The sequence below is a fragment of the Quercus robur genome, chromosome 10 (assembly GCF_932294415.1).
Source record: "Quercus robur chromosome 10, dhQueRobu3.1, whole genome shotgun sequence".
NCBI lineage: Eukaryota > Viridiplantae > Streptophyta > Magnoliopsida > Fagales > Fagaceae > Quercus > Quercus robur.
The window spans coordinates 860600-1001890 of record NC_065543.1 but is presented as its reverse complement, the minus strand read 5'-3'; the positions used below and the strand labels follow the sequence as shown (position 1 = coordinate 1001890).

Here is a 141291-nt window from a genome sequence, read left to right as displayed (position 1 = left end):
AAATTCCATTATTGTATCAATTAGCCAAGTTGCGTAGATTAGTACCCTTGTTTTGGCTTTTGGTATCTAACGACAATATTTCAATTTTTGTTAGGCATGCAGATACTCGATTTGGAATGGCATTGTAGATGTAAGTTGTGATTCTCTTTATGGTGTATTCGAACTTACTACTGCGTTGTATCATCACAATTATTATTATTTTTTTTATCACTGAATGCACATGTAATCGAAGTATTCGACTATCTAATGTTCCTATTTCTAGATTGTGATATTATGAATGTTTAATTTTTGTCTTTCAATTAGTTGTTAATTATTTCCATTCTTTTCCCCCTCTAAAACATGGTATGGGTTGTGATTTATCATCAAAATAAAAGCTTAATTTTTTACTTAATCATAATTTTTTAACCTGTTGGAAACTAAATGAGAAGTTTATATTATGAAGGATTGTTTTTGATGTAGTTTTATGTCTATGATTGTTTTTGATCATTAATCCTCAGTGATATTGTTTTTGGTGTAGTTTTATGTCTGTAATTGTTTTTGATCATTAACCCTTAACTTTTGGAGTTTGGCAAATCATGTTCTCAATAGAACCAACAGGAAGGCTTTTCACAGTAGTGTTGCCAAGAAAATCTTTAGTCTTGTATTCTTATTTTCAAAATGTAATTTTCTATTGCCAAAATGTTAATCAGGTTCAGTGAGTCGATTATATGTCTCTGTTTCCAAGATTCGTAGTGAAATCTCAGTAGCATTGGAAAAGTACAGACAAAATATAAATTCAAGAATATTTTGGAGTACGTACATCCAATCAAACTCATTTAGAAAATGGTCAAATTCTTGATATGTAACAATCACAATTGATATTACATAAATTGCCTAAGCGATATGTTTCCAATCAAATTTTGAATCTGAAAACTAGAGCTACACGATTCTCTCAATTGGTCTTCTTTGTAACAATTCACACATGTAGGTCCAAACTTGATATGAAGTTAAATAGAACAGGCTAGCAGGACAGATATCATTGCTGCTTGTTGGATGTAAGGTTAGCTCTTTGGAAGCTTTGGTTGTAGAAGGTCAAATTTGGTTGGTAGCAGCCACCATAGATCTTAAAACCAAGCCTATTGTATTCAGAATATAGGATGATGTCAAGCAATTGTCAGGTATGTTATTGTTGGAATCCTACATGTTGCACATATTGTGTTTGAAAACCTGCAATATTGCGCCCAAGTCAATTGCCAATATCACAAAAGGTACTCTGTACTTGTAAAACAAATTTATTAATCATCAAAGACATATATATGCTGGAAAAACTTACCATCTAGGATAATTTTTCCTTCCAAGTTTGTGTCTCACACTTCAAATGTCCAAAGGTGAAGTCTCATCATGTTCACTCCTCTCTAAGACAAGCTCTTGATCTTTCTCAAAATGTTCATGTACAGCCACAGAAGTTGGGTGATGTTGAGGATTTTCGATCTCTAGTGAATCAAACTTCCTCCTTAAATTCTTAATACTCAAACCTCCCATTTTAGTGACTAACTCATGGCTTCTTGAAGTAGAATCTGCAGATATGTCATGTTTGGTTTCATCTACAAGATCATTAATTGTGGTAATTTCTTGAGTATCCTCCCATTGAAAGAAACGACAAGCTCCTTGTCCCTGTTTCAAAGCCACAATCCATTAATCAGATATCAACCAGTATGTGAAAGAATGGCAAATCCGTGATTTTAAAATGCAAAATCCATGATTTTACAAGTAGTTTTTCTCTGAGCAAGACCCACTTACTCTACATGATCTTGAGGATAAAAATGAGAAGAGATTTTGTTAGAAAGACTAATATAATTATTAAAATAGTAGCTGCTTCCATACCTTGTCCTCGTGCTTATCATATGTGGCAATGCACTTGTAACACCCCATAATTTTGATACCAATTAAATTATTATACGTAAATTTTTAATGGAGGCCTATAATTAAAATGGATTAAATTAATTTGGGCCTAAGGTAATAAAAAGAAGATAAATACTATGGAATATGAAGCCCAAGTGAGGTGACATAGTACATATATGGGCCTTGAAAACCCTAGTCTTTCCTCTTAGGTCACACGTGTTTTGCTGATGGGATTTCTATTTGCTTCAGCTGACTATTGAATTCTGCCCTTCTTCACTGTGGCGTTGAGTTGGGGTCTTCAGGTATGATTTTTCTCATGCTCAAGATTTAAGAAGTTTGATAGTCTATAGCTTTCAATTGATATGAACCTAGACTATCATTATACTAATAGAAAAGGGGTCCTATAATTGTATTATATTAGATAAAGATTTGGTCAATATGTCAGGAAGGAACACAGACTTGAAATTGAGCCAAATAGAGTAATAGGTTTGGACTTGGTCACCATGTTAAAGTGAAAAGAATGCTTATGTTGTTGCATTCACACTAAGCCACAATTGTTGACCGGTTGTTATTGCATTCACACTAAGCCATTGACCGGTTATTATGCATTCACACTAAGCCACAATTGTTGACTGGTTATTTTGCATTCACACTAGTTCAACCGTGTAATAGATTTTGGGTCTTTAGAGTGATGAATACAATATTAAAATAGGAACTTTTTATTTATATAGCCGTATGGTCCTCCATAGGCTTTGAAATGGATTTGACATAACTTTAATATATGGCTTCTACGTTTGATTTATAGCTTTATACACTAGGTTGATCAGATAGGTTTATTTATATATATATATTCCGTGGCTTCAAGGGAAAAAAATGTAAGCATCTGGATTGATAAATTAAGAATACTATCTCATGGCTACCCATGTTAGATTGAATATATATATATATATATATATATATATATATATATATATATATAATGGTTAGAGTCAATGGACATCCAGTGGCATCAAGAGGGAATGCTAAGCAACAAATTAAGGCAATACGTGGCTTCCAATAGTAAATTTGATAGTTAAGTGAATAAATGGAGGATTTTGGATATATTAATATTGTTTAGGATAAAACCGTTTAAGTGTGAAAATAAATTTTGAAGTGGGAAATTGTGTATTGATGAACCTATTTTTGGTATTGCTAGGTTCTAATTCTACTGAATTGTTGTGATTCAAGGGAGGTTGATTTCCTCTATTTTTGCAGCTAAGAGGTAAGTGGTGTTTACTAATTTTGGGGGTTTTCCCAAAATAGTGTTAATTATGAAACTATTTTATATGAAAGAATATGTTGATATTCTATATATAAATGAATATTTTACAAATGTTTGATGTGCACATTGGCTATTCGTTTTATGAAAAACTTGTGGGACAACCTAATTTTATTTAAACTTGTATGTGTGAATATGTCTTTATATTTTGAGAAGTATGAATGGATTATTTTGTGAGCATATTGAATATGTTTTGAAAACCTATGGCAAGTCGTGATTAGAAGCTCAGTATGGTATTTAGTCCTTAGCAAGGGACAATCATGCTGCAGCTAGTCCTTAGCAAGGGACGGTCCCAAAAGGGGACAATGCACATTTGATAGCTCCTTAGTAAGGGAGCATACTATTGAGGATCCAAAAGGAAGCTCCTTAGCAAGGGAGTGTACCTTTAGGTTCCAAAGGAGCCATCCTTAAGAAACGGGATGAAAGGAGGTTCCAGTCCCAAAAAGGGGACAGCACAACCCTGTCAACGGGGCGTAAACATTGAACACGAGAAAAGCCTAGGAAATTGTTTATGTGATGGTATCAATATATATATTATGATGACTCACAATATAAAGATATTATTTTCCTTTACATGAAATAGTTGATGCCAAAATATTGATGAGTTATAAGTTGTGAATCTGTTGAAAGAATTATTTATTTGAAAGGTTTGTTCCCACACCCCAATGTTAGTGAATTCCACTTATTGAGTTATCTCACCCCCTTTTATTTCCCATTACAAATACATTAGGTGGATTACTGGAGTAGAGATTCTTGGGAGACAGAAGTTACAAACTGTTTTTGTGGAACTGAGGATTTTATTATTATTTTATGGCATTAAACTTTGTATTGGAGAATTATTTTGTGGATGTTTTGTATTTGGTGAATTAGAGCTCTGACTTTTGTAATCAGATTCAGGTTGCTAGTTTCTTTTATTTAATATTTGTTATGGATTATTCAGATTAAATAGACTTTTATTGCCTTTGATTTTGGGGCGTTACAGCACTCATTGGTTTTCACTGTCCATAGCTTTACCAGACCATCAGCACCTGAAATTAGTTGAATACATGTCATGTGAACAGTAGATAAAGACCAAATAGGTAACTATTAGCCACATTACCACAAGAAACAAATGAGAAACACAGATAACTAGAGGACCAACAGCACATGGTGTATATCCACCAAATGCATTTTGCACTGTCCTTGCCCACACCCCATTTGCCACTGGTTGACAATACCAATCCAGTGGTTTGGGGGAGCCACTTGTATATATAATTAAACTTTATCCTCAAATGTAAAGGAAAATTTAAAGCATTTACAAAATCTTGGGGGAGCAATGGCCCCCTCAAGCTATAACATGGCTTTGTCTGTCAATACTCAACCCATAGCACTTAGCCAAGAGGCCAATGAAACCAGGATATCAACTTTTTACACTTTGAAGACATAAGTACAAAATAAAACTAAATAAAACTTCAATTGAAATATTGAAGAAAAAAGGTGACACTAAATGAAAAAAGAAAGTATCACTAGGTTAAAATGATATAGACGAATCTTGAGACAATGACCTCATTGTCCACCTAGCTGCACCTCAGCATGATACAACTTTGTCACTAATTGATATCATATTAAAGTTCTACAAAAATATCCAAAAATAGAAAAAGAAATTTTGAAGCAATTCAGTGTTGGCACCATACATATCAAATGAAAAAAGTAGTCAACCAATGTTCCATTGGACAAATTGAAGCCAGAACAGATGGAAAAGGATGTTAGTAGACTTGGGATTCAACTTGGTTGGAAGCATTAGCACCTTCTTGGCAAGGAATATTACAGCATCAACGGTGCCCTCTGCATATATTGATCTACCACAAACGTTATGTTGAAACTCAAAGGAAACTCTGCAGGAAAAAGAATTAAACCAAATTACTCAAAGCATATTAGCTGAAACGGTAAAAGAGTACAAGCCAGAAAACAAGAGAGATAAAACTGAGAATGTTCATTGTTACGTTTGATCAGGTGATGTCAAATGATACATATGAAATGCATGACCAGACAAATGCTCCTCTGGAACTCCCACCATCTCAAGTTGTCGCTGGGGATCCCGTATCATTTGTATCTGACAAAATGTTTTAAACAGCACGCTGAGAACTAAACTCAAAAAAACATTTTGGATAAACACTGTTTTTCCACAAAGTAAGTCCAATCAGAAACAATCAGTCAATCAGAAATAACACTCTCCAATTGGACAGATTTTGTACCAAATTGGAAAATTAAGCTTTAAAATCAGAATGTTCTAAATTTTATGAATAGAGAAGCTTAAGCCAACAAGCTAACAATAATTAATTTAGATATCTGCCACCCAGGCTCTTCTATTGAAAAGAACTGTTTTCTCTCTTTTTTTTTTTTTTTTTTTCACCGTGGTAAGACTATGTCTTGACTGTGTCTTAGTCATGAATACAGTATCCAAAATAATATTAATAATAATAAACATTTTTCCTGCCAGACATTCCACTAACATGCATGTAGACATATCTCAAGCATGTCCATGTACAACACTAACAGGCAGGCCTCTTTCGCATTAGCTAACCAATAAGTGAGTAGATATAGATAAGTCTTTGACAATGGCACACAATATCATCTGGTTGACAATTCTATGAAATATACAACTAAATTCCCTTATCATTTACCTCTGTTGGATCCCCAAGTGAATACTTTCCCACCCTCTGTAGCGACAACAGTGTGATGTTTAGCTGCTGCAATTGCCTTCACCCGACGGGACCCTAAACCAGAAGTCACCTGACGGGGCGTGATAACTGCAGCTTGACCACTGCAAAGAATATATTAATATCATAAGTTGCATCTGATTGACAATTCACAAAAAGCATATTAGCTGAAAGAAGGAATTTTGCAAGTGAGATCATCCATTTTCACAAATAAAAAAAATACAGGAATTCAACTTGTACTTTATCCAAAAGCACTTAAATCTGAGCATAAAGGTAAGAATGGGCTTTCACTCTGTTTGTGCCTCAGTAGCTTGTGAGTGAAAACTAAAGTTAATGGATGCAAGCACACAAATTACACCCATGATCATATTCTTTTGCTATTCCTACACAAACATGCATATGAGAATCAGAGATTATATAAATATATACCATTCTGTGCAAGGCTCAGAATTCAGTTTGACAATATGTTGAAAAAATTTTAAATTGAAAACTAAGTTAATTTAGAATACCATCCAAAACTTAAACTCTCTGTTGCATGCAAAAAATTTTTTGATATATAAAATACCGCGTCAATGACAAAATTTGGTTGCATAAAAAAATTTCAAATTGAAATCATCAAAGAAAAAAATATAATAGCATACCTGTGTATATCAAAGTCAGGGTGCCCAAGGCGGCCCCCCCTTCCAAATCCCCAAGTATAGACCTCTCCTCGGGCACTGACTGCTACACTATGGAACTTTGCAAAAGAAACCAACTTGATATAAGAACCATGAAGTGAATCAACTTTACATGGTAATTTTTGTATGTGTTCATTGCCAGTTCCAAGTTGATAGTTTGCACCACTTCCCCAACTATACACCTCTGTAGCAACTAAAGACATGCATTTTATTTCAGGTTATTCCCAGTTACATCTATATTTATTTTTAGAAATAACAACATGATCCTCAGTAAGGATGTCATAATAAAGCAGGGGATACCTGAATAAAGTCCATTGCCAACCACCTGAAAGGCATCCCACAACTTCTAAGATTGTTTGACAAGGTCCAGGAAGTCATCTAGTCCTGGAATTTATTTATTTATTTTGTTTATTTATCTGCTTGGTAATTAATTCTTGCATGACTTAATACCAGCATATATGTTTTTGAGATCAGTGTAAATATCTACCTTCTTTACTTTATACATAGTTTCTGCAACCAGTGCTACCGCTTTCCCATAATCTAGGTGATGGTTTCACATAGTTAAGATACATGAAAAGCGTGTAATTATCTAAGTATACCTAGGTAATTGTTTCACGCAACAAATGGACATCAATAGCATGCAATTATCTAAGTAAATTTTTAAACAGACATGCAATGGAAATGAAGAGAATTTCCACAAGATGATGGGATGTTCAAGTTGAGGTGAGAAGATGGTAAGATAGTTTACCAAATTCCTAACAATTTATAGCTTACTTTTTTTGATAGATAATTTGTAGCCTTATTTCTGAAGATCTTTTTACAGAATATAGTTGAAGAATTTAGTTCAGATAAAAAAAAAATGGGTGGTTCTTTTAGTTTAGAAAAAGAGATTTCAATGCCAGAAAAAATTGACGTCTAATTAAATTAGCTAGAAAACTTTTCTTGAGAGAACAAAGATAACTTTTCATTGCTTTTTTCTTCTCAAAAACATGTTCTGCCATTGCATAGTTTTCAGATAGGCACCATATGGATTTTCAGTCTTTTCTGTAAATGTAACTGTGTTCAAATCTAAAACTTTAAAATTCATCTCATTGTAGAATAATCATGCATAGGATTGTTCTTCCTTTGGTAATTTATTATTATTATTTTTTATTTCCTTTCTTAAAAAAAAAAAAACTTTTGCCAGGTAAGAAACTTTGAAAAGAGTACTTACTAAAAACAACATAAATGAGAGATAACTGCTTATGAATGACAGAACATACAACAGTCAGTTTTTTGTGCACGCTGTTTTTTACTTTTTGCTGCAAATCCTCCAATTCCTCCTGCAAACAGCACTACACAATTAGCAACACTGGAATAGTTATGGGTGGGAATTTCTGATCAACTGAACATACTCTAAACTTACTACTCCAATTTTACGCTAGAAACTACTGTTCAATGGAATTTTTTTAAAAAAAGACCATGGCTGTTCCTAATTTATTCTTATGAGTTATGACTTGTACCAGAAAAATAATTGATTCAGCCGATTATAAATTAATCAACATTTAAAAAAATATTTGCTTCATTTAAAATGAGAAAGTTTCCAAACAATTTAGTTACCTTGGTGAAGTCAGAATCAGACAGCAGGGAAATGCGAATGTCCATTGGCACACTGGAAGCTTGCAGGAGAATTTCACTATTGATTTTACCAGCTGATGAGGTTTCTTTCACGCCTGAGACCGTAAAAAAAAAAGGAGGGAGAATAAATATCATAAAAGAAAAGAAATCTATCATTAGTTATTGAAGATAATGGTTAACGTTTAGTTTAACAGACTATCTTATTAAAGAAACCAGACAATTCAAACAAGAGACCAAGCTTATCATGGGTTGAAATATTAACACCATGCTAGCAGATCACTTTGCTTTGTAACAATTACCTACAACTTGGGCAAGATGGTTTTATCTTTTTGTGCAAATAATCCATGGGGTCATTTTTAACTTTCACAAGACTCCCCACTATTTTTCCACTAAAGCTATCGCAGTCCTTCAATAACACCTCCACTAAGCTCCTCCGTAAGTATAGAAGCTTTATGTTTTCAGTAATTACGGAGGCATAGCCTGTTTGTTGGAAAATTCTTTCAACTGTTGGGTAATGAAAAGGATGTAGCAGAGGGGAAACCTATATATTTCACACTAAGCTTGTAGGATTGCATCACATACCCCATCAGAATCATACTCCACGTTTTCTTCTGCACATAGAACAAGCTTCAAATACTCACTGCAGAATCCCTTCTTCCCACGAGTTGGTGCAAACTCAGCAGCATTCATGCAGCACTCACATATGGCATAAGGACAGCAAAAGCACTGAAACTTTGGAGATTTATGGCATATTGAGCAATAGTGCCAATCTGACATGTAAAGCTTATCATTTAATAATTTTGCAAATCAAGCGTGTGATTGAAAATGTGATGAGACAAAATTCCAGTGTGATAAAAAAAACTATTAAGTAGGTGCCCTCTGCAAAATAGGAAGTTTCAACATATATTGAAGTCCTATCAGTAGGATCAGTTAAAACATGTTAAACTAATTGTAGTATAAATGGTACTGACAAATTTTTTTATACTAATTTCTTGTGAGGTGATAACTCACACATACACACACTACATTTATAAAATAAATAAATATTATAAAATTGTTACAGAGAGCTTTTAATAGTTGATTTTTAAAAAAAAAATTGGAATCAAAAAGTGTAACATAGGAGAATCAGAATCATTTATTAAGATTGGAATGATGATAGCCAAATGATCGAGCATGAGCCTTCATGGATGCTAGATCTACCAAATTCGTGCCATACTTGATAAGGAAATGTTTTGATGGAAAAGACGGTACACAATCAGATCCTAACTTATTTATTAAAAAAAAAAAAAAAATCAAATCAAATTCGAACTTATCAAAGTTGAAAAATGTAAATGGCTTACTGCAAGTCCAGCTTTCTCTGCCCTCCAAAAATGAAACTTTCTTTCCCACACATCCAGGATGATAAACTTTTAGACAATCCCTGGAATCAGCAGATACATGAATAAAATAATGTAGACAACAATCTATGTAGAGCAATTAAAGGAGCATTCTGTTTATATGGAATCCCCAAAGAAGCACAAAGAAACACACACACACATAGAGTATTGAATCAAGATTATCATATTACTTATTTAAAAAAAAAAAATCTACAAGATTGTGTTATTTTACTTGATCAGCCTCACTAATTTTTCACTCTCACAAAAGCATACCAAAATTTTCACATGTATATTATGTTAGGTTTTAAAGACTTAGGAACTAATGTATTTAGAACTCTAATATATATTGTTGGCAAACCATAATCAAAACAGGTTGTTTAGTCTTGTTTAGACTTACTCAAAGTTGTGTCTTTTATGAAAAGTTGGATTCGAGCTGATGCAGAATTGATAGTGCATTTCGGTCTGGTTCGATCGATCGAAGTTTAGGCTCAATCAATCGAATCTCGGGAAGAATGAGTTTTTTTGCAGAATTCCAACTCAACCCCAACTCATTAAAAACGTTTAGGGTTTTATGTTTTTCCCTAGATATAAAAGGCAAACCCTAGCCACGTTTTTCTGTTACTCATATTGCGGTTTGTGTAAATCTCTTGTGAGATCTGAGAGAAGCTTTCCTTTACACAAGCTTAGGGTTATCAAGAGGAGATTCGTTCAAGAACTTGATGATCATTCAGTTGCTGCCATAAGAACTTAAAGAAACACAAGCGAGTGTGCTTGTACTTGCTAGAGAATCCAAGAAAGAAGGAGTCCGTGGTCTCGGAGCTTGCACGTGGTCGTGTCAGTAAGTTTCTACTGGTAGGTAGCAATAGGATGTTAGTAGTCTAAGTCCAATTGTAAAATTTCAATTCTTTCATAGTGGATTCAGGTTTACCTTGAGGATAGTTAGGTTAAATCCTTCCCAGGTTTTTACTGGTTTGGTTTCCTAGGTCATCATATCCTTGTGTTATTTATATTTCTGCTGCTATGCATGATATAATTGTTTGATTGTGATAACCTAGATCTGAAATTTGGACTAAGTAATAACTTGGCTAATTAACTAAGTTAATCCAATTGTGTTTTAAGGGGTCTAAAAACGTACATATTAAACTGTCAAGCTTGTTAGAACCTAGTTGTTGACAAATCCAACATGTGCCAAATCGCAAGTTTCTTAAATTTCGTCAAGCCATATTTGAGAAGCTAATGAACAACAATACAATCAAATGATATGCATTATAGTCCATAATACTCAAGCTTACATTGCTTTCTTTTACTTTTACTAGAAAATAGAAGACCCAAGGAACATTTGTATTTGGATTGAAATGAAATTGTGAATAATATCAATGCAGATTGTGCAAAGAATTTAAATGTGTAATGACAGCAAACAATAAGAACACTAATAAAATCAAAAAGCCAGCTTGAACACACATAACTGGTAGCAATTACCACCTAAAACCACCGATCAAGCAATAATAATTATGAAAACCCAGATCAAATATCACATGAATCTGAAGAATAACCATCAAAATGAATCACACCCACCATTCAAAATTACAAATTTGGACTAAACTAATTAATTGGCTAACGTAAACGATGACAGGAAGCACCTAAAAACGCTAGCTTCAAACCAAAGCAACAAATTTTAGAAACAAAACACATTGATAAATAGAAAGAATGACAATTAGCCAAAGAAAACATCAAAGACACAGAAGTTGAATTGTTTTGTTAGTACATCAACATTTTGACCATTTCCATTTAAAAATAAAAATAAAAATACATTACCTAGGCTGAGATTAATAGCTTGAAAGAGAAAATTCAAAAGTGGTGGAAGTGTTTGTGAGTAATCTAGAAAGATATAAGATGCTTGAAAAAATAAATTATACTCTTGTTCTTAATTTCTAAATTTAAAATCTCTAAACCTTGTTCTTAGTTTCTAACACTTCTTTTTTCCAAAAAAAAATATTAGAGTACCTCGAAGAATCATCAATTTGTGGCTGTGAAACAGATGAAGTTAAGCTTGGATGAGAATCCACTCTAGCTGTTGAAGCTTTAGAGTGATTTGAGATAACCTTTTTCTTCCCAAGACCATCATCCATGAAGCAATAATTTAACGTTCTAGAAGACAGTGCAAAACAAATATAAGAGAGGGGAGAGTAATGGGTAACCAATCATTAAACAATAACATCCTACAGGCATAAGCAAATTAGCAAAAAGTCATTTGATACACTTTCTGAGAACCCTCTATTGATAGTGACAGATAATTATTTCTCCCCTTATAACCACAATAAAAAAAGAAGCTGGAGTATAGATTCTTTTCTTTTCATATATATGCTGTATCAGCACCCCAGGCACTAGCAGAGAGAGAACTAGCTGTGAAGCAGAGTCCTAGTTTTCTGCTTAACAGAGTGTGACAATTGTATCACTATAAGGCACTATTTCTTTACACAATCAAATGTTCATTACATTTCTATAAAGGTATGCTGTTCAAAGACTTTAATTCTGAAAGTTCAAAAACGTGTACAAAACACCTTTGAGCGTTTAGACCCCCAAATTACAACTTAACCAATACAAGCAATATGTCAAACAACTAGTGTGCGGAAACTTAACACATGCTATAATACGAAATTGGTTAAAGACTATCTAAGCCATAACAAAATAAAACCACAGCAGATAGTAAAAAGGCAAAGATAGAGAGGAAGGAAGATGCAAACACAAAGACAACACGCGATGTGTTATCGAAGAGGAAACCGAAGTCCTCGGCGTAAAACCTCTCCGCCGCTCTCCAAGCGGTAATCAATCCACTAGAAAATACAGTTGGGATACAAGGACAGCAATAGACCCTCCAAGCCTAATCTACCCAGTGCACCTAAGCCCTCCAAGCTTCTTGCTCCAACGAGGTTGCGCCGAACCTTTTTCTTTTCTAGCTTCCCGGATTCCGCTACTAGACCGTAGCATCAACCAATGAAGATTGGTTCCTTCCTAACTGCTTCCCAGAAATCCAAACAACTGTCTCACAGTGATGATGATGGTGAGAACCAGGTTTGGTATAATGCCTCTCAAGGATTTGACAATGGAGAGGAAGAGAGTAGAGGAATTTGAAGAGACTCTAAGGTATAGATTGTGGGTGAAACAATCTTGTTTTTCTTTAGGGTTTCTCTCACAAAATTCTCTCTGGAAGCTCTCTTTCAATCGTGGGTAAAAGGGATATTTATACTAGAGTGGGAGAGGAATGTGAAACGTCAGGTTTTACAAAACAGGGGTGGCTCGCGGCTTGACTAAGTCGCGAGATCCAGTCGCGAGTTAACCGTATGGCCAGTTGTCCTGTTTTGTCCTGTAGTGCTCCAGCTAGCATGACTGTTCATCTTCCAGCATGCTTGGCATGTGTGCTGCTTCTGGCGGCTTGCAGCCGCGAGTCACCCGCGAGTCCCAGCCGCGACTCTCTGTTTTCTTGCACACTCTTGAGCAATCTTCACTCTATCTCACTCACTACCCTTACAACAAACCCACCTAAATACAGGGTTACTAAATACTGAATTACAAGCAAATTTGGCACGGAATAAAGCCAATTAGATGGTTGAATAAATTCAACCTTACAAATTCCTTACACAAAATTTCAATGTTGCAATTCCTTATAAAGGAAATATATATCTGAAAAAATGTTGTAAAAATCATAAATTGAAGAGAGTTGCAAAAAGTCTTTCAATTGATGCACTCTCATGATAGCAATCCTTCTCATGAGGCTGGCAATGCAACAATAAGATTAATGAAAGTGACTAAGAAAACATGAAAGGTACCATGTTTAGTGATAGCCACTCTTGAGGGAGTGGTGCAGGTGCTAAAGGGAATCAAAAGAAGATACTGTTGTTAGATGGATAGAATTAGATCATAAAAAACGATGAAAATTATAGCTACTTCATTGATTCTTTCGATCATACCTCAGCATTGATAATAAAAATGCATCAAATAAACACATAGGGGATTCGAAAATCTCACTACTTGACTATTCACTAAACCTTAATGCTGAAATCCAGTTGAATGCTTTGGTGTTACATAGTAAGACCAAGAAGTCAAGAACACACAAGAAAGATTAAACTCAACCTAAATCGTTCCGAGCCTCGCATTGTATAGGTTTTCCCACTGTTTGTTTGCCCATAAGCAAACACAGTGCCTACAGCAAAGAAAATGAGATTATTCCTATTTATATTAATCAATATATTACTAAAAGCTGAGACGTAGCATTTAATGTTGCTACTCTCACATTAAACCACATCAGCAACCATATCATTTCTACCATTTTTTCTAAATTTATCCTACAATTTTAAAATAACTTTTATCAATTTTAAATACAGATAATTATAAAATAATTTTCATCCCTATATTCACCATAAAGCCCACTTCTTACAAATTTAATATCACATAAAGCCCAAACCCAAAGCCTTTTCAAACCCTATGTTTTCACGGTAGCAACTTTTTGTTTTTCCTTTCCGTTTGTTGCACATGGTTTTAATTTCCTGTCTCCCACGTTTTAGTTCTTTCCCCTTCCCCACCTTCTCTGTTCTACGGTTTCACATTTAATCATCGCCAGCCTCTCTCCCTTCTAACGGCAACCTCTCTGTTTTCCTTCCTTCCTGTCTTCCTCTCCTTACAATATATAAATACTGATAGCAGCTAGACGATTCAGTTGAGGTATCTCTAAATCCAAGTTTCTTTTGTGCTCTATTCTTTTGCATGATTTTTTTTCCCTTTTTACTGTGTCTTTCGTGCTGTGGTGTGGATGATTGTTATGTTGAATTTAATTACTTTATAAATCATTTTTCTTAGTGTGTTGAATTTTTGATTGTTGGGTCTTATCCTGTGCGATTCCAACGACTTAGTGTGACTCTGATTTATTACTGTAGTGTTGTGGTGTTTGCTTCCATTGTTTGTTTTGTATGATTATATAATATATTGATTGGGTTTTAGAATCAAAGAAAATTGTTTTCCTGGTGTTTGAATTTTCTACATAATTGTGTTTATCATGGTCTTTGGTTTAGACATGGTTTGATATTCATGGTTTCAATTTTAAGAATGTGTGAATTTCTTTTATCAGATTCGTGAAACTTAAGTCACTGTGCAAGCATTTTTAAGTTGTGCTATGATTGTGTGCATACTTCTAAAGATTGTAAAATCAATTAATATTGTAAGGTTGAATTTATTCAACCATCTAATTGGCTTTATTCCGTGCCAAATTTGCTTGTAATTCAGCATTTAGTAACCCTGTATTTAGGTGGGTTTGTTGTAAGGGTAGTGAGTGAGATAGAGTGAAGATTGCTCAAGAGTGTGCAAGAAAACAGAGTGTCGCGGCTGGGACTTGCGGGTGTCTCGCGGCTGCAAGCCGCCAGAAGCAGCACACGTGCCAAGCATGCTGGAAGATGAACAGTCATGCTAGCTGGAGCACTACAGGACAAAACAGGACAACTGGACATACGGTTAACTCGCGACTGGATCTCGCGACTTATTCAAGCCGCGAGGTCAAGCCGCGAGCCACCCCTGTTTTGTAAAACCTGACGTTTCACATTCCTCTCCCACTCCAGTATAAATACCCCTTTTACCCACGATTGAAAGAGAGCCTCCAGAGAGAATTTTGAGAGAGAAACCCTAGAGAAAAACAAGATTGATTCATCCACAATCTTCACCTAAGAGACTCTTCAAATTCCTCTACTCTCTTCCTCTCTATTGATACATCCTTGAGAGGTTCTTGGCCAAATCCTTTCTCACCATACCCATATCTGTGAAAAGGTTTATTTGGTGCTTCGGGAAGCAGTTAGGAAGGAACCAATTTACATTGGTTGATGCTATGGTCAAGTAGCGGAATCCGGTAAGCTAGAAAAGAAAAAGGTTCGGCGCAACCTCGTTGGAGCAAGAAGCTTGGAGGGCTTAGGTACATCGGGTAGATTAGGCTTGGAGGGTCTATTGCTGTTCATGTATCCCAACTACATTTTCTAGTGGATTATTTACCGCTTGGAGGGCGGCGGAGAGGTTTTACGCCGAGGGCTTCGGTTTCCTCTTCGATAACACATCGTGTGTTATCCTTGTGTTTGCATCTCTCTTCCCTTTATCTTTGCCTTTTATTTTCTGCTGTGGATGTGATTTTAATTGGCTTAGATTGTTTTCCAATTCTGTATTAAGCTTTTGTTCATGTTCCGCACATTAATTGTTTGATATAAAGCTTGAATTGGTAATTTGTAATTTGGGGGTCTAAACATTCAAGGGTGTTTATACATATATTTGAACTTTCAATTGGTATCAGAGCGGGTACACTTGTTGTGGTTTAAATACCTAAGTGTGATCCTTGACCCCTTGTGTTTATTTGCCATGGATTGTGCATTGTATGCCTCTTTGCATGATTTGGTTGGTGATGAATGTAACATGCCAGGTGTTTGTGAGAATGCCTCTATGAGTGTTAATCCTCATAAGTGTGATGACATGTTATTTGAATCTATGGGTGTTGTTGACAAACTCTTGAAGAAAAATGCTAAAAAGTTTCAAAAGAATTTGAGCAAGTTATTTTGTGAAAAGGATGATTTGATTGCTAAGCTCAATGAATCCAACAAATTGGTTGAGAAATATAAAAAACTTGCTGAAATTTCTCTTGAAAAGCTGAAAGAGTTTGAATGTTTGAATATGGACTTGGATGCTAAACTTGTTTTGTCTAACAAACTTGTTGATGATCTTAAATGTGAAAATGAATCTCTTAAGATGCATGCCAAGTGTTTGATTGCTGAACCTATTGTTAAAAAGGATGAAAATATTTGTTGCAATCATGTTGTGGTACCCGATTTTGTGCCTAGTGTGTGTTCTACCTTAAAGGACAAATCGGTGTACATTCCTCCACATAAAAGAAATCAAAAGGTGGAGAGAAAGGTTGTTAAGTCAAAGCTTCTGTTTAGGTCTCAACCTAAGGTTTTGGATGGATCTAAGTTTGTTCCAACTTGCCACCATTGTGGTGTGATTGGCCATATAAGACCTCAATGTCATAAGTTGAAGAGGGAACAAAACCATATTGCTAGATCCCTTCCCAAAAGGCCTAGTGGACCTAAACACATTGTGTGTCACCATTGTGGTGCCTTTGGTCATCTAAGACCTCAATGCTCTAAGTTTCATGCTTTTAAAAGAATCAAAAGAAAAGAAAAACTTGAGCTTCTTGGAAGTTGTGCTAAAAAGGATAAACCGGATTTGAGTGATAATAGCATGTTGTTAAAGAAAGTGTTTAATGCTCTTAACTCCTTGTCTATGTGCATCTCCGGTTCTCATTCTTCCAACCCTCGTCTCACTTCTCATGAGACACTCATTCCAAACAATTGTTCTGTTTGGATGAGGAAGGGTTCCTATGGTTGAGCTTTTGCTCCTTTGGTCCTTGATCTAATTCTTTCGATCTTTGTAGGACCCTTCATGCACTAGATGCTTCATTGTCTTGCATTTGTGCATCATGCATATCTTTATATGCATTGTTTTGTTTTTGTTTTGATCTTGCTTTTATGTCTTTGGTTTGTGTGTGTAAAAATCCAAAACCACATAAAATGTAGAAAATCAAAAAGTTTGATCGACGTTATTGAGTTTTGTCTCAAAACTTGTTTTGCCTTGTACCTTTGTGCTAATGGCTTTGTGCATTTTCGAGCATTGCTTGTTTCTTTGCACTCATATCACTGTGGGAGAAATCTTGAAATCTATGTGATTGTTGTAAATAGATCTTCAAACTTGTCATGAATGATTAGTGAATGGTTATGTTGATCTTGAAATTTGCATAGACTTGTGTCTATATATCTTCCCACTCTTTATTTTTGTTTTTGTTTTTGCTAAGAAGAGCTCACCAAATGTAAATCTCCAAATGAAAAGAGATATTGAGCTGCAAAAGCCTGTCGCACATTCTAGTATTCGACTAGGAAAAAGGGTAAGCGACCTTATATTAAAGAGAATGTTTATTCAAAAAGCCAAAGGCTTGTTCATTAAAGTGAAATATCAAATATCACTCTCACAATGAGAGGTGATTGTCTCAAGAGATCAAAATGATCAAATGTTATGGAGTCAAATGTAAAGCTCCAAGATATGTTATCAAGTTTTGTGGGAGGTCATATATACATATTTCTATAATTGAGATGGATCACTTGATCTAGTGCTAATTGTGTATGCCTTGGTTGAATTGATCATTGAAGCTTCACATTAGACTAAGGACTATCTCATTGTTGATATCCACACACAACACACAAGTTTATGTTCAATAAATGCCATATTCATTTGTGTAATTGTACTTGATGAAATGTGTTTTCACATGCTCAATCTTTGTTAATTCAAGCGCAAAAAGATTTTTGAGTGTTTTAGGTGTTTTTGGAAAGTATTTTGTTTGAAAAATCTGAAAATTTCAAAAATCCAGTTTTGCCCTGTTTTGGCGGCTCAGTCGCGGGTATGTCAAGTCGCGTGCCTCAGTCGCGTCTTCGCGAGTATTTTTTGGCGACTTGTTCTCGAGTGGAAGGTCCAGTCGCGTGGTTTACTCAGAGATTTTCGCAGCTCAGCTCGCGACTCACTCGCAGGTAGACCTTCCAGTTGCGAAAAACACTTAGAAAAAATTTTCAAATTTTTGTCCTTGAGTGTTTTGGCGGCTTGATCTGGCGACTTTTTGGCGACTCGTTTCAGTCGCGAAAATCGCGTGTTTTGCATATTGAGGGTTATTTTCAAAGTTTTTTTCAAAAATTTTTCATTTTTCCCTCCTGCATCATTCTCTTTGTTCTTACCTTCATCTCTTACCCTCGTTTCTCCTTAACCCTTTGTCTATTCCTGACAAAAAGGGGGAGAGTATACTCTAAAGAGTATGTCGGAGTGTTTTGTCATTTCTATATGACTCTTGTGCACATCCTTAGGGGGAGAAATTCTATTTCTCATGTACATTTGTAGGGGGAGAGATATTCCATAGGGGAGATGCATATACCAAGGGAGAGAAGACATTCTCTTTATGTTTGTTTTCTTGTATTGCATCGTGTTTGTGTTTTGGACATGCATATTTCCCTATGCTATTGTGCTTCATTAAATGCTTGTTCGGATGATCTTTTGCTTTGCTATGTGATCATTGTAATCATTTTTATGACTGTTTGGTGTATGATCAAGTTGCTCACATGTTTCACATCATGTTTACTTGATCGCAATTTACTTGTTACATTATACTTGTCCTTTTATTACTTGCTTTACCTTGAGGGTCTAATGTGTTTTGTGCAAGTGTTTCAGGTTACAAGTATATATGTTCTAAGTGCATCACAGCTTCTCATCACTTTATACACTTTTAGTTTATATTGTTTAAGTTTATATTCAGTTATATTGTAGTTTGTACCCATGTGCTTTTGTAAGCTTTTAGGGTTAATGTTTTATGCATAGTTTGTAGGCTTTATGGTATGTACCTTGCTTTACGCAGCCTTTATGCTATGTTGAAATCAGTACTTTAATCTAAATGTTCTGCATTTTGGTTCATATACTGTCACTCTTGTGCCCTTGTAGGATTGTTCCTAGATGCATATGCCTTGTGTGTTATGCATTGGTTGAGTGTTGAGCATACAAGTGTCTTGCCTTGTGCTTGTTAACTTGTATGTCCTTGTGTTCATTCCAAGTGTGAATGAGCACTGTGATCACTACCTTATGGTAGTCACTTGGTTGATCAAGCCATGGTTTGTATCTTAACTCCATCTTTGCTTGATCACATTCTGCCTGTTTCATATGCATGTATAATTTTCTGCTTACAATGATCATGGTGTATTGTTGTGTTTCAGGAGTATTATGTTCATATGATTCAAGTGCTTCACAGCTTCTAGAGTTAGGTGTGAGTGAGTTTTGTTCAACTGTTCCCAACTCACATGTTAAGTCTAGAGTCTGTTTTAGGGTTTTGTCACGGAATAGCCAAAGGGGGAGATTGTAAGGTTGAATTTATTCAACCATCTAATTGGCTTTATTCCGTGCCAAATTTGCTTGTAATTCAGCATTTAGTAACCCTGTATTTAGGTGGGTTTGTTGTAAGGGTAGTGAGTGAGATAGAGTGAAGATTGCTCAAGAGTGTGCAAGAAAACAGAGTGTCGCGACTGGGACTCGTGGGTGTCTCGCGGCTGCAAGCCGCCAGAAGCAGCACACGTGCCAAGCATGCTGGAAGATGAACAGTCATGCTAGCTGGAGCACTACAGGACAAAACAGGACAACTAGACATACGGTTAACTCGCGACTGGATCTCGCGACTTATTCAAGCCGCGAGGTCAAGCCGCGAGCCACCCCTGTTTTGTAAAACCTGACGTTTCACATTCCTCTCCCACTCCAGTATAAATACCCCTTTTACCCACGATTGAAAGAGAGCCTCCAGAGAGAATTTTGATAGAGAAACCCTAGAGAAAAACAAGATTGATTCATCCACAATCTTCACCTAAGAGACTCTTCAAATTCCTCTACTCTCTTCCTCTCCATTGATACATCCTTGAGAGGTTCTTGGCCAAATCCTTTTCTCACCATACCCATATCTGTGAAAAGGTTTATTTGGTGCTTCGGGAAGCAGTTAGGAAGGAACCAATCTACATTGGTTGATGCTATGGTCAAGTAGCGGAATCCGGTAAGCTAGAAAAGAAAAAGGTTCAGCGCAACCTCGTTGGAGCAAGAAGCTTGGAGGGCTTAGGTACATCGGGTAGATTAGGCTTGGAGGGTCTATTGCTGTTCATGTATCCCAACTACATTTTCTAGTGGATTATTTACCGCTTGGAGGGCGGCGGAAAGGTTTTACGCCGAGGGCTTCGGTTTCCTCTTCGATAACACATCGTGTGTTGTCCTTGTGTTTGCATCTCTCTTCCCTTTATCTTTGCCTTTTATTTTCTGCTGTGGATGTGATTTTAATTGGCTTAGATTGTTTTCCAATTCTGTATTAAGCTTTTGTTCATGTTCCGCACATTAATTGTTTGATATAAAGCTTGAATTGGTAATTTGTAATTTGGGGGTCTAAACGTTCAAGGGTGTTTATACACATATTTGAACTTTCAAATATATTTAGGTGTATTTTATTTTTATTTTAAGTATAGGGATTTTGGAGTATTCATGCTTCTGAGGCTATAGATCTTTAGAGGGTCAACCATGTATTCTTTTCTGCCATTCTAAATTGTTTGTCTTAATTTTTATTTTCTACTTTTGAATTGATGCCATGTGTTATAGTGATGCAAGGGCGCAAGTTGATGGTGAAGATACAGCAATGATGAACATTATCAGGTTTGATGATTGGGTCACCATTAAAATCTTAAACTAGACAATGATGGTGAATCTCTTATCCACATCTCTCATTGTTTAGGTTTTTCTTATTCACTTTCAATTTTAAGTGGTGAATCCCTTATCCACATCTCTCATTGTTTAGGTTTTTCTTATTCACTTTCAATTTTAAATAAATTTTTACTTAAAACTTTGAAGAAACATTCAATGCTTTTTGCAACAGGAATCAACTATGTTGATATGACAAATTAGCTTTGGCGTTATTGGCTCCATCTGACGAATCAGTACCTAGCGGCTCTAGAAAGAAGAAGTCCAAGTGATCACTGCCATGTTCATGCAATACAAAAAACACCATTGTTTCTGCCAGAAAGGGTATGATCAATTTGAAAATATTACATGCTTTTAATACTGTTGGAATCATAGACAGTGATTCAGGCTTGAAATATGTTTATTAGAAATTCTATTTACATCATGTATAGAATGTAATTTGTGCAAGGAAAAGTTATAAAGTAAATGCATAATATATTCCTAAGGTAATTGCAAAGAACAAAGTCAGACATTGGGCGTGATATTAGGGGGCAATCTGTCATGCTTTATCTGTGGTAAATTAGCTCCTTGATTTAAGCATTGAGACTGAGAATTTGGCTTCTGTTTGTTGCCATATTGGAATTGAGGCATGGGCTGCAAGTGTGCTTCATTACTTAATATAAATCTTTCTTCTTCTAATTTATATTTGATATTTGAATTGCCAATTATGTTGCTCCTTAAATGTTTTTGAAGTGACGTGGTTATACATTTTTTTTAATCTTTTGTAGGATTAAATTAATTTTGATCTTATTGATACCCTTCAAACTTCACTGTGAAGCTTAGAAAGATTAATGGGTTTGAGACTTTCTGTCAAATTTCTATACTCTCACTATGACTTGAAATGTGTGAAGATCATTAGTAGGACAAAATAACTTACACAAAAAAAACCATCAAGAGAGACGACCAATTATCCAAAAAAATTAACAATTTAAACTAAATTCCTCCCTTCCCTGCCTATTTTTTATGTGAATATTTATCTTTCAAGTGGTTTGTTCTTTAAAATGGAATTAAAAATTCAATGATTGAAGTGTGTTTAAGGGCCACTCTCACTTGATTATTTAGCAAAAAAGAATGTGGGTCTTACTTAACTTTATTCAATGTGAGTTTAATCTTTGTGCAATTAGGGTCAAGGACTTATCATCTGTGCAAAATGAACAATGTTGTATGTCGAATCGTTGAGATGAAAAAATATAGCATTTTTATTTTTATACAATATTGTCTAATAGTTGCTTCTTCTTTTCTCCGGCAATAGATTTAAACAATAATTCAATAAGTATGGGCACAGCTAACTTAACAGAAACTAAGAGATTTTATTAATCATTCAATTTCTTATTGGGTTGTACCTCTCTGTTGCTGCCTTTGGAAGGAGAAGCAAACATTTTTTTTTTTATTGATCATATTTTATTAGAGAAGATGTCTAATAGAATGTTGTCTTTATGTAGTGCTTTTGGAAGGAGAGAAATGCTAAGAAACAAAGTCTGCAACAACATTGAAACAGATGAAAAATTTTCCTATTCTCAGGCAAATCATGGTCCTCACGGAAGCTTCAAAGTCTAAGAAAGGCAAATGGATTGGTGTTTCATTTTAGTGTAAGAATTTGAAAAAGTTCCAATATGTTTATGGGCTGTCAAAGTTGAAAAGTGCATAGGAAGATTACTGCTATATTGTTATCTTTGAGGGTTCTCCCTATCAAAGTCATGAGAGAATTTGTTGAACAAGCTTCTTTATTTTTTATTCTATATATATATATATATATATATTTTGGACTTTAGGTTTCATGTAAGGTATTTATTTTGTCTAATAGATGTTTGTTGTACTCTGCTTGGCATATTTTTAAATTGGTACAAACTGTTGAAACATAAACTATTAGGACCTATAATACTTTTCAAAGTTGCTGTGTCAGGGCCTTAGGCCTTCACTTGGTATCAATTTGGTGGGCAGCAGGTGTTTGTTGAAAGTTGAGTATTGGCACTTGGCAGCTAAGTGGTTTGTAATGTTGTAAGTGGAACCTAAGTTTAATCAAGCACCATGGTCTTCTCTTTTGGTTCTTTGGGCGTCTCTTCAAGTCTTAATTTTTTGCTGACACGCTCTTGCACTTTTGTTCCTAAGAGTTGGTTTGTCTCTGCCTCTCTTTCTATATTGCATTCTGTAGGAATTTTGTTTCATTCCTGATTTCTCTGTCTCCATCTAAATGATTTTTAGTTGTGATATTTGGCTCAAATAGTTATGATTGGTAGGAATAATTGTATTTGGTGAGTGATTAGTTTGTAGGATCTTATTGTCAAATTAGAGGCATTTATATTTTATGGTGATGACCTTATTATTTCAATTTGAGTTTTGATTCCAGGAGTCATGTGGATAAAACAAAGTATTTGAAGTAGTTGAGGTCTCAAAGGATATGCATGATTCTAAAGAGAATTTACCATCTATCAATTTCAATGTCAAAATTCTAAACTGCAAGTATAGGTGCATAATCCAAACTCCGTATGAGTAACAATGATTGTAGTTTGTGAACCAAATATGTTGTGAGAGATTGTAATAGAACTTGAAATTTCACTTTTAACTTTTAATCACAATTCCATTTTTGGTCCATTTTATTGGTTTTTTAAAAAAAAAAAAAAAAAAAAACTATTTCTATTAATAATATTATACTCAATCCATCTTTATTTAATCATCCTACTGTTTGAGACTTCCTGTTATAGAAAACACACAAATTTGAAATTCATACTTAAATTTAAGACCCTTGATAGGAAAAAATTATATTGGTTTAATTAATCATTAGCTTTTAGCTTTATTATTTGAGTTCTTAAAAGAGAAATAGTATTTTTCACTACAGTAAATAGTTTTTTTTCCCCGCGCATTGCGTAAGTCTACGTCTAGTAATGAATAAAATGCAACAAGTCCAATACAAGCTAATGGGTTTTCAAGGAAATAATATAGCTAACCTCTTGCCCATTAAACTAAACACTATTGCCACAAACACATGTATGAGAATGTAAGAAAGCAGTAAACTTATGAGGTTTTCGAATTCTAAAGTAGGAATTGAAGTTATATAACATGGCAGTATAAGAGTGACGAGGTTGAGTGGTTGGCGCAAGGTTTGAAGAATGAGTGAGTGAGAGGAATCGGAGTGGTGCGAGGTTTGAAGAGTGAGAGTGGGTTTGAAGAGTGAGAGACTGGACTAGTGAGGTTTGAGTGTATTTGGGTTTGAAGAGTGAGAGAGACCGGACCAGTGTGGGTTTTGAGTGTGAGTGATCTGTTGTGAGGACCGGTTTGAGACTCGAAGTGGACGGCGCGAGGTGAGAGTAAGAGTGAGAGTGAGGCATGTTTGGGTTTGAGTGTATACTATGAGGTGTGTATGGGTTTTGAGTGTGAGTGACGGCGCGAGGTGAGAGTGCTTCAGTGTGTTTGGGTTTGAGTGTTGTGAGGTGTGTGTGGAAAGAGTGAGTGTGAGAGAGTCAGTGTGTTTGGTTTGAGTGTTGTGAGGTGTGTGAGGTGAGTGTAATGAGCGTTGGGCATTTTTGGGTAGGTGGTTAAACAAAAAATGAGTCCTCTGGGCTCGAGTTCCATGAACAAAAAACGAGTCCTTTGGACTTGATTTTTATTAAAAGAAAGCAAGTCCTTTGGACTCGATTTCCATGGATAAAAAACGACTCCTTTGAGCTTGAGTTCCATGAACAAAAAACGAGTATATTGTACACGATTTCAATGAACAAAAACTGAGTCCATTAGACTTGATTTCCGGCCTATGTGGACACTTTGTCCAACTCAGCTGCTGGCACAATAGGAAAATCAAGTACAATTTTATAACCCCAAAATCGAGTCCTCTAGACTCGAATTGTTAGAAACCAAAATAGTTTCAAACCTTGGCTAACTAACAATATAGTTTGGGTTTTATAGTTATTTAAAATAAAAAAAATCGTTAGCCAAGGTTTGAAACTATTTTGATATTTAACAACTTTAGTGTAACAAACTCGTTTTGGATTGCTAAATCGAGTACAATAAACTCGATTTTAACATCATGCTGCAGTTGACGTGGAAATTTGTCCACGTAGACATAGAACTCAATAGAACTCGAGTCAAACGAACTCGAGTTCAATCATCTAGAAATCAAGTCCATAGGGCTCAATTTAGTTTTGCTTCAGCAATTGAGTGACTTTCTTGTTCTTCCTTTCCTTTTTTTACTTTCTCCAAAAGCTGTCCCACTCTCCACTTCCAAGCCCCAAAAACCCATATATAAATCAAATCCAAAACAAATCAAACCCACTCTCCACTCCAACGTGTTCTTCTCCTCCACTGGAGCAGCGGTGAGAAACCACACGTCCGATCCGATTTCCATCGCCTGAAGCTTTCGTCGCCTGGGTTTGGTTAGAATCAGCACTTTGGTTGCTGGGTTTTGCATCGTTGCTTCTTTCTTCTTCATTGTTGATCTTTGCGTTTTGATCTCTGCGTTACTAAATTGAGTCCATAGGGCTCGATTTCTATATGACATAATTAAGTCCTTTTGACTCGAGTTCGGTGCCTACGTGGACCAAGTGTCCACCTCAGCTACAGCATGATGTTGAAATCAAGTTTATTGTACTCAATTTAGCAATACAAAATCGAGTTTGTTACACTTGAGTTGTTAGATACCAAAATAGTTTCAAACCTTGGCTAACTAATAAAATAGTTTGGCTTTTATAGTTATTTTCAAAAAAAATCATTGCACATTCATTCAAACAAGCGTTTCTACAGTATCTGTCATTATATTTATTAAGATTGTCTTTTCCTTCTCTCTCTCTCTCTCTCTCTCTCTCTCTCTCTCTCTCTCTCTCTCTCTCTCTCTCTCTCTCTCTCTCTCTCTGTTGTCACTAAAATGTATGCAAAATTCCTATTTTTGGAGATCCAAATTCGGGTTATTAGAATATTTTTTGTATGTTTTTAGACCCCTTAAAACCACAATCAGATTAACCTAGGAAATTAGCCAAGTGATTACTTAGTCAAATTAACAAATCTAGGTTAACACAAATATATCATATCAATGTATAACAGCGGAAAAAAAAAAAAAAAAAAAACAAAATGATATGATAACCCAGGAAAACCAAACCAGTAAAAAACCTAGGGAGGATTTAACCTAGCTATCCTCAAGGTAAAAAGCAAATCTACTAGAAAGAATCAAAGTTTTACAATAGCGACTTAGACCACTAACATCTTATTACTACCCACCAGTAGAAACTTACTGACATGACCACGTGCAAGCTCCGAGATCACAGACTCCTTCTTTCTTTAGCCTTTGCAAAACACAAACACCCACGTTTGTGACTTTGAGATCCCACTCAAAGGTTTAGCAACACAATCTCTCCTGTTTGTGACTCCAAGACCACCCTTGAAGGTTTAGATCATCAGCACCTTTGATGACTAGAGAAGGCAGCAACTTCTACAATACTGGATCATGAGATTTCTCAAGTAATAACACTGGCAGAAGATATGAGAGAGCTTTTTAGGAGCAAAACTCTAAAAACAAAAGAGGCACACTCTTCTCTCTCTGAAAAGCCTCATAAAAACATGCTTAGGGTTTCTTTTATATACTGGGAGAAGTAGATTAGAAACCCTAATCCTTAATGGGCTTGAACTGCTGTTTGGGTTTAATTAAAATTTTGCAAATACGACTTTCGATCGATGGAACCTTTCTTTCGATCAATCGAACCAGACCGATTATGAAATCTTCTTCCTACAGCTTGTATGTTCTTGAATCTTGACTTGAATCATCTTGAGCATTGTCTAATAATACCTATAGACTCTAAGATCTATATCTAGACAAGTTTGTGTTCACTATTTGCCAATTGTTCTAAACTTTTAGAACCTAACATTTTTGGATACACTATATACTTTTTTTTTTTTTAAATGATAAACTATATACTTGATTCATGACGTTTATACTATATGTCAATTTGATTCCTAATGTAGCTAACGATAATATTAAAATATTATTTTTTTTATATTACTTGTGTGCCATGTGGGCTAATTAAAAAACTATTTTTCTAAATTAAAAAATAATAGTTTCCAACTCGAAAATTCCTTTTTTTTTTTTTTGGTCTATAAAAAAACTATTTTTTAATAGTCCATAGCTAAAATAAACGGCACTTCATGTAAGGTTGAATTTATTCAACCATCTAATTGGCTTTATTCCGTGCCAAATTTGCTTGTAATTCAGCATTTAGTAACCCTGTATTTAGGTGGGATTGCTGTAAGGGTAGTGAGTGAGATAGAGTGAAGATTGCTCAAGAGTGTGCAAGAAAACAGAGTGTCGCGGCTGGGACTCGCGGGTGGACTCGCGGCTTCAACCCGCCAGAAGATGCACACGTGCCAAGCATGCTGGAAGATGAACAGTCATGCTAGCTGGAGCACTACAGGACAAAACAGTCATGCTAGCTCAGTTGCGGGTATGTCAAGTCGCGAAACTCAGTCGCATCTTCGCTGGTCATTTTTGGCGACTTGTTCGCGAGTGGAAGGTCCAGTCGCGAGGATCACTCAGAGATTTTCGCGGCTCAGCTCGCGACTCACTCGCGGGTAGACCTTCCAGTCGCGAAAAACACTTAAAAAAAATTTTTCAAAATTTTGTTCTTGAGTGCTTTGGCGGCTTGAGCTGGCGACTGTGTGGCGACTTAATCCAGTCGCGAAAATCGCGTGTTTTGCAGAAACAGGAGCAGTTTTTAAACTTTTTCAGTTTTTCCCTCGAATTTTTGTGACTGTTCATCTTCTCTCTAAACTGTTCTTCCTCCCAAACACTTCATGAATCCTTTTTTTTTTTAAACCCTTTTGGTGCTTCGTTTCTTATCCAAATCATCAAGAAAAGGTATGGGTTTTTGCTTTCTCAATCTCAGTTTCTTTTTCCTGCATATTTCTGTTACTGTTTGGACTGGTACTGTATTCGTTATACTTATCTCTATGTGTAATGGGTATGGAGTGTCTTGTTTGATATTGTTCTCACCTGTTTTCATGCTGAGCAGTCACAATGTGTATTTCATTGTTCTGATTTTTGCCTATGATTGAATCTGAGAATCTTTTCTGAAATGGGTTTGGTGTCTATTTGACTTACTCATTACACTTGCCTAAATATTGATGTTGGTGTTTGGTTTTGGTCACTGAGTGGTTATGATAACATAATGTCTCTCATCCACGTGCTTCAGTGTGGATGTTTGGTTTCTTCATGATTGAAATATTTTTCCCATGTTCATGCCTCTGATGGAGTGATTTATGTTATCTGCTCTAAATGTTCAAATGCTGTATCTTATTGCATATCATGGTCATGTTAACCTGTCTCAATGACAGTTTTGTCAGTTGTGCCGTCTATCTTTGTCTTGGTGCACTTTCACCAAGTTTGATACACGTATTAGTTTGTGCCTCTGTGTATTGTTGGAAGTTTTGGTTGGGTCTGCACTATCTTCAATTTGTGTTTATATATTGAAATATTGTTTCCACTGAATCTTGTTGACAATCTTTTTGTGGGGTTTTGTTGCTTGGTTCTTTTCTGTTGGCCTGTTCTCTTGCAGATGTCTCGTCGATCTTCTAGGGGTAAAGACATTGTTGCTGACGAACCAGCAACACCAGTTGCTAAAAGGACTCGTCTATCATCTCAGGCATCTCAAGATCCCAATGAGGATAGATTCAGAGTTCCCCTTAACTCACACGCCTACTCAAATGTGTTTGACAAGTCAACCACTATAGTGGAACGGGTAGTAGAGTTCAACACCTTAGGGACTACTTTCATCCCTCGAATCTTTGAGAAACGAGACTGGGCAAACTTGTTCGGAAACTTTGATGATCCAATGGATGAGCTGGTCAAAGAATGCTTCTCCAATGCAACTGATCTTGGACCTAACCTCATTTTCTGGGTCAGAGGAACAGAGTTTTGTGTTACCCCAGATTCCATCGCAGATCTTCTCGGCATCACCAGACCTCAGAATGTGAATTTAACTCCCTATGATGAACGAAATCCAGAGGTTGGAGAAATTTTACAAATCCTAGGACACGATCATGAGGTATCCAGTGCAGGAACTTCCATCAGCACCGCAAAGTTTGCACCTGAGCTGACCACACTGAAGTTGATCATGTTCACCAATCTCTACCCACTGTCCAACACTACATTCATCAATCTTGGGAGAGCTATATTTCTGTGTGACCTCATTACAGGAGCCCCCATTGATATATGTGCTCACATCTACTACAACTTGAGGAAGACCGCGTATCGATCTACAGCTCGAGGAATCATTCCATTTTGCAGTCTCGTCATGAAACTCATTCTTAGTGCAGGCATTATTCCTCCTGCAGATGGTAAAATGCTGACTCGTCAACGTCCCATTTCCTTGTTCACTCTTCAAGCGAGCAGAAGTCACTCCTCTAAATCACCAAGAAGTGCTCACATCTCTCCGGTTACTTCATCTGCCCCTGACTCAGAGACACCTGCACATACCACATCAGCATCACGTGCTGTTCCTGAAGCTTCACCGGCTGGTATTCCGCAAGCACAAACTGCTTCTCATACTGACAGAGTTGGCAGCGTACTTGAGCATATTCAGAAACGCGTTGATGAGCTTGTGGCACTTCTCTACTCCACAAACAACCATGTCCAAATGCGCCTCGAGACTATGGAGAATCAGCTAGATGAGATTCAACGAAAGTTGGACGAGAGTCTTTAGCTATTCGTGACAAAAAGGGGGAGAGCATTCAGTAAGGGGGAGAAAAGTTCAAAGGGAAGTGTGCATAGTGATAGGGGGAGTACACACATACTTTTGTCATACTTTTGTTCTTAGTCTTATCTGCTAAACTTATGGTTTTTATGGTTTTGATACACTGTGTTTTGGTGTATAGATGTTCCTAACTCTTAACACTCTTGGTTTAAACTTTAATATATTTTGTTGATGTTATTCAGGTTATTTGTTGGTCTGTACCCATGTGCTTTTGTAAGCTTTTAGGGTTAATGTTTTATGCATAGTTTGTAGGCTTTATGGTATGTACCTTGCTTAAGTGCAGCCTTTATGCTATGTTGTAATCAGTACCTTAATCTAAATGTTCTGCATTTTGGTTTATGTACTGTCACTCTTGTGCCCTTGTAGGATTGTTCCTAGATGCATATGCCTTGTGTGCTATGCATTGGTTGAGTGTTGAGCATACAAGTGTCTTGCCTTGTGCTTGTTAACTTGTATGTCCTTGTGTTCATTCCAAGTGTGAATGAGCATTGTGATCACTACCTTGTGGTGTTCACTTGGTTGATCAAGCCATGGTTTGTTTATTAACTCCATCTTTGCTTGATCTCTTATTGCCTGTTTCATATGCATTTATAATTTTCTGCTTACAATGATCATGGTGTATTGTTGTGTTTCAGGAGTTTATGTTCATATGATTCAAGTGCTTCACAGCTTCTAGAGTTAGGTGTGAGTGAGTTTTGTTCAACTGTTCCCAACTCACATGTTAAGTCTAGAGTCTGTTTTAGGGGTTTTGTCACGGAATAGCCAAAGGGGGAGATTGTAAGGTTGAATTTATTCAACCATCTAATTGGCTTTATTCCGTGCCAAATTTGCTTGTAATTCAGCATTTAGTAACCCTGTATTTAGGTGGGTTTGTTGTAAGGGTAGTGAGTGAGATAGAGTGAAGATTGCTAAAGAGTGTGCAAGAAAACAGAGTGTCGCGGCTGGGACTCGCGGGTGGACTCGCGGCTGCAAGCCGCCAGAAGCTGCACACGTGCCAAGCATGCTGGAAGATGAACAGTCATGCTAGCTGGAGCATTACAGGACAAAACAGGACAACTGGCCATACGGTTAACTCACGACTGGATCTCGCGACTTAGTCAAGCCGCGAGCCACCCCTGTTTTGTAAAATCCTGACGTTTCACATTCCTCTTCACTCCAGTATAAATACCCCTTTAACCCACGATTGAAAGAGAGCTTCCAGAGAGAATTTTGAGAGAGAAACCCTAAAGAAAAACAAGATTGTTTCACACACAATCCCTACCTTAGAGTCTCATCAAAATCCCTCACTCTCTTCCTCTCCATTGTCAAAACCTTGAGAGGCATTATACCAAACCTGGTTCTCACCATTATCATCTCTGTGAGACAGTCGTTTGGAGTTCTGGGAAGCAGTTAGGAAGGAGCCAATATTCATTGGTTGATGCTACGGTCTAATAGCGGAATCCGGAAAGCTAGAAAAGAAAAAGGTTCGGCGCAACCTCGTTGGAGCAAGAAGCTTGGAGGGCTTAGGTGCACTGGGTAGATTAGGCTTGGAGGGTCTATTGCTGTCCTTGTATCCCAACTGTATTTTCTAGTGGATTGATTACCGCTTGGAGGGCGGCGGAGAGGTTTTTCGCCGAGGTCTTCGGTTTCCTCTTCGATAACACATCGGGTGTTATCTTTGTGTTTGCATCTTCCTTCCTCTCTATCTCTGCCTTTTTATTATCTGCTGTGATTTTATTATGTTATGGCTTAGATAGTTTTTATCCTATTTCACATTATAGAATATGTTAAGTTTCCGCACACTTGTTGTTTAACATATTGCTTGTGTTGGTTAAGTTAATTTTTGGGGGTCTAAACGTTCAAAAGTGTATTGGTACACGTTTTTGAACTTTCACAAATAATTCATAGTTTTAAACTTTAACATCAACTAAAAGAAAAAAAAAAAAGAAAAAAAAAAGAAAAAAAGAAGAAGATATATTTCATGTTTCGGTCCGGTATCCAATTACCGGCCGGTACAGCCGGATTTCACTGGTACGGCTGGTATTTTTTCTGGTACGAAACAGGGGGGTCGAGCGTACCAGATTGCTGGCCAGTACGGTATATTCCGGCCGTACCAGCCGATACGATACGGAATCGATAACCTTGAATAGGACCTGAACAACATATACTCATGCCTATCCATGTTTAAGACCTGATTCACAAGTTATGAAAACCAATTACTGCAGTGCATGACAAAATTATATCTGCAACTGTTTTAAACCAACAGTGGAAAATATATAATTTCTACAACCAAAATTCCAAGGGAAAACCATACACTAATGTACAAAATAGCTATAGAGGTTTATAGAAGTACGAAATATGAAGTAACTTAAATATTATATGTACATTGCATAGGACATTTTGCATGCCCCAAAAAATTTTGAAGAAAAAAAAAAAAAAAAAAACCTTGTACTCTTTTTTAAAGGTAGAACAATGTGCAACTCTATAAGTGCAGAGTAGTGCAATGGAATTGATAGCATGAAAGGATAAGAAATATTCAAGATTAAGATTGCCACCCTTCTCCTGTACTCATCTATATGATGAGAAGGAACTGTGGAATTGACAAACACATATCATACACAACCTCTAGACTTCCTAGCTAGTCCTACCTTTTTTTTTCCTTCTTCATTTCAAAGAAGTATCAAGTAGCAATAGCATCCTGGATATCCAACTTTGATGCAAGTTATTGAGTTGACAACCTCAGCACTAGTGTCTTCCAACTGACGCCTCTATCTAAAGGACCACCTCCAATGAACTTGTTTTCAAGATGCACTTCAAGAGCTTCAATGGATTAATCTTCTATCAAGCCTGAATTTCTCAATGAGAATGGGTTGGTGGGCTTCGGCCCGTTTTAAATGTTATATAGCAAAAAAATAAAACACCCCCTAGCAAACCTCTTTGCCCTAATTGCCGTCAGTTTGGCCTGATAAAGAAAGAAGGAATGAAACGAGGGCAAAGTATGTGTCCTTATTCAGATGGAAATGGAACAAAGTCACAAACTATGATGATTCCCGCTAGGTTCACTTCACCAAGAAGCATGCATTATGATAACACGAGTCCTTGTTCAGTTGCCTACATCATGGCTTTTATAAGTTTATCTTTCAAATGCAAACAAAATGGTAACTCAAAATCCAAATGGAGGCATGGAGGGGTGACATTGAAGTGAAGGCAGTAAGACATTTAAAAAAAAAAAAATCCTCCTGCATTTGGTTGAAAAATATTTCCTATACCGCATATGGATAATGATAGCCAATTAATTCAACACATAATTATTTGCTTTTTCCTTCTTTGTGCAAATTTGATGGATATTTCAAATAAATTAGCAAAGCACAATAATAAATATAAATAAATAATTCAGCAACAATCCATAATCAAGACACCAAATTTTTACGTGGAAAACCCTTCAATGAGAAGGAAAAAACCACGGGACCTAGTCCAGTAAAATCTTCCACTATAGAATATGAGTTTACAACAATCTTCTCTAAAACAAACGTTATCGGCTACAAAGAAAACAAAAACATGTCATTCTTGGATTACAACAAATATTCATCACACTAAGATACCAACAATAATAAAAAGAAGAAAAGATCCCACCAAGTGGGCTTTAGCATTCAAGCAAATGGAGAGGAATTTCAAGTAACAACACCAGTCACCAGTCAACACGAAGCTCTTTTCATTAGGAAATTTCATCAAAATTGGAGTTGAAACAACCTTCCAATTTTGGCTTGAAAGTATCTGGTCTTGTAGAAAATTTTTCTAGAATCCTCCTCTCCCATGCACAACAACTTTAGTATTGCGAAATTTTCAATGCAGGGAGTGCAACTGTAACAAACAGATCAGAGTTGAATATTAACAAAGAATATGAAAACATAAGTAAATGCAATAATTCAAATGAAATCCTAAAAACTTTCTTAGTTTCTGAGAAATATTTGATATGCAAAAAGAAATCCAACCATAATGGAAGAACCACAATAAAATAGAGCTAAAATTTGAAGATACACAAAAGCTATGCTGCAAAATATGTTAAATAAATATGAATTAATGGTTTGACATAAAACTCTTTGGTGAGATTAATTCTACTATTTATTTCAAAACCATTAAACCAAATTGTAGTATTTATATATTTCATTAGTGGCATCCAATTAATATTCATATCAGGAATACTCTCACCCATTACGAATATAAGAGAATAGAAGAGGATATAGGGTAGTATGAGTAGACTTACTGAGCATTGAACTGAATTGGGTTTTGTAAATGACCAATTACGAAGTAAATTATGTACACATAATTGAAATGGTAAGTGAAAGAAAACCTGAAGTACCTTGGCATCGGTTGTCATCAAGTAAATTAGAAGCAAACTTCTTGCTGTTTGAAATCAGAGCAATATGGCTCCTCCCTTCAAAAGGTAAAAACCATATCTATATTAGAACCATCAGCACCTTCAATGCTGTTTGAAATTTTAATTTTAATTTTACCCAAAAAAAAAAAAAATTGCTTGTAGTAGTAGGAATGAGGATCACATAATTTCCTGGTCCCTTAGTAAAACTGACCTCCCAACCCAAACATGAAATGAAAAATCAGCAAGACCTTCACCCACCCAATTTCTCATTCTTATGCAACTAAGCACCATTTTCCACAATAAATCCACCCTCATAAACAGAGCAATTATGACCCAGTGCAAATCAATAAAATCTACTGTCAAGTTTTAGACAGCCGTAAGCAAAAGAACTGATCCATGAACTCTTACAGTATCAAAATGCTAAGCGAAATAATGAGTATGTGGACAGCTCTAACAGTGATTGATTCAATATTCCAAATTTCCCAATGTCTAGAAAAATTTGTAGAAAGAAAATAGGCTAGCAAACAGAAATTCGATAGTAGCAAGACAATAGGTAACAATCAAAAAATTGTTAAATAGACTATGCTTCTAATTATTTGGTAATTTGCAGCAACAAAAATTTGAATAGCGGCAAGCCAATTTGAATAGTAGCCATCACAAAATTTCTAATTAAACTCTTGTTTTAAAAGCTTTTTTCAAATGATTGCAAATAATTTCATAAATTGAAAAAAAAAAAAAAAAAAAAAACAGAATTGGATTTATTAAGTGTAAGCAGAAGGGTTTGTGAGATTAATTTGTACTATTTATTTGAAGAACCATTAACCCAAATTGTAGTATCTATATATTTTCTTAATCGGGTCCAATTAAGTATTTATACCAGAATACTCTCACCCATTACAAATATAAGAGAATAAAAGAAGAGGAAATAGTTGGGTAGTATGAGTAGACTTACTGATTGATTTTAACCCATGGAACGTGGCTAATCTTGATCCGCTCATTGTCTTCAAATTTGGGGCATTCATAAATGATCAGCGTTTTCAATTGGGTGAGGCGTCGCATGGTTTCCTCGGTGGGCAGATGCACCAAATTCCAGCAACTCACAATACACAGCCATTGAAGAGAGGAAAGATTGCCCAACCACTCTGGCAAAGCTGCCATCTGATAAGATCCCTCTATCCACAGAATTTTAAGGGCAATGAAATATTGAATTTGGTCCAGGACCAAGAGAGAGTTGAGAGAATACAATTTGAGCTTTAGCTTTTGGAGGGAGGGGTGAATGGAGGAGGTAGAAGAAGAAGGCAGACGACAATAACCATTCTCCAAATATTCAACACACTGTAACCCACTGTGTAGGTCTTCAATACCACACCTTATTATGGATGGGACACCTGGCAATGACCTTAGCTTATGACAATCCTGTACTACCAACTTTTGAAGGGAAACGCAGGTGTGCAGTGATTCTGGCAAATCTCTCAGTTTATAACAACTTCTAAGGGTCAACTCCTCAAGGCAAGGAAACACCAACAACACCTCATCTGCGGTTGTCAACTCCTTTGCATCCTTCCACTCTTCTAGGGTTTTCATCCCCTCCAATTTGAGTATTCTCAATGCCGGAAATAATGTAGTAGTATTTCTGTAACTTCCATCACTGTAAAAGTTATACTCACTTCCTATACATCTTACCTTCCCCATTCCTATTATTTCAAGAACCCTAAGACAGGGTAATTGCCCCAGAGTGGGAACTTCTTCACATTCCATACAATATCTCAAATTGATCTCAATCAAATTGTGATATAGCGAAGACAAACCAACAACCCGCTGGGAATTTCTTTCCGCTATAGGATTTGATTGTTAAGCTTTTCAAATTTGGGTGAGGATAGAGGCCTTCCAACACCTTTTCATCTTTATCAGAACCCTGATCCCAGTATAATCCCAAGTTGAATATTTCCTTTTCTTTTAATTTTGCACTTTTGGCTTCTTCCTCACCGTCCACGTACCCTAGATTCCTTATTTTTATTTCTCCTCTGAGATTCTTCAAACATCCCAATTCTTTAATCCGATAACCTTCATCTGGACCCACACAAAAAAATTGCAATGTTTGAAGGCAAGTCAACCGCCCAATATTTTTAGGTTTTTCTATAGAAGAATTAATATGAATATGTCTTAAGTTAATCAAATTGCTTAGGTCTTCCGGAAGCTCTTCTACATCGCCTTCAATTCTTAAAGTTTGCAAATTGTAGAGTTTGGTGATGGATTTTGGTAATAATATAGTAAAGGAGTTTGAGATGTGAAGAAGCCTCAAATGTATTAATTGCTCAATTGAATCTGGCAACTCCATTCTACCATCCCTGGATAATTTTAAAACACGTAAGCATTTAAAATTTGATGACATGATGTCAAAGTTGAAATTTTCTGAAATTAACGTGCGCAATTTTGTATAATCAACTTCACTAAATGAACTTCCTAGTGTTGTTTTGCCATCAAGTCGGGCAAATAAAGGGTGTATGCTACTACCATTATCCACTGAATCTTGCTCCCAGATTAGAGTTTCAAATTTTGAAATTGAGAGTGCAAAGTCATGCACCAAATCATGCATTTTGCAGCTAATAATATTACCGTAGGCATCCTTTCTAGCATTTTGGAAAAAGGAAGTGGCCAACAAAATATTGAAATACATGTTGCCAATATCTTCCATCACCATATTAGCTTCTTTAGCAGGCTCAAGAAACCCTTCAGCCATCCAATACTGAATTAATTCATCCTTTTGCATGTCATAATCTTTAGGGAATATTGCACAATATGCAAAACATCGTTTTAAAGATGGCGTTGGAAGATGATCAAAGCATAACTTAAGCACATGAAAGATGTCACTATTATCTTCATCCAACAAATCCCAAATTTTATTATTTTGGATCTCCAGCCATTTGCTTTTATCAAATTTAAAGCACATTATTCCCCCTAAAACTCTTGCAGTCAATGGAACCCCTCCACATCTTTTAGCAATTTCCCTGCCAATAACCTCCAAATCTAATGGAATTCTTCCATCTATGAATGTTCTTTTTTTCATTATAGACCAACAATCATCTTTTGATAACTTCTCTAAGTGATGTGGGGGATGTATCTTCATGATTTGCCCCACATTATCACTACAAGTTGTAATAACAATATTATTTCCTGTATTGGAATTAAACTTTAATAAGTAACCCTTTAAAGTATCCCATTTCTTAGGATCTTCATTTTGCACATCATCAAGTATGAGAAGATATTTTTTCGCCCACAAAATTTCTGCACATATTTCAAGTACTTTATCAAAATTTTTTCGCCCCCAACAATCACCCAAGTCTTCTCCAAGAGATTTAAGAATCTCTCTTAAAATCCCTTCAACATCAAAATTTTTACCAACATTTACCCACGCTAGTACATCAAAATGTTTCTTTAACAGTTCATTGTTATACACAAGTTTCGCTAAAGTTGTCTTTCCGATACCTGCCATACCCACTATAGGGAGAACAGAGATATCCTTTTGATTGCTTGAACTAATAAGTAAGTTTACTATTTTTTTGATATCATATTCTCTTCCTATAACTTTTGAATCATCGAGGAGGGAGTCTATATTCATGTCCAAACTAATTTTGGGGACTGAACTCACCAACTCCATTCTAAGATCAGAGTTAGCTACATCATTCACAATTATATCCAACAATTGTTTGATGGTCTTAACTTTATCAAGATTGCATAATGAAAAGTTACGTACCTGATCCATCATTTGATTTTGAATCCATACCTTTTGCCAAAAACTCTCATAGCTAAACTCATCTAGCACATTATCAGCATCATAAGCTACATTTCTAAGCTCCGTTAACCAAATCCCCATAGACTCATCACTTGACTGCCTCTTTTGAGCATCACCTAACACGAATTTAATCTTGAATAATGTTTCAAGAAGATTTATCAACTCCACCTTGAAACTCAACTCAAAATCAATATACTCAGTGCAAGTGAAGACACTTTGGCTATTAGTCTGTCCACAACATCATTGAGGATAATTTCAGCCCTATATTCTTCCTTACCCTACACAAAGAGAAAATAGTGTGAAAATATTTGCAAAGGGTTAAAAAGTAGAGCAATGTTTATTTCACACTTGTTGTTGTGCACACACACTGTTTGCACTGAAATTAGATTTCAGTGCAAAAAGTGTGTGTGTAGGGTTGTGTGCAACCACCAGTGTGTACTAATATTTTTCCTAAAAAGTATTGGAACTGTTAGAAATAAACAACTATGTATAGAGTTGGGACTAGAGAATCACCTGTGTGACAATTTTAATTGTCTTAGTTTTTGATTTTGAAGTTGAGGTTGATACACTTTTAAGTTTTTTGTTGGTCCCTTGAGTTACTTGAGCTTCTCTTTTTTTTTGGGTTGCTTGAGCTTTTTCTTGAACATCTTGAGGCACGGCATTACATGCCTTAATGTCATGACCTGGAATTCCGGCCAAGTGTGCTTTAATCCTTGATGCACCTCCAGGAAAATCTTGTTGACAATAATTACATTTGAAACGGCCATTTTCATTCTTAGCATGATCCCAAAATTGATCTCTCTGTCTACCCATATTTCTTTTTCCTTGCAATAAATAAATAACACAATATCAAAATCAGATATAAATTAATTCAGATAAAAATTAGTGAAATAATATAGTAATCCTGTTTGCAATCCTTCTATTCAGCAGCTTCTCCGAAATGGTCTATCCTCTTGATATCAAACTAAATTTATCCTTATATTTTTTAAGTCTGTCTCATGTTCGATCATGTTAATTAACAACTAGTATAGCCCTCTCCTCTGTCTTTGTTAGTTGAGGAGATAGAATTAGATGGAAGGGGTTCTGTTGCCTTTCGTTGTGTTAATCAAAATATTAATTCAGCCAAGAAATAAAATAGAAAAGTGAAAAAGAAAAGAAAAAATAAATAACAATACAGGTTTCTAGAAACTATTTTCTGAAAAGTCCTTAGTTTTGTGCTTCCTCTCTCATTAAGTTGTAATTTATATTTCTTATTAATTCACAATTTGAAGACGGTTAGAAATGCGGCATACCTGACGGGCCCATCTGATGGGCCCGACGGGCCCACCTGAACGGGCCTGACGGCCCTGCTTGACGGGCCCACTTGAACGGGCCTGACGGGTTGGGACTGTTGGGCCTGTGCAAGGGGTATCCCACGCGCTTTGAAGGCCCATCGCTGACAGGCCCAGTAAGGGCCCATGATCCGAAAACGGAAATCTTGACTCACTACGCTCAAGGGAATTTGTATGAGAATCCCACATTGAAAAGGTTTGGAAACCAAGGAGAAAAGTCAACCCTTTATCACTATAAAAGGCCTGCCACCCTCAGGGATCGAGGTACGCTTTAATTGACCCTCTCTAACGCTCTAAGTAAAACAGAACAATTCTAACTTGACCGTCGGAGAACCTTTGGCCGGCACCACACCGGTGCTCTCCGAAGGACTTCCGTCGATTGTTCTTGTCGTGCAGGTTCGATTCGAGTCGCGAGTACGGTGTGACCCATTGGTGACAATTTTAGACGTCATCAGTTGGCGCCGTCTGTGGGAATCGCGTTTCCTAGACAAAAGAGTTACATGGTACTCACACGCTCGATGGCAACCACAAATGACGTCCAAGAAGAAGCCCCTACGACTGCCCTCGAGAGACAGGTCAAGACGCTCGCCGCAGCCGTGGAGCGCCTCACCAAATAAAACCACGACCTGGTAGAGCAGCTGAATCAAAAGAGTGCCGCGGTGAATAGTCAAGGAGAAGATCAAGAAGGGAACAGTGAGGAAAGGAGAAATAATGACGGACCACAGGAGAGTAACGCCCCGAGCAAACAAGTGCGACGGGACGCTAGCATCCCTTCAGTGACGGATACAGCTCCACAACCCATCATCGCGGAGATGCAGGCGATGAAGGAACAGATGGAAGTCCTGATGAACGCTCTCAAGGGGCGAGTGTCCAGCGATCTTGACGACCTTGTCAACCGGACTGACTCGCCATTTACGGCGTCCGTCAATTCCTTCCCCCTGCCGAGTAAGTTCCGCATGCCGAATATGGACAGTTATGATGGAATCAAGGACCCTCTCGATCACCTAGAGACCTTCAAGACCCTGATGCACCTTCAGGGAGTGGCAGACGCAATTATGTGTAGGGCATTCCCTACAACCCTGAAGGGCGCGGCAAGGATTTGGTTCAGCCGACTAACACCAAACTCCATCGGCACCTTCAAGGAGCTGAGCGCTCAGTTCACTACGCACTTCATCGGTGGACATCGGTATAAGAAGTCCACAGCTTGTTTAATGAATATCAAGCAGAGAGAGGAGGAGACGTTACGGGCCTACATATCACGCTTCAATAAAGAAGCGCTCTCGATCGACGAAGCCGACGACAAGATATTGGTGGCAGCGTTCACGAACGGGCTCAAGGGGGGTAAGTTTTTGTTCTCCCTATACAAAAACGACCCAAAGACCATGTCAGAAGTGCTTTACAGGGCCACCAAGTATATGAACGCTGAAGACGCACTGTTAGCCCGAGAAGACAGACCCAAGAAAAGGGACAGACAAGAGGACCCCCGACAGGACCAGGGGCGGAAGAGAGGACGGATGGGAGATCGGAGGGAGGAGAGACGTCCAAAACCAATGGGCGGACGGTTCACAAGTTTCACTCCGTTGACCGCCCCGATAGACCAAGTCCTAATGCAGATTAAGGACGAAGGATCCCTGACGTTTCCGGGAAAGCTGAAGAGTGATCCCAACAAAAGGTCCAGAGACAAATATTGCCGCTTCCATCGTGACCATGGTCACGACACGGCCGATTGCTACGACTTGAAGCAACAAATCGAAGCCCTTATCCGACAAGGGAAGCTGAAGAAATTCGTCAGCAAGGAGAGAACGGAGCAACACCAACAAGAACAACACCCCCGTCGAGAAAACGAGCGACCAAGGCCCCCATTAGGGGAAATAAGGATGATAATTGGAGGAACAACCGCGGCCGGATCGTCGAAGAAGGCTCGCAAAACATACCTTCGGATGGTACAGAATGTCCAGTTGGCGGGTACAGTGCCAAAGATGGCAAGAAGGGAAGGCCCCATTATCGGGTTCTCGGAAGAGGATGCAAGACGCCTACACCACCCACACGACGATGCCCTCGTCGTCACCTTGCGGGCAGGCGACTACAATATCCACCGAGTGTTGGTCGACAACGGTAGTTCGGCCGATATCTTGTATTATCCGGCGTTCCAACAAATGAGGATTGACAGGGAGCAGTTGATACCGACAAACGCCCCGCTCGTTGGTTTCGGAGGGAGTAGGATATTCCCTTTGGGCGCAGTCACATTATCCGTGACAGTAGGAGATTACCCCCAACAAATCACCAAGGACGTAACATTCTTAGTGGTCGATTGCTCGTCAGCCTACAATGCTATTATTGGACGACCCACGCTCAACTCGTGGAAGGCGGCAACATCAACTTACCACCTGATGATCAAGTTCCCAACGGAGTATGGGGTAGGAGAGCTACACGGAAGTCAAATTGCCGCACGAGAATGCTACGTAGCTATGATGGAGGTGGAAGACCAGATCCAGGCCTTGAACATAGAAGAACACCGAACGACGGCAGAACCTACAGAGAAGCTAGAGGAGATAACTCTCGACAGTTCCAATCCAGACCGAACCACCAGGATCGGAACGCTTGCCAAACCCGCAATCCGTCAAGAGCTCGTAGCTTTCTTGAGAAGCAATAAGGATGTGTTCGCCTGGAGCCATGACGATATGCCAGGAATCGATCCCTCGGTCATGGTACATAAGTTGAATGTGTTGCCCTCGTTTCCACCCGTCCGACAAAAGAAGAGAGTATTCGCCCCGGAACGAGACCAAGCAATAGCGGAAGAGGTCCGCAAACTCCAAGAGGCAAGCTTCATCAGGGAAGTCTACTACCCCGATTGGCTGGCGAACGTGGTAATGGTAAAGAAAACGAGTGGCAAATGGCGGATGTGCGTGGACTTCACCGATCTTAACAAAGCATGCCCCAAAGATAGCTATCCCCTTCCAAGGGTCGACATCCTAGTGGACTCGACGGCTCAACACCAATTGCTAAGCTTCATGGATGCTTTCTCGGGTTATAACCAGATCCGCATGCACGAGGACGACCAGGAGAAGACTTCGTTTGTAACCAGTCAAGGACTCTTCTGTTACAAAGTAATGCCATTCGGTCTGAAAAATGCAGGGGCAACATACCAGAGACTAATGAACAAGATGTTCGCACAGCAAATCGGGAGGAATGTCCAAGTTTATGTCGACGACATGCTTGTAAAGAGCCGGAAGGAGGAAGACCACTTGGAAGATCTCAAGGAAACATTCGGCACACTTCGATCCTACAACATGAAACTCAATCCAGGAAAGTGCGCATTCGGTGTAACGGCAGGCAAATTCCTAGGGTTCATGGTATCTCAAAGGGGGATTGAAGCTAACCCGGACAAAATCCGAGCCATAATGGAGATGGCCCCCCCGAGAAACGTGAAGGAAGTACAGAGCCTTAACGGCAAGATAGCGGCATTGAATAGATTCGTGTCGAGAGCGACGGACAAATGTTTACCCTTCTTTCGAACATTGAAAAATTCATTCGAGTGGACGGACGAGTGTCAGCAAGCCTTCGAGGAGTTAAAAACCTATCTATCTTCACCGCCTCTACTGAGCCCCTCGCAACCAGGTTAAGAGCTCTTCCTCTATTTGGCTGTCTCCACCGCGGCCGTTAGCGCGGCCTTAATCAGAGAGGAGGACAGGGCACAGAAGCCTGTGTACTACGCCAGCCGGGCGCTCCGCGGTGCCGAGGAAAGATACAAACCTATGGAGAAACTCGCTTTTGCGTTGGTCACGGCGGCTCGCAAGCTCAAGCCCTACTTTCAAGCCCATACTGTGAACGTAATGACCGACAAGCCCTTGTGAAGGGCACTAAGTAATCCTGAGTCCGCAGGTCGACTGACGCTGTGGGCAATAGAATTGAGTGAGTTTGACATCAAGTACCGTCCACGTGTGGCCATTAAAGGACAAGCTGTAGCCGACTTCATAGCAGAGTTTACGCATGACGCGGACAAGGGGGGAGAAGAACCCCCCCAGTGGAACATCTACACCGACGGATCATCCAATAAGCGAGTTGGAGGAGCCGGCATAGTATTGCTGTCACCTGAAGGAGACGAGATTGAATGTATGGTCCGTCTCGACTTCCCCATTACCAACAATGAAGCAGAATACGAAGCGGTAGCAGCAGGACTCGACCTAGCCAAAGCCGCCGGAGCTGAAAGTGTGGTCGTGCATTGCGACTCTCAAGTCGTGACCAATCAAGTAAACGGTGATTATGAATGCAAAGGGGAAAGGTTGAAGAGATATCTTGATCAAGTGAGGGCTAGAACCGACGGGCTAAAAGCAATGTTCGTCCAGATCCCCAGGGGAGACAATGAGCCCGCCGATCGGCTAGCCAAAGCCGCTTCAGCGGAACATATGATAACACCGGGTAATGTACTTCCCTTTGTTCAAATCTTTCCGCTAATAGACCCCGACAACATGCAGGAGATACGCTCCGAAAGAAACTGGACCACGCCGATAGCTTCATACTTAAAGGACGGGATATTGCCTGAAGAGAAGGAGGCAGCGAGAAAGCTAAAAGTCCGAGCGGCAAGGTTCGTCTTGATAAAAGACATTCTTTACAAGAGAGGTTTCTCCCGTCCTTACCTAAGATGTCTCGGGATTGAAGAGGCAGATTACGTGATGAGGGAAGTACACGAAGGAATATGCGGGAATCATTCTGGATCGCGGTCGTTGGTGCACAGACTGTTACGAGCTGGGTATTACTGGCCGACCATGCAAAAGGATACTGAGTCCTACGTTAAAAGATGCGACAAATGCTAGAGGTTCAGCAATTTTATCGGACAGCCAGCTGAAGAGCTAACCCCCATAACGGCTCCATGGCCGTTCGCTCAGTGGGGACTGGACATCATGGGACCTTTCCCAACGGCGATAAGGCAGCTAAAGTTCTTGGTAGTGGGCATTGACTACTTCACGAAATGGGTAGAAGCGGAAGCCTTGGCCACCATTACAGAAAAGAACATTAGAAGTTTTGTCTGGCGGAACATAGTATGTAGGTTTGGTATTCCTAGAGTCCTTGTCTCAGATAACGGGAGGCAGTTCGATAACGGCCCCTTCCGTGATTTCTGTACACAGCTAGGAATAAAAAACCACTACTCATCACCCGCCCATCCTCAGGCTAACGGTCAGGTTGAGGTCACAAACCGATCCCTGCTAAAGATTATCAAGACTCGGCTCGAGGGGGCAAAGGGCATATGGCCGGAAGAATTGCCAAGCATACTGTGGGCGTACAGGACAATGGCGAGGACTCCGACAGGAGAGACACCGTTTCGACTGACATACGGGAGCGAGGCAGTCATCCCAGCAGAAATTGGGCTCACAAGTTACTGGGTTCACAACCACGACGAGGGCAGGAATGACGAATCCATGAGGCTACAGCTGGACCTTATAGATGAGGTCAGGTCGGCAGCAGAGCAGAGGATCGCTAGATACCAGGATCGCATGTCCAAATATTTCAACTCCCGGGTCCGACAAAGAAGCTTCCAAGTAGGAGACCTCGTACTCAGGAGGGTCATGGGTGCAACTAGAGACCCTACACAGGGAAAACTCGGCCCCAACTGGGAAGGACCTTACAGAGTTACGTCGTGGAAAAGGAAAGGAACATACCACCTGGAGACAATAGACGGAGAAAAGCTACCGCATCCGTGGAATGTCGAGCACTTGAGGAAATACTACCAGTAATAGTGACACGACAACCAGTTCTTCTTTTAAGACTTTTTGGCATTATTAACTTTTCTTTCAACTGTTTAACTATATTTTTGCTACAATATTGGCGTGCCTTTTTTAAGCCCAAGGGGGCAGGCACTTTTCCTTTACGCATTTCTATAATCAGATGCAATTTTGATCTTCTACTTGAATGTATGTCATTGCAATTGTCCACAAAGTTAACGGAAACAAAATGAAGTCCACAAGGTGGACGGATCATCCTACAGGGGTGATAACCATAAGTCCACATTATGGACGGGCAGAAAATAAAGTCCACAAGATGGACGGATGCACTATGAAGTCCACAAGATGGACGGATCGTCCTACATGGACGATCACCCTAAGTCCACAAGGTGGACGGATCATCCTACAGGGATGATAACCTTAAGTCCACAAGATGGACGGATACAATATGAAGTCCACAAGATGGACGGATACAATATGAAGTCCACAAGATGGACGGATCGTCCTACAAGGACGATCACCCTAAGTCCACAAGGTGGACGGATCATCCTACAGGGATGATAACCTTAAGTCCACAAGATGGACGGATACACTATGAAGTCCACAAGATGGACGGATCGTCCTACATGGACGATCACCCTAAGTCCACAAGGTGGACGGATCATCCCACAGGGATGATAACCTTAAGTCCACAAGATGGACGGATACAATATGAAGTCCACAAGATGGACGGATCGTCCTACAAGGACTATCACCCTAAGTCCACAAGGTGGACGGATCATCCTACAGGGATGATAACCTTAAGTCCACAAGATGGACGGATACAATATGAAGTCCACAAGAGGGACGGATCTTCCTACAGGGACGATCACCCTAAGTCCACAAGGTGGACGGATCATCCTACACGGATGATAACCTTAAGTCCACAAGATGGACGGACGAAAAATATAAGCCCACTAGATGGACGGACACAACAGAAGTCCACAAGATGGACGGATCGTCCTACAGGGACGATAACCCTAAGTCCACAATATGGACGGACAAAATATAAGTCCACAAAATGGACGGACCGTCCTGCAAGGACGATCGCTTTATGTCCACAAGATGGACAGATCATCCTGCATGGACGACCACTTCAAGTCCACCTCAAGTCCACAAGATGGACGGGTCATCCTACAAGGACGATCACCACAAGGTGGACGGACTATACTAAATGGGGATAACTTAGTCCACAAAATGACCACTTAAAGTTCACAGGTTGGACGGATCGTCCACAACGTGGACGGAAATAAGATGAAGCAAAGAAGACGGACTAATCATCTTAGATAACAAAGTAGTATCAACAAGGTGGACGGAGCATTCCACAGGTTTTGCAAAGAATAAGTTTTTAAGATCAAAAACATACTTATACGCGAGCGGATGTAAACAGGTCAAGCAACGACAAAATTCAAAACATATAAAATGAAGTGCACGGATTCATTTAACAAAATAGGTCATTAAACGGCAATGTTTACACATCATCAACAACGGATGAGAATTGTTCCAAAAAGAAAAATAATAAAATAAAATAAAATAAAAATAAAAATCCTTCTACTAAGCCTTGTCCGCATTATCGACGGGCTGTGGAACCGTCTCCGTGTCAGGCTCAGCGTGGTCAACTTTTGCTGGTGCAGACGCCCCGTCAACAACGGCGTCGTCGACATCAAAGAGGTCGTCTGTATCCTCGGAGGCAACAGGCACGACGGATGACTGGACCGGGTCTTCAACTTTGAACTTGGAAGGGTCCACGTCTGGATAAGCTTGCCTGACTTGACGGAGGGCATCCATGAAGCCCTGATGGAAAGAATCGCCCAGCTCAGTGATTAGGGCGTCGGAGTCACGGTATTCACGGACCGCCGCGTCCTTAGCCTGACGGACTTCGTTTTTCAGCTCGGCTATCTCTTTGTCCTTGCTCTCTAGAGCCTTCTTTGCCTCCTCCGTCGTCTGTTCAAGGCTCTTCCTTGCCTTCTCCGACAGCTCAAGCTTTTTCTCTATTTTGGGTCTCCAGTTTCGCAGTTGGAGGAGTTCTTCCTCCGTCTTCTCCGCCTTGGCCCGTACACGATCCAAGGCCGTCTCTTGGCTGAGGCACCGTCCCATCAGCCCCTTCATCATGACCATTGCCTGAAAAATAACAACACAGTTATAAAACAAACTTTCGACAGATGATTTAAGTTGTATTTGAGTAGTAGACGGACTATCTTACCTGTGTAATGGCAAACAGGCCCGTCTCCCCCATGGCCTCCGTCGAGTGGTTGCCTAAGTCTTCATAATCCTCCGCCGAGATGATGGAGGAAATCTGTTCTAAGGCATGCTTAGAATCCTCTCGAAGAAGGACGGGCGGCTTCTCGTCAACCTTCGACGGGCCTTTCATCAAACCCTTGCCAACCCCGTGCTTGGTTGGAGTGACCGTCTTCGGAGGCTCCGCCATGAGTCCCACGACGGGATCTAAAGACACTTTGGCCTTCTTGGCCTGACGGTCCGCTTTGGGCTGAGTCTTCCGCTTAGCAGACGGATTGCTTGAGCCCGTCGCAGGGGGAGTGTCGTCAGCAGTCTTCTTTGCAGCCTTTGACCGAATCAAGGCTCTTCTCTTAGCATCGTCCATCTCTGAAACGTGGACGGGGGAGTTAATTAACAAAAAATAAGATGCACAATTTCTTTAACTAAAGGGTGACGAACTTACGTCTCCTTATCTGTGTTTCGTACTTGACGGCAGCCGCTGTAGGTTCCGGTCCGTCGCAATACCAGTGAATGGTATTTAGTGTTACCAGCTTCGCCCAAGTCCTTTCCTCCGGCTTGGTCTTTGAGAGGATTTTCTCAATGAAAGCAAACTCCTCAAGGTCAATTTGGGGCCGTCGTCTAACTGCAAAAGAAGAAAGAGGACGATTAGATTATATTCAAAAAAAAAAAAAAAAAAAAAAAAAAAAAAGAAGAAAAACTTAGTAATGATAAAGTTTGGAGGATAGTCCATACTAGACGGATCCAATATGCCCCAAGTAGTGTCGACGGGCATGAAATCTGTCTCCCCAGGACGACCCATCCAACCGTCGCCTTCTAGGAAGAAGAACCGACTCTTCCAATCCCTATTTGAGTCCGGCGTGTCATAGATGACTTTCAGCAACGGACTCCTAGGGACGAAGCTATAAATTCCCCTGGACTTGTCAATTTCGTCCGGACGGTAGTAGTGGAAAAACTCCCTAACCGTCAGCCTCCTTTCTCCGTTGGACATGGCACCGTATAGTACCTCCATCGCTATAAAAACTCTCCAAGCGTTAGGGGAAATCTGGTTCACAGATAACCCCAGCTGACGGAGGAGCAAACGGTGAAGCGAACTCAATGGAAATCTAAATCCGGCCTTCAACATTTGCTCATACACCCCGACTCCCTCTACCCCGTCATAGTAACACCTCTCTGATTTGTAGGGTAGACGGATCGTAACATTCTCTGGAAGTTGGTAATTATCTCTAAATGTCTTAAAGTGCTTTTCCTTGATAACGGACGTGAAGAAATTCACCGTCCACTCTGGTAGCATGACGAACTTCCTAAGCCCATCAGCACCAATGACGGATCTGACAACTTGATCCTCACCAACACCAGGTCCCTCGTCTGGATCAACCACCTCCAGATCCTCATATGTTGAGGACGAGGAGGATGTGGATGGACTACTATCATCTGGACTACCTTGTTCTCGTTGACTGGACGGATATACTTCCTCGTAATCCACCCCGTCACGAATAACTGACTGATTACTCGACGCACTAGACATTTCCTACACGAAACGACAAGAGCCTAAGACTCTGACGGTCTATGTGTCTATAACGGATGTGGATTGTAAGGAAAATTAAAACAAGTATAAGTTTTAAGAAGAGCACTTACCAGTTTTGCCAACGAAGTGACGAAGGACGGCGTTGACGACTAAGGTAAATGAACGGATCAGCAAATTATGACGGGTGCGCTCTGACAAGGGTGACGGGTGAGCTCTGACAGCTTGATTTCTACTGAAACTGAAGAAATGAGAGGAATCACTCCATTATTTATAAGAGAGATGCACGGAAGTCGAAGCGTCGCTTCGATCCGAGACAAGGTCCAATCAGCTTGTAACACGTGTCATCGGCATTAATTACCTTCGTACAGCCTGTCTGTAGTTGGTGTGATCGACGGACTCCTCATTTGAACCGTCATCCTATCTTGCGTTGATCCGTCAAACCCGTTATAACAACTTTAAACTCCCCATCACATGAGCCTCCTTCCGTCGTAAAAATACCCGTCATACCCTCACATTCGGATCGTCACCCCATTGATCCTATATCCTAAAAACTGACGGACCATTGGGGTGAAGGGGGCAACTGAAGACGGTTAGAAATGCGGCATACCTGACGGGCCCATCTGATGGGCCCGACGGGCCCACCTGAACGGGCCTGACGGGTTGGGACTGTTGGGCCTGTGCAAGGGCTATCCCACGCGCTTTGAAGGCCCATCGCTGACAGGCCCAGTAAGGGCCCATGATCCGAAAACGGAAATCTTGACTCACTACGCTCAAGGGAATTTGTATGAGAATCCCACATTGAAAAGGTTTGGAAACCAAGGAGAAAAGTCAACCCTTTATCACTATAAAAGGCCTGCCACCCTCAGGGATCGAGGTACGCTTTAATTGACCCTCTCTAACGCTCTAAGTAAAACAGAACAATTCTAACTTGACCGTCGGAGAACCTTTGGCCGGCACCACACCGGTGCTCTCCGAAGGACTTCCGTCGATTGTTCTTGTCGTGCAGGTTCGATTCGAGTCGCGAGTACGGTGTGACCCATTGGTGACAATTTTAGACGTCATCACAATTGTTTCCTCCAAATTTATATTTGTTATCAATTTGATCTTTATAGTTTAAATTTAGCCAAATTTCGATCTTCTTGTTTAAGAGTAAGTTCAATTTGATTTTTTTTTAAAAAAAATCTCTTTCTTAATATATTTCTTTCCAACGGTCAAATCTTCGTTTAAAATTTCAACCAACCGCCACCGGCCGAAAGAAAGAAAAGGCACAATTATTTGAAGAAGTAGGACCCATCACTTGCCGAAAGAATATGGGTTGTGGATTCAACGTGTCCGTAAATTGCTCAAGATGGGTCCAGGCTTGAACAAGCAGGACCAAGGTTGTCAAAATCGCGATCCGGATCGTAAAATCGCACGATTTTACGATCCCACCTCACCAAAAAGATTAAAATCGTAGCAGGATCGCAAAAATGTTAGGATCGTTTGTAGGATCGTTTGTAGGATCGTGTAGGATCGTATAGGATCGTAGGATCGTATGGGATCCTACCGATCCTACCGATCCTACCGTTAGGCTTTTTTGGCTTTTTTTTTTTTTTTTTTTTTTTTTTTTTTTTAAATGGGATTCATTTGGGTCATTTGGGTAAGTCCAATGAAATAATGCCCGGCCCACCTAAAGGTCCAATACCCACAAGCCCAATGAATTAAAGTCCTAAATTACCCCTCTCTCAAAATAAAATCCCAAAAAAACCTATACTACTTAAGTTAAGTTTTCAAACAAAACCTAAATATTTAGAAACACTTAAAAGCTTCAGCAGTCAACAGACTCAACACGCACGACGCACCTGCTGGTCCTGCTCCCTCCCGCGCGCCTCCAGGCCCTCCACAATCCGACTCCCCTGTTGTCCGACTCCCCTGTTAAAAACCCAGCACTCAACCCTCTCAATGGTGAACTATTGGTGCTCTCAATCTTTCTTAAGTATTTAGAAGCATTCAAAAACCAGCACCTCAGTCCCGCACGGTCGCACCTGCTCAGTTCTCTGTCAAACGCTCCAGAACGCAGCAGCTCTGTCCCGCGCGCCATTGCTGCCTTTAAGCTTTCTGGTAATCTTTTTTGGTAGTTAGTACTTATTAAGTTAGTAGTTTATCATTTATTTGCACTTTGATAGCTTGATTCCAGATTGTTGTGTTGTGTTGTGTTGTGTTTATGTTTTTATTTTTCTATTTTGTTAACTAAATTAAGTAAAATTTGAAAAATTAAGAAACAGAGTCTTTAGTATTTGATTCTTTGAGAAATATTAGTAAACACAATTAGTAGTTTAGAATTGCACATAACCTGTTTGATGAATTTTCTGTGTGATTTTTTTGAGCATGCTCTGTATCTTGGTGTCTTTTTTTGCAGCTCTAGTACAAATATACAATGTCTAATTTGGCTAGAAAGAAAATTAAGCGAAAAAATGCACCAGGAAATAGGTCTGACTTGGGATGGGAACATGGTGTTGAAGTAGGTTCAAGGCAAGTTCAATGTAATTATTGCAAAGAAATTCATAGTGGGGGTATATATAGGCTGAAGCATCATTTAGCTGGGACTAGGAAAAATGTTTCAGCTTGTCCTAGTGTGCCAGAAAATGTGAGGGAAAAATTTGCGACTCTTTTGTATGCCCAATTTGAAGCATCTATAAAAAAGAAAAGGTGGTATACTATAGAAGAAGAGGATGATGGCAATGATGATGAATTAGTTGAAGTACAACAACTACATTCATCAAAAGGGAGGGGCAAACACATAGGCTCCATGGATAAGTTTGTTACAAAAAATAAGCAAGTAACAATGAATCGTGTGTTTAAAAAAGGAGAACGTGATCTAGTGATCCAACAAATTGCTAGATTCTTCTACACTAGTGCCATCCCTTTTAATTGTGTCAAAAATCCGGAGTTTCTACAAATGATTGATATGATTTCAAGATTTGGGATTGGCCTCAAGCCTCCTTCCTATCATGAGATTAGGGAGACATGCTTGAAGAAAGAGGTAGATTTTACACAACAAATGCTTGAAGAATATAAGGTTGAATGGAAAAAAACAGGTTGTTCAATTATGTCTGATGGCTGGTCTGATAAGAAAAGGAGATCCATTTGTAATTTTTTGGTGAATAGTCCCAAAGGAACCATTTTCCTATACTCTATAGACACATCTAACATATCTAAAACAGCTGAAAAAGTTTGTCAAATGTTAGATGAAGTTGTCGATAGGGTTGGAGAGGAGAATGTTGTGCAATTGGTGACTAACAATGCTGCTAACTACAAACTAGCTGGAGAGATGTTGATGCAGAAGAGAAAGTGCCTGTTTTGGACTCCATGTGCTGCCCATTGCTTGGATTTGATACTTGAGGATTTTGAAAAAAAGATTAAGGACCATAAGTACACAATTGCAAAGGGGAAGAAGATTACAACGTTCATATATTCTAGAGCTATGGTTTTAAATTGGTTGAGGGATTTCACTAAAGGGAGGGAATTGATTAGACCTGCTGCCACTAGATTTGCAACATCATATTTGACATTGTCATGCCTTAATGAGTTCAAAGGAGAATTGATGGCAATGTTTTCTTCTGAACAATGGAGGTGTAGTAAATTTGCAAAAACAAAAGAAGGGAAAAGAATTCATGCCATAGTTATGGATAACAATGGCTTTTGGCGACTTGTTGTCAAATGCTTGAAGGCCGCAATACCCCTTTTAAAGGTGCTTCGCCTGGTTGATTCTGATACACCTCCAATGGGATTCATTTTTCAAGAAATGGAAAAAGCAAAAGAAGAAATACAGAAAAATTTCAATAATGTTCAAAAGAGGTAACCATTTTATTTATATCTTCCTTAAATTTACATTTGTTTTTAATTCATTAGCTTATTAAATATATATTCTTTTTTTTTAATATAATATCCACTGTTTTAAATTGTAGTTACAAAGAGATATGGGATATTATTGATGATCGATGGGAAATGCAACTTCATAGGCCTTTGCATGCTGCGGGATACTATTTGAACCCTTCTATTCATTATGATCCTTCTTTTGATCCGGGTTCAGATATTAAATTAGGACTATATACGTGTCTTCAACGAATGGTTCCAGAAGTTAGTGATAGGAAAAAGATAGATATGCAACTTGAAAAATTCAAACAAGCAAAGGGACTCTTTGGTATTGAAGCTGCCATACTAGCCAGAGATACTAAACAGCCAGGTAACAATTTTGTTTTTTGTTTTTTGTTTTACATTCAAATTCATCTTTATTAATTGTAAATTTTATTCTTAAGACTAAGATATTATAATTCATATATGTATCAGCTGAATGGTGGGACTCATATGGAGATGACTGTCCTGAATTGAAAAAATTTGCTATAAGAATATTGAGCTTAACATGTAGCTCATCTGGTTGTGAAAGAAATTGGAGTGCGTTTGAAATGGTAAGACCAAATGACTTTGGTATATTATGACAAGATGGTTTTCCATTTTCTTTCTTAGTAAAAGTTTGTTTCTTCCCCCCTCCCCTGTGTTTGAGAATTCTCAATTAAAATTATTACAACTATAGGTACATTCAAAAAGGAGAAATCGCTTACACCAGAAAAAAATGAATGACTTGGTCTTCGTTATGTACAACTTGAAGATAAAACAAAAAAGAGCTAAACCATTGAGTACAAAAGAAGAAATTGGTTTGGAGAATTTGTCTTCTGATGATGAGTGGTTAGCAGCAGATTCTGTAGATTCAGAAAATGATAGTGCAGATTTTGATGAAGACAATGAAGGTATTAATTTATAACTTTAAAGCCTTCCTTTATAGCTAATATTTATATAAGTTATCAATGTATAGTTTGAATGTGTGACCACTAATCACTAATTTACATTTGTATACTTTACTTATCAAAAAAATTTGTATATTTTGGTTATCAATGTTAGGTGATGATGAGGTTTCAAGAGTTGCTGCCAAAGGAAAAAGTGTGCTAGTTCATGATGTTAGTGATGAATTTCATGAGAATGATGATGGTTCTAATGATGATGATAGTGATCGGCCCCCACCTGGATTTGAGAGAGTTAGGGATTTCGATGATTACACCATGGATGTTGATACTAGGAAGGATATAGATGATGAAATGAGATATGACAATGATAGTGACTAGATTAGAAGAACTTTAGAATGGGAATTCTCTTTTGGATTTTATATTTGTAATTAGCTAGTTTACCTTAGATTGAGAATTCTCTTTTTGAATTACATATTGTAAATTTGTAGTTAGCTAGTTTTTATATGCTAACTAGCCTAACTTATTTTGGATTTGGAACTTAGAATTTGGAAAACATTTTCCATATGTGTAAATAATATTTTGGTACTTAGTTGCTAATTAAACATGTATTGAACTTTTTAGATATATTATGTCAAAAGTTAAATATATTTTGTTTCGTTAGAATAACATAAGAACAATGTAGTGCGTGTAAATTACATTTTATGATGCAATTTTTGTTTTTTAATGGATGAATTCATATTTTAAGTGATTATATAACATACAAAGTCATTATCAATAGGATTTTTGCTTAAAATCTGAAAATAGGTAGGATCTTACGATCCACGATTCGATCCTACGATCCACGATCTTACCTACCTCCAACGATCCTACGTAGGATCCCGATTTTGACAACCTTGAGCAGGACCAGCAGTCATAGAATACAGGTTTTTTAGAAACTGTATTAGGAGAACATGTCCTTAGTGTTGTGCTTTTATTTTTTATTTCTTATTGACTCACAATTTAAATATTTTATCATTTTTATATATTTGCCAGAAAATATTTTATGCCGAGGTGTAAATGTTAAACTACATGGCAAATAATTTTTTATTTTGTTCCATTTTTTAAAAAAAAATTGGAGTTCAACTTAAATTTAAAAAATTTGGAGTTCAAATGATTTCTTAAATTTAAAAATTTCTACCTTATGGTTTGGATTTGTTCAATATATGATCCTTGAATAAAGATTTGGAGTTCAGCTTCTAATTTAAATTACTTGAATAAAGTAGACTTGATTTTTTTTTATTGTTTAATATATGGATTTGAAATTATTAATGATTAATTAAAATATTTATTTAGCCAAGGAAAAAAAAACAGCTACAGCATAGTTTAGATTGAACAAGGTTGATATATTCAAGAATCAAGAGCAAGTTTAGATTCGAGGTTTTCTAATTTCAGTTATAAGAGAAAACATGACTTGGATAAAGCTCTAAAAAAGTCTGTATATATATCAATATATGACTACATCTACATCATGAAACAAGTTGCAAAAGAGGTAAGTCTGTAAGTAAATAAACCAAGTCAACCAAAAAAAAAAAAAAAACACAAAATTGTTCCATATTTTTCTTCAAAAAAAAAAAAAAAAACAGTTCCATATTTTAAGGGTACACCACATATGGTGATATTTGCAGTTTACCCAAAAAATAAAGATTTGGATTTCGGAGCTCAAACTTCTTGTTTAAATAACTTAAATAAAGTAGACTTGATTTTTTTCCTATTTAATATACCTATTGAAATGGTTAATGATTAATAAAACTAGGGTAAATTACGTAAATTGAGTTTAAACTCCATGGGATTCAATTTTGGATAATAAAACTAACTCAAAAAATTAAAACAATTTATCAAATATTATATTCACTGGATGAAATGATAGTACATAGTAATTATAATTGCCTAGTCTGCTTATCAGTTTTCATTTTTCAAGAAGCGCAACAATTATAACTATTCTTCATTCCTTCATGTTGTAATGAATAGATTTGAGCATGTATAATAAAATAAAAAATAAAAGGTTGCTCTTTTGGTTGATTAATCCCAGATGATCGTGCTTTAGACGTTACAGCTCCATATATTGTCTATCTTCTCGATATTGTTAGACATCAAATTCATTAACTTTTTCATCTTATTTTAATTTTTGTGTTAATAAACTATAAATTTATCCAAGAAATATAAAATCAATAGAATGAAGGACATGTTAGAGTGCACTTACTGTATTAGTTTTTGCAAACAGGTAGATGCAGCGCCAACGTACGGATGCCAATAGAAAGTGAAGAGGTAGTAGGATTGAAGAAGAGAAGTAATAGTGTAGCAATTTTAACGTATTTTTTATATCCTCTTACTCATTCATTTCAATTTAATGTTTTTACGTGTATGTACAGTCCGTTTACTGTTAACAGAAATGCTTTACACACAATAATTTTACAATAAATCTTAAGTGACAAATTGTTATTATTCAATAAAAAAGTGATATCAGTAATGAGCTTAAATTAAAACTAATAATCACTTTTTTTTAGAGAGAGTTTCAATATATGACGTCTACTTCTAATGATAACTTTTTATCATCAAATCAAGACACTAATCTGTTTTTGATGTAGGCGAAAATTGAACCTCAAATCTCTTATTCAACTATCAAAAACTTTTTCAACTAAGTTAGCTAAAACCCACAAAACTAATAATCATTTAAAGTTTGTTGTAAAAATATTATAGACGTGATATTTTTCTATTGTAAATTTGTAAACCCATTGCGATAGTTTGGAGTTAAAAGTAAACAAAATGTTTTTTTTAACCCTTATTGCTAATACAACATTTGATTTTAGGTGCCTCAATTTATTGTCTGACAGTGATAGGTAGGAAAGAAATTGAAGATGCAATTCAATTCTGATGGCTGGACTAGCATTGATTCTTTAAAATGAATCAAACAACCGTGAAATTTACATGTATACCATTCTTAATGTGTGGCTGTATTGAATTGAGGATGTGTTTCCTTATGGTCCACTCCTTTTAATTGGCCCTTCTTTCATGAAATCCACACATTTGTGAAGTACGATTCTTGGATGAAAGCCTGAAATCGTAGCGGAAAGAATTTTCAAAGACTATTAATAAAAAGCTGTCTAAGGTGGTTGTATCGGTACATGCATTTGGGTATGCAGGAAGTTCTATTAGACATATTTTTTATTTAGTTTTTTACCTTAACAAAGATTATGTTTACGTTAAAATATTATTTTGTTCATGAGTTAAATATATATAAGCGTAATTGTATTTTTAGTCCTTATATTTTGTATTTTTTTTATTTTGGTCCTTACATTTTGTTTTTATTATTTTTAGTCCCTAAACTAATTAACACGTGACATTTAGGTCATTTCCATCACAAAACTAACTGCAAAAGCTGACATGGTTGATGATGGAATAAAAAAAATAGGCTTAAATGCACTTTTAGTCTCTACATTTTGCATATTTTTCTATTTTGGTCCCTACACTTTATTTTTACCACTTTTAGTCCTTAAAACAATTAACGTCCCACATTTAAGTCCTTACTATCAACCAACGAACGGGGAAAGTTGATGTGGCTGACGGAGAGAACTATAAATCATTTAAAAACATTAAAAATCCACCATGGCCAAGTCTGCCTTACCACGTGGCCTTCCCACCCAACTTAATTCGCACGTGTCCCTCATGTGACCACCACTGCCACGTTAATCTCCCAAATCAGTACCAGAAAACCCAAAATCCCCCAAATCAGTACCAGAAACCCTAACAACAAAAAACATTCCTCACCTCCACCCACACAGCTATTCCTCGAAGCCCAGACCAGAATGGAAGCAAGCTGTTTAACAAGTTCCAGTGTGAGGAGGAGAGCACCAATGAGGTGATACTGTAATAAAAAACTTGTCATAGTTGTCATGGACATCAGACAATCTTGACAGAAGATTCTACGGTTGTCCAAACTACAGGGTAAATTGTTAGTTATTTTTAGTTAAAATTGTTGATTCAAAATGTGATGGTTCTAAGCTTATATGAATCTTCTTGGTGTTGTCACGACCCAAATCTGTAATTCAGAGTTTAGAGCATGACCGGCATGTTAATATCAAGTTTATCTCAATATTAACACGAACCAACCTAATCTAAAGGTACTTATCAAGAACTATTGCTTGACTTCTTGCTTATTTTCTCGCATAAAAGCCAATATATAAACAAAAATGATGGGAACCCTGAAATTTCATTTTCTTCAAACTTGGAAAATACCACCTGGCTGAAGCTTAAGATATTCAAGTAAAAATTTACATAGCTAAACGTTTAGCAAAACTCTTATTACAAACCTAACCCCAAAGACATACAACTGGGGTTCAAAACAAACTACAGTACCGAATTACATCTGTGCTCAAAGGATCAAGTACATCTTGATTCCTTCTATACAATAAAAGAGCTAACTGCCATACAACAAAACTCTACATTCTAATAAAACGAAAAAACACAGAATCCTTGCCACCTCTAATACTCTCGCTGCTTCCAGGAAGAACCTGTGCACTGAAATATAATAGGGTGAGCTGCGAAGCCCAGTAAGGTTTTAAAACTCCATGGGCCTTTAATAAGAATGCATGTAAATCAAATAGTTTATGGATATGCCAACTTTGATCAAATAGCCTTCATACTATTCATATTACTCTTAAATAACTTATGAACTTTTCAAATAAAAATATTTCATTTTCCTTTCATATAAAAAAATAAAAGGACATAATAAAGAACATACGTATAATTCCGTAACCTTATCTTTAAAACAAAGACTATAAAATGTTTCATCATAAACTTCTTTTCATGAGAGCTTTTAATTTTCATAATGCATTTTAACAAAATCATTCTCTCATGCTCAATAACATAATATAGATATCCATCATATTGGTTAGTCCACCTTTGATAAGTCTGTACAGAGAAGGCCTCATCACATTTGGGTAACCTCGTGTGCATGATATTGTCCTCTTTGAGAGGCCTGATGGCACATCTGCTCAAGGTTTTATTCCTCCCCGCCGTCCGTACACATTGGGGAGAAGACTTTATTCAGATTAGAATTACGGGCAACCCCATTTCCTCTACTTTAAATGGCCTAGAGTTACGGGCAACCCCATTTCCTCTACTTTAAATGGCCAAACAGATAACATTTTTCCATGGAAAGCCAATAATTAACCCCTACTAGCTGAGTTCAGAACATAACAGTGAAATAACCCGAAACTACATTTTTCTGATAACTTTGCTTTTACATAATTGTTTCACAACAGTAGCATATCCACTTTGTTTTTAAATAATATGTTCGTGATATATATCATAACATCAATATGCCAAAACTATTATGTATGTAATATTGAATAAATCACGAACACGTATTTTACTTAAATCATGTATATACGTAATATCTCTAATTAAAAGCTTCAATACATAATATTTTTCTAAACAAATTTTTATACTTATCAAAAGCACATGTCACAAGTCCCTTACCTGAAAACAGAAGGCGCGAGAGATTGTACGCGAGGAGCTCAAGTATCCGTGTTCTCGTTCTCGCCACCTAAACGAAAAGAACCAAAACTTATTATGGACAAACTCTTCCTAATATATAAACTTATACCTAAATCACCACCTAACTCTCAAACTCAAGAAAATCCTAATTCCCATCACATAAAGTTCCCCAAAACATATAATACAATCATCCAACACATTTTGCAGCCAAACCATAGAAAAACCAATCCATAAAATTTATATATGCTTCAAATACACCAAAGAATGAGTGTATAAAATTATAGCTCAAAACATACACCCTAACTTGAGAATTAAATCCACAAAGTTAGGTGTAGCATATATTGTTCACTGCTTATTACAGCCACGTATGCTCCATTTGTAAAATACAAAAGGGCTGTCCACACACCTCCAATTGTCATGAAATTTTACAGGACTACTACCCTGTATGTCCAGTATAAACCATAAAAATTTCGGAGTCAAATCATTAACCCATGATTTACTAAAAATCACACAAGACAGTAAACTCAAATCTGTCCTGACAGAATTTCTTCCTAATTACAAATTAAACCACTAATTTTACGTTCATCCAAATACTGTGAGACCACTTCTATAACAACCATATGTGTCTTAGAATTCATAAAAACTACTCCTTGCATCCCAACTCACAAAATACAATTTAATACATAATTTTCTTGTAGTAAACATCAAATCTGTCACAGAGACAGCTTCAGTACATATTCTTACAAAATCATCAACAAATAGCAACAGGTCTTAATTTCATTTAGATATTTTTATACCTATAGTATACATATTAAAATACCCCAATAAGCATTCAATAGACCACAATATCATCAATATTTCAAGTAAATAAAACAGAATCACCAATTCAACTTCCAGAAACAGAGTAGAGAACAAAGAGGGAAAATAAGCAAACAAATTTTACTATCCAAATACACAAAATCAGATGAGGTTTAACTTACTTACCCACACACTTTGAAGATAAAATCTTAGGGTTAATTGTCTAATTTCTTCTTCAAAGAAACTAGAAATTTTGGTGAGAAAGGAAGGGAGAGATGTTGCCGTGTAAGGAAGAAGGAAGAAAGAAGAACAAAGAAAGGGGAAATAGAGAAAGAAGAAAAGCAGCTGCTGGACTTCAGAAGCAGCCAAGAAAATCAGAAAAGTAAGAAGACTTTTGGGGCTTGGATACTTGTATGGCTAGGGAAAAAACAAATATCACACCCACTTTTTCCAAACTTTCTTGCATTCACACTTATATATATATATATATATGTAGGGGCGGTTTTTGGGGCTCAGGCCCAACAGGCGAGCGATTCTGGTCCAAAAGTCCCTCAACAATGAATTTGTAGAGAGTAGGTTACAGAACTAGGTCTTGACAGCGTGAACGTAGTTACAAACAAGCCATGCAACCAGTTGGACGTAGGGATATTCCTCTAAGCTTTTGGGATAACAGTCCGTGGGGCTGTATCTTCTGCTTTTTTCCTCCAACTCCTTTCTCTTTTTCTCTGTTTTTCTTCCTCTTGCTTGCGATCCCCTGGCCATGGGGATTTTCTTCTCTTATATAGCATCCTTCCTAAGATCATGACCCTACACTTGTTAATCATCTGGGCCTCTACTTGAGTGCCTGTCCCATAGGACATCCTCCTTCTTTTCTGTGAGTTGCACTGGCCAAGATAATTCTGTTCTCCTGTCCTTTCCACATTAATGCGGCTGGAAAAGTAGCTCCTTGGCATTTAATGCGGCAATTGTGGTTGCCCCCCTCCCCGAACGTCATGCACTCTTCCTTGATATTGGATGACCTTTCGCCATGTAAAGGGTGCGAATCGGACTCCCACTTGGTGAGTCCGAGGAGGTACTCCTCCTCGGACGCCCCTAAGCAGGCCCGGCCCAACACGGTTGGGCTGGGGGATCCTATGCCCGTGCCTTTGCTTCTTATTGTGGTTGGGCTTAGTACAAGTACTATGGCCCAACGTTGACTGGCGGACTTTACCCCCACAATATATATATATATATATATATATATATATATATATAATATTTGCATTCACACTAACTTTTTTTTTTTTTTTTTTGCATTCACACCTAACTACAAAGAACAAATATCACATTACGCACACACACACATATATATATCCTTACCTTTATAAAGTCATATCCAACACATTAAAATGGCATATATGTTCTATAATATAACAAAATCAAAATTTCATGCACTTAAAAGTAATTAAAATAATGACATGCATATAAACTCATAAAATTAATTAGGCAATTAGGTTGGGGTGTTACAGTGTAGTATTATATTTTGTGAAAAGAGCAGGCATGAATTTAAGCGAAGAGTCAAGACTCAAGAATTTAGTCGAAACGTTACATGCCTATTACATTTTCATTGTATATTGAGTTCTAGTTTGAAGTACAATGGAAAAGCAAATACAGATCCCATGGGTCAAATTTTAATTCAGTTTTGCCCTCTTCTTCAACCAAGATTTGCCATTTCAATTTGCGAAGTAGGTCTAGCGAAAGAAGTCCTATCATGTGCCATAAGGGCACTTAGTAAAGTTGAAGTTCATGAGTAGCAAAAAAAAGCACCCGAATGACCTTAGGTTATTATTCCCCTAAGTTTGTGTTATGTGCTTTTGAAATTAAATTAATGCTACCAAGCTAAATTCAAGAAACAAACAACTAAATTCAATATATCTATATTTCATGCATTCTAAAATACCATTTGAAATTGTAATTTTATGAGAATGGGATCATTTGTTCTCAGGATGATCATAAAAGCCAATTACTATTATTATTATTTTTTATTATATAAAAAATTTTCTAATTCATGAAAAGAAATTTCAGAAAGTGTACTAATAGACCACCTTGCACCCCATTTATCTACATTGCAGCCACTTGATTCAGTAAAATTAGTAGAGAATTATTGATTACTACGTTAATTAATTTCAGTATTTTGTTTCAATTTGTTGTTGCATTAGTTTATGGGTTTTCATTTTCTGAGCATTATTTGCATTTCAGGTGGGGCGTAAGTGTAGGTTTTTCCAATGGCGTGATGATGAGATATGTGCTCGTGGTAAGGTGCTTATCCCACAGCAAAGGCAAAGGATCATCACACTTGAGGCTAAGGTTGCAAGTTGCAAGAAAAGGGAGAAGTTTTTAGTTGTGGCTGTGGCATTGTTAGTGGTGATGTGTGTAGTTTTGTGTTTGGTTAGGTAATGTATGTAGTGTTTGGTTAGGTAATGTATGTAGTGTAGGGGTGAGTAAACTATTGCTGTGTTTGAGCACCACCTGTTGTGTGCAAGCAACAAGTGCTGCTGCTAGTGTGTACTGCTACGACTGATACTGTGTGCTGTTGCTGGTGTGTACTGCTACTACTGATGCTGTGTGCTGCTACTACTGATGCTGTGTGTTGCTGCTGCTGTTGATGCTGCTATTGTTATCAATATTGTTAACAAGGTTGGCTGTTTAGATGTATGTAGGGTAGTGATTGTTATGGGAATTATTAGGGCAGTGTTAGTTTATGTTGGGCTGGCAGTGTGTACAATTTTTGTATGAGATGTGTTTAGCCATGTATTACCTCCTGGTAATTTTGTGCTCCTACCAGTTGTTAGTAATGTAACCCACTTCCCTATGAAATGAATACACTTTTTGTGCCCATGTAAATGTAAATTCTAATTTGAATGCATCTACCTATGGATTCCACAATGTAAATGAAATGAATACACCTATTGCAGAAAATAACTGCATTACAAATTCATTAACTGCTGAAAATAACAGACTAAATATTAACCAACTGGTTGTATTGTTTTGAATACAAATACATTAACTGCCTCTCATTGATGTGAGTACCAAAAGTATGCCAAGATATATATGTTCAACACCTGCTATCACTGCCATCACTTACAATAACTGCCTCACTGCCATAACTACCTTACTGCTATCGCTATCAACTATACTATTGCTGTGTATTCCAAAACATGATACAAGATTCAATATTAAACTAAACAACACAAATTGAATAGAAATACATTTTCAACTTATCATTGACTGCTACTCATTGGTATGAGTATTAAAACAGGACAAACGATTCATTTTTAAACAAAATAACACCTGTTATCATCACCAGAATGGCACAAAACACACTGACATTGTTCAACTACAACACTAACAACCACAGTCAACCCAAAACACTAGTTGGTACATGTGCGTGCCGGATGTGAGGCTATGAGGGTTGGGCCTCACTTGGGCTCACAATTTACTTGTAAGGTAGGCTAAGGATTTCCTACTTTGGGTTGTTCTCAGCACTAAGACCCAACAGACTTGCTTCTCCTTCTCACCCTTTTTATCACTTCTGCTCTCTCTTGCATTTTCAAGCACACCCTCTTCCCTTTTCTTCTCCCCTTTTTTCAACCCCCCTTTCTTCCTCTACTTATCATATTTATAGTCAAGAGCTAGTGGGGGGTTATGATTACTCTTGTAGTTAGTGGAAAGGAGGTCCAATGTCGTTAATTCAAAGTGGGTGTTTAGTTGGGAGTGGGGTGTGGTAGGAATGGCATTGGAACTGATTCCCACTTCAGTATGGATGCTTGGCAGCGATATTTCCCAAGACACTGCCAGGTATCCGAAAGACAACACCCCCCGAGCAATTGTCTTCTTGCCCGGGAAGTGGTTCATCGAGCAAGGCCCAAGTGGCGTTGCTAGGTGTGTGCTAATTAAGGTTATTTACTCATTGAGCTTTGAGGCAGCGTGAGACTTGGGCTTGTAGTTATTTTGGGCTCGGGCTTGGGCGTTAGGTAGAAAGGGGCTGGTGTCATCGGCCACACTGTTGAGTTAGAATCCAAGGCCCAAATGGGTCTGGATATCACAGTGCCATACAATACACGATCACCATAATTACATAGCTAAGCCAAAATAGGGCATTGTTCCATAGTTAACCCTATCACCATAAATACACAAAATAGTTGACATAACTACACAATACAAGTGGCCCTCATCAACAAAAGGAAAAATCTACTTCTTGCTCTCTTCATTTCCTTGGACCCTGCACAAATGATTGACTTCTAGCATGTTTGATTGCTTCCATGTATCTGGATACATTCTTAGAATCCTTCAAAGTCTCTGATGTGACCACCCGTTTCTTTTTCTGCCTTGAGGTTGGGTTGCTGCTGTTAGAGTTGTGATGTGCACCTGACTGGTGTGGTGCATTTGGGGTGGAGCTATGCTGCTGTTTATAAGAGTGGATGAGTATAGCTCTACTTGCTTCAAATGGATTGGATTGGGGCATACTGGTTGGCTCATCCACATCAGTTGGCTCATCCTCAATGTGTAAAAGTTTGATCATTAGCATCCACCTCAGTTAGCTCATCCTCATTGTTAAAAGTTTGATCATTAGCATACATGTCATCACTATCATAAAAACTGCAAAATTCACCCCCATCATGGTCATCATCATCACTGCCATCACTATAATAACCCATAGGGCCTTGCTCCATTGCCAATGGCTGCACACCCTCACTAATATCCTCTCCTTCATCAACTAGTATAGGATCATCTATTGGGTGCTCCACATATATATGAATCTCTTCATGACCCTTCACTAATTCTGTCATGTACATGATCATCAACAACCAAATGGAGTTTGCCCTTTCTTGGCCCATACCAGGCATTGTATACCACAGCCTGCTAACAGATGTGTACTTAAAGTCTCTACATATACCCTCTATCTCAACCTTGGACCACTTATCAGGGTCACAATTATCAACTACATCTACTTCATCTCCCACATATGTTTTTGGGTTCTCAGTAAAATAGCCACCATGATGCACAGGATATACTGAATAGGTCATCCATTCTGCATGCCAAAACAACCTCAAAACCAATTAAACAATGCTAGTTAAAGAAAAAGAACAAAACAACTCTTATTTAAGAAAACACTGCTCATTTACCAACACAACACTAAATGAAGTAGTTCACTCTGCATGCAACATACACCCTCAATACCAATTAAATAATGCAAGTTATATTTCAATGCAACATACCCTTAATACCAATTAAACAATGCAAGAACAATACAACACTCATTTACCAACACAGCACCTAATAAAATATTTCATTCTGCATGCACACAACACAACACTCAATAAAGTATTTACCAACACAACACTAATCAAATAATTTTTCACAACACAGCACTGACTTCAATCGTTCTGTCATACTAAAATAGACATGCATAGTTATCAAATTACACAACAAGCCCTCATACAATATTGTTACGCTTACTTAACTCTCTTCAACAGGGGCACATAGGGAACACAGAGAACATAGGGAACATATGGACCACAATCAAAAGTAAAATACAAAAGCATACAAAAAGCAAACAAAAACATTGTGGCCCCTACTACTAGAACCAACCAACAAGCATATTGTCAAGTTATAAATAAGGCCATAGACAGAGAGAGCAAATACCTTTTCACACACACACACACACACACACACACACACACACACACACACACACACACACACACACACACACACACACACACACACACACACACACACACACACACACACACACACAGAGAGAGAGAGAGAAAGAGAAAGAGAGAGAAACACTACCTTTAAGTGGCAGAGATGGGTTTTGATGGTGATGGTGGCTTAAAGTGACAGAGCTGGTTGATGATGGTTGATGATGGTGGTTTCACTAGTGACAGAGCTGGTTGATGATGGTTGATAATGGTGGTTTCAAGTGACAAAGCTGGATGATGGTTGATAATGGTGGTTTCAGAGAGAGGCTGTAAACAAAGTAGAAGAGACTATAGAGTCTGCTAAGGACACCATTGCCTCTAACTATGAGGCAACCAAGCAAAAGTCTAAGAAGATCAAAGATAAAGTAACTAGTAGAGGTCGTGATGAGGAACTCTGAGCTAATCTAGGGATTAATGATCAAAGATAAAGTAGCTAATTTCAAGTGACAGAGCTGATTTAGGGCTTTTCAGTGTATACGCGCCATGAACAGTGGGTGGTTGACTCACGTAAGGGACACGTACGAAGTAAGTTGGGCGGGAAGGCCACGTGGCAAGGCAGACTTGGCCACAGTGGATTTTTAATGTTTTTAAATGATTTATAGTTCTCTCCGTCAGCCACATTAGCTTTCCCCGTTAGTTGGCTAACGGTAAGGACTTAAATGTGGGACGTTAATTGTTTTAGAGACTAAAAGTGGTAAAAATAAAATTTAGAGACCAAAATAGAAAAATGTGCAAAATGTAGGGACTAAAAGTGCATTTACGCCAAAATAATATAATCATACACATGAATTAATTAAATTAAGAACAAACATTAAAAAAAAATCATTAGTTTTTGGGAAGAACATGACTGTTCATATTCTTCATGTTCTTCCCTAAACATGTTTAATTGCCCAGAAATTTAAAATATCGAAGATTTAAAATAACGCATCGATGCCCTTGAGTCCTCTCTCCAATCATCAACATTTTCCCCAGAAAATCATGATTTTCTTTCAAACTAAACACCAAAATTCATCACATTTAACAAACCCAGAAAATATTTATTGGATTTCAATAGTTGTTACTAGTTACACCAGGAGTTTATTTATTCAAGAAAAAGAAAACTACAATCTTGTTATTTTCTATAGTACCATACAGCATCAAGACTGAGGCAGTGACCAAATCAGACTCCCCAATACGAAGTACATTAACAGAAAAACATCAAGTGCTCGACCCTTGTTATGTGGGAGCAATTTGACTAGAGCGGGAGCATCAGCAGTGACTGCAACCTTCACTGTGGGTTTATCAGTCCATTCAGTGACTTCGCCGAACCTGGTTCATTTCAAAGAAAGTACAAATGAGTCAGTCAGAGCGCAATAGCTTTGTCTCTCTTTTTCTTTTTTCTTTTAATGACTCTAAACCATTTTTTTAAAGTTACTTTTTCTATACAAAAATTTCAGAATACTGAGAAACACTCTGTAACTCTATACTGTTTTAATCATAAAATTCATGATTATGGTTAGAACCCCATTATCTGATACAGGAATGGGATCCTGCAAAACAAATAAAAAAAACCAACTCATTTCAGCCTATGTGGTCTGCAAAGGAAGTAAGGAACCAAAAATCAAGCAGTTGCATCTGTTGATTTTAGGTTTCCAAAAGTCCTATCTCTTCTGTTTGTTGTATAATATTGTTAGTCCCTTAATGATGCCACATGTCTGGACTCTAACTACACCCCCTGTGTAAGTCATACGTGAAGGATCAATAGCTGCAAGCATGGTTGCTGGATCATGAAGATAAACTCCATCATCAAGACAAAAACTAGCATCAGTAAATTATACAATTACCTATCAACTCTTTTAATAATAAACCAACCTTTTATGTTGTATGCATCGTGGTGATATGAGAAATAAACGTCTAAGATTTTGCTCAAGTACTGAGAAAATTTTCCATCTGACCTTGACAACTTCTCTCTATCAGCATCTATAATGTATCAAAATTGATGAATCAAATTGAAAGCAAATCCAAATAACAAAAACAAAAGATCAAAGTGCAAGAGGAAAACAAATATAATCAAATTACAATTTTGAAGTCTTCATTTCATATTCTGATTGGCAACTCTACGTATTTCCCAACACTTGCACTCAAAAAAGAAAGCAAATACAAAATCACTGTCATAGCAGTGACTCTAGAGAGGCACTATGAAGAAATTGCAAGATTCAAACACAAAGTCTGATGCATTTGCAACTCTAGAAGCAAACAAATTTTGTCAAATTACTCCACGAAAATTTCCTGCAATTAATATTTTTATACCTATTCTGTAATATCTCATGCAAGGACACAAATACTGCCTAGGGAAAATTTTCTCAAAGAAGAAAAAAATATAGAGACCCCATTCGTACTAAATTCCAACAAAAAAATTTTGATGAACAAAAAAAATTCATTAATCAAGATAATGTTCAATGGTTACATGAGCAGAAAATACAGAAACATGCCTTGCATTCACCCAACAAAAATGACCCTACAGCCCAACCATAGAACTAAAAGTTGCAAAATAGCAAGCACAAGACCAGGTCCATCAAAGCATTTTGTAACTTGCTTGACCACTCTATAGAAAGTACTGAATTCTTCTTTCAATGGCTTAAGTGGCATGCAAAAAATGAGTGGTTGCAGACAAAATGATGCCCTTGGTGAGGTACTTTTACAAAAAAACAAGCTACCACCAGCATAATCATTTTCACAAACACCCTCTCAGCTTTTCAAGGGTTATCGTTGCTTCTCTTCACAAGTTGCTCAACTTAGTCCCCAAGGGTAGTACATTTTAATCAGAGAAAGGAAGCTTTCAATACAATTGCTGTGCTACAGCTCCACCACTATCTTTTCATTTTCTATGGAAATCATTAACAATTTAACACAAACTCAAAAAAGAGCTCCAGCTTTAGCAAGAAATGACTTCTTTGGGAGTGATAAGCAGATTAATTTCTTCAATCACATCTGCACCAAATTTCTCCCTCTCGGAAGAATACACAATGCGAGCGTTCTCTCCAATAGGTTGGTCGCCTATCTTAGAGAAATACCATGCAAGGCTGATGTTGAAGCTGTAGCAAAAATCTGAAAGAGACAGAGAGCGATGTTAAAGGATTTTAGTGGGAAGGAGATGATGGAAGGACTCAAGGAGAGCAGCCATTGAACAAAATAGAGTCTTTGTGAAATATGAATGATCCTTAGATTTGGTCTTGCCAGATGAATTGCATCCGTTTTGAAACTGGAGATAATGGGAGAAATAATAACTGCAGAGGAGCCGGACCTGATGAATTGCATCCGTTTTTTTTACACAATTGCAGACTTCAACAAATATCAAATGACAGCAGATTTTGTAGGACCTGAACAAGATATGGTCATGCCTATCCATGTAACATGTGCAGGACCTGATTCACAAGTTCTGAAAATCAATTACTGCAGTGCATATGACAAAATTATATTTGCCACTGCTTTAAACCAACAGGGGAAAATATATAATCTCTTCAACCAGAATTCAAAGGGAAAACCATACACTTCTGTTCAAGATAGAGAGGTTTATAGAAGTACGAAATATGAAATAACTTAAATATTATATGTACATTGCATAGAACATTTTGCATGACCCGAGAAATTTTAAAGGAAAAAAAAAAAAAACCTTGTCCTCTTTTTCAAATGTAGAACAATGTACAACTCTATAAGTGCAGAGCAGTGGCATGAAGGGATAAGAAATATCAAGGATTAAGATTGCCACCCTTCTCCTCTACTCATCTATGATGAAAAGGAACTGTGGAATTGACAACCCCTACCTTTTTTTTCTTCTTCATTTCAAAGAAGTATTGAGTAACATCCTGGATAGCCAACTTTGATGCAAGTTATTGAGTTGACAGCCTCAGCCCTGTCTTCCAACTGACACAACCTCTATCTAAAGGACCACCTCCAATAAACTTGTTTGTAAAATCCACTTCAAGAGCTTCAATGGATTGACCTTCTATCAAGCCTGAATTTCGGACCTACAAGAATAAGGAAAGACAACGTTAAGTTAAGGTAATCTGCGTTTGCCCTAAATTGAGGGAATTAGATTAAGTTAGCATTGATAATTGATCATCTAAATAAAATTGTCTAACACATCTATTCACTGTTACCTCAAAACAGCATAGACGAATTCTCTATGTAGTCCTTGAAATGGGTACCAGACCATGATGGAGAATTCTGGCCCAACTTTGGAATTTTTGTTGAGTTGGGTTAAGGATGGAAGGAACCTAATAATCTGGGACATGGAAAATTGGGCTCAACCAAATCCAAATGAGAGGGCAGCTGCGGACTTAAAAAAGTTTTGTTGGGTCTTTGAGTCCACTTTGGAAAGTACCAAATTCCCATCACAATTAGCAGCAGAACACAGCTAGGTGAGACTGATAGGAGGAGTATAGGACCAAAACCGATTGGATTTCTTTTACCTAGGAACAGAACGGTTCACTTTTGGTACTGAATATGACAACATATCTGTGTGTATGCCAACTTGGTCGTGGGTCTGAGTTATTGTTGTAGAATGGGCTGGTGGGCTTTGGCCCGTTTTAAATGTTATATAGCCAAAAAATAAAACACCCCTTAGCAAACCTCTTTGCCTTGACTGATAAAGAAAGAAAGAAGGAACGAAATGAAGGCAAAGTATGTGTCTTTATTCAGATGGAAATGGAACAAAGTCATAAACAACGACGATTCCCACTACTCTAGGTTCACATTTTCTCAATTACTGCCTTTGTACTTTGCAATTAGTAAACGCCTTCCTTCGCACATTTGAGTGAACTATAAATCCTTCTCAAAACCCTTTACCAAGAAGCATGCATTATGATAACACGAGTCCTTGTTCAGTTGCCTACATCATGGCTTTTATAAGTGTGAGCAGCCTGCTATGATTCAAATCCATTTTTCATAATTAACGCCTTCCTTCGCACATTTGAGTGAACCATAGATCCTTCTCAAAACCCTTTACCAAGAAGCATGCATTATGATAACACGAGTCCTTGTTCAGTTGCCTACATCATGGCTTTTATAAGTGTGAGCAGCCCGCTATGATTCAAACCCATTTTTCATAATTTATAACTCCAGTGAACTAATTTGCTATCAAATTTTAAAAAAGTTTCATTAACAATTTCTGAGTTTTTCCTTCTTTTTTCCCTTAATTTTCACATTATGTAACGACTTCATGAGATATCAACATATCTGCCAATTATCTTTTTGATAATCCGATAGTTAAAATGGGGGTGGGGGGATTTGAACCCCTAATGCCTCCATTGGAAACACCCAAGAGGTGCTAGTTATTCTCCCAATTATCTTACTCAAACTTACATTCATTAACTCAATGCCAACTGTACACCCTCAGGTGACCTTTGTAAACTATCATAGTACATTCAATTAATATGTGCCTCTTGCCTTATCTCGTAACAGATACCAAACCTCACACATGTACCCTAATTTCCCTCTAAATCCAAGCAAATTGTTGATCTAAAAAAAGTTTCTTAGATGTCATGAAGATGACACTAACAACTTGCTGCCTACGAAAAGACACATCCTGGCTAAGTGGGATTCCAAAACAGTATTTACAGAAAACTAACTATTATTGGTCTTGACTTGATACTAAAGTTGTTTTTTTTTTTTTTTTGGGATGATAATTTGATAGTTCTTTTTTTTGTTTTTTTTGGGGGGGGGGGGGAATTTAAACTCTAGGTGTCTCCTTTGGAAACAACAAGGCTCTTGGCACCAAATATTAATCGACTCTGACACTCTGTACATAGAAATCAAGACTCAACACCATTTTCTTTACAGTTCATGACATACATGTATGTTAGATAATGTCGACATTACAAAGCCAGTAAACAATACAATTTGATTGTCCATTGCCGACATTTTGTAAGACTATATATGTGCATCATTGCCTTAAATCTTGTAGCTAAACCAAGTTTGCACACGCACTGTATTCCTCATTTTAAATGTGACGATACAACAAAATCCAATGACTTATGAATTCTGTTATCCTATATTGTAAAACATTCTACGTATGTGCTGTATCACCTAAAATCTTGTACTTAAACCAAGTTTTCACATGTGCTTTGTTAATCATTTTAAAATTGACTATACAATAAAATCCAAAGGGGTCTGAATTCCCCTATCCCATTTTGTAAAGCTTTCTAGACATTAAATCTAGTATCCAAACCAAGTTTGCACACATGCTTTGATACAAAGAAGGTGTGGCAAAACTTTGTGTATATATATGCTGAATCACATTAAAATCTTGTAGCTAAACCAAGTTAGCATACGAGCTTCATTCCGCATTTTAATTTGACAATGCCAAATCCAGTGGGGTCTAAAGTTGGTGATCCCATATCTTAAAAGTTTCTATGTACATCATGAACCACCTTAAATCTTGCACCATAAAATCTTTCCGGTCGGGATTCTGTGTTCGAAAACTTAATAAATAAATGCTGAATCGCCTCACATCTTGTAGCTAAACCAAGTTATCGCACATGCTTCATTCCTCGCTTAAGATTTAACTATTCGACAAAATAAAAAATCCAATTGGAACCTGAGAATGCTGTGGAAATACCCCAAATCCCCTTCATCTTTTAGAGTCTCTCCATCAACATATACCAGTGTTGAGTAGCTGGTAGAAGCACATTTCACCACTATTTAACAACTACATAGTATCTGAACTCATGAAAATACACTAGAATCAAAATTCAACCAAATTTGAACCCATTCTTATAGTATGTACATTAATCAAAACAAATCGAAATGAAATTAATTAATTAAGAACGAAATTGAAAATAAATATATAAAAAATGAGCAAAGTGTTTGAATAGTGAGCAATAGGCTTCACACCTGATTCAAAATCTTCTGAGTAGCCTCCTCGGAGATCTTGTTTTTTGCCGAGGACGAAGAAGCGGCAGCAACAACATGATCAGACTCCACCGGAGCTTGATTTTGCACTTGCGCCCCAACCTCTTGCTCTCTAAACCCTCCACCACCACCACCGCCTCCGCCGCCGTAGTACTGCTGATGATGATGATGAGGATGCGGATGCGGATGATGCGGGTGATGAGGATGGTACTGAACCGGAACATGATGAGGATGCTGAACGGGGATCACGTGAGGAGGGACCGCCACGTGACCCTGGATCGCCGCCGCAACGTGGAACGGAGAGGAAACGAGTGCATAGGCGGCGGCGGAGGCGGAGGAGGAGGAACAACAGCAGCAGAAGCAGAAGCAGAAGCAGCAGCGAGTCGCGGTGCTTGCTGCTGAGTCGGAACGAACTCGGGAGCCTGCGCGTTGAGCCTGCTAAACGAAACGTTTCGCGATAACGAAGACGAAGACGACGACGACGAAGATGGAGGAGGTGGATCGGGTTTGGAAGGATCCGAGAGGTTTGGGGGAGAAGGAGATGGATCTGGAGAGGAATCTTCTTGGGCCATTTGGGTAAAAAAAAGATTGAGGGGTTTAGATATATATAGATAGATAGATGTGGGGTGGGGTGTTATTTTTGGCCCTGTAAAAAGGGGCGGAAGAGAGAGTCTGGGGGAAGACAGTGGAGAAGGGGTTCTCGGGATTTCAGGGATGGGTTGGGACTCAACTATTTATAGACATCATAGATAGATCATACATTCATACTTCATACAAACGCCCACTCATATCATCTCTTTTTTCTTTTCTTTTCTTTTCTTTTTTTGTAATGTTATGTGGGCCCCCATTTATTACTTACTGACACTTTCTACTTGTACTACTCTCCAAGTGGAGCTACTATTTATTTTGTCTATACTGCACTGCCTGCTATCCCACCTTCCTACCGTGTTCCTCATTTCATTAAGAATGAGATGAATTGATGGACCAGCCCCAGCCCATATCTTCTAAAAGAAGAGGATAGCCGATGAAAGATAACCCATCGGACAATGTCGACCAAGGGCATCTAGCAAACCCATGAGAAGTATACGAGGAACCACAAGAGATAGCTCCTAAATTAGACAACTGTCACCTCCGCATTAATTAGGTGTTCTCACTTGACACGAGCCATATTTAAATGGAGGGAAGAGACACATGATTGGACAAGTATCTTCTAACTCATATCATAATAGCCTTTTACTAGGACTATAAACAAGCCAAGTTGAGTATTAAAAGTTCAAGCATATTCATTTAATTTTATCTTGAGATCATCACCAAATAAGATTACATGTTCAATCTTGGTTCGTTTACTTATCAAGCAAGTATAAGATTATTCATGAGCTACTTGATTAACTTATTATTTTTCTACATATAGTTAAATCATGACTAAAACGTTATACCTCTTCACAAATCTATGAATTTTTACTACAAATGAATTATTTATATTATGAATTAATAAACTACAAATAATAATTTTATATCTTATAAACCAATAATTTAAAATTGAAGCTCACATTTTACCCTCCAAACCCACCTTGTGATGGATTTGCCTATCTCTTTCTCTCTCTCATCACTTTTGGTTTGGTTTTTTTTCTCCCTCTATTAATGATTTATATGATGTGGGTGTGGTCATTAGGGGTGTGCAGAAAACCCACCGACCCGCCAAACCCGACCCGACCCAACCCGACCCGCCGGGTTGGGTCGGTTTTTAAGGCTTGGTGGGTTGGGTTGGGTTACAAATTTTTTTTTTATGGCGGGTCGGGTTGGGTTTGGGTCATAAAATTACAAACCTGCCAAACCCGACCCGACCCACCCACCCATATTTAATATATATTTAAAATATATTTTATATTTAATAATTTTTTTTAAATCAATTGTAGGGCACTTTTATATATATATATATATATATATATATATATATATATATTATATTTAATAATTAAAAAAAAAACAGCTGTAGAGCAGCATTTCCTCAATTCCTCCTACTAATACTAATTTAATATATATAAAAAATATATTATATAATTAATAAATTTTTTTCAAATAGCCAGTTCTTCCTATCTTATATAAAAGTCAATTAGTTCACACAAATCCTAATAGATTACTATTGTTGTTTTGTTATTAGTATTGTTTGCCTTTAAAGAGTTACATTGATACTAATATTTAGGTTTTTTTAATATATTAATATATATATTTTTTTTTCTACTCAATTTAATAATAATACTAAAAAAATTTGTCAAACCCATGGGTTCAACCCGACCCAACCCGACCCATGTGGGTTGGGTTGGGTTGGGTTGAACTTATATGATGGGTTGGGTCGGGTTGAATTTTTTTTGACCCACCATGGTGGGTTGGGTCAAAAAATCCCCTCAACCCGACCCAACCCGACCCATGCACACCCCTAGTGGTCATGGCTATTCTGGGAGGGAAGGTGGTGGATTTTTCTTAAGCCCAATGCTTACATTATCAGTCCCAGTCAGAGTAAACAAAGCTCAATATCTTTTCTTTTTTATTAGAAACAATTTTCAAGGATCTTCTTTTTTTTTTAGCAAACGCCTACTTTTTGGAATTTTTTTTTTCATTGAATTCATGGGCTTACTTGTTCGTCTAATGTCTATGAATTCATGGACTTCACACTGAAATTTTTTTTTTTTTTTGGAACCAGCTCTCTTTCGTTCACCCATATGAATTATTAAGATAATGATAATGTAATTATTAAGAAAAATGGGAAAGGATGATATCTTATACACTAGTTGAAGGCCATCCTTTAACTTGGGAGACAAAAATATATTTTTTTTCATAGATTAAATTTTTCAATGTAAAAAAACAATATGAATAAAAGCTTATTGGAGAAAAGTTGTCAGTCTAAATCACATCTTATTGGAGATCCCATGAAAGCCATAAGTCTCTCAGATGTTATTTATTGCAAAAGTGAGGGTAAACCTCAAGAGAGGTTAACAATACATAACAGGGTCGGTAAAATACAGACACCATTATAATTATATAAACCATTCTACTGCAGGAGCTCATTCAAGCAGGGGCCCGACAGGCAGCCAAGCACTTCAAACATGGACGATCGCAGGTGTTACCTAGTTTGGTTTTTAGCTTGCTTTTTCACTTTGTAGTTTGTACCTTAAAAACAAAAACCAAAAAAAACAGAAGTGACGATGATTGATGACCTAACCAATCCAATAATTTGCTCCCATTCAATGAATCAACAAGGAGTACAAAACTAAAGTATGTGTTACCTCGTGCTACAAAAATCATACAACCAATGGCTCTCCAAAGAGGTGTGCTCGGGCACATGTTGGCATAGCAGTAGGCAATTGTAAGTAAGTATATAATATGCAATGCATTTCCAAAACTTTGACATCTATCTATTGTCAATTCTTTCCAAATTTACATAAGTGATAAGACATATAGGAACAAACGTTAAAAATCATGATCAACTACATAAAAAATGTCCAATCTTTGCACAAGATGTTCCATTAATAAAATCATAGTTATGAACATCACATAAGGGGGGTAAAGTGAAGGAAGCTAAATATAGGTTCCCTCCCCCAAACAAACAAAAAAAAGGTACTTCATATCCAAAAGAAATATTACAGGGAAAAAAAAAGAAAGAGAGAAAGAAAGATCATGCATGGCAAGTTCAAATTGCGAAGCGTGGACCGTTGATAATAACACAAGATTCTAGACATAAGGTGCAGTGAAAGGACTTGTGCTAAGAGAAAGATTACATGATATTTTTCTTGCTCAGATTTCCTCCCAAGGTGCTATGACATATAATCACAGGAATATACATCTTATATCTCACTTCCAAAATGAACAGATCATGGTTGGTCTCTTTAACACAGATGTGATGATCAACCCCGTCTTCACTGATCGTCTTGTCAAAGAGGAGCTTTTGTTGCTTATTTTGATCTTTTCAATTCAAATTTCTTCTTAATAGCCTCCCAAAAGGCAGGTATTGCAATATCATCAGGAACTTCCTTAAAAGATGGGAGATAATTTACATCCACAATGACATGATCACAAGTGCCTTCCTGAATCTGAAATTTCCACACAACAAAGAAGATTACTTTTATGGTAAGCAACGGACGAGTTTGCCTTAAGTAGCAAGATATATATATATATATATATCAATCACATGCTTGGAACAAATCTTAAGAATGGAATACTGGTTAACATATCATACTTCATTATTAAGTGAAATCTCAAGTGAATACTTAACCTATTAAGCATACATCTAAAATAATACATAATTCACTTTTGTTTGTTCCAACTAGATCTGGTTGATGCAGGTTGGTTTTTTTTTTTTTTTTTTTTTTTTTTAAATTAGTAATTTGGTTGGTGCAAAAAATATGAAGGAAAGAGACCCATTGGCCATCAGAGAGCTAAGTCTAGGAAGCCAAACCCACCTATTTGAAAGGCCAAGGTATTCACAACAATCACAAGTAAAGCTTCTCCATAGATTGTAAGCCACCTTCTTATCCACTACTTTTTCCTTTTCCTTGTTTTTTCTTTTTTAAAAATATATATTTATTGATCCAGCTTTTCAAGATTTCATGGATTGTTCAAACATAAGTTAAGGCAATTTCAGTTTCACTCAATGTATATAAATTGATTATAGACAACTTTTAAGTAATTGCTCCTGCTAAATTAACCAATATACTAGAATGGATACAAGAAAACTCAAAGGCAAGTCAGTCAAGATGGAATATAGTGTCTGAGACGACCTGCTTTCAACTAGGAGGTTTTTGAGGAATATAAGAAAATCTAGGGATTCAAGTTTTGGATTATATTGTGCAGGATTGGTCATCATTACTAATTATGGAAACATTAGTTTTATATTTTGTGTTAATCTACATGGTTCAGCAATAAAGAAAATCAATTATAACATATTCATGGAAAATACAATCATCATGAGGAGAAATGAGTGCAAACTACTGTAGAATATGTATTCAAGAAAACTCGACTTGGCGACTTACAACAACATCAAAGCCAAAGATGGTAAGATCAAGCACTCCCCTAAGCCAATTTGCTGCGTCTGTAACCAGATCAAGATCAACATAACTATTAGTGGCCTTGGAACAATTACCATCGCCATAATGCTGGTCTTCTTTGGCAGTGGGAAGAGATTTTAAGCTTCAGAGAGAAATGATCAAATTATGGGTTATCAAATATATGCTATTGAAAATATATCATCAAAGCAAAAACCAAAAGAAGAGGGGTTTTTATAGGTAGATAAAACTCATACACCCACAGGTGCATTTGAAACTTACCTATAAATAATTAATCTTAAAAAAAAAAAAAAAAATTTAAAAACACCCTCACGCACCCACATGTGAGTAAAACCGCCACCCCACCCTCACCCATTATCTACAGGAAATGCCAATTGGTCCAAAAAACCATTATCAAAAAGGAAGAAGCAAAACAGAAGCAATAAACACGTACCTGTCAAAGACTAGAGGTTTGAGTCCATTACTTTCAGATAATTTCATCAAGATATCAGCATTTGGTGTAGACTTTTTAACTGCATAGAAAACTTTTTCACCCAAGACATAAAATTTGTACAAAGTAGATGAATGATCCACATATTCCTGCAGTTCCAATAACTTCAAAGTCTCATTCCCAAGGAGTAATCCATTATACCCGAGAATCAACATAACCCTGCCATATAAGTTATTAACCCACACATGCACGCACTTGACAGACACTCACTTCCATAACTATGTCACATATAGTAGGAGTTAATCCAGTTTCCAACTTTCCATATTGAAATTTTTTAAAGAGAGAAATTCGAGAGTACTAATTCCACAATGAGGATAACAGAAGTTCTCCAAAGTCTTCATAATGAAAGTTGTTTCTTGCTCACCTGCACAACAGCTGGAAGAGGAACACTCAAGTCCTTAAAATCTTCATTTCTGAATATGATCGCCTGTTTATATAAAACATAAGCTATTTAATTCAAATAAATAAATAAAAATAAAAAAAAAATAAAAAAGGAATTCAGATCATTATAACTTAACATAATAGACCAAGGAAAATTTCTAAAAAATTGTTTTCATATTGCCACCATATATTTTCATGGTAAAGATGAAACCCAAAAAAGAATAAAAATTAAATGGTGACACTATATCTGCATTAAACATCAATGCCCATATTTGTGCCCTAGCCAAATATATTTTTTAAGAAATGCCAATTGGTTCAAAAATTCAGAAAATTACTAGAAGATGTGCAGCTAATACATGAAGTTTTGTAATACTATACTGCTTTACTTCTTTCTTTCCTTTTTGATAATGCAAGGAACCTTTCTAAAGAAGAGCCCTTTGGAATCGTCTCTAGCTAGTAAAACCTACGGGCAACTAACCGCACCCACCATAACCAGTTGCCGGGTAATACTATACTGCTTTACTGAAGCATACATGATGCTTTGTAATACCATACTGAATGGTATGGACTTGTCTCTATCCAGTCCATACTACTTTACTTTGGCTTTATCTCATCTGTCCTTAATATGTCTACAATTTCAGTCATTCGTATCTTCTAGAAATATGAAAGTCCAAGGTAATTGGCCTAGATAAACGGTGGCTTCTCCTTCTTCCTCTTCATATAAGTGACCAAGGGAGAGAATTTGAAATTTTAATTAATAATACATAAATCCAGAACGAAACTAGACAAAGTCAGTACCATATTGTGAGCATTAGCTACACCACATGCAACTTGAGGCTTCACTATACTTGGAAGAGATAATTTAGCTTCAGACAGCCTTTGCAGCAAATCTGGTTCTTTGAAACTATCAACCTGCACATAGAAGATCCAGACTTACTAAATTTGGGGAGAAATTTGATCAATTTAAAAATGGATCACTATTCCAACTTAAACCTTAAGTTGAGTGTCATTAAACATGATCAGAATCACTTCAAACATTCAAATGACCCAAGGATTGAATAATTGAGATTTATCTTTGTGCATAGCAACAAACACGGATAAATCCCAATTAGTCATTCACTCAAAAGAATACCATGGTTGAATTGAAAGGAAAAAAACTTGATACAGCAATACCATAACAAAAAACCATCAAGACATAAGACCTTCAAGAAATGGGGGCCCCTGATTGTAGAGAGGCCTTCAGTTTTGAGATCCTCCAAGCAAAGTAGAATTTCTTGAATTTCCAGCCGATCTAACACAGGGTAGATGTTGTTAAATGAATCAATCACACAACAATCTGGGTGATCCTCCAAATATCTGTGCAAGAACAAGTTTTTTATTAAAGAAAACTTAAGGACTGTTCATTATTTTTGTTATGACTTCCGGATAGAATAAATGAATACAAAGAGACATATAAAAACAAACTACTGATTATGTTATCAGCTAAAATCAGAACAAAAATTTCCTCAATTTTATTTTTATCGAATATCAAAGATTTCCTCAATTATCAGAATTTTTAATAAAATACCCCTTCCATTTGATACCAAAATAAACACGTGAACTCTCCAAAGATCCCATCTTCACCTCAGAACCCTCTTCTTACAGGCTCATGAGACAATTAATATGATTGCTTTTTGGCTAAACTTCAAGTAATTAAGCTATGACATTGACATTGGACAAGTTGTCAACTCCATTTCAAGCATTCTAGAATCAGAAGACTAAAGCAATGCTAAACCTTTTTTTGCCTTTTCTTTTTGGTGTTTGTTTTGTTTTTCGCTTAGAAAGATTTAAAAATATGACTTACTCCAACCCCACCCAATCTCTTACCACATGAGCTCATGTCTAATTGGCTACAGATACACTGCAGCATAAAAAATAAAAATAAAAACTCAAAATTAACCTATGGATCTACAAATCATTACAAGATTATCACTTGTCAATACTTGCTTACATACGTATACTTTAAATTTACATGCATATCTATGTGTAGGAATTTTTAGTTTTTAACACAAAAATTAACTATTTTGATTCAATTTATAGTATGAGAATTTTTATTATAACAAATTACAGGGAAAAATGTTTTGAATATTTATATTTCAAAAAATAAGTGAGGTATCCATGCATTTTGGATGCATTTTGATGAGTCTGATGAATATATGGACTAACAAATTATCACTGTATTTTTATTGGGTTCATTAACAAGGCAAGCATTTGACTTTGGCCAAGACCAAAGCTTGACAAGATTCACGTTGGCATAATCTCAAAAAATTCCACTAAAAAAATAAATAATAGAGCTTCATGTGAGGCTAAATATAAAAACTAGCATTGGCATGTTCATTTTTTCTCTGATTACCCAGTTTATACCAGATCGTGAAATATAAGTTTTTATGGACTTGAAAAGTCACCTTTCTAAGTCCTGCATGCCACTGGTGTAAACTATTCTGTTAGAGAAGTTTGTACGGCTCTTCAATTCAATGGATTTAATTTCATCAGTTGCTTTATGGAGAACTATGTCAACCTCTTGTAATTGAGGTGATAAAGGAAGCTCAAAGGTGAGGGGCATGAAAATCAACCCATTTTGAGTAGGATACAAAGGAAATGCACCCCTCTGCAAAAACCAGGACAACTTTTAACTAATTGCATGAATCCAAATAGTACAACTAGAAAACTAAAATTTATAATGAGCATAACTGCATACACGACCACCAAAAGTGCCAGAAACATTCATTAAATCAAATCAAACAAGATCGCTTGGGCCAAAAGCCATGTGATCAGATGATAAAACATTCTGATCCATCATATTTCTTATAACTACTGAATCCAATACTTTTCTTTCAAGGAAAAAAAAAAAAAAGCAATGGAATGGAGTCAAAACCACTTTGAAGCATACAATTCCACATGCCAAACTCTGTTTGTTTACAATATTACCTTAACATGACACCTTGATCAGGAACATTTGCAATTTTGTGTTAACTTCATGTATGTATATGGTATCATATGAAGGGGAAAAAAACTCACAAAGTTTTACTTGTCTTTTTTCCCCACTAAAAATACTTACATTTATTCATATAGGGCTCACCTTAGCAAAATCTTCTTCACGTGAAGGTTTCATAACATATCCAACAGTCACGACACTGTTACCAGTTGCCTGCTTGCAATGCAAAACATATGAAAAAAGATTCATGAATATTTGCAACAAAAGAAGGTACCCAAAGGTGTACTTACTAAAAAAAAAAAAAAGGTAGTCATACGTGAATGATAAGGTACATTCATGAGCTGCATAGTAATGCGACTTGTAGCAATCAAATTCTGAAGTTATTTTTTTTATAAGTAAAACAATTCTATTCAAGAGAGGAGAATGTTCGAATACAATGTGTGCAATGAAACGCTCCTAAAAAAATTAGGATCTAAGATTCAAAAGATCTATAAGGTCTAGAAAAGAGGATGAACTGACGCTACCTAGGTTAGTCATCCAATCATACAAGGGTTTAAAAAAAATTGTTCAATAACATGATTAGGGTGCCTGACACTATCAAAAGTTTTTATTCCTTTTTTTCCAGAGTGGCCACCAAACACATAGCAGAATTTCTTTTGTATCTTTTTTTTAGTAAGTAGAATTTCTTTTGTATCTTAGGTCTGTTACAGTGATGCATCTTCCTTGCCAGCATTTCAAAATCTGTTGCACAGTTTTTGGCAAAACACAAATTACTCCGAATAATGCAAACACAAAAGATCAAATATCTCATGCCAAGAATAATGGAGTAAAAGATGTTCAATTGACTCCCCACTATTCTTGCACATACAACACCAATTAACAAGCATAATACTTCATTCTGAAGATTGTCCAAAATCTAAATTTTACCCAAGGTAAGCAACTTTCCCCGAGGCACCTTAGCACCCATATGCTTCTCCATGGGAATCGCACTTAGATAGACCCTCTCAGAGTATCATAATTCAAATGAATTTTAAAAGTTCCATATTAAATCAACCTCCGCTAACTGTTCGTATTCTTGACTAGACAAAAAATAGAATACAACAAATTAAACGTCCATAGACTCTAGTTCCCAGTCCCAGAACAACTACTTAGAAAACTGAGGATTCCAACACCGAATACTTCTGTCTGCCAATCTCAACAAACAAATCTGGAAAGAGGTCTTTTTAAAAGGAGAATCTCCACACCATTGGTCATACCAAAATGAACATGAGAACCACCCCCCAAGAAAATTCAGATCATTGAAAAGGAGTTCTGCCCTGCTCTAAAACTCTCCCACAAGCTCACCACTGACCACCTCTATGGTCCAATAAGGCTTTATTAAAAGTACTCAATTTAAGGATCCCCAAACCTCCCTCCTTTATTGAAGAACATTTTTTTACCCAAACTACTAAATAAAACTTAGACTTATCACCCATCTCTCCCTACAAGAAGTATCTTTGGACAATAATATAAAGCTAAGGTAGCCCCAAGACATTTATAATAACAAAAACCTACACCCTTCAAGAACAATGTTATAAAAACCTATTCTTAAAAAATCTAGACTTATCTGTTTCTCCAATTATTTTTAAACATTAAAACTAAAAATTAATAAATAAACAAATTAGATCTTCCATAATTGGAACAGTGATATAGGGACAAAAGTTACTTTTGAAACCTTTCTATTTATGTGGCATACAATTGAAGGCAACTCTTCTAGCTTGTTGATAAAAATCATGCTTGAGTTCTCACATGAATTGCCGCCTTCAGTAACTGTAAGCAAATGACCAAATAGACTAAGCAACTAGTTTAACTTTAATTGGTTATGCAGTCAAGAGAGTATATCAAATTCTGGCCAAGTAAAAAGCACATATAAATAGCAAGATGAATATGAAAGACAGAAAATGACTAGGCTCAAAATATAATTATGCCTAAAAATAGCACCCCATGCAGTATGAACACATAAAAGAAGAGGGAAGTGCACACCATCTGCTGATTCTTGCCCAAGAGATCCTGCAACAGAACGTCAAGCCAATTAGATGTTTGCAGTTTTCTTTCTGGTAGACACAAGAAAACCAAATTACAAGGTCCAAAGAAGTTAAAAAATTTATAGGCCACTGTCATCCCATCAAGACAATTGATTTCCAGAATAGGACACCCCTGTACCATTGCCATTCGGAGCTATCAAGGCCACAGCAGTCCCTAACCCAATTTATGCATCCATCATAAAACCAAAAACTCCTCCTAAGTAGCATTTTTTTTTCTAAATAAGATCCCAAAGATCTCACACCAAGGTAATCAGAATTAACTAGATGGTTGTATAGATTCTTTTATGTTAGACAAAGCTCTAGACACATTCAAAAGAGAGCTCAGCTCAATGTTCAGTTTGAGACACCTAAAGTAGTATAAAAAGATAATACTTTCCAGTAAACCCAGTCTTATACTCTTATATATCCCAAGCCAAACAAAACTATGAGGCTTTCATCATTGGGGAAACATAGGTTTTGTGGTACTCACTGAGAACAACGATCAGCCAACTGCAATTGCTTAGTTTCGGAAAGAATTCCTTCTTCTTGTCAGAAACTACATACAAAATACTGCCTCCAATGTCCCCCCAAGCTAGCATAATCTCATTTTTAGCATCATCTATAGAAGAAGCATTCAAGATAAAACAATCAAACGAGTAAAGGGTTACCAGCCTTTTTAGAAGACTCACCTATAACAAGAAAAGACAAATATGTTAACAGCTTTTCCATCAGGATTAAAGAAATGCTGTAAAAACCACTCCGAATTTCAGTAGTGTCTTGAACCAGTACAAGGACATCCCAAGTAATTAGCAGCTTAATACTTACGGCTAACAAAATGGTATAAAATTTATAACCAAATAAATAACGAGATTTATGAAATCGGGAACAGAGTTCAACATGTGATTCAAAATAAAATTTTTAAAAAAATCTTGAACAATGATAAGATTAGAAACTCACTTTTGAGTGTGTTATGGATCTCAAATAAATGAGAATGACAATAAATTTAAATTATATTGATATATTTATATCTATAAAAAAAAGTTCGATGTCATATGAGTAGCAGAGAAAAACTACCTTATCATCTGAGAGCCCCACGTCATAGGAAATCCCCTGCAAAAATAAGGCAAAGCATGTTGGTCAATAGGACTTAATACTTTTAGAAATGCATGGCATATAAGACATCCATTTCTTAGAGAGTAAATTTTCTATGTTATCCTCTCTAAGTCAAGGATTCAAAAGAAACTCTTATGAGGAAAAGAAAACAGTTTAAGTTGCATTAATGGCAGGAAAAACACATGAAAAGATTTAGACTTTCCCCTTTATTGATCTACTATTTTTCTTTTAAGAATAAAAAAAATGTTTATACTAAATTTTTATTAATACGAAATCAAAGGAAAAAAAAAAAAAAAAAACTCGTCAATAGAATTTAAACAAATTTATCAAAAGAGTATATTATTCAACAAAATGAGAGAGATTGGCAGCCAGCAGAAAATTTAGACACTTTATTATGAATGGATCAACTACAAAGGATCCATGGCCAACCCCAAATTTTGGAACTAAGCCTGGATGGTGGCGGTGGTGGTTGTTGTTGTTATTGTAAGCATGCAAGCAATAAAACACTGATAATTAATTCATTAGGATAATCAGAACCATTTGATTGACAAAATAAAAGATACCCAGAACACAATTTATAGTTATAAATACATAAAGATTGAGTAATTGACCATAAAAAAAGTTTGTACACCTCAAATCAAAGAAAACCCAGAACGGTTGTAATAATATATTGGGCAAAGAAAAATGAAGTTGAAGAAGAGAGAGAGAAAAATACCGTAGGGATTTTGGAATGGCGGAGCTTGCGGAGGAGAGAGTCAGCAACGGGTTGCAAGGATGGGTTTTCATGTTGAGGAGAGTTAGATGCTAACACTACTGACTCGTCCAATATCACTCCTCCAACTACAACACCCATCTCTCTCTCTCTCTCTCTCTGTGTATGTGTTTGTGTTTGTGTTTTGGTTTTGTTGCAGAGAAAGAGAAATGAAAAAACAAAAGGAAAAGGTAATGCTAAAGAGGGAATCAACCGCAGGTTTCACCTTTCTGGAAGCTTTTAAAGTTTAAAGTTGAAACCTTTGCACGCTCAATCAAAGAACATCAACAAGCGTGTGTACAGTGGCTGTCCATTATAACGGAGAAAATAGGTAACTAGCACTAAAAAACTAACTATTTAGTTAGTAGTTAAGGTTTCAAAACTAATTTGTTTTCTAGCATCTCGAGTATTTTAAACTCGATTTTCGCCAATAAATCGACCATCAGACGCTCGATTTCTATGCTCTGATTACTGCCGACGTGGCAAACTTTGCCACATGGGAACACAGAAATCGAGTCTCTAAGTGTTATACTGAGGAACCCCAACGTCTGAGGGAAGAAAGCAGAGAAAAAAAAAAAAAAAATAGAAAGAGAGATCGGCGAGACCCAGGCCGCGCGCGGCGCCTGGGTCTCGCCTGGGCTCGCCGATCTACGGCCTGGGTCTCGCGAGCCCAGGCGAGACCCAGGCGCCGCGCGCGGCCTGGGTCTCGCGAGCCCAGGCAGCGCGGCGCCTGGGCTCGCGCTGCCTGGTCTCGCGAGACCCAGGCAGCGCGGCGCCTGGGCTCGCGCTGCCTGGTCTCGCGAGACCCAGGCAGCGCGGCGCCTGGGCTCGCGCTGCCTGGGCTCGCGAGACCCAGGCAGCGCGGCGCCTGGGCTCGCGCTGCCTGGGCTCGCGAGAGGCGAGACCCAGGCCGCGCGCGGCGCCTGGGTCTCGCCGATCTCTCTTTCTATTTCTTGTTTTTTTTTTTTTTTTTTTTTTTTTTTTTTTTTTTTTTTCTCTCTGCTTTCTTCCCTCAGACGTTGTGGTTCCTCAGTATAACACTTAGAAATCGAGTCTTAGAGACTCGATTTCTGTGTTCCCATGTGGCAAAATTTGCCACGTCGGCAGTAATCAGAGCATAGAAATCGAGCGTCTGATGGTCGATTTATTGGCCAAAATCGAGTTTAAAATACTCGAGATGCTAGAAAACAAATTAGTTTTGAAACCTTAACTACTAACTAAATAGTTAGTTTTTTAAGTGCTAGTTACCTATATAAGATTGTCTTTTCCTTCTCTCTGTTTTTTTTTTTTTTTTCTCTTTCCTCTCTTTGTTTTTCTTTCACTCTCATGCTGCTGTGTGAAATCACTGAAATGTTTGCATGGTAATCTGCAAGGTTTACGGCTCTGATTAAAATTCCTATTTTTAGAGATCCAAATTTGGGTTATTAGAATATTTTTGGATAAATTACATACTTTTTTTTTGAGAAAGATAAACTACATACTTTTTTTTTATTTTTTTTATAGGTGATAAATTACATACTTGATCCATAAGTTTACATTATATGTCGGATTTTTTTAGAAAATAACTATAAAATCTAAACAATATCATTAGTTAGCAAACGTTTTAAACTATTTTGGTTTCTAACAATTCGAGTTTATTGGAGTCGATTTGTGGGTTGTAAAATCGAGTTTAGTATACTCGATTTTCCTTTTTTGCAGTGAACGACGTGGGAAATGGGCGTACAGAAATCGAGTTAAATAAACTCGATTTCTATGCATACAAACCGAGTCCAATACACTTGGTTTTTACACATAGAAATCGAGTTAAATAAACTCGATTTCCATGCATACAAACCGAGTCCAATACACTCGGTTTTTACACATAGAAATCGAGTCCATTGGACTCGATTTCTGTGTGTAGAAAACGAGTCTATTAGACTCGGTTTGTATGTATAAAAACCGACTAGCGGTTTTTCTACACAGAAATCAAGTCCGTTGGACTTGATTTCTATTTTCTTTTGCCACACGTGTCTCTCAACAAAACTCTCAAAAAAACTCTCATTCAAAACAGTCTCAAAAAAACTCAGTCCTCCCACACTTTACAGTACTCTCTCAAAAAAAACTCTTTAGTTCAAAAAACTCTCATTCCCTCCCACACTCACAGTGCATCACTCAAAAAACTCAGTCTCTCTCTCTCTCTCTCACTCTCAGTCCTCTTCAGCTCCGTCGCCGTTCCGTCGCACTCGATCTCTCTTCAGCTCCGTCGCCGTTCCGTCGCATTCATTCCCTCTCTTCAGCTCCGTCCTTGTCCGTCGCCGTCGGCCCTCCATCTCGCTTCGGTCTCTCACTTTCCGTCGCCGTCGCCGTCATAGAAACGTCGCCTTCGCCGTCAGCGTCTCCGTCTCCGTCGCCGTCGCCGTCCCAACAAACCGCAGGGTATCATTCTCATTTGATCTCTTCTTTTTGGGTTTTTATATCATTGTATGATTTTTGCTTATATGTTCTTTTATTTTTTTTATTTTTTATAGTGAGTTTCTGTCATTGCCCAGATATTGCTGGGTATGGGTATGGCAATTATAATAGATACGCTTGGAATTGAATAATTAAAGTAATATTATTTCTGGTCTAACAAAGATATGTTCAAAGCAAATCAATTTGATTGCATGTTAAGATCTAACATAGATTTGTTCAAAGTAAACGAATTTGACTGCATATTAATTTTGGAAGGCAATGCAAGAGGAAAAATATAGAAAATCTTCTTATAATTTAACTACAAGAACATATGCTTCACCGGGTTGCATCCAATCCCCTGAATCATTTTTAGTAGTGTTTGCCACCACTGGCCGAGGTGCATCTCTAGTGTTTGGATCCACCTCTAATTTGGTGTATTGTCCAAATGTTGAGAGTATCATATGATGATTGAATTATTAAACATATAAATTTATGGTTATAAGGGTTCATATATTAAGGATTAATAATTGCTCAATTTTGAGCAGTAATGCACATTTTTCAAAGAAGAAAATACATTTGTTTTAATAATTTATTAGCTTACATGCATAATTTCATTGTGGTTATTGTGTGTGCTTTTTGGAATATATGCGTATAGTTTGTCTGTAATATTTTTTAAATATAAATAAAAAAAATAAACATTAAATACATCTTAATCACTATCCTTATGACATTTGTTATATAACAAAATCATTAATTTATTAAACTATAATATGCTCCATAAGTTTTTTATTTTACATTTATTAAAATTTTAATGCAATCAGTGATCAAACAACTCTTTGAGACTATGAGGTCGTATGACATTGGGACTTCCACTCCAAATCAGCTCTGCGAATTGCTGGTAGGCTTTTTCGGAAGGATGAGGAGCATCAAAGAACACATAGTCACTAATGTTCCTACATAATTCGTACTTTGGGCCATCTGCTCTCTTTCCTCCGCAACTATAAATTCCATTATATGGACCAGTTCCACAGCATGCAATCTTCCCTTCTTTAAAACCTTCCCAACATAATTAAAACAAAGATGCTATTAGTCTATGGCAAAAATAAAAAGCAAAGTACAATTAAAAAAAAAAAAAATACATATCGTACTATTAAAATGGAAGTGACATACCATATTTTGAAGGATTATCTATTCTTTCACTAAGAAAAGTGTAGAAATCGGCTATTGAATATTTGAGTCCTTTCAGTTCACTCTCTAGCTTCTTAAGGGCTTTAGGAAGTGCTTTATTGTGTAGTTTCGTAATTGATGTTACTTCCTCCACGCATGGATTGGCTTTTTCTGGTGTCATTGCTTTCACAAGCGGGAAACAACCCAAAGGGGGCAGGTTTAAGATCACATGTTTTCTTCCTCCTTTCTTATATATTTCCTAACAAATCAAATTATAATTATGACCAATGAATTGAGTTATTAATGGGTTTTTGGATTTTTATTTTTATAAAATGTTTATTATTTCTGTGATTTGAATGCACAAGTTATGCTTACCAGTAAATAGGTAGCATTGATTGCTGGGATGACATGATTTCTTATTTATTGAATTGCTGTTTGAACCTAGGGTTTTTATCATGTGGCCTTTTCAATGAACTTTTAACTCTTCACCATCTTGTGTGAAGTTGCCATAATCACGATATATGTTCCTTCCTAGCAAATAAATTGCTCTGATAGTTTTTTCTTGTCATGACTAGCATCTAACTGGGTCTAACGTATTTGTAGAAATATAGGAGGCATTGAAAAGGCCTGAATAAAAACATCTCTTTAATCTTGGTTTTCTGTTAGGCATTGAACGAGAGGGCAGGGATTTTCTTTATACATATGTACATATGTAAAGAATCTATTGATAGATTTCTCATCATTTGGAAATTAAAAAATTACGTTATTAACTGCTCATACAAGTGTAAATGGACTTTGCCATTAATGCTCCTCTTTCCAATTAATCGTTTTAGTTCTCAAATCAGCATATTTCTTCATTTTTGGCAGTTCCACATATATCATGATGCTTTAACTTTCATTAAATGTCTTATTCCTTTTTTTATATTGTTTTATGGTCTTTTGGTTTGATGGTCTTTGTTTCACAACTAGTGACGCCATTCCTGCATTTATAGTCTCTTTCTTATTGAACATAATTTTTTTTTTTTTTCGTGTAATTGTTTTGGCTGCTTTGTGCTTTTTGTATGTAGTCTTTTTTTCAATAAAATTATTCTTATAAAAAAAAGGCTCTCCTAAATATTACAATATGAAATTCATCATATATATTAAAATGTCTGTCTAGAAATTTATTTTCCTTTCTTCCTTCTTTATATAAGCATAGAAATGATGTTCATCCATATATATACGTATTTGAGGTGCTAATTGCATTTTATACCTTGCAGGAATAGGCTTGAAAAGGCTTCACAACATAAGCTTTTAGAGAAGGTAGTTGCATAGTGATATTGCAGGTAATGATTCTACTATGTTGCTGCATTTCAAATCTTGGCTGCCATGTTTGCTTTGTTACCTTTGTTCATCTGCTTTACTATACATTGCTGTTATTGAAGATTTTTTATTTATTTATTTATTTATTTTTTGTCCTGGTATTTAAATTTTGCATTATATTGTCTTATTTTTAACATCTGGTTCTTCACTTCTTCTGCATAGTTTTCACATGAATCTACACAGGCAATGCTGCAATGTTGAAATGATTTTATGATTTCTTACATTATGTTTGGTAGGATGAAGTGTAGAAATGAGATTTTTCGTACCTAGTTGTGTTGGGGTGGTAGGGTAAAGGCTTTGTTCACCATTGTACCCTGGTTTGGATGTTTTGTTGTGAGTTCAGACAATCAATTTTAGAAAGTCTTTTAAGAACCCACCCCACAAACTCCTCCCCCCTTTTTAATTTTTTCAGATCTTTTATGTAGCACGTAACTGTAGGGTCCATTTGGTAGGAGGGAAAATAGTAAGGCCAACTATGTGGGTAGCCCAAATTAATCAACGCGGATATGATTTTCCTTCATTCTTTTTGTCACCTTTTGTAAAACTTCATTGTAGCCCAAATTAATTTTATGAGTAAAGAGGACCATCTGCTTGTTGTCAAAATAAACTGAATCATTTTCTTGTTCATCACTTTCCTTGCCAATTTAACATGTGATTATATTACTCTTGACTCCCTAAACTTCGTGCAGTATGGCTGCTGTTCCTGCTCAGCTCCCTGATGAGTTTGGTCCTGAGCCCACTGACGATTCAGTGTTAAGGTTTATAAAAACACATCGAGCGTGCGCTGTTTGGGAAGGCAAGGTAAAAATGAAAACCGACCACCTGCTGAATATTCTCTTCTTATCCTTTTACATTATGTTGATTTTTTTTTCTTCCCATTTCTGAAATTCTAAGTGTCAATGGTATTACTAGCTTTCAATGCATGGTCATGCGCATTAGTTGGGTTAAGTTAGATTGGTTGACTGTTAGTGTGGGTGTACATGAACAAAGCAATCCTAGGTTCATAAGAGTTATTTTTGTTTGAAGCAATGTGACCTGTGATAATTTTATTGTTGCTTGGCAAGAAGTTGTTCAGGTTGTGGTTGTTGCAGTAATTTTTATTGTTATTATTGAGAACGCTAGCCTTTGCCTCTAGTTTCTTTTACTTTCCTCTATTTAGGTTGTTTATTTTCCATATCATGTCAAACAGAGCTAAATTTTTTTAAAAAAAATGTGCTTGAGATTGGAAGCAATGGTACATGCATAAAATATGATCCTTAGGTTCCAAAAGCAAAACATAGAAGTTTATATTTAGGAATCCATTTGGAATTACAACTTGTCTAACAAACCTAGCTTAATGAATCATATTGAAGACAAGCTTTTGTCATAAATCAAATAAAATCCTTAAGGACCCTTTTCACTTGAGTTTCTTACTTGCATTAAAATACTTAGTTAAGTAAATTCAAGGGTTGGACAACAACAGAGCTTAAGGGAAAACAAACACAAATCAGCAACTATGACAACGAAATACAACCAAATTCCAAGATAGTTACTTAAAGCTTCTTAAATTAATGAAATAGCTTTAAGAAGCCTTTTGACTTTTCCTGGTTTAGAGGCAGCAATAGGCTGGTCGCATGGGAAGCCTTTCATTACTAGACAAATGTATAAAGTGCATTGCATCCTTTTATTTTGCTCCCGTTGTTGCTTTTTTTTTTGGTTTTTTTTTTTTTCTTTTTGGGGTTGATATTTTAAGGTCCCTTCATAATTGCTTTATTTTTGTTTTTTGGGATCAATAACTACAATCATTTTTGCATCTCATCACCATAATTCTATCATGTGCAGGATCCAGGGCCACTGAAATGCCGCGGTCGTAATGACGAGTTCCGAAAACGACGCCGGATAGTGGTGGATGATCGTATCGTCGACATTGTGAAGAGAGTTGGATTAGAGGGGCTGTATAGGACCCCAGGTAGAGAGATTGATCATAACCTGATCACGGCCTTCGTTGAGCGATGGCGGCCTGAAACCCACACCTTCCACCTGCCACATGGTGAGACAACGATCACATTACAAGATGTGGAGGTTCTTTTTGGGATTCCAATCGATGGTGAGGCAATTGTTGGAACAACTGACTTGACATGGAAAGATGAATGTCAGAGTCTGCTTGGAATTGCTACTAATGACACCACGCTTAAAGGACAAAGGATCCAAATAAAGAAGCTACTAGAAAAAATTGACGAAGGGTTGCCCGATGATGCAACAGAGGTGGTTGTGCATCAATATGCACGGTGTTATATCCTAGCACTCCTGGCAGACACAATTTTCGCCGACAAGTCTGGTGATAGGGTGCATACGATGTGGTTGCAGATGCTGAGGAACCTTCGGAATCCACCTCAGTACAGTTGGGGGAGCGCTTGCCTTGCATGGCTGTACAGAGAGTTATGCAAGGCAACCGACAGAGGTGCTAGTCAGATTGGTGGGGCCTTGTTGCTAGTTCAGTATTGGGCATAGGTCAGATTCCCTTTTTTGTGCCCAAGGATGGACCTCCCACCAGATGGTGCATATGGCCCACCATTTGCACCTTCTCCATTGTCTATTAAGTAAGTCTCTTCCTTGACCGATTCTCTCTATTGGAAATAAATCCATAATTTTAAACACATTGTTAGACATAGAAAATAAAATTTTAACCTTGACAACCACGGAGGTCATATGTTATGATTGATGTATAATATAAGTCTTATTAATTTTTAGCTCCACCTCTAATCATATGTATAGATAATCATTTATTAGTATAATCTTAGTGGTATGTACTGTTAAATTTACGATTGCCCATCACTTATTGTTGTTGATTACTTCATATTCTCAATTCCAAGTATTGACTCCCTCTTTCGCAATTGTAGGACTGTGTGGGTTGTGAACACCTTGAATAGCCCCGCCGAAATCTGTCTGGTCCGGTACCGTCAGCTTTTAGATTGTATGCATCCAAAGCAGGTACCAACATTGTGTTTATTCTATTGTTTATGACTATTGTTTATGATTATTGTATTTATAAATGTAAAAGAGCTCATAGATATGGAACATTGCATAATGTGCTGCCCTTTGATTTGACTATTTTAGGTGGTGTGGCAACCATATGAAGCTGAATTAGCCCACCTGCCTGCGTTTTGTGTCGCCGGAAGGGATGTATGGACGGCAAGGGTACCGCTTGTATGTTTCTGGCTAGTAGAGAAACATACACCGGACCGTGTTGTTCGTCAGTTCGGGATGGTACAAGAACCCCCCCCATATGTTGATACTGACGAAGCCCTTCATGCCATAGACCTGAGGGGGAAGGTGGAGGTGAATTGGAGGGACAGACATGATGGCCATATCCGAGTATGGAATACTCGAGCACGATCTCTATGTCTTGGAGCACGACTAGAGGGTGATATGTCGCCTGCTCATCCATACTTCGATTGGTACGATAGGGTGACTTGGAGGTTCGTCGACCACACTTCGGCTTCACTTATTATTATGGTAATTGCTTCGACCTTTCTTTTCAATTTTTGTTGCGTATCAGGAACTTCAGTATGATGTACTAATTGTATTTATTTACTTTCAGGTTGCCAGTCACAAGAAGTTGTTGAGACTTTATACAGTAGGCAGTCTTGAGTACAAGCATATTTCAGCTGTACTTAAGACAGTGGAACGCCTTCACCGTATAACTGCTCGACTTCCGTTGGAAGATATCGATGGGGCAAATCCAGAAGTGCCAGAAGATACTGGACGACCAAGCACGAGCTCAACTCGTGCCAGCCATAGCCATGGTCAGCGTGCTGCATCCCATCAGGTTGTCAGTAGGGCAGATCTCCCTCCACCCCCACGTGCATCTCCTGCCCCAGAGTTCCCTCCACCTCCACATGCATCTCCTTCCCTAGAGATCCCTCCACATACTGCTCATGCAGTTTCTGACCTAGATATCTCTCTACCCACTACTCCTGCATCTTTTCACCCCGAGATCCCTTCACACACCTCACATACATTTTTTGATCCTGCTCATTTTTCATTTACTCCACCATCCTTTGATCTCGGCCCTGATTTCAATCAAACCCCTCCTGTCATGCACACGCAATCCCCATCGTACAACATTGGTCATATAGACCATGTACCGCCCCATAGTCACTCCATGTCATTCATGCCCACTCCTAGACTGCATATAGATCCCATGAGTACGGGCACTCACATTTCATTTGCTACACCATCCTCCCCCGCAGTTGTTGGGAGTCAAGCAAAACAACCAGCTGTGCATGTTGAGAATGAGCAGGTTGTTGGGTTACAGTCACCCCCACAAGGTCGACCTAAACGTACAATGAAAGCACCTCCTTGTGGGACAGGTGGTCACAAAGCAGGACACAACGCTGGCCCCACGGTATGACAAATCATTTAATGTAATAAATATCGAGTAACTACTGTTATGGTTGGTATTGGAATTCATGTAATCCATTGTTTGGTTGTAACTTCATCTTTGCAGCAACGTGAGGAGCCTCACGAAGGAGATGCAGTACCCCCTCCCCCACATACCAGACACTATACGAGACAGCATAAGCGTAAAATGCATTAGGATTAGCATCCCATAGAGGTTCGCTCTCTCTCTCTCGCTCTCTGAAATCACTTTTTTTTTATTTATTTAATTCTTTTAATGCTTTCAAAACATTCCTAATTATTTGATGTGGGTTTATCAAGAAACAAAGGAGGACACTCGAGAATTGGAGTTTCTGACCCTAAGTGATGATCAGCACTTAGCTTAGAAAACACCTCACTCTTTCTAGAGAGGAGTGAACATGATGAGAGTTCAGAGAATTTAACATCTACAAAGTATATTGATCCATCACGAGTTGAGGACTCTTCAAATCTCCAAGACCTAGCTGTGCTGGAGGTTGAGTTGACTGTAAGTGAACCTTCTGCTCTTACTGTATCTTTGCATTCTTGTTGGCCTTTTGCCAATGGTGATTGGTACAGTTTTTGTGTCAATCATAAACTCCTCGTGTATGCACTCCATCTGTGTTCAGTGTGAAATGCTCCTGTCTATCATCATTAATTGTCTGATATTTAACTAGTTAACACTTGTGACATGGTATGACCTGATTAGACATGGTGTGACTTGGGTGGGGTAGTGTGAGTTGTGAGGGTGGTTTTGATAGTTGTGGAAAAAAATGCCCACACCTTATATGGAGGAAGTGGGGAATATTTGGCTAAACAAAAACGGGAAGGCTGCTATCCTTATATATGAATTCTCAATTTACATGCTGGATTGGCTACATTAATTCTTACATCTAAATTTTGGATGGAGTGAGTGTACTGCTCTCCAACCCCCCACCTCCAATCCTTTTGTTTTACTTGTTGTTGGCTAGCAAGGTATTATCGGCCAATTGACTATAATTGGAGCCTATCTTTAGCTAAACTAGAGCTTTCAATCTTTTTTGCAACTCAAGTTTGCATCCTTTCCTGCCATTGTCCTTTCGGTGCTGCAATTCAGATCATTTGTGTCCATTGGTGCAGCCATTGGACAACAACAAATCTTGCACTTGATCATGGCAGCTTGCCCTGAATTAATGCAAGCCATAAGCCTGTAACCACCAAGAATTAAGCAAGCATCTTATTTTGCCATATGCCCTTCTGATCAGTTTGTGCCTGTCTGACTATCATGATCTGATAGGTACAGGAACATGCCAATTTTGCTGTGTTTGAAGTATTTAGGATTCTAGAAAGAAAAAAAATGATAAAAACTTAGGATTCTTTTTGACAATAATCTGAACTTTTTGAATATATTTATATTGTAGCCAAAGAAAGAAAATGGATCATACTAGATTTAATATAGTACTATATTTGCATGTTTTTAATATAGTAAACTAGTCTGCATCGCACTATATTTGTTGAGCTAATGTCTACCATCCTTTTGTGCCTTTTCAGTTCTCTATGTTGACCTCTTCATTTCTTGTCTGCTTCCTATCTTGAGGGGGATGGTGGACAAATTGTTCTAGTAGGCATTAGACTTTGACAGTTAAAAGGTTGAAAGCTTCGGATAATCTTATGGTATAAGCCATCGAAGTCCCAATTTTATGCTACTGACCTGATCTGAGTTTTTTGGGACTTGGGAAAACTGAAAAGATTGCATAGGTTCAAAGATAATTGCTAGTGTATTTTTGCATGACTCAGATGCAGGATAGTAGCTTTTCTGGGAATGACTTTGCCTTTGTGATGATTCCTTTGACATTGACTTGATTTTTCAGAGAGGATCTGTCCTTGAGTGCTCTAACTGCTGCTGTTTCTATTTCAGTGGTCCTCCTACGGAGTGTTTTGTCTACCATGCTCGAGCCACAGAAGCCCGACTGCCATCCTCTGTAAGTGTTTCATTATTCATTTGCTGTTTTATTTTCTGACTTTTCTTTCCTTTTTTCTGCTAATGTTAAAATCTCCTTAAATTGTTGTTATCCTGAAGAATGGAACCCATTAATGTGTGACTTTTGTGCGTGTGTGTGCCCGCATGCATGCAAAATGAATGTGTGCTTTAAATATTTGAGGAAAAATTCTCAATTAACAAGACTTTGTTGGTTTTTGGGTGATGCAAATGATAAGAAAGAAATTGAAAATCTTGTAAATAATTTAAGAGTTGACATGGGACTTCTTGTTCCAAGCTCTCAACTTGTGGCCTAACTGAAATTGGAGCTGGATACCAATTCATCTAAAAAAAATGTACAGTTTGTGTGGGTGTTCTAGATATCTTTTCTTACAATCTGATAGTTATATTGTAGGATTAAGTAGAACTTCTAGAATAACATTCTATTTAATCTTGGAACAGTCATCTGCTAAGAACATATTTTATAAACTAGAACATGTAAAGGTTAAATTTCTTCTTGCATTTTTTGAATGGACAAATAGTTATATGATTGATTTTGTAATGTGCAAGCATGTCCAAACCATTTTTATTTGCTGCTCGGACGTGATTGTGTTGTCCTTATGTATGCTGCAACACCAATTTTTGGATATTCATGTTTCTCTGTATTTTTCTAGGATCATGGGGAAGGAAGAAAGGTTATGTGTGTTGAGCTGGTGGCTAATCGCTTCTTACGCAAGGTGATTGTTTTACGTTTTATCATGTCAAGAAATATATGTGGTAAAGTGCATACATTGAGAAAATAGGTATTGCAAAGATGACAACATGAAATTAATTTCTTTGGATGTGGAAACTAAGGGCCTGATTGGAACAGAAAACTGTTTTTGAGAAGGAGAATACAAAACTGATTCCTATTATTTTTTAAATAAAAAATGTGTTCGATAAAGAAATAGTTCAAAAACAGTTTTAAAAAATTAAACAGAATTTGGGTTTGGGTAATAAAAAAAACTGTTGGAAAGTGTTTAAAACAACAAAACTAACAAGAGTGGTTAGTGCCATGCATACATTTATCTTTGTATTTCCATTCTTAAAACCATCAACCTGCATTTTCGGGTTATCTTGCTGATGCTCTAGGGTCTTGTTGCCACTAATTTGGTGGCTAACCATAATTGAAACATAAACTATAAAGAAGTGCATTATATCGTTTTTTTAATTTTTATTTTATATGAGCTTCTTTCTCTTGCCAGGGAAGCTGGATTTCACATTCTCATTACCAGCTAACAGCTGTTAGTGTCTGATGAGAAGTACTTTCGGCGTGTGAAATGGCAATACATGGTGTTAGATGAAGCCCAGGCAATCAAAAGTTCGAACAGGTTCTAACTTATTTCTTTGTGGTTGTAGTGGCTTTATTCTTTTGAGATGTTTTTATTCTTTGGTCTTTGTTGCTATCATTTTATTTCTTGCGTCCCACTAAAGAGTCAACCGTGGGGAGTTATCTTATTTTGTGTGTATGTAATAAAATGGACATATAGTGGGAAGAGAGTAATACCATTAAAAAAAAGGGTCATACCTAGTACCTATAAAAAAAAAGGGCGTCATACCTAATGCACAAGACTCCCACTTTTGCGGGTTTGGGAGAGGTGATTGGCAGGCAATCTTACCTCCAAAATTTTCTTTTTGGAGACTAACTTCTAGATTCGATCTTGCAACTTGTCAATTTTGGTTGAAGGCACTTGCCATCGCATCAAAGCCTGACATCTAGAGTAGTACCATAAAAAAATTGAAACAAACCCAAGAATCTACTGAAATCATTTATTTATTCAGCATTCATTTATTAAATATGTAGTCACATAAAGAACAAGTTTTCTCATCCATCTGATCTTTCCTTTCCTTTTTTGAACTCTGCTTTTATTTCTTTTAATAAATTGATACCTGTTGTTACTTTAGTTTTCATTTCATATCCATTCTGTTCTTTTTATTTCAATGTGCTTTTTTTATCATCATCATTCTTGTTGATGTTGATATTATTATTAGAATTATTTTGTTAAGAGAAATTAAGATTCAATATAAAACGTCATCCAGATAAATTGTATCTTTTTAGTATTGCAGTATCGACATGTCTACAGTATCACATAAGAATTCAGTTTTAGCCATTACAGCCCTCCTAAAGTTTCATGAATCATCTTTCTGGTGAATAGTTTATGTTTCTAATCCTTTATATTCTCATCATTAATTCATTGGATATTTGACTCGGCAGTATAAGATGGAAGACACTGCTTAGCTTCAATTGTCGGAACCGATTGCTGCTGACTGGTACACCTATCCAGAATAATATGGCAGAGCTGTGGGCCCTTTTGCATTTTATTATGCCAACCTTATTTGACAGCCATGAACAATTTAATGAGTGGTTTTCAAAAGGGTAAGCATTTTTTCTTTGGTTGGTTCATCTTTTCGGTGAGTGTAGCCTGCAGTCTACAGAATTATAATATTTTCCTATCAATGATCTTTTACTGCATTCTATCAGAATCGAGAACCATGCAGAGCACGGGGGTACTTTGAACGAGCACCAGCTTAACAGATTGGTGAGTTTGCCTTTTTCAGTATTGTCATTGTGAGAGTGAGCAATAAAGTTTTTTTGTCTACTTGCTGCCACGTACCATCCTTAACATATATGTATGCTATTTAAAATAACTACAATAATTCTCAGTTTCTTTTTAGATCATGATCTCTTCTGCCTTCACTTTTGACCTTTGATATTAATATAACTATATCTTTCTAACTTGTATTTTGGTTGCCTTTTTTCTTACAGCATTCAATTCTTAAGCCTTTTATGCTGCGAAGAGTTAAAACAGATGTAATTTCTGAGCTGACCAGGAAAACTGAGGTTACAGTGCATTGCAAGTTGAGTTCTCGCCAGCAAGCTTTTTATCAGGCTATTAAGAACAAGATATCTCTTGCCGAGTTGTTTGAGGGCAATCGTGGGCATCTTAATGAGAAGAAAATACTAAATTTAATGAATATTGTCATTCAGCTGAGAAAGGTATATTGTCAATTCTATTGGCATTCTGTTTGGTTCCCCTTCTTCATTTAAAAAGTATAACTTATCAACTCTGTGGGGGCAAGAAGTTGTGGAGTTTCATGCATTTTGTCTGTCATGTGGAATATTTCTTTTTACTAGTTGTCCATGACATGTGTTCCAATGGTGCAATGGTAGGTGTGTAATCATCCAGAGTTGTTTGAAAGGAATGAGGGAAGAACATACCTCCACTTTGGGGAGATCCCAAATTCTCTTCTGCCCCCTCCCTATGGGGAGTTGGAGGACGTGCACTATGCAGGAGGTCACAATCCTATAACATACAAGGTACGTTCTTAAAGCTTTTTCTGCCTTACATTAATGTTTTTGTTTGTTATATATACTACCAAAACATTAAGGTTCACTGTCATGAAAATGCCAACCTTACTAAATACTCAATTCTTAGGTTTCTCTTATAGCTTTAAAAGTGAGGAAAGTTGCTTTGCTTCTTCTTCTTCTTCTTTATTTATTTATTTATTTATTTTTAATAAAATAAGTGAATACTTCATGCATTTGCACTTGCTTTATGTGTTTGGCTATAGACATGACACATGTACAAAAAAAATTAAAAAATTAAAATTAATGATTCTTTTTTGTTGATAAGGGCAGATTGTTCTGTATTTTTTTTGAGTTAGGCCAGCAGGCTAATATTTTTTTCTAGGAGGTCATTTGGTGAGCTCAAATATTTTTTTGTGGGGGAATGGGGGGGGGGGGGGAGAGGGGTGGGCAATTCAATTTTTTCGCATCCCAGCCTTTGGCAGGCCTCTATATATGTGCGTGTGTGTGTGTTGTAAATGGGAATTCAAATTTTGGTGGGCACCATAGCCACCCAAGGGATATTTTGACTCTTCCAATGTGATGAGAATGCACGCTCCAGCTTCATTCTCTGCTTTAGTTTATGAGAATAAGGAACTTGAGCTCTTTATAGTTTATGTTTCTCTTGCTTTGTTCTTGCTAACTTGCTGCTTGCCCTTATCAGTTATCTGTTAATATATATATTTTTTCTTCCAGTGACAGATTGTATAAGTCAAGTTTTAGGACTTCATATTCTGGGTTGGTTGGGCCGGCTTGCTTTCCCTCCTCCTCGATGTTTATTAGTTCTTCCACCTCGGCCTCTCTCTTATGGTAAATACAGATTACATTCCATTTGTTTGGTTTTTTTTCCCTCTTTCATCTTTGGTTGTGACTCTGATTCATATTTTTGGCAGGTGTTTTCCCTAATTTTGATTCCATATTTGTTCCTCGAGATAAAGATGTGTCTAATTGTGAAGGCTCTGCTGACCTGCATCATAGTCCTTCAATTGTTGAATTTGATGAGACGTCATCACAAATATCTTGTCGTGACGCTCAGTCTTCGAGTGAATTGTCAATCCCCAAGAGTCCTCCTGCTTTGCTAAAAGGTAGCGTAACAACTTTAAACGTGGATGTGCTTGAGCAGACAGTGTTGCATGTTCAAAATCAGCTTCTTACCCGTCTTGAATCAATGAATCCGCTTCAACACGAGTCCATGACACAGGTGGTGGAATCTACTTTTATCGTTTTGGATCGTCTATTAGTTAATTATACACCTTTTCAAGAGCGTGTGAAGGAGTTCATTGCCTGTGCATCATCAGACAATGGACAATTAGCTATGAGTGTTCTATTCCATATCTTTATTTTAAATTTGTTCTGGTATTGATGAAACATTCACAAACTCACAAGAAGTTTATTGTAGGAAATACAAAGTTGGTAATCTCTTGTTATCAAACACTTGCTGAGAGTAATAATGGAAATGTCTTTTCCCAATTCTTTTGCACATTGACCACAAACATGTAGAAAAACTCACTGAAGCTCTGTTGTTTGCGAGTCTATAGTTATAACTATTGTAATTATCACTGTCACAATGAAACTTAGTATGTGAAATTCATCATGTACATGTGTGTAAAAGACATTTGTCAAAATATAATAAATATTCTGATCTATCTGCTCAAAATTACTGCAACATTTTGCAGGGTGAAATTCATCATGTTGTAAATCCAGATCCATACCATGGAGTTTTTGGTTCCGATGCCAATCGTTATGCCAAAGATTTGCAAGATCACATTGATTTTGGTACTTCAGGAAAAGTTGCAGGATTTATAGCTGAAACAATTCAGGTTATCTTCTTTTCTTTTCTTTTTTCTTCATTTTTTTCTTTTTTGGCATCTATAGTAAGGTCTGAAATTGTTGGTGTTACAACCACCTATTTAAGGACACTGAAAATTTTCTAATTGGTTGTACTTTTCACTTACTGTAGGGAGCTGGAGGAGCAGTTGAATTGGCGCCTGGATACTTGAAACTGGTTTATGACATTGTACGCAAGGCTGGTGGTGTCTGCATTGTAGATGAAGTGCAAACTGGCTTTGGTCGAACAGGAAGCAATTACTGGGGCTTTGAAACACAGGGCGTCATTCCTGATATATTTACTATGGCAAAGGTCATTACCCATAATCTATTTTAGGAAGACATGTAAATCATGTTAGTGTTGCAAGTGTCAATAGCTTTTTTCTTTAAATAACTTACAATTTCAGTTAATCAGTTTTTGTTTTATAATCTTATGCAACCATTCCATTGAATCTCACAATTAATATCTATCAGGGTATTGGCAATGGTTTACCATTGGGAGCAGTTGTGACAACCCCAGAGATTGCGAGTGTATTGGCCCAGAAAATTCAATTTAATACTTTTGGAGGAAACCCTGTATGTTCGGCTGGGGGGCTAGCAGTGCTGAGAGTTATTGACCAGGAGAAGCGTCAAGCTCATTGCGCTGATGTTGGTTCTCACTTGCTCAAGCGTTTGAGAGCTCTTCAGCAAACACATGAAAGTAATTACTCTTGAATTTAACATTTGTAAAAAAATCATCACACTTTTGTCTGTATACGGGTATCTATTGTAATTTAATAGATAATATTGGCCTTGCCCTTTTAGAGCACTTCCTCTAAGTCTCCAAATTACATTGAAATGTGAATCCTATGAACCAATTGTTAGGTTTCTATGCACTAGTGGAATTTCTTTCCTTAGTATTAAAAACCCATATACGTAATATAGTATTCCCATTAATCACTAATTCCCATTAATCAATGAATGCAAACCTTAAGAAGGTCACTGTTAATTTAATATTTGCCTTCATGCATCATGCTAATGAAAATTGTATGAGGATTTTAGTCTTCAGGCAGGAGCTTGCATTTAAACTTAAACAGAGTTTTATCAAGTTTTACTTGATGTCATGGCCCTCAGTCGGTACTTCCCTGTATCTGTTAGAATCAGTTTTTCGCAGTAGCCAATGTGTTATCTATATGGGTTTCCTCTCCAATTCAATATCGTTAAACTTGTTTTTTATGTGTTATTTGTACACTTATTTCCTCTCCAACTTTGTATTTCCTACAATAAACTTCTTGTGATATTGTGAATCTTTCATCAATACCAGAACAAATTTAAAATAAAGATATGGAATAGAACACTCATAGCTAATTGTCCATTGTTCAATTTAAAATAAAAGTCATCTATTTCACCTTTTCTGTTCCATTGATGCTTCTATCAATCACAAATTGTTAGAATTTATTTTTTCCTTATAAAATAACCAATGTTTAAAATGGGGAAAAAAAATCAGACAAATGGGAGGTTGTAATTGATATATTTGATAGACAATAATCTGTTCACTAGATAAATGCATAGTCGGGTTTGCATGGATGTTGAGGTGGGAAATTTCCTACGAGTGTCGTTAGAAATAAGTGTTTCCTTGGGGTGTTTATTGTTTCTCTCTTTTTGGTTGTTTTTTGATGAATGAGCATTATTGCACTGATGGTACTGACCAAGCTTCAATTGGAAGTTGTAGCATCAATGCTCAAAGCACGAATAATTAAAGGGCTGATGGTGGATTGACAATATATATTACTGCTTGAAGGGGAAGGGAAGGATGTGCATGTGTCTATAGCATTCAGGAAAAATCATAGTTAAGAATTGTGAACATTGGGTTCAATAAAGGCTTTTTATGTTTTTTTTTTTGGGAACAAAAGAACCCTTACAAGTAATATTCTCCCCTAAAAAATAAAATAAATTTTTATTTTTATTTTTTTACCTAAATAATGAGGCTATTGCATTTACGTGGAGCTCTCTTGCCATTTCTCTTTTTGGTCTTCTATAATTAACTATAATAGGAGGAAAAAAACAACCTTAAAAACAACCTTAACCGTCCAAGTCACACATCACTCTGACAAAATTTGTTCCTGGCCTGGATATATATGTACTGTTTAAAGTTCATTTCAGTAAGTTAATTCAATCATCACAATTAAACTAGTGAGTAGTAAGCAATATAAACTACAAAATTGTGGGGATTTAAAATTGAAAGACAAAATTAAACAGTCATAATATCACAATCTAGAAACAGGTACATTAGATATAAAATACTTCGATTACAAGTTCATTCAATGACAAACAAAATAATAATTGTGTGGATACAACCCAGTAGTAAGTTCAAATACATAATAAAGAGAACCCCAATTGACATCTACAATGCCATTCCAAACTCGAGTATTTGCATGCCTAGCAAAAATTCAAATATTGTTGTTAGATACCAAAACCCAAAACATACGTACTAATCTATGCAACTTGGCTAATTGATACAATCATGGCATTTTATATAAAAGCATCACTTACCTAGTTTGGATTATTACTGCTTGTCGAAGCCCCACGGGAAAGCGGACATCTTCTACGGTTATGCCCATGTTGATGACACAGTCCACAGCTCTGCTTTTGCTGAATCTCCCTCAAGTCAGAATCTGGCCTCCGGCTTCCCGGTTCTCGCCGGACCCCATCCATCTCATTTCGTATCCTAGACGCCACAGGTCGACCTTTGCCCCGCAACAGTTTTGGGTCAGGCACCCACTTTGGACCATCCACATCCCTCCACAATGAATCTGACTTTGGCACCACAAATGCATGTGAGTAGGTGTGAATGGCGTTCACCAAACTATAACATGGGTCAATATATGCAGTCGCATCTTGCCCCAAGTACTGAAGAGCTTTAATTGCATGTGAACAAGGGATCTTTCTAATTTGCCACTTTCCACAACCACATGTTCTGGCCTTTACATTTACTTCATAACTATGGTGTCCCCCTCCAGAGCTATAGATGTTGTATGAAGTAATTACTTGATATATACCATTCTGATTATTAAACGGATTTATTTGGTGTGAAATTGATTTTTGTAGGTTGTGTCCATAGATTTTTAAGGCATATTTAGTCCATACCTTGTCCTTTGAGAGCTCATGAGTAATTTCTTTGTGTCGATCATGGAAATACGCAACAAGTTTGCAATGAGTGAATTCAACCATTGCAGCAATGGGTAGGCCACGGGCACCTTTGAGTACTCCATTGAAGCACTCCGAGACATTGGTTGTCATAGCCCCATAACGGTATCCACCATCATGTAGTTGGGTCCACTTGTCTAGATCCTCATTCATTAGATATGTGTATGGCATGATGGATGAGTCGGGTTCACTTTCCTGCCGCTCGGTTCTCCGTTTCTTCCTAAGGGCCTCGATCTCAGCTTCCTTGATAGGTTGCATGTACAGCTCAAATTTTGATTCCTTAGTAGCATACCCCGCTTTCAAGGCTAATGACTTTAAAGTGGCGTCCTGAAAATGCGTGTTGAAGTTGCTAGCAACATGTCGAAGGCAATATCTGTGAACTACTCGTTGTCGTCCATCATCATGTCTAGGCCAGTTTGCAATTGCACTTTGAATACCCTTATGTCGGTCAGAAATTATACAGATGTCCTTATCTGCTATCACATCCCCCAGTGCATTCCTGAGGCGTTCTAAAAACCACCCCCAACTAGACCCTGACTCTTTGTCCACAACAGCAAAGGCAAGAGGCAAAACCTTGTTGTTGGCATCGGTGGCCATTGCAATCAACAACACCCCTCGATATTTACCATACAAATGGGTCCCATCAATACTGATCACTGGCTTACAATGTCTGAATCCTGCAATGCATGGAGCGAAAGCCCAAAATATATAGCGCAATATTGTATCACCGAACTCGTCCTTGGGTATGGTGTGAAACCAGAAACGGGTGCCAGGTTCTTGATCCCAGTATGCAAATAATAACTTTTTCAACCTTTCGTAAGACTCTTCCCAATCCCCAAATATCTTTGCAATACCTCGTTGTTTCGCATCCCATATCTTATAGTAAGAAAGAATATGCCCATAATACTTCCCTTTAATGAAATGTCTGAGGTGATAAATTGTTGCCGTGTGTTTCTCTTTCAACAATGGAACAAATTCTTCTGCTAGAAAATTACAATCCATCATTCTACCATCAAGGGCCGTGGCAAGGGGCATACAACTATGAGGACCCCTATAAGATGTGACCATCCATAGTCCGAGTTCAGGCTTCACAACTGCCCCAACGTACCACATGCATGATTCATCGCTGCATTTCACAGACAGTCTACTTGTGGTCGACCTACTAGTCACAAAGTTTCTGTTATGCTTTGCGGCGTAAATTGTTAATGCACGTCTCACCGCATCTTTATTAGCAAAAATCAACCCTTTCGCAAAATTCATGTCTGCATTCCAAGAACCAAATGATTGCTGAACAACTTCAGGATCAACCATATTTTCCCAAGTATTTTCATAAAATGATGAGGCAGGAGGTTCATAAACGAGGGCCGTATTTGTAACATGCTGAACTCTAGCATTAGCGTCCTCATCATCTTCATCACATTCAGCCATATCATCAACATGAGGAATGTGAGTAATTTCATGGTCATCAAGACCCCTGTCAAAGTCACCATCGTCAATCCTCTCTTCATACTCATCTCTATCCTCACAATCTTCCCTAGAACAGTCTTCGTCTTCATCTTCATCTTCAACTACTGGAACTGTAGAGGATTCACCTCGATGTGTACAAAATTGATCTTCATATCTATTTCCAGGTTCACTCTCAATTGTTACTGGTGTCTCTTGAAAAGGGGGTGTATAGCCTCCCAATGTGGTGCATTGATCATCTAGGACTGCAAACTGTAGAGATGTAGTTGTTTGTACAATTTCGTCTTCTACGCCGACTTCTGCACGAGGCTCCAAAGTGACATATAACTCAAAATCTGCTGCTTGTTTCCATTTGTCCATCTTACTAAACATGAATTTCACATGTTTGTCCTCTGTTATCGCCATATATCTGTAATTAATGCATTGATTGAGGACTTCATATGGAGAACGGAAAGTAATATGTATGTCATGCAAAGCAGGGTTCACTTGCAACTCTTCCATAATTTTTACTTTCAGCTCATTCAGGGTCTTTAGCTTACGGCGTATCATCATATAGTAGCACTGGATACCCGGACCTTGAAATGAGGCTCCATCATAAGGGTTGGCATTGCTAAGGGGTCCACCGTAGTATATATTTATATAGATCATTGTCAACCTATAGATCATCAAGTGCAATTGTGTTAGTGACAAATTTATAACGCTCAATCAACATCAATCACAAAACTTTGCGTATGAAATGCCAACAATACTAACCTCAACCAAATTTGCATATACTCACCTTTAGTAATCTTACAAAAATAGTCATTACCAATTTCATATTCTTTAAAAATTCTAAATCATTCTAGGGGCATGACTTTCAAAACCCATTCAAATAAGTTATGATGAACAAAAATATTATATACCAACCAGTTATCCATTGAAATCTCTGTTACAAATCTTAAACAAATATATCTTGAAATAATTTATGGTAAAAAGACTACTATCTTAGGTATCAAACTCATAATGTTATGATATATCCATGAGAAAGACCTAAAAGTACTAAATATTCCTAACAATTGATCACAATATTTAGTACTAAATATTCCCAATAATTAATCACAATATTAATTTTTTTTTTTAACTTAGCATATTATCACAATATTTACACTAACAAACAAAACAAATATTCCCATATGTTGTAATAACATAATAATCACAATATTTGGTACTAAATATTCCCAATAATCACAATATTTGTAGTTATTTTCTAAAAAAACCCTAATGACTCCATTCTTTTTGCCAATATCTAATCCCCTAAAATCCTAAAGGGCTATGGAAATGGACAGCGTTTGCTCTCTTTCTATTTTTAAAGTCTGCTCCTTTTTTCCTAACTTGGAATGTTACAAATGGTAATAACACCAAATATTTGTAAATTTTTCACAAACTATACGTGCTCGTGCTGCACCATCCTTACACATTCATTCATGGTCATGGTCATGACCATTTCATGTTACAATTTTACTGTTGCAACTTCCTTAAAAAAAATAAAAAATAATTGGATTTATAAGATTTTGAGCTTCGAACCTTTAGCCAAAAAAGTTTTATATATTCTCTTAAATGAAAAAATAAAAATAAAAAGGAAAAAATTGCATATCTAGAGTACTCAAATTTTCACATAATAATCACAATATTTGGTACTAAATATTCCCAATAATCACAATATTAACTTTCTTAAAAAAAAACTTAGCAAATAATTTAATCACAATATTCACACTAACAAAAAAAAAAAAAAAAAAAAATTCCCCAATATGTTGTAATTTAATCAAAATATTTACACTAACAAAAAAAAATTCCCCAATATGTTGTAATTTAATCACAATTATTTACTAAATATTCCCAACAATTAATCATTAAATTACTACTCATTATAGATATTTTTTCTTAAGTAGATTTATGATCTTATATAAATGTGTTATAACATTAATTTAAAAAAAAAAATAGCAAATAATCACAATATACTAACAAATAAATTAATCACACTATTTACACTAACAAATAAGAAAAACAAAACATTTCCTAATATGTTCTAAATTTTTCTTTAAAAAAAACCTAGCAAATAATCACAATATACTAACAAATAAATTGATCACAATATTTACACTAACAAATAAGAAAAAACAAAACTTTTCCTAATATGTTCTAAATTTTTCTTTAAAAAAAATCTAGCAAAATAATCACAACATTGTAAAAATATTACCTGAGAATGTTGTGTGATGAGTGTTCTGTGAGTGAGTTGAATATAGAGACTGTGAGTTGAAAGAGTGTTCAAGAGAACTTATATTCACAATACAGAGAGAGCATATAGAGACTGAGTTGAAAGAGTTGAAAGAGAACTTATATTCACAATACAGAGAGAGCATATAGAGACTGAGTTGAAAGAGTTGAAAGAGTGTTTAAGATAACTTATATTCACAATACAGAGAGAGCATATAGAGACTGAGTTGAAACAGTTGAGAGAGCATATAGAGACTGAGTTTCTGATATTCACAATACAACTTATTCCCACGGCAAGAGAGAACTTATTGGAGCTGGGACCCACAGACACATGGAGGGCTGGGGACTGAAGCTGCTGTGGGGGAACTGTGATGCCCACGTGAAAGCTGCTGTGGGATGGGAGTGTTGCTGTTTGATGGAACTGATGCTGGTTTATAAAAGGAAATCGAGTCCAAAGGACTTGGTTCCTAAGCCTGAAAAACGAGTTCGTTAAACTCGACTTCTAAGGCTGGAAATCGAGTCCAATGGACTCGGTTTCCAGGCTTTGAAACCGAGTGCAAGGGACTCGGTTTCCATGCTTTAAAACCGAGTCCTTTGGACTCGTTTTCCAGCCTTAGAAGTCGAGTTCTTTTAACTCGATTTCTAGCAATAATAAACTAATAAACCCAGGAAATCGTGGATACTGAACTCGAGTTGCTATATTCCAAATTAGTTTCAAACGTTTCCTAACTAATGAAATAGTTTCGGTTTCAAGGTTATTTTCTAAAAAATCCCTTATATGTCAATTTAAACCTTAATGTAGTTAATGGTGATATTAAAATATTATTTTTTATATTACATGTATGCCATGTGAGCTAATTAAAAAAATATTTTTTTAAATTAAAAAATAATAGTTCCTAACCCGAAAGTTCCTTTTTATTTCTATAAAAATAAAAAAAATAAAAAACTATTTTTAATAGTCCATAGTCAAAATAAATGGCTCTTCAAAATAAAAGATGATTTTCTGGAGTTTGTATTAATTAATAATGATATGATATTCATAAATAAAAAAAAATTAAAAAAACCATATATAAAATAAATAAACAATCAAACTTTGATGTATATTCTCAAATTGAAACATACTGTCAATCACAATGCATTTAAAATTAAACACAACTATTAAATTATTTTACAAAACATTAGATTATGAAATTAGTTTTCAAGATTATAAATTTCTTATATGCTTTTATTCTTTGTCACAAATTAGCTATCCAACAGGGCATTTGTAATATATTGTTTTTTTTTTTTTATACTTTGAGACGTTGATATTATGTAGAAGTGAAACTTGTGTGTTTGTTTTAAGTAGTTTTCAAAGGGTAGACTAGACTTCTTTGTATTTGTGCTATTTTATTTTGATAAGCAATGTTAGGATTTTTAAAATTACTAAATATCAATATGTTAAGTTGAGCTCTTTCTTAATATGGGTTATGAATTTAAAGAAATACATTTCACACTAAATAATTTACTACATGACTTATTAAATGGTAAAAACACGTTTTAAAAAAGAATCATGTGAAAAATACGGGTCGACCTTACCCAACCTGATTGACCGCCCCGCCTTGCCTGTTTTGCCACATCTAACTACACTGCCATCAACAGCTTTGAAGCAAAAATACTTAGTAACATCTGTAATCTGTATGAATAATGACACGAACAAGAGTGCCATTTGCCATCATAAACTAGCCAAATGAAAATTAGTCAATATATTAGAAGAATTGAAAGTTGAAACAGAGAAGAATTATGGCCACTGGTGGTGTACTAAACAATATGAGAGAAAGAAAAGACAAAAGAAAGTGGACACACAATTTAGGTATTATGTCCACGTTATTATTCCTACTAGAGCCCAAATGTGCTTGAGGTTTATCATTTCCTATTAACCTCTTCCAGAGCTTGAAATAAAAATAATTAAAGGAGTGAAGATATAGATGGATTTTAACAAATAAAGAAGCTACACACAATTGCAGACTTCAACAAATCTCAAATGACAGCAGAAATAGGAACTGAACAACATATACTCATGCCTATCCATGTGCAGGACCTGATTCACAAGTTATGAAAATCAATCACTGCAGTGCATATGACAAAATTATATTTGCAACTGCTTTAAACCAACAGTGGAAAATATATAATCTCTACAACCAAAATCCAAAGGGAAAACCATACATTAACGTACAAGATAGCTAGAGAGGTTTATAGAAGTACGAAATATGAAGTAACTTAAATATCATATGTACATTGCATAGGACATTTTGCATGACCCAAAAAATTTTAAAGAAAAAAAAAAAAAAAAAAAAAAAAAAAAAAAAAAACCCTCTCTTTTTCAAAGGTTTCTAATGTGCAACTCTATAGGTGCAGTGCAGTGCAATGAAATTGTTAGCATGGAGGGATAAGAAATATTCAGGATTAAGATTGCCACCCTTCTCCTCTACTCATCTATGATGAAAAGGAACTGTGGAATTGACAAACACATCTCATACACAACCTCTAGACTTCCTAGCTAGTCCTACTTTTTTTTTTCTTCTTCATTTCAAAGAAGTATTAAGTAACATCCTGGATAGCCAACTTTGATGCAAGTTATTGAGTTGACAACCTCAGCACTAGTGTCTTCCAAGTTCCAACTGACACAGCCTCCATCTGAAGGACCACCTCCAATAAACTTGTTTTCAAGATCCACTTCAAGAGCTTCAATGGATTGATCTTCTATCGAGCCTGAATTTCTCAATGATAATGGGCTGGTGGGCTTTGGCCCGTTTTAAATGTTATACAGCAAAAAAATAAAACACCCCCTAGCAAACCTCTTTGCCTTGATTGCCATCAGTTTGGCGACGTTGAACTCATAAAGAAAGAAAGAATGAAACGAGGGCAAAGTTTGTGTCCTTATTCAGATGGAAATGGAACAAAGTCACAAACTATGATGATTCCCACTAGGTTCACTTCACCAAGAAGTATGCATTATGATAACACAAGTCCTCAGTTGCCTACATAATGGCTTTTACAAGTTTATCTTTCAAACGCAAAAAAAAAGGGTAACTCAAAATCCAAATGAAGGCATGGAGGGATGACATTGAAGTGATGGCAGTAAGAAATTAAAAAAAAAAAAAAAAAATTCCTCTTGCATTTGGTTGAAAAATATTTCCTATACCGCATATGGATAATGATATCCAATTAATTCAACACAGAATTATTTCCTTTTTCTTTCTTTGTGCAAATTTAATGGATATTTCAAATAAATTAGCAAAGCACAATAACAAATATAAATAAAAAATTAAGCAACAATCCATAATTAAGACACCAAATTTTTACGTGGAAAACCCTTCAATGAGAAGGAAAAAACCACGGGACCTAGTCCAGTAAAATCTTCCACTATAGAATATGAGTTTACAACAATCTTCTCTAAAACAAACGCTATCAGCTAAAAAGACAACAAAAACATGTCATTCTTGGATTACAACAAATATTCATCACACTAAGATACCAACAATAAAAAGAAGAAAAGATCCCACCAAGTGGGCTTTAGCATTTGAGCAAATGAAGAGGAATTTCAAGTAACAACACCAGTCACCAGTCAACATGAAGCTCTCTTCATTAGGAAATTTCATCAAAATTGGAGTTGAAACAACTTCCAATTTTGGCTTGAACGTATCTGGTTTTGTAGAAATTTTTTCTAGAATCCTCCTCTCCCATACACAGCAACTTTAGTATTGCAAAATTTTCAATGAAGGCAGTGCAACTGTAACATACAGATCAGAGTTGAATATTTACAAAGAATATGAAAACAAAAGTAAATGCAATAATTCAAATGAAATCCTAAAAACTTAGTTTCTGAGAGATATTTGATATGCAAAAAGAAATCCAACCATAATGGGAGAACCACAATAAAATAGAGCTAACATTTGAGAGAGAGTACCGGTTTTAAATGATTTTAACCTTAGAACAAGATGTATCAAAGGTTTATCTTAATCAAAGGAACATGGAAATTAGACCCTTTTGAACTAAACTACATGACCTCTGATTGGACAATGAAAGATCACTGGTATTTTTTCACGCAATGAGCTTGTTACACCATAAGTAGATATTGTGGCTTCTTGCAAATGTATAGCTCATGTATAAACGATAAGTTCTCTAGTTACTATAGAAGATATTCTAACTATTTGGTTCTATGATTTTCAAATATGTTAGTGTAGTGTGTTCAAGTAGATGAAGAGGAGACAAAAGATTAGGCCATCCACATATATAATAGCCTATTTTTCATTATTGACATGTAATTGACTAGAGAGGAGACTGTTTCTTTTACTTTTCCTTTTATATTACAAAAGAATCCCCAACCAAGTGAGAGATTTTAATTGGGTGTTGTTGGTAAGAAACTCAAGTGTGATGAAGAGGTTGAAGATGCATCTGAGTATAAACTATTTAGCCTATTAGGGGTGAATGCCCTTGGATTTCCCAACAATTGAATTTGGTAGGTGAGTTTAGTTGCCTGTGTGTTTTATTGGTTAGAGGCAAGTCCTAAGTGCTCTTCTTCAGAAAGGTATCCTATGTTAAAAAAAAAAAGGTAAAAAAAAGAGTGAATTCAATAAAAGAGGAAAACAGGAAAATTTGAGAGAAATTGCAACTTTAATAAACTTTTGTTGGCTTGCAATTATAATAAATTGTTCCTACAGTTGGAAACAATAGATATTGTCTCAAAAGCCAACACATGACAACTATATAATTATAAGGGGAAAAAAAGTATGCTCAAAGCAAGCTTGAGAAGATCCAAATAGAGGCCTTAATCTCCAAGGCTCTTTCATCTCATTTTATCTCATGCAAAGGACTAACTACAATTGACAAAAAGATGAATCTGTAATTAGCAGAACTAAAGTTTCTGGTCGTAGAAGGACATGGTTAGTCATTAATTGTCTAATGTTTCAAAAGCGTTACACCAAGTAGAACCTATGCAATCTTTTTGGTTAGTATCCTCAACAACCAAAGACATCCAACTCATTCACAAGAGTTTACAACTTACCTATTTGTTAAAATCTAATATATATTAAGAAACCAGTAGAGTCATGCATTTATCTAGTTTCAGGAGAAAGTTTCTCACTAAACTATTGTGTTAAAATAAACCAGAAACAATGATAGTGGTGCCTTTTCTAACCCTTTAATGGAAGTCATCAGAATGTATCAACACCGTGGTAGCTTAAACTACTTATATCCATATTCACCATAAGTAGCTAAACATAGAGTCATGCATTTATCCAGTTTCAGGAGAAAGTTTCTCACTAAACTATTGTGTTAAAATAAACCAGAAACAATGATATTGGTGCCTTTTCTAAACCGTTAATGGAAGTCATCAGAATGTATCAACACCGTGGTAGCTTAAACTACTTATATCCATATTCACCATAAGTAGCTAAACATAGAGTACTTTAATTTATCACTCCTTCATACAGTCACAAAACCATATTGTATTAAAACTAGTGAATAATATCCAATTTGTGTTAGTTAATATAGAAAGATCCATCACCTTATGCTTAAGATATTGAGAACTATCCTCAGACCATTTGCTTGATCTAGAGAAACCATCAAAATGTCACCTGTTGAGAAAGACAATAATGTAAAGGTTAATGGGGAAAAAAAAAACCCAGAATAGATGGAAAACCTCAATCAAAGTTCGTATTTTTAAATTTTCTAATAGAGAGGTGTGCAAATAATTTTTAGTTAAATACTTTTTGATGACAACCAACAAGTAAAAAGACTAACTACAGGTGTCTACTTATAATCCAGTAAGCTGTTGAAGTCACCGGCATGAAAGCATCATGTTAGGAAACCATAACAAAAAACATTAAAATTATTTATGTCGTCAATTACTTCTCAAGTTTGAAAATAGCATCAAAATAATTCATGACATTAACAAACTATGATGGAATTTAAAATTCCAGGTTCACTTAAAGACAATGTCAGAGACCATAGTCATATATTCAACATTTTCTCTCATATGGGTGTACATGATACTGACCTTTAAAATTTGTACAAATAAAAAGCCTACTTATTAGAGAATGGACAAGTCAAAACATTACAGTTAAGTCAATGCAATGGTAACAGGTAGAAGAGAATTTTATACATAAAACTAATAAGAAACAAACTAAAGGGATTGAATGAAACAAAAATTTGAAAGTCTAGATACACTATACAGCAAAATATGTTGCACATTTGCACTACATTAAAATACAAGTTTGAAACAAAATAAAAGCGATATCTCAATAAAATAAGGGAACAAGAAATATGGTAAGTGAAAAAAAAGAAAAACTAGTTTATTCCAAAGTGACAAGTTAAGAAAAAGGACATTTGAGAGAAAATACCAATTTTAGTTTATTTTAAGCTAGCTTAGAATAGGAACCAAAAGTTTTTCTGGATATTTGGAATAGGGTGAATCCTGGACCACTCTTTCCCTTTCCTGAAGTACATGGCCACTACTTTGGAAATAAAGGATAACCAAAATCTGTAAAGTATATGAACAACAAATTTAGTAAACAGCAAACAAAATTGAAAGTAAGAAAAAGAATTGAAAAGAAAGGATTCATAATAGGGTTGTGAAAGAAAGAAATCAAATGAGAAGAAGATGAGATTGAAAGAACTCACTTCAATGAAACAATTGCATTGGAACCAAGTGCTACTTGTGGCTTACAACATTGATACAATGGTATCAACATGTGAAAACTAAAAATATCAAAATATCAAGATGGAACATATACTAAGTAAAAAGTTAGAAAATGTCGTAGGAAAAGTGAGAGGAAAGAGTGGATAATTGGCATGAATGATATATACTTATTGGATTGAATTAGTACTTCATATATTACAAGAGAAAAGAGGATTTAAGAAAACTTAACAATCTTATATACTTCCATTATCTTGGCACTAGAAAAAAAATCCCTAAATTAATTAAATCTTTCCTTCGCCTGAACATTATATACATGTCCCTAGTGACTGCACATTGAGGCAACAAATTTGTTGATTTATAAGATAGCCAAAAACAAAAATATTTGGGGAAACTGAAGAGACAAAGGAAGAAATTTGGAAAATTATGAAAATACTCCAAAGTTTTAGGAAAGGAGAGTATAAGAGAAGAAAGGAGGATGAGGTTGGAGAAAACTTACTAGTCATCCATCTTAATAATGTACATGATCTTTAAACTGCTTCGTGTTTAATACATTCATCAAAATAGATATTTGGAATGTGGGAAAAATCCTAGACCATTTGGCACTGCTCCCCTTTGCACATTTTTCCATTAATTTGGGGAAATGACAGAATTTCAGCTCTTCAATTGGCTTGAAAGTGGGTTAAAGCTCCATGAAAAAAAATTTCTAGTATTAATTTCAAAAGCCATTAAACCAAATTGCAGCATTTATATATTTCTTCAATGGCATCCAAAATTTTTTTTTTTGATACACAATGGCATCCAATTAAGTATTCATACCAGCAATTCTCTCACCCATTACAAATATAAGAGAATAGAAGAGGATATAGGGTAATATGAATAGACTTACTCAGCATTGAACTGAATTAGGTATTGTAAATGACCAATTATGAAGCAAATGGTAAGAGAGAAAACCTGAAGTGCCTGGGCATCAGTTGTCATCAAGTTAATTATTTTTCCAAATGCAAACTTCTTGCCATCTTTCTGAGTTAGTCTTCAAAATCATTGCAACTTGGCCGCGAGTAGCTTCAAAAGGTAAAAACCATATATAGATATATTAGAACAGTCAACACCTTCAGTGCTGCCTGAAATTTTAATTTTAATTTTACTTGCACTAGAAGGACTTGGGATCACATAATTTCATGGTCCCCTGTAAAACTGACCCCCCAACCCAAACTTGAATGAAAAATCAGCAAGACCTTCACCCACCCAATTTCTCATTCTTATGCAACTAAACTCCGTTTTCCCACAATAAATTCACCCTCATAAACAGAGCAATTATGACCCAGTGCAAATCAATAAAATCTACTGTCAACTTTTAGGTAGCTGTAAGTAAAAGAATTGATCCATGAACTCTTACAGTATCAAAATGCTGATCGAAATAATGAGTATGTGGACAGCTCTAAAAGTGATTGATTCAATATTCCAAATTTCCCAATGTCCAAAAAAATTCAGTATTGAAAAATTTGTAGAAAGAAAATAGGCTAGCAATCAGAAATTCGATAGTAGCAAGACAATAGGTAACAATCAAAAAATTGTTAAATAGACTATGCTTCTAATTATTTTGGTAATTTGCAGCAACAAAAATTTGAATAGCGGCAAGCCAATTTGAATAGTAGCCATCACAAAATTTCTAATTAAACTCTTGTTTTAAAAGCTTTTCTCAAATGATTGCAAATATTTTCATAAATAGGAAAAAAAAGAAAAAAAAAAAGAATTGGATTTATTTAGTGTAAGCAGAAGGGTTAGTGAGATTAATTTGTACTATTTATTTGAAGAACCATTATTAACCCAAATTGTAGTATTTATATATATATTTTCTTAATCGGGTCCAATTAAGTATTTATACCGGAATACTCTCACCCATTACGAATATAAGGGAATAAAAGAAAGAGGAAATAGTAAGGTAGTATGAGTAGACTTACCGATAATTACTGATTTTAACCCATGGAATGTGGTCAATCTTGGACCGCTCATTGTCTTTCAAATTGGGGCAATGATAAATCTCCAGCATTTTCAATTGGGTGAGTCGTCGCATGGCTTCCTCGGTGGGCAGATACCGCAGTTTCCAGCCATCCACAATATACAGCTTTTGGAGAGAGGAAAGATTGCCCAACCACTCTGGCAAAGCTACCATCTCATCAAATCCCTGTATCCACAGAATTTTAAGGGCAATGAAGTGTTGAATTTGGTCCAGCAGGAGAGACCCACAGCCTATTAGCTTTAGCTTTTGGAGGGAGGGGTGAATGGAGGAAGTAGAAGAAGAAGAAGGCAGAGGACAATCCCCATTCTCCAAATATTGTAACCCACTGGGTGGGTCTTCAATACCACTCCTTATTATGGACCGGACACCTGGCAAATACCTCAGGTTATGACAATGGCTTACTACCAACTTCTGAAGGGAAACGCAGGTGTGCAGTGAGTCTGGCAAATCTCTCAGTTCATAACAACTTCTAAGGGTCAACTCCTCAAGGCAAGGAAACACCTCATCTGCGGTTGTCAACTCCTTTGCATCCTTCCACTCTTCTAAGCTAACCATCCCCTCCAATTTGAGTATTCTCAATGCCGGAAATAATATTGTAGTAGTATTTCTGTAACTCCCATCACTGTAAAAGTAAAACTCACTTCCTATACTTCTTACCTTCCCCATTTCTATTATTTCAAGAACCCTAAGACAGGGTAATTGCCCCAGAGTGGGAACTTCTTTACATCTCCAGCAACGTATCAAATTGATCTCAATCAAATTGTGATATAGCGACGAACCAACCCATGATGGGAATTTCTTTCCTTCATACACTTCGATTGTTAATCTTTTCAAATTTGGGTGAGGCTGGAGGCCTTCCAACACCTTTTCATCTTTATCATCAGAATCGTGATATTCTTCATCCCAGTATAATCCCAAGTTGGATATTTCCTTTTCTTTTAATTTTGCACTTTTGGCTTCTTCCTCATCTTTCACCCTCTCTAGATTCTTTATTACTATTTCTCCTTTGAGATTCTTTAAAGCTCCCAATTCTGTAATCCGATAACCATCCTCTGAACCCACACCAAAAAATGTCAATGTTTGAAGGCAAGTCAACATACTCATATTTTTAGGTGTTTTTATACAATAATAAGCCCAATTAATATGAATATGTCTCAAGTTAATCAAATTGCTTAGGTCTTCCGGAAGCTCTCTTACATGGCGGCTGCCTTCAATTCTTAAAGTTTGCAAATTGTATAGTTTGGTGATGGATTTTGGTAATTTTCCAATTAAGGAGTCTGAGAATTGAAGAAGCCTCAAATGTATTAATTGCTCAATTGAATCTGGCAACTCCTTTCTACTATCCCCGAATAATTTATCCCCGAATAATTTTAAAACGCGTAAGCATTTAAAATTTGATGACATGATGTCAAAGTTGAAATTTTCTGAAATTAACGTGCGCAAATTTGTAAATGAACTTACTAGTGTTGTTTTACCATCATGTCGGGCAAATAAATGTTGTATGCTACTACCATCATCCACTGAATCTCCCTCCAAGATTGAAGTTTCAAATTTTGAAATTGAGAGTGCAAAGTCATGCACCAAATCATACATTTTGCAGCTAATAATATTACCGTAGGCATCCTTTCTAGCATTTTGGAAAAAGGAAGTGGCCAACAAAATTTTGAAATACATGTTACCAATATCTTCCATCTCCATATTAGCTTCTTTAGCTAGTAGGAACCCTTCGGCCATCCAATACTGAATTACTTCATCCTTTTCCATGTCATAATCTTTAGGGAATATTGCACAATATGCAAAACATCGTTTTAAAGATGGTGTTGGAAGTTGATCAAAGCATAACTTAAGCACAGGAAACATATCACTATTATCTTCATCCAACAAATCCCAAATTTTATTATTTTGAATCTCCAGCCATTTGTTTTTATCAAATTGAAAGGACATTGTTCTCCCTAAAACTCTTGCAGCCCATGGAACCCCTCCACATCTTTTAGCAATTTCCCTACCAATAACCTCCAAATCTAAAGTTAATGGAGTTCTTCCATCTATGAATGTTCTTTTTTTCATTATAGACCAACAATCATCTTTTGATAACTTCTCTAAGTGATGTGGGGGATGATGTATCTTCATGATTTGCCCCACATTATCACTACGGGTTGTAACAACAATATTATTTCCTATATTAGAATTAGAATTAAACTCTAATAAGTAATCTTTTAAAGTATCCCATTCCTTAGGATCTTCATTATGCACATCATCAAGTATGAGAAGATATTTGTTTGCCCCCAAAATTTCTGCAAATATTTGATGTACTCCTCTTGCATATGCTAAAGGAGGTCCTCTCAAGTCTTCTCTAAGAGATCCAATAATCTTTCTTAATATCTCTTCAACATTAAATTTTTTGCCCACATATACCCATACTAGTACATCAAAATGTTTTTTTATCAGTTCATGGTTATACACAAGTTTTGCTAAAGTTGTCTTTCCAAGACCTGCCATACCCACTATAGGGAGAACCGAGATAACCTGTTGATTGTTTGAATTGATAAGTAAGTTTACTATTTTTTTGATATCGTGTTTTCTTCCTACAACTTCTAAATCATCAAGGAGGGAGTCTGTATTCATGTCCAAGCTGATTTTGGGGATTGAATTCACCAACTCCATTCTAAGACCAAAGTCAGCTACATCATTCACAATTTTATCCAACGATTGTTTGATGGCCTTAACTTCATCAAAATTGCATAATGAAAAGTTACATACCTGATCCATCATTTGATTTTGAATCCGTACCTTTTGCCAAAAACTCTCATAGCTAAACTTGTCGAGCACATTATCAGCATCATAAGCTACATTTCTAAGCTCAGTTAACCAAATCCCCATAGACTCATCACTCAATTGCCTCTTTTGAGCATCACCTAACACAAATTTAATCTTGAATAATGTTTCAAGAAGATCCACCTTGAAACTCAACTCAAAATTGATATGCTCAGTGGCAAGTGAAGACACATTGGCTATTAGTCTGTCCATAACATCATTGAGGATAATTTCAGCCCCATATTCTTCCTTACCCTACAAAGAGAATGGAAATATTTGCAAAGGGTTAAAAAAGTAGGGCAATGTTTATTTCAAACCTGTTGTTGCACACTTTTTGCACTAAAATCTGAAGTCACGATTTCAGTGCAAAAAGTGTGTGTGCAGGGTTGTGTGCAACCACCAGTGTGTACTAATATTTATCCTAAAAAGTATTGGAACTGTTAGAAATAAACAACTATGTATAGAGTTGGGACTAGAGAACCACCTGTGTGACAATTTTAATTGTCTTAGTTTTTGATTTTGAAGCCGAGGTTGATACACTTTTAAGTTTTTTATTCGTCCCTTGAGTTACTTGAGCTTCTCTTTTTTTTTGGGTTGCTTGAGCTTTTTCTTGAACATCTTGAGGCACGGCATTACATGCCTTAATGTCATGACCTGGTATTCCAGCCAAGTGTGCTTTAATCCTTGATGCACCTCCAGGAAAATCTTGTTTACAATAATTACATTCGAAACGGCCATTTTCATTCTTAGCATGATCCCAAAATTCATCTCTCTGTCTACCCATATTTCTTTTTCCTTGCAATAAATAAATAACACAATATCAAAATCAGATATAAATTAATTCAGATAAAAATTAGTGATATAATATAGTAATCCTATTTGCAAACTCTGTATCAAGTATCAGTTCTCAACAATTCTGTATCACAGGCTACAGAATTTGACCTAATATATATAGGACAAAGTTTAGCTACAAAATTGGTTGTAGCTTAAGGCTACAAATTCACTCAATAAAATAAATACTACAATATATTTTGAAAATCTAACCGTTAAATTACATGTTCTTTACACTTTTAATACACATGTTAAATTTTGTGTCAATCGGATATCATTTACTATATGATTTATAAGCTTATATTTTGTGCATAATTTTAAATTACAAAAACTTGCAATTTAAAAAATTTATTGATGCCATAGCTATTGATTTTTAATTTTCTTAAAATTTTGTAAGCATGGAGGATATAAGAAGAAGATGTAATCCAATGGTAGATTTGTTAAAATTCACATCCAATAAAAAGATATTAAGTAAGTTTATAGCCTAAGGCTACAACTAATTTTGTAGCTAAACTTTGTCCATATATTAATCCTAGAAAAGCGAGTTCCTTCTATTTAGCAGCTTCTCCGAAATGGTCTATCCTCTTGATATCAAACTAAATTTATCCTTATATTTTTTAAGTCTGTCTCATGTTCGATCATGTTAACAACTAGTATAGCCCTCCTCAGTCTTTGTTAGTTGAGGAGATAGAATTAGATGGAAGGGGTTCTGTTGCCTTTCGTTGTGTTAATCAAAATATTAATTCAGCCATGAAATAAAATAGAAAAGCGAAAAAGAAAAGAAAAAATAAATAACAATACAGGTTTCTAGAAACTATTTTCTGAAAAAGTCCTTAGTTTTGTGCTTCCTCTCTCATTAAGTTGTAATTTATATTTCTTATTAATTCACAATTGTTTCCTCCAAATTATATTTGTTATCAATTTGATCTTTATAGTTTAAATTTAGCCAAATTTCGATCTTCTTGTTTAAGAGTTAGTTCAATTTGGTCGTTAGTACTGACACTGTCACTATATATGTTAAACAACATCGCAGTCGTTTAAACCCTAAATAAATCAATCTCAAACTCAGAGCAAGTGGTACTCAACGTCAGAACTGATTTTTTATTTTTTATTTTGCTCCAGTTTAAGAAAAAATAAAAACATTAAAGAAATCTCATTTTGTTAATTTTCTTTTTATTCCAAGTTTTAAATTTTTTATTTTATTGCAAACATAATAAAATTAAGTCCTTGATTTTATTCTTTGTTTCCCAACTTGTAATTACTTTTATTTATTTTTAAAATTTTATTTCTTGTTAACACATATTTGGATTAAGAAAAAACCCATGATTTTTAAATTAATATAATTAAAATATATTTATAAAAGATAAAAATATTTTTATTCTATTTGTTTAATTTTTTTTTTTTTTAAAAGAGAGTTCACATCGTATAAAATGTTAAAACCAATTTATCAATATAATATTCACTTAATGATATGATGATATACAACTCAGATCTGTATCAGCATCAGTTCTCAACCATTGTTTCCTTCCTTCATGTTATAGTCACTATTGAGCTTGTATAACTTTTTGGTTTGAATAAGATAGGAATCTAGTCATCTCCTCCCTCCCTTATTAGCACAGTGTGTGCTAATTGAGGAGACAGAAGATGGAGGAGGTTCTTCCCTTTAGTTGTGTTATTTTAACTATTTATTCAGCCAAGAAAACAAAGCAAAACAAAACGAAAACGAAAAAAAAAAACAACAATACAGCATGAGAGACATGTTAGAGTGCACTTACTTCAGTATTAGCTTGCAAGCAAATAGGTAGATTAGATGTGCAGTCAATGGACGTCAGGAAGAGCCAGAGAGAGAGAGCGAAGACACAGTGAAGAGTGAGAGAGAGAGAGAGAGAGAGAGAAGGTAATAGCCTGTGAAGAATAAAAGAGAGAGAAGAGAAGAGCCGAGGAGGAGTGGTCTAGCAATTTACATTGCCTTTTTACTCAAATATTTTAATCATTATTTGTTTTGAACGGTCATATTTTCAGGATCCTTTCTCTAACAGCTATATTTTTTTAAAAAAATTCATCTCTTTCTTAATGTATTTCTTTCCACCGGTCAAATCTTCGTGTGAAAAGGGTAGTTTCGAGTGCCGATCCAAGTCTTTTTAAAATTTCAACCAACCACCACTGGCCGAAAGAAAGAAAAGGCACAATTTATTAGAAGTAGGACCCATCACTTGTGGAAAGAAGATGGGTTGTCCGTAAATTGCTCAAGGATGGGTCCAGGCTTGAACAAGCAGGACTAGCAGTAATAGAATACAGGTTTTTTAGAAACTGTATTTTGAAACCATAATAGCTTGTGGTTTTTTATTTCTTATTGACTCACAATTTAAATTTGTTATCATTTTTAAATACTTGCCAGAAAATATTTTATGTTGAGCCGCAAATGTTAAACAACATCGCAAATAATTTTTTATTTTGCTCCAGTAAAAAAAAAAAAAATTGGAGTTCAGCTTAAATTTAAAATTTTGGAGTTCAAATGATTTCTTAAATTTAAAAATTTCTACCTTATGGTTTGGATTTGTTCAATATAAGATCCTTGAATAAATATTTGGCGTTCAACTTCTAATTGAAATTACTTGAATAAAGTAGACTTGATTTTTTTTTTTTATGTTTAATATATGGATTTGAAATTATTAATGATTAATTAAAATATTTATTCAGCCAAGGAAAAAAAAAATCGACAGCATAGTTTAGAGAGAACAAGGTTGATATATTCAAGAATCATGAGCAAGTTTAGATTCAAGGTTTTCTAATTTCAATTATAAGAAAAAACATGACTTGGATAAAGCTCTAAAAAGGTCTGTATATATATCACTATATGACTACATGTCACGAAACAAGTTGCAAAAGAGATAAGTCTGTAAGTAAATAAACCAAGTTAACAAAAAAAATAAATAAATAAACCACAAAACTGCTCCATATTTTTCTTCAAAAAAATAAAATAAAATAAAGAACTGTTCCATATTTCGAGGGTATACCACATAAGGTGATATTTGCAATTTACCCCCAAAAAATAAAGATTTGGATTTTGGAGTTCAAACTTCTTGTTTAAATAACTTGAATAATCTCATAATAAAAAAAACAAAAAAAAAAAAACTTGAATAAAGTAGACTTGAATTTTTTTTTTTTTCTATTTAATATGTGGATTGAAATGATTAATTAAAACTATTTATTCAGCCAATTAAAAGAAAAGGGAAACGACCTCTATACCAATTAGGACGGAAAACTCTATAGACTATCTCACCAAAGCATAGCAAGCAATTTGTGGATGACACTTCTCTGAATAATAGATCAATGGGAGTAGTGGACCACCCCTGTCGAGACCAATGAGGCTTTTAAGTTTGAACTGCCAAGGGCTTGAGAAACCTTAGATAGTTTTTGGCCTTCACAAGATAATGAGGGAATAAGATCCTATAGTGTGTTTTCTTATCGAAACTCGAATGTTTAAGGAGGATTTTAAAAAGCTTTGTAAGGATACAAATCTACCTCACCGGTTCATTGTGAAAAAGCCATGTTTGGGTGGCGGATTGGCTCTTCTTTGAAAGAAGGGTGTTGATTTTAGGGTCATTAATGGTTCAAATAACCATACTTTGGCAAAGGTTGTTAAAGAGGATGGGTTTAAATGGTTCTTAACAGGTTTTTATGGTTGATTTGAAACGTCTCAGAAGCCGAATTCTTGGGCTTTGTTAAACCATATTAAGTCCTTTGTGCATAGACCTTGGGTTTGTATTAGAGATTTTAATGCTATTCTCAGTTCTATTGAATACTTGCCTTGATCAACTCATGGTTAACATAAATTGTGATCTCATGTTGAAGATTTCCACAATCAAAATGAATCGAGATGTCTCACTAACTAAATTGTGAAATTGATATTAATCAACTTGCGGGTGGTCAAGATTGTGATCAAAAGTTGAAGATTTGTATAATCTAAACAAATCAAGATGCCTCAAAAGGCCAAACTAGTCAACCCCCAAGTGGTTCATTTCGTTGGACACAAATGCTCAAAATTAGATAAGGAAGAAATTCACTTTACCATTTATCATATCGGAGTAGGAAGGTTCTTATGGTACCAGTTATTCAAGAAGAAGGAAGGTGGTAGCTAGACAAGGATCCAAGAATTTCATGACAAGTTTGAAGGTGGTAAAAAAAGAAAAAAAGAAAAAAGGAGGGAAAGTTATGTGCCTCATTTAAAATAAAAATTGAATTTCAAGGGCAGGTGAAAATTGTAGATGAGTTGAAAAGAGGAGGTAATTTTCCAACTAGCATAGTGAGAGGAAACAATATAATAAGTTAGCGTGTGGCGGAAAGAAAACTGAAAAATAGCATCTTGAGTCTTTGAAGCTCGAGTTCGGCGACAAATTCGAGCTTCAAAGACTTGAGTTCTGGTGCTGAACTGGAGCAATAAATCCATGTGGAACTCGAGTTTCTCAAACTCGAGTTCCATAGAAATCCGAAAGAAGAATCTGGAGAAGCAAAATAGAGATATGGAGAAGTAGAGGAAGAGTGGAATATATGGTGACCCAGTGTTCTCATTGACCCAATTCACGTTTCCTTGTCCCTGATGTTGTAAATAGCCTGGCCAAAAATACGATGAGCTAATTTTGGCTTTAGCTATCTACTCTTCCTCTTAAACTTGAATCCCCCAATTGCTTTCTCTTATTATATCAGCCTATATTTGTTGCGTTCGCCACTTGTTTGATGAAATGTGTAACAGAGTTGAATTTATCATTGCCTTGACAATCACAAACATAACCAGTGGCTTTGTTCATACATAGACTTTTTGGATGGTTTAAAAGGCTATTAGAATAGAAAAAAAATGGTTGTTTGAAGTAGAATGGAAAAAAAATGTTTTGAGTATGTTTGTTGTTTGAGGCAGACTGACGAATAGAGTGAACTGAAAGATGGTGGAACTCGGGTGTTAAAAACTCGAGTTCTATAGAAATAGAAAAATGGTGAAACTCGATTCTTAAAAACTCGAATTCCATAGGGAACTCGAGATTTAGACACTCAAGATGCTATTTTTCCACATTATTTTGAAACATGACGACCAACTAAATTTTTTTATATTTAAAGTTATTTGGAAAAAAAATTCTTGAAAAGAGTGAACAACCAAAAAAAGCTAGGTTGATAGCTACCCGTACATGTGTCTGCATCTATGCTTCCGCGTACGTATGCTTTTGATTGTGTATATTTGCATGTAACAAATACATAGAAATGGTCCTATTAAATAATTTAAAAGATGCAAAATAAAGGTAATGCAATATATTTTTCATGTTTATCATAATAATGCAAATAACATAAATGGCTAAACAAAAAAATTTCACCTAAAACCTCATCCATGGTATATCAAAACCGACAACCTCCTTTCATCTTGGTACAGCATTATTATCTTTTTGCAGTTTTGGATCATTTCAGCTTTCCCAGAAAATATTTATTAGATTTCAATAGTTGGTACAACAGAAGGAGTTCATTTATTCAAGAAAAAGAAAAGTACAATCTTGTTATTTTCTGTAGTACCATATAGCATCAAGACTGAGGCAGTGACCAAATCAAATGCTCGACCATTGTTAATTTGTAAACTCAGTTCACACAGTAATATATATATATATATATATATATATATATATACTAGTTAGGGCAGAACGTGCAAGGCATGTGCTTGCCGTGAAAAAAAAGTACTGCAGTAATTAAGGTCAATTTTAGATTTTATTTGTATTATAAAATAAAGATATAAATCATTTGGTTTTTAAAATATATAGAGATTTACATTAATCAAAAGAGACATTAATATTAAGAATTTTGATAATTATGTCGAAAAAAGTTAATTTCATTCGTTTAAGAATTTTGATCAACCACAAAGTTATGGTAGTTATTTAACATATAAATATTTATTTAACTATAATAGTTTTTTAGTACCTACTTGCTAAAGACAATATATCTATTCTCTAAAAACTTCTAAGAATGATAACGAATTTCATCATCTTCCAATAATAAACAACTGAGTTTTGCTAAGAAATTAAAAAAAAAAAAAAAAAAAAAAAAAGAAGATAACAAAAGGCTTGTGTCATTGAATATCATCATTCTATCTTTTTAAGAATTTTTATCATTTAAAACTCAAAATATATAAAGAAAATTTTTAGGATGTTAAAATTTAGCATGAGTAATTTAGACATTATACAATAAAATATTTTAAGAATCATAAGCTTTCATTAGGGTTTAACTGAGAAAATAACAATATGATATATTTGCTCTTTTCCAAAAAATTAAGGGAAAAATTGCATGATTTTAAAGTTTAAAAAAGAATTGTAAATTGTCCCAAACATAAAGGATGAAAAATGTTTTTTTCCTAAGTTTTTGTTTTTGTTTTTGTTTTTGTGTGCAAAACTATGTGTTTTTACTTAAAATAGTGTGTAAAGAAAAAAATATATACAAAAAGGAAACCCAAAAAAATTGTATGTGAAATAGTGAATTTTGACTTAACAAAGTTGAGTAAACCAACTTGGTACTGTAGTTACTGTTCAAAACTTTAAAAAAAAAAAAAAAAAAAAAAAAAAAAAAAAAAAAAGATAAAGTGGCTCAACAAAATGGCACTTTAGATGTACAGTGCAAAAACACTGGATGTACAGTGATATATATAAAAGGAAAAAAAAAAGTACAAGCAGAAGACAAAAAAAAAAAAAAAAAAAAGCTACTATAGCTACAATGCCGCTTGGTATTGTAGCTACTGTTCAAAGCTTAAAATAAAAAAGACAAAGTGACTAACCAAAATAGAACCGTAGATGATCAGTGAAAAATGCTGTATGAACAGTGCAAAAATATTGTAGAAAAAAGAGCACAAATTGATGACTGGGAAAAAAAAAAGTGATGAACATTACATATTAAACAAACCAAAAGTATTGTAATTTTTACACATTCACCCAACAAGTGTCGCAACATTTTCACAAAATATTTATTTTCAGTTGTAGTTGGTCACAATTTCATATTTTATTATTTTATTTTGATTTATAAGAAATTAGCACCTCAATAATTGTGAAAATATTGTGAAATTTGTTGTCAATATAACAATATATATGCGGGTTCTTATAAATATTTTTTAAAAAAGTATAAATGGAAGACTGAAGGAAAAAAAAAAAAAAAAAAACTTTGTAGCTATTGTAACTATAGTGCCACTTGAACAAACCAAAAGTATTGTAGCACACATTTATCTAACAAGTGTCACAACATTTTCACAAAACATTTATTTTCAGTTGTGGTTAGTCACTGTTTCATATTTTATTATTTTATTTTGACTTATAAGAAATTGACATTTCAATAATTGTGAAAATATTGTGACATTTATTGTGTCAATAAAACAATATATATAAAAGAAAAAAAAAAGTACAAATGGAAGGCCAAAAAAAACTGTAACTACTGTAGCTAGAACTACTGTAGCTGGGACTGTAGCTACTGTTCGAAACTAAAAAAAAAAATGCCTCAACAAATTCCACTATAGATGAACAGTGAGATAAATAGTGCAAATACACTGAATAAACAGTACCGAAGCACTGCAGTGGCTTAGCCGCTTTTTATATATAAGAGATATAAGTTGCATTCAAATTTGATGGCTTGACTGGTTTGACTCTTTAAATTAATTAAATAATAGCGGTAAATTACATTACATATATGTATTTGACTTGACCAGTGTTTTCCGTAGAATTATTCATGTGAAAACGGAAGTTTCCAATGGTCAATCCATGTCTTTTAATTCCTCCATTCTCTCTCTCTATAATGGCTAATGAGTGTGAAACTTCGTTGAAATTTTCTTTTTTTAAATTGTACGGTAGTACAGTATAATGTAAACTTATATTGTAAACACACAAAAAATGGTAAATGTTATACACATTTACAAATATATGATAAATATTATACACTTTTTACAAATATACATTTGTTACTTTTTGAGTGCTTACATTGCAAATACAACCTAAACATGTAGGGTTCCAGGCTTGAACATGGACAACTAGACATTAGAACTTAGTGAATGCCATAGTCGTTGTGGCTAGCATGTTACACGCCTATCATTTTAGATTCTATAGGTTATATTCGTTCCTATTTTGAAAATTTTAGAAGAGTTCCAACTATAATTAATTTGGTAAATATTTGTTTATAATTTAAATTATTAGATTTGATTTCCATATAGTATAATCTACTTACTAGATTTAAAATAAACAAACAAAAAAATAACATCATTTGAAATTGATAATTATTGGAAAAAAAATAGTATCGAATTTTGTCCCACCCCACCTCTTGTGGAACTTGATAATTGTTGGCAAACAAGTAATGAACTTGTGATACTCTCTGAGGAATTAGAATCTTTCAAATGGAAAAATTTTTCCAAACCCACCCATAAATACTTCACTCCTCTCTTGACTCTCACTACCAATCTAAAGATTGGGTTGTGCAACTGAGAAAAAATTCCTTCAAATGAGTGTTCATTTGTATTGTACTTGTTTTAAAACTTGCAAAATTTGTGTTGTTAATTTCACTTTTTAATTTTCTATTTTGGCTGTGGTTTGAACTTGGAACCTGATAAATGCAATAATATTCCATGCCATCTCTTTTGGTTGTGTTAATAAACTATTTTTTCCTCAACCAAAAAAGAAAAAGAAAAGAAGTAAGTAGCATAGAGACATGTCAAAGAGGCAAAGAGAACTTACTTAAATAGCTTGCAAATAGGTGGATGTAGGGTCCGTTTGGATACCGCTGAAAATTGAAAACTGAAAAAACTGTAATAAAATAATTTTTAAATGTATGAATAGTGTCGTGGGACCCATTTTTAATGAAATTTTTGCTAAAAAAAAATGTTTGTGGGTCCCGTGAATAGTGCACGGGACCCATTGGAAAAGCATGAATCACTCTTCTCAAAAAAAAAAAAAAAAAAAAAAAAAACGTGAAACGCTGGACGAGGACATGGCTGCTGTATCCAAATGAATACGCATTGAACGTTGGGAAGAATAAGAGAAAGAAAAAGAACCAGACCTCAATCGGTAGATTACTAGCAATGGATGTGAAAGGAAGATTTGAACCCAACAATGAAAAGAGGAACAATATATTTAGGGCCGGCCCTAGACATTTTGGAGCCTAAGGCGAGAATTAAAATGAGGCATTTTTTATACTTATATATTAATTAAATTAAATTTTATTTAATATTTTTATATTATAATATATTTCATTTAAAATCTATTTTTCTTGCCTTTTGAGATGCAAAATATTGACTAATGAAATTTTTGTATTCAAGTTCTTCTAACATCTCATTTTCAATTGATAATATAGCTAATCCGCTTAATATTTTTTGATACATTGTTGATCTTAGATATGATTTTATTAATTTTAATTTTGAAACACTTCTTTCTGTAGAAGCTACTATAATAGGCATTATTAGTAAAATCCTATAAGCAATGCATGTATTTGAAAATGAATCTAATCTTTTTATATAATTTAGTATGTCAACTGGAGTATAATATTTTATTTGTAAAATTTCTTTTAAAACGTTTAAATCTGAAAATAAATCTAAACCATCAATATCATAATAAACATCATGTTTTAGAAAAGATTCAAGTTTAAAATAGTATTTTTGTAAACTATCATTATCTAGTGATTTCAATTTTGTGAAGTTAAATAGAAAACCAAAAAATCTTCATATATTTGAAATTGTTCAAATCTATTCTCAATTGAACTAATTGCTTTATCTACTATATATAAGAAATAATCGATTCTAAAAGATTCTTCAGCAGAACGTATTGTCTCATTATGAACATTTTCATCAAATTGTTTCTTTCTATGAATTATACGTTTCTCACGAAATATAGGTTCTATGAATTATCCATTGATCCTTTTTTAGACTCAATTAATTTTTTTTTCTTTTTTTTAAGTTTTTCATATCCAGATGCATATTTTCTAGTAGACATTTCTAATCAAACAATATATTTATGAAGACTAAAATAAAAAAAATAATGAAAAATAGAACCTGATTTATAGAAAAAGTATTGTTGTAATTTCACCGAACAAAAACAAGTTTTTAGCAATATTAACATGCATAAATAAAAACTTATTCATTATATTACCAATAACTAATATATATATATATATATATATATATATAAACACAAGTACAAGCCTAGCAAGATGGCCACACAAGGCTTATTAATAAGACCCACCCACCAAAAAAAAAAAAACTGAAGGCCCAAACGTCCAACCATAACTCAATATAAACAGCCCAGTCTTAACAAATAAAAAGTAGAGAAAGCCAAGCCTTTTACTTCAAAAATCAAAACTTGCAAAATCAAAATGCATTTGCAATGCAAAAAAAAAAAAAAAAAGGCAGTCGGCAATCCTCACTCTTCAATCTCAGTTCAGAGTTTTAAGATCAGATGTGATCGGATGATTTAGATTAGAGGAAGCTTGAGCCAGGCAGCCAACAATAGTGGAGAGAAAGAATGAGAGAGTTGGAGAGCAAGAGTTGAAGGAAAGAAACAGAGCAAGAATGAGAAAGAAAAATGGTAAAAATTTTAGGGATTTGAAGTTTTTTATTTGTTTTGATTTGTGATTAATCTCTTAGACCGGATTTGTAGTTTATTTTGTTAAATTTTGGTTTGTCTAGATGATAATGATGTTATTTTTGAGACAATTGATTTTGTTTAGACCAAAGAATTTTTTTGTACTACCAATGTTTAACGAATATACCAAAATTTTTGTTTTTTGGTCAAAAGGATGTACCAGATATTTTTAGATTCATCTGAAACTATATATATATATTTTTTCTATTACCCCTTCTTTTTTTAAATTTTGGGGCTGTTAGGCAATTGTCTAATTGGCCTAGTAGAAAGGCCGGTCTTGTGTGTGTTCTAATAAATATCAATGTTTACTCAAAAAAATTCTAAAAAAAGCTAAATAAAGTGTAAACAAAACTTTATGTGAATTTCAGTTCAAAAAAAAAAAAAAAAAAAAACTTTACGAATTTGCACTTTCTTCTCTTCCCTATTCATAACGGAGGAGGAAATTACTTGCATATAGCACTAACTAAGTTCATCCTATGTGACACGTTAAAGAAGAAAACCAAAAACAGCAAAGTCAAGAGTAAATGCATCTAGTCGGGGTAGTTTCGAGTGGTGATCCAAGTCTTTTTAAAAGGTCAAATATGAGCAAGGATTTGCTGCAAACAAGTTTGTAGGAGTTGCTACAAACAAGATTAGGTGGCAACTTATGAAGCTAACATGTGTCCTAGGCCATGTGCATGTCTCATGACTAGTCAAGCTCACTTAACCACAGTTAAAGCCAATAGCCTTTCTCTCTTTACCAACCCAAGTAAAACAAAACCCTTTCAGTCCTGTATCTTCAGAGCAAGCAGAAGTGCAGAACTCGTGGGCTCAAAACAGCCAGCCTCCAGATTAGATTACAATAGAAATGGGTATTGAAGGACTACACTAGCAGGAAGCTTCATCATGCCCAAAATGAAAGTCATGTTCTCTCTCTTTGCAAGCCCAGCTCCCCTCTCTCTATCTCTCACGCCACCACTTTTCGTCACCGCCACCATCCCTTGGTGGTTGGTCAACTATTCTTAATTAAGCCAAAACACTCATTTCTTCCTCCATTTAGTCTTACTCTTTTACAAAAAATGGGAAAATATATATTTTGGGTGTGATTGACCCATGGTTTAATTAGGTAGATTTAGCTGTAAATATGACATTTGATTCACTTCAAATTTCCTGCGTAGAACTGTCAAGGTAAAAAGAGAAGAATTATTTTTGGGAAGTTTTGCTTGAAATGGGGACTGAGAATATAGAAATTGAATTCAAAAAATTAAAAACTCAAACCCAGATCTACTCACTGAGAAGTTTAACCAAATCTAGAAAAATTCCTTTCTACCAAAAACCAAAAATTCCTTAAACCCATCTTGAGCAACTCGGGCTACAGTAAGATCGAAAGCACAACAGAGAGTGGGTTCCTTTCTTCCACGCTTAGTTCCATGTCCATATTCACATGATTCTTTTGAGGAATGAAAGGAGGAAAATTCTGGGTTGAAGAAACAAAAAAAGAAGAAGAAAAATATAAACAAGAACAAGAAGAACAAAACCCAGATCTGGAGCCTAAACCTAGCAACCCATTAACATGTTTGGCGTTCTTATCAAACTCAGAGGATAACATATTTGAGTTATTTAGCTTTGCTTCGTTCTTAATCTCTAAATCTTGTGGCTTTGCAAATTAAAAAAATGGTCTTTTTGTTTTTTACTGTGAGGTGGTGAGCATAGCAGACCGAGGTATCGCTGTCAAGGGACAACAACGGCGACGGACGGTGGTGTAGAGAGACTCGGAGAGAGAGATGAGTGCTGGAATGACAAGTGAGAGATTAAAGGGGTTTTGTTTTACTTGGTTGGTAGAGAGAGAGAGAGAGAGAGAGAGGCTGTTGGTTTTAACTGTGGTTAAGTTAGCTTGGCTGGTCATGTGACATGCACATGGCCTAGGACACATGTTAGCTTCACAAGTTGCCACATAATCTTGTTTGCAGCAACTCCTACAATCATGTTTGCAGCAAATCCTTACTCGTCAAATATTTAGGCTAAAATTTCAACCCACCACAACTGGCCGAAAGAAAGAAATGGCACAATTATTAGAAGAAGCAGGACCCACCACTTGCCGAAAGAAGATGGGTTGTGGATTCAACGTGTCCGTAAATAATTCAAGATTGAGGGGTCCAGGCTTAAACAAGTCCTTTGTTTTGTGCTTCTATTTTTTTATTTCTTATTGACTCACAATTAAATTTTTTTTTTTTCATTTTTAAATATTTAACAGAAAATATTTTACATCAAGGCGTAAATGTTAAACAAAATCGCAAATAATTTTTTATTTTGTTCCAGTTTCAAAAAAAAAATTTTGGAGTTCAACTTAAATTTAAAAATTTTGGAGTTCAAATGATCTCTTAGAATTTAAAAATTTTCTACCTTATGATTTGGATTTGTTCAATATATGATCCTTGAATAAAAATTTGGAGTTCAACTTCCAGTTTAAATTACTTGAATAAAGAAGACCTGATTTTTTTTTTTTTTGTTTATTATATGGATTTGAAATTATTAATGATTAATTAAAATATTTATTCAGCCAAGGAAAAAAAGGAGCAACAGCATAGTTTAGATTGAACAAGGTTGATATATTCAAGAATCAAGAGCGGATAATTCTACTGTACCCCCTTTTTTCTGGGGGGTACCAGAGCAAGTTTAGAATCAAGCATTTATAAAAAAAAAACCATGACTTGGATAAAGCTCTAAAAAGGTCTGTATATCACTATATATGACTACATGTCATGAAACAAGTTGCAAAATAGATAAGTCAGTAAGTAAATAAACCAAGTTAACCCAAAAACAAGGAAAAAAAAACCCACAAAATTGTTCCATATTTTTCTTTAAAAAAAAAGTTCCATATTGTAAAGGTGATATTTGCAATTTACCCAAAAAATAAAGATTTGGATTTCGGAGTTCAAACTTCTTGTTTAAATAATTTTTAAAAAGTAGACTTGATTTTTTTTTTTTCTATTTAATATATGGATTGAAATGATTAATGATTAATTAAACTATTTATTCAACCAATTCAAAAAAAAAGAAAAAAAAAAAGAAAGGAAATGGTCTATATTTCAATTAGAACTAGAAACTCTGTAGACTATCTCACCAAAGCGTAGGAAGCAATTTGTGGATGACACTTCTTTGAATAATGGATCGGTGGGGGTGGTGGACCACCCTTGTTGGAACCAATGAGACTTTTAAGTTGGCATTGCCGAGGGCTTAGGAATCCTTGAACAGTTCATGGCTTTCACAAGATAGTGAGGGAACAAGATTCTATGGTATGTTTTCTTATGGATACTTAAATGTTTAAGGAGGATTTTAAAAAGTTTTGTAAGGATACGAATCTACCTCACCAGTTCATTGTGAAAAAGCTCATTGTGAAAAAGGCGGTTTGGGTGGTGGGTTGGCTCTTCTTTGGAAGGAGGGTGTTGATGTTAGGGTCATTAAATCTTCAGATAACCATATTTTGGCAAAGGTTGTTGAAGAGGATGGGCCTGAATGGTTCTTAACAGGTTTTTATGGTTAGTCTGAAGCGTCTCAGAAGCAGAATTCTTGGGCGTTGTTAAACCATATTAAGTCCTTTGTGCATAGTCCTTTGGTTTGTATTAGAGATTTTAATGTTATTCTTAGTTCTATTGAATACTTGCTGTAAGGACACGATTTGTAACGACCCATAACAGTGTTGGGTTCGCCCGTAAAAAGGCCCAAACAATATCATTTATAGAGCGTGGGTTTGAAAGGCTAAGCCTTGGTTACTAGACGGTGGGTTTTTTGTGGGATACATACATGGTTAAGACGTTTTCGCCCTAGGAGTTTTTCTCCTGGAGGCGGGCTGGGAGGCTCTGGTTTTTGGCCATTTTTCCCAGCCCCCCTCTCTGGATCGCTTCCTTTTCCTTTTATACTCGCATGTGTTCCTTATCCTTCGTCCACGTGTAGGATCGACTTTTCCCAAACTGATACTTGTCCCATCAGCCCATACCCAGAGTAGTTGGGGGTGGTTGTAAAAGCTGAGGAGTATGGCTCTGTCAGGTGCAGAGTATTGAATGGCAGTAAGGGCAGCTTTCCCTAGTCGTTATACTTTCCAGCATACCCTTTTCTATTGACCTTGATATTTTAGATTTTTTCCAAGCTGCTCCTATACCGTTTTTGCCCTTCCTTCTGGTGAGACCTCGGACATGCCGAGGACCGAATCGTCCTCGGCTGTGTCCCAAGACTATTTTGTACTGGTATTACCGAGTCTGGGCTATAACCTTCCTCGGCTCGGGTCTTTGGGCCCCAACGAATAAATGGACCTGGCCCACAAATTATTGGGCCCCACACTTGCCTTGATCAACTCATGGTTAACACAAATTGTGATCTCATGTTGAAGATTCCCACAATCAAAATGAATCAAGATGCCTCACTAGTCAAATTGTGAAATTGATATTAATCAACTTGCTGGCGGTCAAGATTGTGATCAAAAGTTGAATACTTGTATAATCTAAACAAATCAAGATGCCTCAAAGGCCAAACTAGTCAACACCCAAGTGGTTCGTTTCGTTGGACACAAATGCTCAAAGTTAGATAAAGAAGAAATTCACATTACTAGTTATCATTTTGGAGTAGGAAGGTTCTTATGGTCCTAGTTATTCAAGAAGAAGGAAGGTGGTAGCTAGACGAGGATCCAAAAATTAGCATCAAGACAAGTTTGAAGGTGGTAAAAAAAAAAAAAAAAGGAGGGAATTTTATGTGCCTCATTTAAAATAAAATTTGAATTTCAAGGGCGATTGAAAATTGTAGATGAGTTGAAAAGAGTGAACATATAAGAAAAATACATCAAAATGGCTACACATTACAACAAAAAAAAAAAGCCTATAGGTTGATAGCTACCCGTACATGTGTCTTGTCTGCATCTATGCTTCCGCATTCGTATGTTTTTGATTGTGTATATTTGCACGTAACAAATACATAGAAATCATCCTATTAAATAATTTAAAAGATGCAAACTAAAGGTAATGCAAAATATTTTTCATGTTTGTCATGATAATGCAAATAACATAAATGGCTAAAACACAAAATTTTCACCTAAAACCTCATCCACGGTATATCAAAACCACCTAAAGACAGGCTCCTTTCAACTAGGTACAGCATTATTATCTTTTTGCAGTAGTTTTGGATCATTTCAGCTTTCCCAGAAAATATTTATTGGATTTCAATTGTTGTTACACCAGAAGGAGTTTATTTATTCAAGAAAAAGAAAAGTACAATCTTGTTATTTTCTATAGTACCATACAGCATCAAGACTGAGGCAGTGATCAAATCAGATGCTCGACCATTGTTATGTGGGATATATCTGAATTGAAATCATAGGCAAGTAGTTGCATCACAACAGCTATGAACATCTTTGAGAACCGCTAATTCTATTTCTAACCACAAGATGAAGTCTCCTGAATTATCAATCAATAGGTTAAATACTTCAAGAGTCCATAAGGCGTTCCATGACCAATTTGACCAGAGCGGGAGCATCAGCAGTGACTGCAACCTTCACTGTGGGTTTATCAGTCCATTCAGTGACTTCGCCAAACCTGGTTCATTTCAAAGAAAGTACAAATGAGTCAGTCGGAGCACAATAGCTTTGTCTCTCTTTTTCTTTTTTCTCTGTAATGACTAATATAACCATTTTTTTAAAGTTAATTTTTCTATACAAAAATTTCAGAATACTAGAAACACCCTTTAACTCTACACTGTTTTAATCATAAAATTCACGATTGTGGTCAGAACCCCATTATCTGATACAGGAATGGGATCCTAATGCAACACAAATAAAAAAACTAACTCATTTCAGCTTATGTGGTCTGCAAAGGAAGTAAGGAACCAAAAATCAAGCAGCTGCATCTGCTGATTTTAGTTGTCCAAAAAGTCCTACCTCTTCTGTTTGTTGTATAATATTGTTAGTCCCTTAGTGATGCCACTTGTCTGGACTCTAACCACACCCTCTGTGTAAGTCATAAGTGAAGGATCAACAGCTGCAAGCATGGTTGCTGGATCATGAAGATAAACTCCTACATCAAGAAAAAAACTAGTATCAGTAAATTAAACAATTACCTATCAACACTCAGTCTCATCAACTCTTTCAAAAATAAACCAACCTTTTATGTTGTACGCATCGTGGTGATATGAAAAATACACGTCTAAGATTTTGCACAAATACTGGGCAAATTTTCCATCAGACCTTGACAACTTCTCTCTATCAGCATCTATAATGTATCAAAATTGATGAATCAAATTCAAAGCAAATCCAAATAACAAAAACGAAAGATCAAAGTGAAAGAGGAAAACAAATATAATCAAATTACAATTTTGAATTTTTCATTTCACATTTTGATTAGCAACTCTACATACAAAGCTACAACATTGTTATAAGGTGTGCAGAACAAACATATAACCTGGATAAAAAAGTCATGAGTATATTTTTTAAACATAAAGGGTAACATCTTACAAAAAAAAAGATGGAAGATTTCTTAATTCTTACAATAAAATATGATTAACAGTGCATAATACCAATTTGCCAAAAAGTACCTGTGAAGACAACTTGATGAGTAACATTTATGCCCACAGCCACTACATCTGCCCCACTTGTGAATACAATATCTGCAGCATCTGGATCGCCAAAAATCTGGTCATCCAATCTAAGGTTAGAGAGGGAGAGCGGGAGAGAGTTGGAAACCACCACAGGGCGGGGAGCATGTTGGGTAAAGTGAAAATGGACCAGTGAAAGACATCAAAGATCTGCTCAAGGAAAAATTATACAGATCGCTCCATGAACTTTGTTTCCCAGGCTTCTTTATAGTTGATAAGTGTTAGAAGTATGTGGTCCATATCCCAATAGCTTAAACTTTGGGGAAAATCAGTAATTTAACTATAAGTTCAAGAAGAGATCAAGTTATCAGAAAAGGATTTCTAAAATTCTGAGGACAAAGGCACCCACACTCTCTATCTCCAGCTCTTACTAAGTAGGGCAGAAAAAAAATTGAGCTATACAAAAGGCACCTCATTTGCGGGTTTGGTAGGCTTGCATGTAACAGATCACTGAGCAATGTACATTTTCAGTTTATGAGTTGGAAATCACAGTCTGAATACATAAATTCTGAGCAACTTACATTGGCTTCTGATGCGGGATTCACATTCCCATTTACTAAAAAAGCACCACCAAGAAGAACAATCTGTCCAATGTTCTTTGAAAATGCAGGATCTCGTTGGATAGCCTACACCAATGGATAATGTAATTCAAAATATAATGGATAATATTCAATATTAGAGACCATGCCAAATGATCAGGAACTCTAACCAGTGCAATATTTGTAAGTGGGCCTAGTGCCACAACCGTGACTTTTCCTGGATAAAGTTTTGCTTGCTCAATGAGAAAATCAGCTGCTGACTGTTCAATTGGCTTCCCTTTTGGTGGAGGGAAATTTTGGTTGCCAAGTCCATCTGCACCATGGACGAAACCAGCAATGCGCAGTTTTGTGCCATTCTGTAAAATGAATAAAGAAGAACAAGAAAATTCAAATCATACATCAATGTCTACTTGTAAATGAATGATATGTAAATAAAAATGTGATGGTGCTTCAAATTCAGAGTTGAAATTATGTGAGCGAAACTACATAATCTACAATACTATTTCTCCTGGAACACGTTTAGCTGTTATCGTGAAAACTTGAAGTCAGCTTCTTCTGTGAGATAACCAGCTTTAAATGATGTTTCCAAAGAAAAATCATATTTATTGCAGCAAATGAAGCTTTAACAAATCGTTCAAAGAAAAATGAAATAAAGAACAAAACCTGTTTTTTGCTCTATTTACAAAATTAACAAAGAGAAATCTCAGGTTGTCCTTTCATTAGTTTTACTCATTTATGATACTATCTAGACACTGAACACATATCATAGAGCAGTATGAGTTCAGCCTTTCCATCATCATCAGGCACATAAGCAAAAGTATGATAGGATCAAACCCCTTTTTTTTATAAAAAAAATATAAGAGGATCACACATGCATTCCCCAATAGATTTCCCCATATTTTTTCCTGATGCAAGAATAAGTCTGTCTTCTAACTACCAAAACTATTATCTTTTATTAAAATAATTTAATGAAAGTCCTATCAATGTATAATTTTGCACATCCTTCCTCTTTTTGAATGTTAACATAAACAAACAAAGTCAAAAAAAGAAATAAAGACAAAAAATGCTCAAAGATACAAATCTAAAGAGCCACTATAACATAGGATCATGGTTTTTTGTCTGTACATACAGTGATTGAGACATGAGATCCTTCAGCCACTGGGATATCAGTCCTTCCTGCAACTTCAAGCTATATCACAAACATATTGGAAGAGTTACTACAATTAGCCTCAAAGGAAAGAAAGAGGAGGGGGGGAGGAGGAGAAGGTAATTCTAATAGTACACTAAAAACAAACCCCAATTCAGCTAATGAATAATACAAAGAATAACTCATATAGATTCAAAACACCATAAATAAAATGAACCTCATTAGCTATACCAAATGCAAAGCATTTCTTGTGGCCAGGGTTGTATAAACATTCCCATATATAGTTGTAAGTCCAATCACCTCCACCTCCGGTGACCGTAATGCTACAAAAATTGCCATGGCATCATCTGTATTCATCATCAACTCACATAATGTCGGAAAGATGATAAATAAAATAATATATATGTGAATGAAAGCCATTAAGACAGTTGCAAATTCTGGTAGAGCAATTTTGTTTTCTGAGTTCCCGTATGGAAGCACAGCGTGTGGACAGTGGACATGATGGAGACACTCTCATGCATGTCCTCAATGTGTGGGGAGGAGAATATATATTTTCTTACTAAAAAAATTCCTTTGATTTCATATAAGTTTCAGAAGATTTTGATAGTTGTTATTTATTTTGAAAACATAGAATATGCCTAAAAAAAAAAGAGATATATATACACACACACATACATATATTAATCAATTAATTGTTGTATCCCTACCTAATTTTTCAAGAATTGCAGTGTCCCTTGTGTCCATGTCCGTGCTTTTTAGCATAAAAGTCCAAAGATTTATTAAAATTTTCAGACAATTTTACTCTCAGAAATAAGATTACAAGAAATCAGAACCACCCTACATTGGTACAGAGTGAATCGCTAAAAAAAAAAAAATTTGGAACTGAACGCATTAAGCCAGTTGCAGAACTGAATGAATCTATGTGGTTCCCATATGATGAAAAGTCACTGATTTTATTTAAATTCCAAGTCATACTCTGCTGCTGCACTCAACAACCAAACAGAGCATCAGGCATGACTTCTTTGATATGAAATTGCTGAATTTCATGGAATCATTGACTGATCTACGGTTTAAAATATGCAGATAATCATTGACTGAATTACTATGTAGTGTCCTAATTTGTCCAGAATTACAGTGTCCCGTGTTGTGTCTGTGCTTTTTAGTATAAAAGTCCCAAGATTTTTATTAGAATTTGCAGACAATTTTTTTACTCTGAGACTCTCCAGTGGAATACAGAGTGAATTGATAAAAGTAAACGAACCCCTGAAATTCTATGTGGTTTCCTGGGTTCCCATATGATGAAAAGGTCTGTGATTTGATTAGAAT

At 36.1% G+C, this 141291-nt stretch overlaps 14 protein-coding genes and 3 long non-coding RNA genes across 26 annotated transcripts in view; 6 read left to right on the top strand and 11 right to left on the bottom strand.

The window, feature by feature from the left end:
• Window positions 1-4736: 4736 nt before the first annotated feature.
• Window positions 4737-11889, bottom strand: LOC126701836 (uncharacterized). Of its 2 annotated transcripts, XR_007647504.1 has the most exons (9): window positions 11573-11889; window positions 9533-9612; window positions 8775-8962; window positions 8175-8287; window positions 6876-7897; window positions 6540-6768; window positions 5863-6002; window positions 5182-5291; window positions 4737-5073 (listed from the first exon to the last, which is right to left on the bottom strand). XR_007647504.1 is itself a non-coding variant. In XM_050400245.1 (4 exons), the coding sequence occupies exons 1-3, from the start codon at window positions 6776-6778 to the stop codon at window positions 5257-5259; spliced, it is 414 nt and encodes a 137-aa protein (XP_050256202.1). In that variant the 5' UTR covers window positions 6779-6796; the 3' UTR covers window positions 4760-5073; window positions 5182-5256. The 2 variants fall into 2 exon arrangements, 1 of the variants encoding a protein (XP_050256202.1); XM_050400245.1 differs by lacking the exons at window positions 6876-7897; window positions 8175-8287; window positions 8775-8962; window positions 9533-9612; window positions 11573-11889 and having other exon boundaries at window positions 4760-5073; window positions 6540-6796.
• Window positions 11890-14108: 2219 nt separating this feature from the next.
• On the top strand, window positions 14109-22638 carry LOC126701840 (uncharacterized). 3 transcript variants are annotated; one of them, XR_007647506.1, is made up of 4 exons: window positions 14109-14287; window positions 20804-20903; window positions 21078-21226; window positions 22384-22638. It is a non-coding gene; the product is annotated as an uncharacterized LOC126701840 (long non-coding RNA). The 3 variants fall into 3 exon arrangements; XR_007647508.1 differs by having other exon boundaries at window positions 14111-14287; window positions 20804-20857; window positions 22384-22637; XR_007647507.1 differs by lacking the exon at window positions 14109-14287 and having other exon boundaries at window positions 20679-20857; window positions 22384-22635.
• A 10434-nt stretch (window positions 22639-33072) lies between these two features.
• LOC126701833 (putative disease resistance RPP13-like protein 1) lies at window positions 33073-36157 on the bottom strand. The gene is made up of 3 exons (XM_050400241.1): window positions 34980-36157; window positions 34010-34084; window positions 33073-33510 (listed from the first exon to the last, which is right to left on the bottom strand). The coding sequence occupies exons 1-2, from the start codon at window positions 35783-35785 to the stop codon at window positions 34036-34038; spliced, it is 855 nt and encodes a 284-aa protein (XP_050256198.1). The 5' UTR covers window positions 35786-36157; the 3' UTR covers window positions 33073-33510; window positions 34010-34035.
• On the bottom strand, window positions 35805-39253 carry LOC126702765 (putative disease resistance protein RGA3). The gene is made up of 2 exons (XM_050401587.1): window positions 39113-39253; window positions 35805-38048 (listed from the first exon to the last, which is right to left on the bottom strand). Exons 1-2 carry the CDS (start codon window positions 39251-39253, stop codon window positions 35805-35807), a joined length of 2385 nt encoding a protein of 794 aa, XP_050257544.1.
• A 7581-nt stretch (window positions 39254-46834) lies between these two features.
• Window positions 46835-47785, bottom strand: LOC126701837 (uncharacterized). The gene is made up of 2 exons (XM_050400246.1): window positions 47591-47785; window positions 46835-47514 (listed from the first exon to the last, which is right to left on the bottom strand). The coding sequence occupies exon 2, from the start codon at window positions 47510-47512 to the stop codon at window positions 47105-47107; it is 408 nt and encodes a 135-aa protein (XP_050256203.1). The 5' UTR covers window positions 47513-47514; window positions 47591-47785; the 3' UTR covers window positions 46835-47104.
• Window positions 47786-51960: 4175 nt separating this feature from the next.
• LOC126701830 (uncharacterized) lies at window positions 51961-53937 on the top strand. The gene is made up of 5 exons (XM_050400238.1): window positions 51961-52510; window positions 52621-52898; window positions 53003-53121; window positions 53247-53460; window positions 53612-53937. Exons 1-5 carry the CDS (start codon window positions 51984-51986, stop codon window positions 53830-53832), a joined length of 1359 nt encoding a protein of 452 aa, XP_050256195.1. The 5' UTR covers window positions 51961-51983; the 3' UTR covers window positions 53833-53937.
• Window positions 53938-57746: 3809 nt separating this feature from the next.
• On the bottom strand, window positions 57747-60179 carry LOC126701839 (uncharacterized). The gene is made up of 3 exons (XR_007647505.1): window positions 59974-60179; window positions 58972-59038; window positions 57747-58008 (listed from the first exon to the last, which is right to left on the bottom strand). It is a non-coding gene; the product is annotated as an uncharacterized LOC126701839 (long non-coding RNA).
• Window positions 60180-67734: 7555 nt separating this feature from the next.
• Window positions 67735-73214, bottom strand: LOC126701841 (uncharacterized). The gene is made up of 3 exons (XR_007647509.1): window positions 72408-73214; window positions 69338-69541; window positions 67735-68938 (listed from the first exon to the last, which is right to left on the bottom strand). It is a non-coding gene; the product is annotated as an uncharacterized LOC126701841 (long non-coding RNA).
• A 2717-nt stretch (window positions 73215-75931) lies between these two features.
• Window positions 75932-85519, bottom strand: LOC126701827 (inositol 1,3,4-trisphosphate 5/6-kinase 4-like). 5 transcript variants are annotated; one of them, XM_050400218.1, is made up of 13 exons: window positions 85222-85516; window positions 84468-84503; window positions 83884-84082; window positions 83353-83379; window positions 83036-83139; window positions 81475-81543; window positions 80801-81003; window positions 79559-79712; window positions 79155-79268; window positions 78340-78402; window positions 77919-78064; window positions 77453-77609; window positions 75932-76513 (listed from the first exon to the last, which is right to left on the bottom strand). In XM_050400218.1, exons 1-13 carry the CDS (start codon window positions 85357-85359, stop codon window positions 76376-76378), a joined length of 1548 nt encoding a protein of 515 aa, XP_050256175.1. In that variant the 5' UTR covers window positions 85360-85516; the 3' UTR covers window positions 75932-76375. The 5 variants fall into 5 exon arrangements, with proteins under 5 accessions (XP_050256175.1, XP_050256176.1, XP_050256177.1 ...); XM_050400219.1 differs by having other exon boundaries at window positions 83045-83139; window positions 85222-85514; XM_050400222.1 differs by having other exon boundaries at window positions 76271-76513; window positions 77453-77511; window positions 85222-85519.
• Window positions 85520-88417: 2898 nt separating this feature from the next.
• On the bottom strand, window positions 88418-89153 carry LOC126701835 (GDSL esterase/lipase 4-like). Its single transcript, XM_050400244.1, has 2 exons — window positions 88858-89153; window positions 88418-88743 (listed from the first exon to the last, which is right to left on the bottom strand). The coding sequence occupies exons 1-2, from the start codon at window positions 89033-89035 to the stop codon at window positions 88505-88507; spliced, it is 417 nt and encodes a 138-aa protein (XP_050256201.1). The 5' UTR covers window positions 89036-89153; the 3' UTR covers window positions 88418-88504.
• A 955-nt stretch (window positions 89154-90108) lies between these two features.
• Window positions 90109-92706, top strand: LOC126702763 (serine/threonine-protein phosphatase 7 long form homolog). The gene is made up of 3 exons (XM_050401585.1): window positions 90109-90179; window positions 90906-91017; window positions 92038-92706. Exons 2-3 carry the CDS (start codon window positions 90907-90909, stop codon window positions 92704-92706), a joined length of 780 nt encoding a protein of 259 aa, XP_050257542.1. The 5' UTR covers window positions 90109-90179; window position 90906.
• Window positions 92707-92711: 5 nt separating this feature from the next.
• Window positions 92712-94817, top strand: LOC126702761 (uncharacterized). The gene is made up of 5 exons (XM_050401583.1): window positions 92712-92795; window positions 93096-93186; window positions 93313-93711; window positions 93797-94603; window positions 94706-94817. The coding sequence occupies exons 1-5, from the start codon at window positions 92734-92736 to the stop codon at window positions 94793-94795; spliced, it is 1449 nt and encodes a 482-aa protein (XP_050257540.1). The 5' UTR covers window positions 92712-92733; the 3' UTR covers window positions 94796-94817.
• Window positions 94818-95017: 200 nt separating this feature from the next.
• LOC126701834 (chromatin-remodeling ATPase INO80-like) lies at window positions 95018-99956 on the top strand. 2 transcript variants are annotated; one of them, XM_050400243.1, is made up of 8 exons: window positions 95018-95122; window positions 96512-96575; window positions 97246-97308; window positions 97816-97941; window positions 98826-98987; window positions 99093-99150; window positions 99378-99608; window positions 99783-99956. In XM_050400243.1, exons 4-8 carry the CDS (start codon window positions 97901-97903, stop codon window positions 99939-99941), a joined length of 651 nt encoding a protein of 216 aa, XP_050256200.1. In that variant the 5' UTR covers window positions 95018-95122; window positions 96512-96575; window positions 97246-97308; window positions 97816-97900; the 3' UTR covers window positions 99942-99956. The 2 variants fall into 2 exon arrangements, with proteins under 2 accessions (XP_050256200.1, XP_050256199.1); XM_050400242.1 differs by lacking the exon at window positions 95018-95122 and adding an exon at window positions 95517-96267.
• An 877-nt stretch (window positions 99957-100833) lies between these two features.
• LOC126701838 (alanine--glyoxylate aminotransferase 2 homolog 1, mitochondrial-like) lies at window positions 100834-102776 on the top strand. Its single transcript, XM_050400247.1, has 4 exons — window positions 100834-101157; window positions 101633-101776; window positions 101917-102096; window positions 102258-102776. The coding sequence occupies exons 1-4, from the start codon at window positions 101125-101127 to the stop codon at window positions 102495-102497; spliced, it is 597 nt and encodes a 198-aa protein (XP_050256204.1). The 5' UTR covers window positions 100834-101124; the 3' UTR covers window positions 102498-102776.
• A 1317-nt stretch (window positions 102777-104093) lies between these two features.
• Window positions 104094-105701, bottom strand: LOC126701831 (uncharacterized). The gene is made up of 2 exons (XM_050400239.1): window positions 104316-105701; window positions 104094-104201 (listed from the first exon to the last, which is right to left on the bottom strand). Exon 1 carries the CDS (start codon window positions 105564-105566, stop codon window positions 104316-104318), a length of 1251 nt encoding a protein of 416 aa, XP_050256196.1. The 5' UTR covers window positions 105567-105701; the 3' UTR covers window positions 104094-104201.
• A 6320-nt stretch (window positions 105702-112021) lies between these two features.
• LOC126701824 (putative disease resistance protein RGA4) lies at window positions 112022-122972 on the bottom strand. 2 transcript variants are annotated; one of them, XM_050400216.1, is made up of 7 exons: window positions 122806-122972; window positions 120684-120994; window positions 117327-120454; window positions 116317-116427; window positions 115067-115206; window positions 114232-114301; window positions 112022-112455 (listed from the first exon to the last, which is right to left on the bottom strand). In XM_050400216.1, the coding sequence occupies exons 2-4, from the start codon at window positions 120981-120983 to the stop codon at window positions 116391-116393; spliced, it is 3465 nt and encodes a 1154-aa protein (XP_050256173.1). In that variant the 5' UTR covers window positions 120984-120994; window positions 122806-122972; the 3' UTR covers window positions 112022-112455; window positions 114232-114301; window positions 115067-115206; window positions 116317-116390. The 2 variants fall into 2 exon arrangements, with proteins under 2 accessions (XP_050256173.1, XP_050256174.1); XM_050400217.1 differs by lacking the exon at window positions 115067-115206.
• Window positions 122973-136827: 13855 nt separating this feature from the next.
• The window catches only part of LOC126701832 (probable uridine nucleosidase 2), a 4869-nt gene continuing 405 nt past the window's right edge, over window positions 136828-141291 (bottom strand). Inside the window, exons 2-9 of the mRNA XM_050400240.1 lie at window positions 140197-140312; window positions 139948-140007; window positions 138989-139174; window positions 138801-138905; window positions 138220-138316; window positions 137790-137897; window positions 137567-137702; window positions 136828-137225 (exon numbers count right to left, since the gene is read on the bottom strand). Of these exons, the coding sequence (XP_050256197.1) occupies window positions 137117-137225; window positions 137567-137702; window positions 137790-137897; window positions 138220-138316; window positions 138801-138905; window positions 138989-139174; window positions 139948-140007; window positions 140197-140312 (917 nt within the window). The 3' untranslated portion in view covers window positions 136828-137116. The remainder of the gene's footprint in view (window positions 137226-137566; window positions 137703-137789; window positions 137898-138219; window positions 138317-138800; window positions 138906-138988; window positions 139175-139947; window positions 140008-140196; window positions 140313-141291) is intronic.

Coding starts and splice junctions, on each gene's coding strand:
- LOC126701836 (XM_050400245.1), bottom strand. CDS start 6,778: ATGTCTTTAGTTGCTACAGAGGTGTATAGTTGGGGAAGTGGTGCAAAC. Junction 6,003..6,539: donor CCTGACTTTGATATACACAG/GTATGCTATTAT, acceptor TATTCTTTGCAG/TGGTCAAGCTGCAGTTATCA. Junction 5,292..5,862: donor CACTTGGGGATCCAACAGAG/GTAAATGATAAG, acceptor ACATTTTGTCAG/ATACAAATGATACGGGATCC.
- LOC126701833 (XM_050400241.1), bottom strand. CDS start 35,785: ATGGAATGTGAAGAAGTTCCCACTCTGGGGCAATTACCCTGTCTTAGG. Junction 34,085..34,979: donor CCATGGGTTAAAATCAATCA/GTAAGTCTACTC, acceptor TACCTTTTGAAG/GGAGGAGCCATATTGCTCTG.
- LOC126702765 (XM_050401587.1), bottom strand. CDS start 39,253: ATGGGCCTTCAAAGCGCGTGGGATACCCCTTGCACAGGCCCAACAGTC. Junction 38,049..39,112: donor CCATCAGATGGGCCCGTCAG/GTATGCCGCATT, acceptor TGTTGTGGACAG/ACTAATAGCCAAAGTGTCTT.
- LOC126701837 (XM_050400246.1), bottom strand. CDS start 47,512: ATGGACGATGCTAAGAGAAGAGCCTTGATTCGGTCAAAGGCTGCAAAG.
- LOC126701830 (XM_050400238.1), top strand. CDS start 51,984: ATGTTGATGCAGAAGAGAAAGTGCCTGTTTTGGACTCCATGTGCTGCC. Junction 52,511..52,620: donor TTCAATAATGTTCAAAAGAG/GTAACCATTTTA, acceptor TTTAAATTGTAG/TTACAAAGAGATATGGGATA. Junction 53,461..53,611: donor TTTTGATGAAGACAATGAAG/GTATTAATTTAT, acceptor TATCAATGTTAG/GTGATGATGAGGTTTCAAGA.
- LOC126701827 (XM_050400218.1), bottom strand. CDS start 85,359: ATGGGTGTTGTAGTTGGAGGAGTGATATTGGACGAGTCAGTAGTGTTA. Junction 84,504..85,221: donor GCCATTCCAAAATCCCTACG/GTATTTTTCTCT, acceptor TTATTTTTGCAG/GGGATTTCCTATGACGTGGG. Junction 81,004..81,474: donor GTGAAGAAGATTTTGCTAAG/GTGAGCCCTATA, acceptor TGGTTTTTGCAG/AGGGGTGCATTTCCTTTGTA.
- LOC126701835 (XM_050400244.1), bottom strand. CDS start 89,035: ATGACACCAGAAAAAGCCAATCCATGCGTGGAGGAAGTAACATCAATT. Junction 88,744..88,857: donor AGATAATCCTTCAAAATATG/GTATGTCACTTC, acceptor TATGTTGGGAAG/GTTTTAAAGAAGGGAAGATT.
- LOC126702763 (XM_050401585.1), top strand. CDS start 90,907: ATGGCTGCTGTTCCTGCTCAGCTCCCTGATGAGTTTGGTCCTGAGCCC. Junction 91,018..92,037: donor GCGCTGTTTGGGAAGGCAAG/GTAAAAATGAAA, acceptor TATCATGTGCAG/GATCCAGGGCCACTGAAATG.
- LOC126702761 (XM_050401583.1), top strand. CDS start 92,734: ATGGACCTCCCACCAGATGGTGCATATGGCCCACCATTTGCACCTTCT. Junction 92,796..93,095: donor CCTTCTCCATTGTCTATTAA/GTAAGTCTCTTC, acceptor TCGCAATTGTAG/GACTGTGTGGGTTGTGAACA. Junction 93,712..93,796: donor CGGCTTCACTTATTATTATG/GTAATTGCTTCG, acceptor ATTTACTTTCAG/GTTGCCAGTCACAAGAAGTT.
- LOC126701834 (XM_050400243.1), top strand. CDS start 97,901: ATGGTGTTAGATGAAGCCCAGGCAATCAAAAGTTCGAACAG. Junction 97,942..98,825: donor GCAATCAAAAGTTCGAACAG/GTTCTAACTTAT, acceptor TTGACTCGGCAG/TATAAGATGGAAGACACTGC. Junction 98,988..99,092: donor AATGAGTGGTTTTCAAAAGG/GTAAGCATTTTT, acceptor GCATTCTATCAG/AATCGAGAACCATGCAGAGC.
- LOC126701838 (XM_050400247.1), top strand. CDS start 101,125: ATGAATCCGCTTCAACACGAGTCCATGACACAG. Junction 101,158..101,632: donor AACACGAGTCCATGACACAG/GTGGTGGAATCT, acceptor AACATTTTGCAG/GGTGAAATTCATCATGTTGT. Junction 101,777..101,916: donor TTATAGCTGAAACAATTCAG/GTTATCTTCTTT, acceptor CACTTACTGTAG/GGAGCTGGAGGAGCAGTTGA.
- LOC126701831 (XM_050400239.1), bottom strand. CDS start 105,566: ATGGCCACCGATGCCAACAACAAGGTTTTGCCTCTTGCCTTTGCTGTT.
- LOC126701824 (XM_050400216.1), bottom strand. CDS start 120,983: ATGGGTAGACAGAGAGATGAATTTTGGGATCATGCTAAGAATGAAAAT. Junction 120,455..120,683: donor CAATTAAAATTGTCACACAG/GTGGTTCTCTAG, acceptor TTCTCTTTGTAG/GGTAAGGAAGAATATGGGGC. Junction 116,428..117,326: donor GTTAAAATCAGTAATTATCG/GTAAGTCTACTC, acceptor TACCTTTTGAAG/CTACTCGCGGCCAAGTTGCA.